This window comes from Triticum aestivum, chromosome 7B (assembly GCF_018294505.1).
Source record: "Triticum aestivum cultivar Chinese Spring chromosome 7B, IWGSC CS RefSeq v2.1, whole genome shotgun sequence".
Classification (NCBI taxonomy): domain Eukaryota; kingdom Viridiplantae; phylum Streptophyta; class Magnoliopsida; order Poales; family Poaceae; genus Triticum; species Triticum aestivum.
Genome location: NC_057813.1, coordinates 366,118,482 through 366,262,660, shown reverse-complemented (window position 1 = coordinate 366,262,660; position 144,179 = coordinate 366,118,482). Strand labels below are relative to the sequence as shown.

At 45.0% G+C, this 144,179-nt stretch overlaps 1 protein-coding gene and 1 long non-coding RNA gene across 5 annotated transcripts; one reads left to right on the top strand and one right to left on the bottom strand.

The window, feature by feature from the left end:
• Positions 1-59,022: 59,022 nt before the first annotated feature.
• Positions 59,023-95,232, bottom strand: LOC123162154 (conserved oligomeric Golgi complex subunit 3). 3 transcript variants are annotated; one of them, XM_044579944.1, is made up of 25 exons: positions 95,029-95,231; positions 94,864-94,947; positions 94,452-94,538; positions 94,248-94,292; positions 94,085-94,159; positions 93,896-93,991; positions 92,250-92,327; positions 91,500-91,585; positions 91,346-91,412; positions 91,194-91,256; positions 91,017-91,121; positions 90,757-90,861; positions 90,583-90,675; positions 89,734-89,822; positions 78,052-78,271; positions 77,199-77,276; positions 76,743-76,859; positions 76,613-76,645; positions 76,414-76,500; positions 76,266-76,328; positions 73,882-73,998; positions 73,365-73,457; positions 60,488-60,613; positions 60,307-60,407; positions 59,023-59,374 (listed from the first exon to the last, which is right to left on the bottom strand). In XM_044579944.1, the coding sequence occupies exons 1-25, from the start codon at positions 95,110-95,112 to the stop codon at positions 59,245-59,247; spliced, it is 2,322 nt and encodes a 773-aa protein (XP_044435879.1). In that variant the 5' UTR covers positions 95,113-95,231; the 3' UTR covers positions 59,023-59,244. The 3 variants fall into 3 exon arrangements, 2 of the variants coding, with proteins under 2 accessions (XP_044435879.1, XP_044435880.1); XM_044579945.1 differs by having other exon boundaries at positions 91,017-91,118; XR_006481074.1 differs by lacking the exon at positions 59,023-59,374 and adding an exon at positions 72,857-73,106 and having other exon boundaries at positions 60,348-60,407; positions 95,029-95,232.
• A 35,943-nt stretch (positions 95,233-131,175) lies between these two features.
• On the top strand, positions 131,176-136,195 carry LOC123160571 (uncharacterized). Of its 2 annotated transcripts, XR_006480252.1 has the most exons (6): positions 131,176-131,618; positions 131,698-132,022; positions 132,095-132,172; positions 132,592-133,017; positions 133,801-133,985; positions 134,977-136,195. It is a non-coding gene; the product is annotated as an uncharacterized lncRNA (long non-coding RNA). The 2 variants fall into 2 exon arrangements; XR_006480251.1 differs by having other exon boundaries at positions 132,095-133,017.
• Positions 136,196-144,179: the final 7,984 nt, after the last annotated feature.

Genomic DNA, 144,179 nt, shown 5'->3' with positions numbered 1-144,179 from the left:
TTTGTGGCAGTGGCTATGACATCTAAACTCGGTGGCGCCGGATAGAAAGAATCGGTGGGGCCGAGTTTGACTTTAGGTTTAGGACATATGTGGATGTGGGAAAGTAGTTGAGGGTTTTTGGAGCATATCACTAAGCACTGTGGAGCAAGAAACTCATTAAGCAACACCTCATCCCTTCTTGATAGTATTGGCTTTTCCTATAGACTCAATGTGATCTTGGATCACTAAAATATAAAATGCAGAGTCTTGATCTTGAAGCTTGAGCCAATCCTTTGTCCTTAGCATCTTGAAGGGGTTCCACATCCTTTAGTCCATGCCACTCCATAGTTGAACTTGGCTGAAATATGCAAGATAAAAGTGTTAGTCCAACAAGAGATATGTTGACATTAATTACCAAAACCACCCAGGGAGCACTTGTGCTTTCAATCTCCCCCTTTTTGGTAATTGATGGCAACATACATCAAAACTTTAGATAAAGATATAGAGTATAGCAAGTAAAGCTTTGGAAAGACATGTAACAAGCATAGGCTCCCCCTACATGTATGCAATCATGTGAATATGGAATGTAGAAGCATGTGAATGCATGAACATGACAGAGTAAGCAATGTGTTACATGTATCTTGGCCATACGCATCAGAGTGAAGAATGTTAAAAAACAATACCTTCATGCTCATGAGTCCTTCTTGCAAACAGTATGTACATCAGCAAGAATTTCTCATACACATGATTGTGATGCATATACTTACCTTGTGGTCTTGAGTTGGCTTAGGATGGAATGAACCTGCGTAAACAAGGTTAGATAACACAGATACACCTACTAGCCAGAGCAAACAGAAGAACCCACAAGAATACCAAGACTGGGATGACATGTAGAAAGTGAGTACTAAGTACCACATTGAATTAGACATGTCCCCAAAGGTAAAGATATGCAATGAATTTAAATGATTTCTTTCCCTTAGATGTCTTGCTCCCCCTGAATCTAGCATGGGATACTGGGAGAAGATAGGGAACAGAAAATTAGAGCTGAAAGGAACAAATGAACAGAGCTAATGCAAATAAGCACATAAGAACATGTCTTTCCCCTCAAGAAGACATGTGGCATCTCTCCTCTTGAACACCAAGAATCTGGGATCCTTGAGAATTACTCTCTTCTTGAGTATTCTCTCCCCCTGTGGAAGTGATACTCTCTCTGATGTGATCTCTCTAAGTGATAAGCTTTGATGTGATCTCTCTCTCCCCCTTTCACATCAATTTCCAAGAAGGGCCTTCTGGAATTTGTCGTGAATGGGTTTGATCCTTGAGTCACAGTACAAAGCACTGATAAAAATGTGATGCTTGTAGAGGACAAGATTCATTGAGTGGAGCTGGATCATAAGTAAAGATGAATAAGGGGGAAAATGTTTTTCCTGTAGTGAGATCGGTAGCACCGAGTTGTATGCTTTGGTTGCACCGAAACGATTCGGTTGGACCGAAAACAACAAACCGGTGAGACCGAGTTCATCACAGAGAAAACACTTGTCACCTCAACTCACTAGACTAGTAAGATCTCTCAAAGATTTGCAAGGAATTAACTAAATGGTATGCAACGAGTTGGATGCAGGAAAATGCAGATCAAATAAGAAAAGAAAGAAATCTAGATGAAGTTTTTTTTGAAAGGGGAAACAAACATGCATGAGACAAATGCAAGAGCACGAAAAAGAACACGAGAGAACTTCATCTAGAATTGGTCGGCAACAAAGTCACGTATGTTAGAGTATATTGACTTAGGAGTCAAGTGAGATCACTTGATCATAGGTCATATTCATCGTTTAAGCTCAAAATGGGGTTACCATTTTTCGTTTAAGCATATTGATGTACTCACATCTTGTCGAGTTGCTTTAACTCATGTCTCAGAGTAAAGCTTCTCTAAGATGGAATAACATACCTTGGGTGGTGGTGTTGATCATGTAGTTGAACTTGTGTGGGTTGCTCAAGGTTGATGTAGGTCATCAAGAGTTGGGAGCACCACTTGGAATTTGAGTTCATCTTCCTACATGGGTTAGTTCTTGCAAGGAAGAGCACTTGTGTATCCAAAATGACAATCATTAAATTCAACATAGAATTTGTCAAAGGATATGTTTGAATGGTTCCGTGCTTCCTTGTCTTTAACCACCATAGTGTAGAGACTTGGTGATGTAGAGATTGCTCAAGATATGAGTGGGTTACAATCTCATGGAATTTGACTCGACCAAGTACCTACATGGGTTAGATAACATGCAAGATACAATTTTATCCAAGAAATAAGATTATCATCAGAAGAGAAATATCAAGGATTAGTCATAAGCTCATGTCTTGCATGTATCCAATGGAGTTTCTACTCCAAGTTTGAAGCATCAATGATGTTCAATTCTCCTCCTAACCTGCAAAACACTTTCTCGTCAAGAGGTTTAGTGAAAATATCCGCTAATTGTTTTTCGGTGCGAACATGCTTAAGATTAATGTCACCCTTAGCAACATGATCTCGAATGAAATGATGACAAACTTCAATATGCTTAGTTCGAGAATGTTGCACGAGATTATGATCAATTTTGATAGCACTTTCATTGTCACAAAGCAATGGAACATGTTTCACATATATCCCATAATCTTTAAGAGTTTGGGTCATCCAAAGTAATTGAGCACAACATGAACCAGCGGCAATGTATTCCGCTTCGGCGGTGGATAAGGATACCGAGTTTTGTTTCTTGGAAGACCAAGACACAAGAGATCTACCAAGAAATTGACAAGTACCCGAAGTGGACTTTCCTATCAACCTTGTCTCCGGCATAGTCCGAGTCGGAGTAGCCAACAAGATCAAAAGAGGCCCTCTTAGGATACCAAATGCCAAAATTTGGCGTATGAATTAAATATCTCACTATCCTTTTCACGGCCTTAAGATGACATTCTTTAGGAGCAGCTTGATATCTTGCACACATGCACACACTTAGCATAATATCGGGACGTGAAGCACATAGATATAACAATGAACCAATCATAGAGCGATAAGCCTTTTGATCAACTGGTTCACCATCTTTGGTCAAATCAAGATGTCCACTAGTAGGCATGGGTGTAGACATACCTTTGCATTCTTGCATATTGAACTTCTTGAATAAGTCCTTAGTGTACTTCGTTTGAGAGACAAAAGTACCTTCCTTAGTTTGCTTGATTTGCAACCCAAGAAAGAATTTGAGTTCACTCATCATTGACATCTCAAACTTCTCTGACATTAGCTTTCCAAACTTCTCACTAAAATGAGGGTTAGTTGATCCAAATATAATATCATCAACATAAATTTGGCATACAAATAATTCTCCATTAACCCTTTTAGTAAAAAGTGTAGAATCAATTTTCCCAATTTCAAAGCCTTTTTGAATAAGGAACTTAGTTAAGCATTTATACCAAGCTCTAGGAGCTTGTTTAAGACCATAAAGAGCTTTGCGAAGTTTATAGACATGATTGGGTTTCTTAGGATTGATAAAGCCGGGAGGTTGTTTAACATAAACTTCCTCCTCTATTTCACCATTTAGAAAAGCACTTTTAATGTCCATTTGGTACAAGGTGATATCATGGTGATTAGCATAGGCAAGTAAGATGCGAATGGACTCAAGTCTAGCAACGGGAGCATAAGTCTCACCATAGTCCATACCTTCGACTTGTGTGTAGCCTTGGGCGACGAGACGTGCTTTGTTGCGAACTACTTGTCCATCTTCATCTTGCTTGTTGTGAAACACCCATTTGGTACTGATGATGTTGTGGTTGTTGTCGGGCTTCTCAACCAATGTCCAAACTTGATTTCTCTCAACGTTGTGTAGCTCTTCATGCATAGCATTTATCCAATCCGGATCTTCCAATGCTTCTTCGACCTTCATAGGTTCAATGCTAGAGATGAATGAATAGTTTTCACAAAATTTAGCTAAACGAGTTTTAGAGCGAGTGATTCTCCCAGTTTGAATATCATTGTAGATTTGCTCGACGGGGTGGTCTTTAGCAATTCTTGCTCGAACTCGTGAAAGCTTTTGCTTGGGTCTTGGTTGAACATCTTCTTCATCTTGTTCTTCTTCTTCTTGGCCTTCTTCTTGCTTTCATTATTGGCGTTCTTGTTCTCTTGTCGTGGTGGAGAAGGAGGTTGTTTACATTCTTGATGTACTTCCTCGTTTTCTTCATCTTGGTGTGTCCCACTTGTGGATGCTTCCGTATCAACTCTTGGTTCACCTTGCCGTGAAGTAGAAGCTTCCACTTGGACGGACGAGGTACTCTCCTTCACCTCCGTTCGATGAACCTTGCCAATAGACAAGTCTTGGATTGCTTCCGAGGGATCTTTGTCTCCTACATCAATTGGCCATTGCTCTACTTGCGAGCCGTTAGATTCATCAAACTTCACATCTACCATTTCTTCAACCTTTCGGGTGAAATTGTTGTAGACACGGTATGTGTGAGAGTTTGAGCCATAACCAAGTAGGAAACCTTCATGAGACTTAGGAGCAAATTTAGAACGACGATGCTTATCAAGAATGTAGCACTTTGAGCCGAATACTCGAAAGTATCCAACTTGGGGTTTGTTACCGGTGAGGAGCTCGTATGTCGTCTTACCGAGTAGCTTGTGAAGATACAAGCGATTTGTTGCATGACAAGCTGTCTCAACCTCTTCTGCCCAAAAGTGCTTCGGCGCCTTGTACTCATCAAGCATCGTTCTCGCCATTTCGATGAGCGTCCGGTTCTTCCTCTCAACAACTCCATTTTGTTGAGGTGTGTACATAGCCGAGAACTCTTGTGAAATCCCTTCTTCGTCGAGAAAGGTGTCCACATTTGTGTTCTTGAACTCTGTTCCATTGTCGCTGCGAACCTTCTTGATCTTCACTTCAAACTGATTTTGAGCCTTCCTAGCGAAGTTTTTGAAGATCTTTTGGACCTGCGATTTGTCATCGAGAAAGAACACCCACGTAAATCTTGAAAAATCATCAACTATAACTAGACCAAAAGACACCGAGACTTTTGTAAGTGTTGGGACCAAAGAGATCCATGTGAAGTAGCTCAAGTGGCCTCCTTGTGGTCATGATGTTCTTCACAGGATGCCTTCCTCCAACCTGTTTACCTGCTTGACAAGCACTGCAAAGTCTATCCTTATCAAATATGACATTGTTAACACCAAGGATATGATTCCCTTTAATAAGCTTGTCAAGGTTTCTCATGCCAACGTGACCTAGTCGTCTATGCCATAACCAACCTTTTGAGGATTTAGCAATGAAGCAAGTTCTAGGTTGAGCCTTTTTAGTGAAATCAACAATGTAAAGATTACCTCTACGTATACCGGTAAAGACCATTTTATGATTGTCTCTATGAAACACTTGGCAATCTACTTCAGTAAATAGGACATTGAAACCAAAATCAGCTAGTCTAGATACTGAAAGTAAGTTGTAGCCAAGAGATTCAACGAGCATAACATTCTGAATGGAGCTATCATGTGAGATGGCCACCTAACCGAGGCCAACCACCTTACCCTTTGAATTGTCATCGAAAGTGACATACTTTCGAGGACCATCATTTTCAACAAGCTCACGAAACATGTCTTTATCTCCGGTCATGTGATCGGTGCATCCACTATCAAGGACCCATTCCTTTCCTCCTGCCATATATCCCCGAAGATTTGCCATAAGACCAAAGTGTCTCATCGCATCATCAAGATCAAAGTCATCATCATCATCCTCATCATAGTATCCATGTTCAACATCGCCATGTGGTGGATCAATTCCTAGTGAGAGTGATTCATTAGTATGAGTTTGACAATAATCTCCTCTATGAATTTTAGTAGCTTCGGAAATAATATCGCTAATAATTCCGACATTTCCTTTGGCACGCATAAGATTTGTAAGTTCAAATAGACAGTTGCCAAACATAGGATCATTGGAATTCATCTTACTCAAGGTAATAGACTTATGAAGAATTTCATCCAGATTTTTCAAGGAATAATTAGGAAATCGTTCCTCAAGAAATTTCCATATAGTGTAGGCACACTCAAGAGTAGGCAGTTTTCCAACCAAGTTTCTAGGCAAGCCTCTAGTGATAAGATTAACAGTTCTAACATTTCTAATCATGTCAATCGACTCATCAAGGGTAGGATGCATAGGATCAACATAAGGTGCACAAGGACTAGCAATGTACTTGTTCAAATGATATTGATAGAAAATTACAAGCATCTCATTTTTCCACTCATGAAAATACTCTCCATCAAGTATAGGCACTCTATGTCTAAGACACCCCAAAGTAGACTCATCCATCTTCCTCCAATGGTGATTAAACCAAAGCAATGGAGACCAATGCTCTGATACCACTTGTAGGACCTTGAGAAGAAGTGATAAGTAAGTCTAGAGGGGGGTGACTAGACTACTTGACCAACTAAAAATTATGCCTTTTCCCAATTTTAGTCTTTGGCAGATTTTGGCTATCTTAGCATAAGTCAAGCAATCTTCACACAATTCAAGCAAGCATGCAAAGAGTATACGAGCAGCGGGAATTAAAGCATGCAACTTGCAAGAATGTAAAGGGAAGGGATTGGAGATTTCAAACGCAATTGGAGACACGGATGTTTTTGTCATGGTTCCAATAGGTGGTGCTATCGTACATCCACGTTGATGGAGACTTCAACCCACGAAGGGTAACGGTTGCACGATTCCACGGAGGGCTCCACCCAAGAAGGGTCCACGAAGAAGCAACCTTGTCTATCCCACCATGGCCGTCGCCCACGAAGGACTTGCCTCACTAGCGGTAGATCTTCACGAAGTAGGCGATCTCCTTGCCCTTACAAACTCCTTGGTTTAACTCCACAATCTTGTCGGAGGCTCCCAAGTGACACCTAGCCAATCTAGGAGACACCACTCTCCAAGATGTAACAAATGGTGTGTTGATGATGAACTCCTTGCTCTTGTGCTTCAAATGATAGTCTCCCCAACACTCAACTCTCTCTCATGGGATTTGGATCTGGTGGAAAGAAGATTTGAGTGGAAAGCAGCTTGGGGAAGGCTAGAGATCAAGATACATATGGTAGGAATGGAATATCTTGGCCTCAACACATGAGTAGGTAGTTCTCTCTCAGAAATGGTAAGTTGGAAGTGTAGGTTTGTTCTGATGGCTCTCTCCACGAATGAAGAGGAGGTGGAGGGGTATATATAGCCTCCACACAAAATCTAACCGTTACACACAATTTACCAATCTCGGTGGGACCGAATCAACAAACTCGGTCGGACTGATTCAGCAAACAATGTGACCGTTAGGGTTTTCGGTGGGACCGAAATGCAACTCGGTAGGACCGATATGGTTAGGGTTAGGGCATAACGTAATCTCGGTGAGACCGATTACACAAACTCGGTGGGACCGATTTTGGTAATAAGCTAACCAGAGAGTTGGTCAGGCAAACTCGGTGGGACCGATTACTCAAACTCGGTGGGCCCGATTTTGGTAATAAGTTAACCAGAGAGTTTGCATTGTAATCTCGGTAGTACCGATTGCTCAAACTCAGTAAGACCGATTTTGATAATGGACATACACAGAGAGATTACAATCCCATCTCGGTCAGACCGAGATCCCTATCGGTGAGACCGATTTGCCTAGGGTTTGTGGCAGTGGCTATGACATCTAAACTCGGTGGCGCCTGATAGAAAGAATCGGTGGGGCCGAGTTTGACTTTAGGTTTAGGACATATGTGGATGTGGGAAAGTAGTTCAGGGTTTTCGGAGCATATCACTAAGCACTGTGGAGCAAGAAACTCATTAAGCAACACCTCATCCCTTCTTGATAGTATTGGCTTTTCCTATAGACTCAATGTGATCTTGGATCACTAAAATAAAAAATGCAGAGTCTTGATCTTGAAGCTTGATCCAATCATTTGTCCTTAGCATCTTGAAGGGGTTCCACATCCTTTAGTCCATGCCACTCCATAGTTGAACTTGTCTGAAATATGCTAGATAAAAGTGTTAGTCCAACAAGAGATATGTTAACATTAATTACCAAAACCACCCAGGGAGCACTTGTGCTTTCAGCCGCACACAAGGAAATGCCTCCTTATTACACGCAAAATAATGATTCCTCTAGCTGACATCTGGGACCCACCGGAAGGGCCTCTGTATTTCGTGAAAAAAAATGTTCCCCTCGCTGATAGGTCAGACCCACCAGCTATATCTTCACATGGAAGGAAGTGCCTCCTTATTACGCACAAAAAATGAATACTCCCCCTGCTAGCTGGGACCCAGCATAGTGGGAGGCTGACTTGTGGGCCTACTAAGTTGACGGGAATGGAGGGCTTTGTCAACTTAGTCAATATGAATGATTCTATCTCCAGTGATCGTACGATGTCCATTCAACGGCCGTAGTGCTTCCTCAACCTCTGGTCTTCTTGCTCCAGCCGCCCAAAGCAGCGTCAGTCGTGCTGCCTGCTCCTGCCTCCTGTGGCCGCCTGTGCTACCGCGGAGGCCTCACCGCCCCTTGCTACTCCCACTGCTGGCCAGGCCATCGTCCAGTCACCCACACCCCATGTTATTCTGTGGCGACGGCAGCCTCACACCGAAGACGAACTAGTGAACCCTCGTACTCCTCTCTGCGTGGGCATCCACTTCCGTGTCTTCCCCGGCTCTGCGTCGTCCCCTTCCTAGACTCGCCATCATCCACCGCCCTGGTGCTCTCGACGCGGCGTGGTCAACGTGGTCAAGGGACGACTTCCATCACAAGAGTATTGTACGTGGAGAGGCTAACAGCTGGGTCCACGGCCACAGTAAGGAAGTGCCTCCTTATTACGCGGAAAATAATGATTCCTCCACCTGGCAGCAGGGACCCACCTGACGGGCCACCATATTCGCGAAAAAAATGTTTCCCCCCTGATTGCTAGGACCCACCAGCTACATCTTCGCATGCAAGGAAGCGCGTCCATATTACGGGCAAAAAAATGATTCGCCCATGTGACTGCTCAGACCCACCAGCTATATCTTCACACGCAAGGAAGTGCCTGACAATCGGGACCCACCTAGTCGAATCGTACGTAGCATTGTCATTCTAGTCGCGAACATGTACGTACATACTGGTCGATGTAGAGGCGCGCACGTGTCATAGTAGAGGCATGCACGTATCGTAGTAGAGGCGCGCATGTAGCATGTACACATACGTACAGCGGTCAAGGTGCAAGAAAGTAAATACAATCACATACGTACATATGGGCGGGGTCTCGAACGCCTACTCATGCATACGTACGGCCAAGGCTTGTGTACATGGCTGGGTCGGAATGGAGAAACTGCGTCATCATCGTGTTCATGGGGAGGCAAAGGAATGCGTCGTGTTCATCGGGTGGCAACGGAATACGTCGTGTTCATTGGGAGCCAACCGGCTTGGACGGAACAGCCGATCGAAACGGGGCCTGGCATAGCGTAGAATGGAGGAAATGGCCTTGTGTTCGACCGGACACGGTCGAAACGGGATCCTATTCATCGGGAGGGGTCTGGCCTACCGCAAAACAGAGGAAACGAACTTCTGTTGGACCTCCTACGGTTGAAACGGGGTCCTCTTGATCGGGAGGGGTGGCGCGTACCGCAAAATGGAGGAAAAGGACTTGTATCGGAGTGCTGCGGTCGAAACGGGTGTCCTGTTCATCGGGAGGGGTGTGGCGAACCGCAAAACGGGGCTCCACAGGATACTGTTCATATCCACCGTCGACCTCCTCCAGCCTCCACGGGCTACTGTTCATCCACCGTCGACCTCGTCCAGCATACACCTGGGATTGTTCATCCACGGGCTCCTGTTCATCCAGCCTCCACCGTGCACTCCTCCACCGGCTATTGTTCAACCAGCCCTCTCCACGGGGTCCTGTTCAACCACCCCTCCATGGGCTACTGTTCATCCAGCCCTCCACCGGCTACTGTTCAACCAACCCTCCACGGGGTCGTCCTGTTCATCCAGCCCTCCTCAGGGTCCTGTTCATCCACCCCCAACCGGCTCGATCGGGGTCCTGTTCATCCAGAGGCAACACCATGGGGTCATGTTCATCCAAACCCCCCAAAAACACTCACTATTCATCAAGGGAAGGAGGCAGCAAGGTTCAATCGGCTTCAGTTAGTAGCAGTAGTGAAGGAATCACTCGGGTTCAGTTAACAGCAAGGGATCAATTGCTCGGGTTCAGTAACGTAGCTACTGCAATTGCTCGGGTTCAGTTAGAGCCCAACGCCTTGCACACACGCGCGTATGTGTACGAGAGAAATGTGCATCGCTCGGCCCTCGACCACGCGCGTCATGGACGGCACAAAGAATGTCATGCAGCTGCGTCTCTAGCCCACCCAGGACGAAAAGCACATTTTTGTCATAGAAGTAGGAGCCCACCACATCTATGATGATACCGGGTTTTGTCACAATTATCATCATAGAAGTGTCATAAGTATGATAGAAAAAAATTCGTTCAGCCCAAAATGTCACGGATGTGTCTTTTTTTTGTAGTGGAGGAGTCTTCTTGGTGAAGTTGTTCTTGTTGGGGAAGGACTTGGCCTTGTAATTTCGGATAAGCTTGCCACCATTGTCTTCCCTCTTCTTGTACGGGCAATCCGCAACAAAGTGGCCCACATTGCCACAATTATAGCATGTCCTCACATGTTGCTTGCCCTTGGCACCACTTGAGTTGTTCTTGTTGAAGTTGGGCCTAGAGTTCTTCTTGCTCCAAAATTGCCGAGAAGCGAGAGCCATGTTCTCATGATAAGCATACTTGGTGTCTTCAGGGCAACACTCCTCTTCTTCCTCTTCACCCTCTTCTTCCACACTAGCCTTGGCTTTCAAAGCAAGGTTGGGCTTCTTTGATCATTTGGAACACAACACCGCATTGTCGGCGGTCTTGTCCAAGATCCTCATAGCAACAAACTCATCCAACACTTCACTTGAGGACAATGCGTGAAAGTCCGGCCTTTGACGGATGACGGAGGACATGGCCTTATGGTAGGGCATCATGGCCTTGAGAAACTTGCGCTTGATCCAATTTTCACCCGTATCCTTGCTCCCATGATCTCGGAGTGAGACCGCGAGAGTGGTTAATCTCCGGTAAAGCTCACAAGGTTCTTCATCTTCATTCATCGCAAACTCATTGGCTTCATCTTGCACCACTTAAAAGTTGGATCGTTTAATGCTTGCGCTTCCCATATAAATGGAAACAACATGTTGCCATGCTTCCTTGGCCACAGTGAAGGGTCAGAGGTGTGCAATATCTTCAGGAGGAATTACTTCTTGGAGAATGAAGCGAGCGGACTCGTTGAATTGATGGTCCGCGACTTCTCTAGGAGTGAAGTTGCTTGGGTCATGCGGGTATAAACCTTTCTCAATAATTCTCCAAAGATTATTAGACCTATGATTTAAATGATGTTTAAAGCGATACACCCAAGAAGCAAAATCCTCATTTTTCACAAGCTTAGGAGGAGGACCAACATGATTCATATGCGTGGAGGGAATCAGTCCTCCATAAGTAACTGGAGGTTCAACATGGGCAAACATGCCACTCCCACTCCTACCACTAGGCAAAGGAACTTGCTCACTACTAGCTTCCCCCTTTTTGGAGTTAGCATCCGCCACCTTGTTAGCAGGATCAACCACTTCCAACGGTTCGGTGGATAATTTAAGCCCATCAAGAAACTCCTTAAACATGCCTTTAACCTCGGCCGACATGGAGGTTTTCAATGTGTCCAAATCCCCATTGAACTCGTCACGAGAGACCGAGGATCCCCCATCACCCGCAGACAAAGTGGGATTCGCACCGGGGTGCTCCTCCACCTCGTCCGTGGTGTCAACCATACTCTTCGGAGGGCGAAGTCCTTAATAAAGAGATGAGGCTTTGATACCAATTGAAAGGATCGATACGGTTGACTAGAAGGGGTGTGAATAGGCAACTAACAATTTTTAGCTTTTCTTGACCAAATTAAACTTAGCATCAAAGTAGGTTGTCTAGATGTGCAACTAGGTGAACAACCTATATTATGCAACAACAACAAGCACACAAGCAAGCAAGGGATACAACACAATATAAGCTTGCACAAGTAAAGGTAAGAGATAACCAAGAGTGGAGTCTGTGGAGATGAGGATGTGTTACCGAAGTTCCTTCCCTTTGAGAGGAAGTACGTAACCGTTGGAGCAGTGTGGAGGCACAATGATCACCAAGAAGCCACTAGGGCCACCGTATTCTCCTCATGCCCTCCCACAATGCAAGATGCCATGATTCCACTATTGGTGCCCTTGAAGGCGGCGACCGAACCTTTACAAACAAGGTTGGGGCTCTCTCCACAACCGAATTGGAGGCTCCCAACGAAACCACGGAGCTTCACCACAATGGAATATGGCTCTGAAGTGACCTCAACCGTCTAGGGTGCTCAAAAACCCAAGAGTAACAAGATCCACAAGGGATTAGTGGGGGGAATCAAATTTCTCTTGGTGGAAGTGTAGATCAGGGCCTTCTCAACCAATCCCTAGAAAATCAACAAGTTTGATTGGCTAGGGAGAGAGATCGGGCAAGAATGAGCTTTTGAAAGGCAATGGAGCTTGGGGGGAAGAGGTCAACCCTGGGAAGAAGAAGACCCCTCCTTTATATAGGAGAACCAAAATCCAACCGTTTTCTGCAAAGGCCCGCAGCTAAGCGGTACTACCGCTCCTCGGAGCGGTACTACCACTTAGGTGGTACTACTCCGCACAATCCTAAAAATACACAGAGTGTATCTATGGTAGTGCCGCTGGAGCGGTACTACCACTGACCCCGGCGGTACTACCGCCTAGGGTTTTAGACCTGGGGAGGCAGCGGTGGTAGAGGGTGCCAGGGGCGGCAGTACCGTGCGAAGCGGTACTACCGTCCTAGTGCCGCTCTACTACCTCTTGGAGCAAAATGGGAATATAACCTTGCACAGAACAAAACCCCGCAAGCGGTAGTGGAGATGGTAGTACGGGTTGTAGAACCGTTGGAGCGGTACTACCACACTCTACCGCCAAACTACCATGAATTACAGACCGACAACAAAACGTTGCACGCTCGGGGAAACCCTAAGTGGTAGTGCCATGGAAGTACCTAGTGGTACTACCACCTAAGCGGTACTACCATGGGCACTAGCGGTACTACCGCTCGCAGGATGCTGAAAACACCATAGAAAACATTGGAAAAGCTCCAGAGAAGGGAAAGGAGGCTGTGGGTGCATATGGGGATGTGTACGTGTTGATTTCACCCATACCTTTCCGAAATGGACCCCCTCTTAATAGTACGGCTTTCCTACGACTCAAATCCACGGAAAAGAAACGTAGGGAACCGCCGTCTTTGATAGGCTCCGAGGGGCATTGAATCGTCTAGTGCCTAGACATGAGATATCTGAAATACTCAATGCACATGATTAGTCCGCAAATGCATTGTCAACAATCACCAAAACCACTTAGGGAGAAATATGCCCTTACACCTGGGCCGATAAGTGTCATCACCATCAACTCTGACAAGAAAGATGCATTGATCTGTGCTGATCAACTATACTGGGAAGCAGTTGCAGCATCTGCCATCAAGGCATTTTCTCCTGCCGACAAAGCTCCCATGGGGGAAGAAGAGGAATAAGACCGGCAAGACCACTAGCTCTGACAAGACCGTTGACTCTGGGAAGTGCGCCTCTTTTGAGTATTGCACTCCCGTTGAGGATGTGCCATAGAGCTCTGCCGGTAACAGCGAAAAGAACAAGGCTGCTCCACCAGAAACCAAGACGGTGTTTGCCAAGGAGGATGGCGAGGGGGGACTTTCACCATAAGTTCAACCCTTGACGACAAATAGGAAAGCACGCTCGTTGCCTTCCTGCGAGCGAATGTTAATGTGTTTGCATGGCAACCATCTGACATCCATGGTGTTCCTTGGGAGGTAATTGAGCACCACCATGTCGTCTGCCCTCATGTGCGGCCCATTAAGCAGAAGGTGTGGAAGCAAGCCTTGGAGTGGTAGCAATTCATTGCCGAAGAGATCAAGAAACTGGAAGCGGCAGGTTTGGTTAGAGGTGTACTCCATCCCGCGTGGTTGGCTAATCCACTTGTTGTACGCAAGGCGGACGGCAGGTGGCGGCTTTGCATTGATTATACATATATCAATAAAGCTTGCCCAAAAGACCTATTTACCTTGTTGCGCATCGATTAGATTGTTGACTCTGCTACTGAATGTGATCTGCTGTCATTTCTTGAAGCCTACTCTGGGTATCATCAGATATTCATTTCAAAAGAGGATGAAGAGAAGACCGCATTCATCACTCCATGTGGCACATACTGTTTCATATGTATGCCTTTCGGATTGAAGAGTGTTGGTCCGACACTTGCAAGGGCAGTCCGGATTGGTTTCGAACCTCAGCTACACAAGAATCTGGAGGCCTATATGGATGATATAGTATTCAAGACCAAGAACAAGTCGAATTGATACAAGATTTGGAATCAACATTTGCTAATCTGCGCACGATCAATCTGAAGCTCAATCCTGAGAAGTGTGTGTTTGTTGTTCCATCCGGCAAGCTTCTCGGTTTCTTTGTTTCTCAATGTGGAATTGAAGCCAATCCCGACAAGATCAAAGCAATTGAGAATATTGAAGCACCGAAGCACGTCAAGGATGTGTGCTGTCTTGCCGGCTGTGTTCCTACACTAAGTAGGTTTATCTCCAAATCTACTGAGCGCGCCCTGCCCTTTTTCAAAATCCTGAAAAAGGCGGGTCCAATGAAATGGACTCCGGACCGGAGGCAGTGCTGCATGACTTGAAGAAGTATCTTTCTTCTACGCCAACACTAGTTGCGCCAAGACCGTAAGAGCCGTTGCTTCTATACCTGGCGGCAACGAATCAAGTGGTCAGTGTTGCGCTGGTGGCATAAAGAAGCCGAAAATGAAAAAGTACCAGATGCAAGCCCGACAAGTCACTAGTACAGCAAGGTGATATAGAAACGGTTTTTAACCCGTTTTTGCGACGACATTTTGAACCGTCGCCTAGTGAGTGTGGGCGATAGGGGGGTCCTTCCCACACGACCTAGAAACCGTCGGGATAGGCCCTCTGGTCACACATGCTGGGCAAAATGAGCTCGTGTGCAATTGGCGAGCGATCAAATATGGTTATACATATAGTTGTGTAAAAAATACAATTATACAAGCCCAATCATTTCCCGTCGTAAGTACATCCCACACGGTCAGTCCTAGACAAATGTTTCCATTCGTATGTACATTCCACAAAGTCAATCCAAGGAATACATTTCCGTTCGTATGTACATCCCGCACAGTCAATCCAAGAAGTATGTTCCCATTCGTATGTACATCCCACACAGCCAATCCAGGGAAAACGTTTCCGTTTGTATGCACATCACACATAATTTTCCCCATTAAATCATTTGTGATAGTGTTGCCATTGCAGATGATATTAACAATTTTCCCGCGTTATTGAATGCATCACAGACAGTGTGTAGAAGAAATTGTGTGGCATAGGGTGTCCATCACTCACACTTTTTATGTGGTAAATGTTCACTCATGGTGGCATAACGCAAACATTTTTCAAGAGGAAGTCGTTTGCGATTGTTCATTGATCCAACATGTTTTGTTCCTACAAACTATGTGCGTTGTCTGAGGTCATCACCCATGGTGTTTTCTCAATAACCATTTGCAATATAAACCTGATTAATAGGATAATTAGCCTATTATTAATAATCCATTTATTAATTTAATTGACATTTCATATTAAGCACATAATATATTTCATTTTCGTATTAAGGAAGCAGGATTTTATAATTGAAATACATCAGAGTACAACATCATAACTCTTCTGCACTCAGCTACCCAATTACACAACTGCACTAGCACCAACTTTCACATGCAACATCTATAACCTTTCAAAATTAGCATCATAGATGGTACATAGACAGATGAATCTCTTCTGGAAAACTGCTGAAGCGGAAGGCAAATATTGAGCCTTCATTAATGTTGAAGGTCTTTGCAACTTTAGGCCAGTGCCTATGGATGATTGACGGTCCATCCTTCGTCCTCTTCAGGAAGACTTCAAATTGAACCGTGGGTGTTGTATGAATACCTTCCTTGCCTCCTGACCATACAGGTATTTTGAGAGGTAATCATCAGTGAACTGCTTTGGAAAGGCATAAAAAACAAGGATATGCGTAAATATCTTCTCTAGATTTGAAATGGCGCAAAGGAATTAAAAAGACAAGGCATAACAGTTAGTACCATCCTGTAGTGAATGATGTCTTCTTCATTGTGCAGACGAAGATCTTGTTGTTTTTTGTCGCTAATTTCTTTATCCTAACAATCTTTCTAAGTTTCTTGACTTGACTGATATTCATGGACAACGCATTTCCCCGTATGAAAAAGGGTCGAACAGTGGGTCAAAACCTCTGATAGCAGGACCTACATATGCAAGACTGATTTAAAAAACCTAATATTTAAAAACAAGAAGTGGAAAAGTGTGTTATTAACTACAACAGACCTAAAATTTAAAAACAAGCAAACATAGTCATTCAAACTTGTATTGTGCAGGTCTAAGTACACTAATTATTGGCCATGTTTGGATCCATGGGTTAGAGTTAGTTTGAGCTAGTTTGGGCTCAAATAGCACTAAAGTATCCAAACATGAGGGCTAGTTTGAGCTAGTTGCGTCTAACCCACCCAAAAAAACTATCCCACCCAAGAGGTGCTAATTGGAGCTTGTTCTCCTAGTGCATTTATTGTTAATCTAACCCTGTCATCCAAACACCTCTTTGGCTAGAGTTAGTTTAGGGTTAGTCATTGTTGAGTATCATTGTTATTTAGGAAACGTAGGATAGCGTAGGATTTATTCTACCTTGACTTGTACTCCAAGATGACCATGTACTCCTATATATATGCCCACGAGGCTCAACCAATACAATCAACTATTCCACCAATCTCTCTCTCTCTCTCTCCCTTTTAACTGTCATGAGCTAGAAACTAACTCTAACCTCTAGCTAAGTTAGAGTATCCAAACAGTGCCATTGTTAAATCAAATGAAAAGGCGTGTTAAATACTCCCTCCGGTCCTTTTTACTATGCATATAAGAATTGTCTGAAGTCAAACTTCATAAAGTTTGACCTTATTTATATGAAAAAATATCAACATATACAATGCTAAAGTTATACAATATGAAAATTTAAGTAATGACGCCTCTACTGATATTGATTTCATATTGTCAATGTTGGTATTTTTTCTATAAAGTTGGTCAGAATTTACTAGGCTTGACTTTAGATAAATCTTATATGCGAACTAAAAAGATCCGGAGGGAGTACAACATGCTTAACAGCAACCAAATATAGTCATTCATAGAGCTATTGTTAAAATTGGTATTGATGGAATTGAACTGCACAGTTCATACTAGCACATATAGAACATCCCATTGTGAATAGCTGAAATAAACAAGGCATACTATGAACAACCAAAGATGGTAATTGAAACTGGACATATGCTAACTACAAACAACCAAACAACCAAAAACCGCACAAATAAACAAGGCGTAATGCAAACAACCAAATACAGCAATAAATATTGGACAGGTTCTCACTACAAAAGGGGTTCAAAAAAACAAATCATGGGATTCCCGGTGAAAAGGCATGAAAAAACAAATAATGGGTTTCCTCACTTGTCACAGATTGGCTCCTCCTTGTGGTCGCCGTCGATGAGGTCTGACTTGCTAACTGAGGATCCCAAGCCAGCGTCGCAGAACATGTCCTTCAGAAATGACAAAAGGGGCTCCATGACAATGAAGGTGGAAAATTGTTCATAACGAGCCACATGAGATCGTCGGTAGGTCCATCAATGAGATCGACGGCTGTTGAACCCGAAGGGTTGGGGTGGGAAACTTAACATGTGACATAGCCCATGTCAAGCCATCACTGTCGATGACCTCGATGTCATAGCCGATGTGTGCGACGTGCCAGAATACTCTAGCCCATTGATTGAAAGGCTCCATCCAGTCATTGTCGTCAGCTTCCTTGGCGGCCACCTCGCCAACATCAGGCGAAGAGGCTACGGTAAAGCTCTTTTGGGCCATTCTCTCCTAGAGCTCCCCGGGAAGCGTAGCTGGGCTTAAGCTGCGACGCTATGGAGTGGGGGAGGGGTGGGGGTGGGGATATATGGGAAAGGGGGTGTTTCACAGGCATCATCTAAGAAACTCAGGGCGGTGAGGGTATGTATATCGGTGGGTAACCTGCATGGGCAGACCGATAGAGGTTGACGATGGAGGCGGCACGGCACGGTGGCGGCGACCTAGCTAGGTTTCGAGCGAGGAAGCGGTGGTGTGTATGTGTGTGAGCGGGGGATTTGGGGTGAGCGAAGGATATGGGGTGTGTGTGGGGAAGGGGTCCATGGTGGTGTTTGAGGAAATGTTGCGGGTATTGGAAATTTTACTAGGCGGGAGTAAAATGGCAGGGTTGCCGAAAATTTGGATCAAGGGATTGAAGCAGAGTGGGGCAGGAGTAACAAACATCACACACAGTTAAAACATAATAATCCTGTGCTATCAAATAGAAAAACACTCCAGCCGAGAAGTTATTTTTGAGATTGCGAGGGATGCAGGCGGGAGTAAAATGCCGGGGCTACTGAAAATTTGGATCTACTGATTGAAGCAGAGCGGGAGTAACAGACGTCGCACACGGTCCACACATACTAATTGTGTGCTATCAAACAGAAAAACCATCTAGGCGGGTAGATATTTTCGAGATTGCAAGGGAGTAGATACTTTCAAGGGGGTGAGGGAAGCCTCGTGGAGCCTAATCTACTGTGATCACGTGGGTGACAGGGATAGGGGCGCGACACCTGGGTAGTCCTAGGGAACCGTGTCTATTGCATACCCGATCGCAGACGGTTGCTACATCTGACTCGTCCGTTGTTTATAATTTTGGCAAAAATGCAGGAAAGGGTCAGAACGCAAACACACTTGCATGTGGACCAAATATATGTCTAAAAAGGGTGGTTTGATGTTCAAATACCCAATACACAACTTTAATGTGGCACCTATCGCACAAAGCACTCGTTATTATTTCTACCCCCCCCCCATGGCGGGAGGGGAATCCTAGCTATGAACACATGCCCCCAAATAGCTAGGTCTGACATCTCACCCTACCGTAACACAAAACCGAAAGGAGTACATCATGGGCAACCCCCCCCCTTTTTTTGCTTTCGATCAAATGTGGACCGTGTGCAGGCCCACAGATGTGTTCTTCTAGCATTCGATGGTTGAGACCACATACGAACCACACCTACTGGTGGCCCGATATGTGTGCGTGTGTGTGTGAAAACAGTGTGGTGTGATGCTTAAATAACCAAATCACAAATTTTATGTGGCACATGTGCATCGCAAATTAATCGGACATCCACGACCCCGCGGAGGTTCATCTAGTGTGAAGTAGTACTATGCCCCCCCCCCCCACACACACACACACTTTGAGTCGATGGGAGGGGGCATCTCACCAAGGCGTATTGTAACACTGACCAAGAAGAATCACCACCTTGGTCGTATAACCTCTCTTGTTGTTGGGTCAAAGTCATGCAAGGACGTCCACACGTGGCCCCACAAATAGGCTAGCTTGTCGTCGATAACCACACGAGCGAGTGCCTGACGACAACCACTGCGTGCATGTGGCCCAAACATATGTATGAAGTGTCATGTGGTGTTTGAATATACCCAATGCACAACTTTGATGTGGCGCCATGCTTTTGGAACCGGAAAGTCCCCACACGAAGCGAGGGTTCACGATGCGTATACTATATATATAGGGATTCATGTGTATGCAAGCCCTTGAACTTAGGTCTTGTATCTCACCATGATCGACGTACGACTATATGGTAACGCGAACCAAGAAAAGAAGAATCCACCCTGGTAACCTCTCTCACGTTGTTGGTCGAAGTGATGGACATCCACATTGGCCCACAAATATATATAGGCTGCCAATGATAACCAAGCGAGCGAGAGTGTCCAAAGACAACCACTGCATGCATGTGCCCCAAACATATGTATGGACATGCCTGATGCATGCATATATGTTTGAATACATAAAGCACAACATTTTGATGTGGCGCATGCATGCGTCGAAAATCGCATAGTCCCCACACAGATCTGGTTCATGACGCGTGGCGTGCTCGCCCCCTCCCCCCCCCCTACTTCGACCCAGTGGGAGGGATTCATGCGTACACATGCGCTCAAAGTATAATATGTTATTTCTCACATCATGACATTCATGTACCGTACCGTATAAGACGAACAAAAATTTAATCCCCTCTTAATTATAAGTCAAATTAACCCCTATCATTGTCGGTCAAAGTGATTGACCAAGCGGGCACACACAGATGGACGAAGCATCTCGCCGATAACCTTGTGAGTGAGTGCTAGAGGACAACCGCCATCGCTTGCTTGTGGGCCAAACACATGTATGGAGATGTGTGGTTGTGATATTTGAATACCTAATATATATGCAGAACTTTGATGTGGCACCTGCCTCGGAAACCTTGAAGTCCCCCACATGAATCGAGGTTGATGACACGCAGTATATGCTGCCCTCCTCCCCTCTTTGACGCATAATGTATACTCCTACGTATCGTGACACAACCGAAAATAATCCTCCTTGTTCGTCAAATTACCTTGTTGTGTCATATATTAGATGGACGATGACCTTACGGGACCATGGAGGGAAGCGTCACAGGCGAATGAGTGACAACCATCGTCTGCACATGGCCCAATGTGTTGGTGATGTTTTTAATACCCAATATGCACAACTTATTTGGGGCACCTGCCTCGGAAACCGAAAAGTCCCCACACAGAGCGAGATCGTTCATGACGTGTGATGCCCCGGCCCCCTCCTCCCCTCTTCGAGGCGTACTATATACTCCTACCGCAACACAACCCAAAAGAACCTCCTAATTGGGTCAAAGTGATGGAGGACAACCTCGCGGGCCCATGGATGGAAGCATCGCACACGAGTGACTGTCTTATATGACGCGTAGTATATGTTGCCCCCGGCCACCCTCTTCAAAGCGTACTATATATACTCCTACCGTACATAACAAAAACCAAAAAATGACCATCCTTGTTGGTAAAATTAACCTCTCCCACCGCATGTCATAGTGCTGGACGGCGACCTTGTGGGCCCATAGAGAGTGTCACACAGAGTGAGTGTCCTAGGACGATCGCGTGCATGTGGCCCAAAGATGCATATCAAACTTTTTATGCAGTGAACATGCGACCAAAGGAGTTTAGTGTTAAAAATTGAAAAAAAATAGATAGCATTTGTCCGTTTTTATAAATTGATTGATTTCCCAGGGATTTAATGTGCCAAAATCAAATTTGATCTACATGAGACCCGTGATAGTGCACGAAAATGGATTGCAAAATCATATGTGTATGTGTCGTTGGGTGCATGTTTAGTCTCCATGCATGAAATTTCTAACATCAAGAATCTTGATTTTAAAATCTAGTAAATCCAAAATTAAGTTGAAATTCATAAAACTTATTGTGGTGTCATATGGACACCAATAGACTATGATATTATTATTATTTTCAAATTTGAGACAATTCTTTATATAATCTTCTTACAGAAAGGAAATTATCAATAATTATCAACCAATATCACAAACGGACTCTTTATTCAAACCGTGTGCGTTAGACCAACAATGTACGTGTCGTGCTTCGGTTAAGCAATAAAGCGGCAGAATTAATCATCAAAAAGGAAAAAAATCAATATAATACGTGCCTCCATGCGTCTCGTGTGCCGTACAAGCAAGCCTGAGTTGACGAGACGCATGCTAGCAGTCTGCCGTGCAGGCAGACCGGGAGGCCGAGGCATGCGCATGTTCGCTATGAAGTGACCGTGAGGTGTGCTAGTAGCTGTGTGAAATGACGGTCGGCATGCCAGCAGTCCGCTGTGCAAGATCACGGGGAGGTGAGCCAACCCTTTGACCTCCGCCCACCTTGCTCCCACTGCTCCATATTAATGGTGCGTCTGATCCGCTGGTCATAATAGGCGGCCGCACCCCCCATCCACAGTTGTTACCGCCGCATGGAGTGTATTAGGATTTTGCCGAAGCACGCCATCAGAGGAGTGGCGAGGCCGGGGCTGGTGAAGCACCCGCGCAACGCATGAAGCTGGGCATAGAGGTTGCTATCGCCGCCGATGAGATCTCGCGTGGGCAATAGTGCGACCTTGACTTCGTCACCATCGTCGTGCCTCCCCAGCCAGAGCCGGAGGTCCAGATCTACTCCGGCAACAACTCCGACTCTGACGGAAAACCGGTTAGTCCCCCTCCCCTCTTTTGTTGAGAATAGAAATCCTTGGTTATGTTCACCCAGTCCATGAAATCAGAGTAAGATTCGTTAGATCCGTGTAGTGTAGTGACTGTTTGAATGGCATCTATGGTTAGTGATTAATTGTTTGTTTTGTACAAATGATTTTTTTTGCTAATAATCTGGCTAGGGTTAGCATGCGTGCTGATAATTCGTAGCCAAATCTTGACAATTGATTTTGAATGTCCTACATATATGTTTGTGCCTTTTATTTCTTCCAAATCTTGAGAACTGATTTTGAATGTCCTACATGTATGTTTTTGCCTTTTTCAGATTGCTATGTACACAGATGAGGCTCCGGCCAGTGGTGCTGCCAACTGTGGATCCTGCATCCGGCAGCGCGGGCAAAAGTGGCCACGCCCCCTGGATCTGAGGAACACGTAGAATATCGGGCGGACCGCATCAGCGATATCCCAGACGCCATCCTTGGGGAGATCACCTTCCTTCTCCCCACCAAGGATGGATGCCGCACATAGGTCCTCGCATCTCGGTGGCACACTCTATGGCACGTCCTGCCTCTTAATCTCGACTGTCTCTGGCTATCAGTCATTCATGATTTTGAACTCCACGGAGCCATCATCTCCTCCCACAAGGGCTCCGTTCAACGCCTATGCATCCCGGCATGCTGCCTGCTGAACAAACCCTGCATGATGGACGCATGGCTGACATCCCATCAATTCAAAAAACTCCAGCATCTTGAGTTCTACCATTACTATGCAAATAGCTTCCCACCAAGCGTTGTAGCTGCGCCCTCACCACCGATGTCCATCTCATGGTTTTCCTCCTCTCTCCACACCGCCACCTTGGCCCGATGCCATCTAGCATACAATCTGGTACAAATGCTTCAACTCCCACTGCTAAAAAAACTTGCGCTTGTGATAGTCGATCTGTCGAAGGCCTCACTGCACAGCATCATCCACTCCTGCTGCCCTGCCCTGGTGCACTTGCTGCTTGTTTTTGGAAAAGAAATCAGTATCTGTTGTCTCCTAATAAAGTCGCCTCACCTTGTAAGCATTGGAATTTGCTTCAAAGGAGAGGAGCTCATCATCAAAGATGCCCCTGCACTCCAAAGGTTGCTCCTTGATTATTGGTGTGCACCTTTGCAAATAACTATGGTCTATGTGCCTAAGTTGGAGGCCTTGGGTGTAATTCCTGATCCGCTTGAAGGTTACAAGATGGTAGTTTGCTCCACACTTATTCAGGTACTATATATTATCATCAACACTCTTGCTATCATAAGCTCCATTTACATTTGTGCGCATAAGTTTTATATCATCAACACTTTTGTAATCATAAGCTGCATTTTTCATTTGTGCGCATAAGTTTTATATCATCTTGGGGAACACTTTTGGTTCTAATATTATGTTCTATGCTCAATGAAGAGTTTGTGCATGGATACACTATCAATGGTGTTGGATTCTGTCAAGACCTTACATATCAGTATGTCGTATTTTGATCTGAACATGATTATCGGCTTGCTGCAATGCTTTCCATGTCTAGAGAATTTGTATATACAAGTGATGATTTCAAGCACATTGAAAGCCCATAAATAATTTACTAGAATTAACCATTCAGTTGTCGCTCTTCCGACATACTCTTTTTTTATACATTAATTGTTTTCAGTCTTCATGTCTATTTAGGCAAAAGCACATGGACAAAAAGGTATAACCAATAAGTGGCATAAGAAGCGCCGGGATTTTATTAGTTCTCATGACATTCCTTAAGGACAATAACGCTGGAAGAATATGCATCCAACCATGCAAACACTAGCTTTGTCATATTCTTCCTATTGAATGCGAGGGTACCATTGTCCGTGAGGATTAAGGTTTTTAAAAAAAACTTTCTCACGGATGGACACGTTGAATAGCATAAAAAGAAGTTTCAGGTGGACAAAAGGGCTTCTGAACGTGCTCGGCTTATATTTACAACAACTTGTCTTCATGTACCAATAGATTTTCTGGCCCAGGATCTTGATTTTATGGATCAGACATTCCATTTGACTGTGACTGCCGAAAACTTTGGTTGAGTTAGATGTTACTGTCCTGTTCAATCTGAATTTTGTGTAAGCATGATGAACAATTAATCGTCGTGCTTTTGTACCTTTTGTAGGCTACAGTTAGATATTGCCTCCCTTTTTAACTCGGCTTTGACCCATATTTTCTTTCATACAAACCGGAGCTTCTATCAAGAAGCCTCATGGTTTCAAGAGGGAACTTGGTCACCTGATCTGTGTGCGAAATGACATACGTTGTCTCTTACCGCCTTGATTTATTTTATAGAGGCAACATGCAATTGTGCTAAAAATATGAAATTATTCAGGGTCTGTTCCGCCTTTTTATACATTGATTTTCCTAGGCATTTTTAATAAATAGCCACCATGTTATTATCGCAAATGGCCGTATTAGTCCAACCGTGGGTGTTCAACTAACTGTATACTACCGCAGATAGCTGTTTGATTAGACGGGACGACTGCAAGCAGTCTACCACGCATGCTCACTATACCGGGAAGTGAGCTGCGAGCGCTGTAATTTATTGCTGGTTTTGGACTTTTGTTTCGGCCACCTCGAGAAGGTACGTAGAATAGCCCTCCGTTCTCATCTACAAGCACCGCCTCCGAGGATCGCCGCCTGCTGCGAGATGGAGGACGAGCCGGCTAACAAGCGGGGGCGGGTCGAGCTAGAACTGCAAGAGCCACCGGCGAACATGGACTTCATCAGCAGCCTCCTCAACAAGATGTTGGTAACCATCATATCCCACCTCCCCATCAAATCTGGCGTGCGGAGCACTGTCCTCTCGCGGCGGTAGCGCCCCCTCTGGCACTCCACCCCCTGGACCTCATCGTCGACCATGAGTTCCACAGCGGGGAGCAGCAACGCCTGGGCGCATTGTCCCACGTCCTCGCCATGCACCCCGGGCCGATCAAATGCCTTGCTATCGGCAGGTTCAGTCCCCACTGCAAGGCCGAACCCACACTACAAAAAACCCACTTTCATGATGATACGTGTTTGTCACAGTAGGTCACATTTTCTGTCATGCATGTACATCCATGATGATTTTATGACAGAATCAAGATAGTCATACCTGTGTTGTCGTAGAAGTGTTCCATGACAATACCAAAATTATCATCATGGAAGTGTCCACTTCCATGACGACAAATGGCGCGTCATCGAAGTGCTTTCGTCAAGGGTAACCGACACGTGGCATCCATCGTAACGGGTCGCAGTTAAGCTATTGGGTTCCGGTTTGGATCCGATAACCCGTTTTCAGCCCAGACCAATGGGGATTTTCCACGTGTAAAATCATCATTGGCCGGAGGAAACCTCGATGGGCCAGATGGCGTCCATCCAATGGAGGAGACATGCCTATGAAATGTCGACACGTGGTAGGGCCCAACAGAGGCCCATATAGGTTAAAAAGGTTGGCCCGGTCAATAGCTCGTAGTATTTACTCGGCTACTAGTGGTCCAGCCCACTAACGGCCTGCTTAAACATGGCCCAGTTATGGCCCAAAGCCAGATCTGGCCCGTTAATTGTTCGCCGAGTATTTGGGCCCAATTACGGCCCAATGACATTTTTGCCTGTTAGAGGCCCGATGTAGACATGGGCCCATTTTAGCTCGGTGTGTCTTTCAACCTGGGAATGGCCAGTGCTGCCCATGGGCCATATATGGTATGATGCGGCATCCGACCCACTAACGGCCCGTGATCAAGGTGGCAATAGTTCAGCCCAACATGACTTTGGGCCTGTTAAAGGCCTATTGTAAAGTTCGGCCCGTTGATGCCTCTACTAAGCTTTCGGCCTCTTAAAGGCCCATGATATCAGTGGGCCAACTAAGGCTCGAGATATGTTTCGGCCTCATAATGGCCCGTCATATAACTGGGCCAATAATGGCCCGGTCTACATTTCACCCTGCTAAAGGCTCGTGGACGACTATTGAAAATTGAGGCCCGACATGCATTTCGGCCTAGTAAAGGCCCATGGTATCTTCTGGGCCATAACATGCCACCAGAATATTTAGCCTGTTAATGGACCAAATCTACATGGGCCCAACTAAGCGCTGGATCCACTAAAGGCCCAACTAAACTTTGGATCAAATGTAGGCCCGTGTAAGTTGTGGGCCTGGCGCAAAGTATGAAGGCCCCAATGGCCTTCTAAGACAAAGAAAGTTGCGGGCCAGCCCAATTGTGGCCGGCTAAAATGCAGGCCCGATAGAGGCAAATGTTTCGGCCTGGTCGACTACGTCGGATTTTCGCCGTTTTTTTCAGATAGCGAATGATGGCATATATGGTAACTAGTAGGAATTAAGAACAAACCTACTCTATACAATAAAGAAATTACGGCACAGTAACTTAGAATAAACATACACTATACAATAAAGGATTTATGGTATGTTACATCCACCGGGCATCAAAGTTCGCCACCAGTGATCATAAAGCACAACGAAGAAGCAGATTGCAAAATCTAAGCGCCATTGCAGCTTAACAAAATAATACTGAAACAAGACCACTCCCAAGACAATTCAAGAAAGGTTAGCCTTGCGCGGGAGCTACTATGCAAGATGCTCAGCAAGGCTATGAGACCGGCCTAGCATGTCGGTCATAGTTTCCAGGTGTAGCTGTTTAGCAATGAGGTACTCATTAGTGTTCTCCGCGATCTTCCTTAGAGATAGGACTTCAAGTCGAAGTTGAGTTGCAAAATGCCTTTCTGCTTGAACTTGGGACTGAAGAAGTCAAACTCGTTCAGACAGCGAATTCTGTGAGCTTGTCTAACTACTAGTCTCAAGTAACTTGAACACTGCATCAAGACATGACTTTGGGGTTGTCTCGCTATCTTCAAGATGTTTTGCCTTCTTTACCTCAATATATGTTGGGTTTGTCTCACAACCTTCAGCAGACTTGTGCATGCCATCAGGCATATGTAACGCCCCGGATTCAATGCGCCAGGTGTCTGCCAGTTATTCGCCGTCGTTGCCATGTCAATTTCTTGCGTGTAGCATTTTGCCATGTCATCATCTGCATTTCATCTGCATGTTTTTCAAAACTTGCATCCGTTCGGGTTCTCCCGGTTCTCTCTGTTGTGCGTTCGGAGTCCAGACCTCTCGCCCGTGCCCCGTCGCCCCTCTCAGACCTTGTTTCGTGTGCTTGTGTTAAACGTTCTCGGAATGGACCGAGGTTTGTCAAGCGGCCTTTGTACACCACCGGTAGACCGCCTGTCAAGTTTCGTGCCATTTGGAGTCTGTTTGATACTCCAACGGTTAACCGCGTAGCCCGAAACCCCTTCTTCTCTTGCAGCCCAGCAACCCCTCAAATCATCCCACTAACCCAGCAAACCCCCCTCCATGCTCTCGGTCATTCAATCACGATCGCATGGCCGAAAACCGCTCCTCATTTGGACTCTCCTAGCTCCCAGAATCTATATATTTGTGCCCCTCCCGGATTTTCGTGCAATTGAATCCCCCCAAACCCTAGCCCTCTCCCTCTCAGCCGCCGGACGCGTCCACTGCCGCCAGCCACGTCATCCGGCCAATAGGAAGCCGCCACCTCAGCTCCTGCCGCCATGCCCGGTGAATCCCGAGCTGCCACCTCGCCTCCTCTCGCCTCCCACCGCGCCGGTCACCCGGGGCCCAGATCCGGCCCGCCCCGGGCTGAACCGGGCCACGCCAGGCCCGTCTCTGCCGTCGTCCGCCCGCCGCCGCGAGCCCCGGCGTCCCGCGCCGTAGCCAAGCTCCGCCGCCGCCTCCCAGATCTAGCCCCGCCGCTGACCGCCCGTCGCCGGCGCCCCGCCTCGCCGTGCGCCTCCCCCGCGCCTGATCTTCGCCGCTGCCACTGAAGCCCGGCCCCGCCGCCGCCGAGGCACCCCGCGCCGCCGCCCGGGAACCGCGCCTCCCAGCCGGCGCCGCCCCGCTTCTCCGCCGCCCGGCGCTCGCCCGCGCGCGCCGCCCGAGGCCGCCGCGGCTCCTCTGCGCCTCGCCGTCCCGCCGCCATCCTACCTCGCTGTCGGCCGCCGCCTCCTCCGTCGCCGGTCGCCGCCCCTTCGCCGGATCCGGCCAGCAGGATGAGATCCACCGGCCCGCCAATCCAAACGCCTCCCGCATCCCGGATCCGCCCGTCCCGCTTCCTTCCGTCCCGTTTTCGATGAGGGTAAATTCTGCCAAGTCCCCAGATTTGCAACTTTTCATGCCCTGTTCATCGCATCATAACTCTGCATCCGTAGCTCTGTTTTGTGTGTGTAATATGTCAACATGTTCGTTGTGAGATTCTCTACATTTCGTTCCATTGCATCATGTTCATTTGAGTCCATCTTGATGCCCGAATCATCGTTGCAAGAGTGCTATATGATGTTGTCTGCTGTCTGTTAACAGAACATGCTCATTTGTCATTTTTGCCATGTTTGATGTGTGCATCCTATGAGGTTGATGTCTACATATGTTTATTGCTACATCATGCCATATTTACAGGGGTGTATGCCATGTATTTTTGTGATCAATGTGGTGACTAGAACAAGCATGCAAACTAGGCTTCGTGATGTTGCTGATTTCAGTCCCTGTTCTGTTGTTATTTTTATGCCATGTAAACTTGATGCTACAGAGTTATCCAAGCATATTTTGAGATACTTCAGTAAGGATGATTTGCGCATATGGTTATTCTCTATCCATTCATGCCCCTGTTTGCAATTATGGAGTAGTATAGCATGTCATTTTCTTGCTCTACTTTTGCTATAAAGTGGTTCCTGGCAGATTGTTTACATGTTATTCAATTTTGCCAAGGTTGTTGTAGTTGATCCATGCATGCTATGAACTTGTGCTTGCCTTGGTTAGTTTCATAAACATATCTTCTTGCTGATGCTATGCTTATCTTGTCATGCAATGATTTGTGGTGAGTGAATCAAGCTTGTTAAGTAGGGTACTTGCTGTTACTGTTTTGCTAGGCTGAATCTGTTATTTTGTGATGCTATGTAAACCTGCTGCTACAAGTCATTCTATGTATAATCTGGAGATGTTCACTAAGGATGTTTTGTTCTACATGTCATTCTACATCCATCCTTGCCCCTGGTTGCATTTATAGCTTGCTGTAGATTATTGTAATCTTGCTCTAAAGTTGCTAAATAATGTTGCTGTCAGCCTGTTAACATTAAGTTCAGTTGTTGCCATGTGCTTTGCTAGTGATCCATGCACCCTATGAACTTGCTCTTGCCATTCTTAGCTTCATAAACATGTCTTCTTACTGTTGGTTGCCTTTTCATGCCATGTATTGCTCTGTGGTGAGTGTTACAAGCTCACCAACATGCTTACTTATCGTTGTTCCTGCCATGTTTGAATCTGTCATATAACTTGCCATGTTTACATGGGTGCCATCATATCTTCTGATCCTTTTTGGCTCATAGCCAGTAAAGGACTTTTGTTCTATGCACTTAGTAGTATCATGCCATGCCTTTTTTGTCATGATAATTTCCTGTAACATGTTGTTTGATAGCTCTAAACATTGCAACCTGATGTTATTTCTGCTAAGCCTGAAACTGATATTATTTGCAATATTGCCATGTGTGTTTGAGCATGTTCTAGTGATTTCTGGAGAGAGCTCAGTGTTCATGTTTTGTCATGCTTTACCTGTACATCATGTCCATGCCTTTTGTCCTTATGTTGAGGTGTTGTAGCATATTGTTTTGATGCTTGCAATATGCCTAGTTGTTGTTTTGGACAGATTGTTGCTATAACTTGTATAGTGTGTGTGTGTTGAACCGTTGCTCCGTTTTGAGTGTGCCCTCTATGAAACTTGCTTGATTTTGCATGTAGTTTCATATTATCATGTTGAATCCTTGTGTTGAGGGGTTTGCTTGATGTTTGGATGCATTTTGCATCAATGCCATGTTTAACTTGTTTTGCTCATATCTTCTAGGTCGTAACTCCGAACTAAATGAACTTTATATGTAACTTGACTAGAATCTCGTGTAGATCATCTTGGTGCATCTTAACTTGCTGTTTAACAACTTGAACATAAGGTTTATTCAGATCTGGACCAATTTCGAAATTTGCATATGAGGACTTGCCGGAATTGTTATATGTTGTTTCCGGCCTCATTTAAACTTGCCCTGATGTGCTGCTCTTGTTTGCATCATCCCTTGCCATGAGTAGCTTCATGTAGTCTTGTCTTGCATCATACTTGGTTGTGCATCATGTCATGTTCATGTGTGGTGTGTTTACTATGTTGTGTGCTTCTCTCGATAGTTCCCGTTTCGTTGCGATCGTGAGGACTCGTTCGTCTACGCTTGGTTCGTCTTCGTGGCGTCATCTTCTTCATGGACTCGTTCTTCTTCCTTGCGGGATTTCAGGCAAGATGACCGCTACCCTGGATCTCACTACTATCATTGCTATGCTAGTTGCTTCGTTCTATCGCTTTGCTGCGCTACCTATCATTTGCTCTTCAAGCCTCCCAATGTGCCATGTCAGCCTCTAACCTTTTTCACCCTCCCTAGCAAACCATTGCTTGGCTATGTTACCGCTTTGCTCAGCCCTCTTATAGCGTTGTTAGTTGCAGGTGAAGTTGAAAATTGCTCCATGGTGGACAGGTTTATGTTGGGATATCACAATATCTCTTATTTAATTAATGCATCTATATATTTGGTAAAGGGTGGAAGGCTTGGCCTTATGTCTGGTGTTTTCTTCCACTCTTGCCGCCCTAGTTTCCGTCATACCGGTGTTATGTTCCCGGATTTTGCATTCCTTACGCGGTTGGGTGATTTATGGGACCCCCTTGACAGTTCGCTTTGAATAAAACTCCTCCAGCAAGGCCCAACCTTGGTTTTACCATTTGCCTCACCACCACCTACATTTCCCTTGGGAGTAATTAACCCGAGGGTCATCTTTATTATAGCCCCCCCCCCCGGGCCAATACTTGTCTTAAGTGTTGGTTCGAACCAGAGCCCTTTGCAGCGCCCCCTCAGGGAAACTTGAGGTCTGGTTTTAGTTGTACGGATTGCTCATCCGGTGTTGCCCTGAGAACGAGATATGTGTAGCTCCTATCAGGATTGTCGGCGCATCGGGTGGCTTTGCTGGTCTTGTTTTACCATTGTCGAAATGTCTTGTAAACCGGGATTCCGAGTCTGATCGGGTCTTCCTGGGAGAAGGTATATCCTTCATTGATCGCGAGAGCTTATCATGGGCTAAGTTGGGACACCCCTGCAGGGTATAAACTTTCGAAAGCCATGCCCGCGGTTATGTGGCAAATGGGAATTTGTTAATGTTCGGTTGTAGATAACTTGACACCAGATCTGAATTAAAACGCATCAACCGCGTGTGTAGCCGTGATGGTCTCTTTTCGGCGGAGTCCGGGAAGTGAACACGGTTTTTGGGTTATGTTTGACGTAAGTAGGAGTTCAGGATCACCTCTTGATCATTGCTAACTTCACGACCGTTCTGCTTGCTCTCTTCTCGCTCTTATTTGCGTATGTTAGCCACCATACTTGCTTAGTCGCTGCTGCAGCCTCACCACTTTACCCCTTCCTTTCCCATTAAGCTTTGCTAGTCTTGATACCCATGGTAATGGGATTGCTAAGTCCTCGTGGCTCACAGATTACTACAACAACAGTTGCAGGTACAGGTTGTGTGATGATCTTGACGCGAGAGCGATGTTGCTTGTTTTTGGAGTTCTTCTTCTGCTTCTTCTTCGATCAGGGGATAGGTTCCAGGTCGGCAGCCTGGGCTAGCAGGGTGGATGTCGTTTGAGTTTCTGTCTGTGTTCCATCTGTAGCCGGATGATGCTCTTATGTATTGTGATGTTGTATTCGTGTGGCATTGTATGCCTCTTGTATGTATCCCCATCTATTATGTAATGTTGATGTAATGATATCCACCTTGCAAAAGCGTTTCAATATGCGGTTCTATCCTTGGTGGGACCTTCGAGTCTCTTTAGGATAGTATCGCATATTGGGCGTGACAGCATATCACCCTGAAACAAGCAGAGAGATGACAGATTTTGCACTTGTATAAACCAAGATGGTTACTGTGCTGTCAATTCCATCCAATTTCAAATTAGAAAATAAAGAGCCAGTTCAAAATATCAATAGCATAATTTGGCATTGTTTATAATGCAGGGAGCCTCACCACACTAACGGATTACCATGCCAACAAAACAAGCATAGATGAAGGTCAAAGGCAATCATTGTATCTATTTTGGTTAATGTGTATGGCATGTTTTTCAGATCATCAGCCACATCAGTAAGATAAAATGGGAGAGGACAAGGTGCAAACGTGGGCTGCTTCACCACACACTGGACTATAGATCCACAAAAACAAGAATACATATATGGAGTATTGAGTAATGTGCATGGTATGAATAAGGAATTTGGTTTTACAACTAAAACTTGGAACTTACAGTTGTTGTGAACATGCATTTTGATAGAAACAGCAAACTACACTGGATTGTAGATCCACAAAAACAAGCATACATATAGGGAGTATTGAGTAATGTGCATGGTATCAATAAGGAATTTGGTTTTACAACTAAAACTTGGAACTTACATTTGTTGCGAACATGCATTTTGATAGAAATAGCAAACTAAACAGCTGTTGACGATAGGGAGTATGAGAAAATTAAACAGCAGTTGAGGATAAAGGCTTTAGAGGGACTGACTTACATTAACAGTGAACACTGGCTTTATAATGCCCTTCTCCATTTCAAGGGAAGGATAACTCAAGAATTTCAGCACATAATCTTCTTCATAAGCATTGCATGTACTCTATATTTTGTAGAGAGTAATTATATATATGATAATACTGGAGGGGATAGAGGATAATGAAGATAAGATGCAGATTGATGCTACATAATCAACTACCAATCCCTGTAAGTACAAGCGTTATAGGACAAAATGTACTGACAAGAGCAATAGGCTACACTTCTGCACTGGCATTGTCAGTGTATTCAACTTTTTGGGAAGATTAAATATAGATCTGATATTTTTAGTAAATGGTGGGCGAGGGAGATAAGATGTATAATGCTACACAATGAACCAATCCCTCCTTCCCATAATATAAGAGTGTTTTGTACACTGGTGTACTATAGAAAACGCTCTTATATTATGGGACGGAAGGAGTAGCTGTTAATGTAAGTATAGTGATAGGCGACGTTCAGTCCTTACAAGAGGATCGCAGAGCTAAACCTCTTCAAAAGCATTGGGTTGATTCTAAATTCATGTAAAAGTCGATATGGATCTTATAATGTCCACCAAATGGAGGATAACGAGGCTAACATGTGCAGTGATGCTACATAATCAACCAGCTATGAAAGTAAGTATGGTCATACAGGGCAAGAGATACTCACAAGAGCAATGCAATGTGCAGTATAGTTGAGAGATAGTGTGGTCCCTTGAGAATGAATGTTCTTCAGCAAACAGTTTTCGTACAATTTATACGTTAAGGCACATGCAGAAATGTAGTTCAAATTGTGATGTGATATCATATACAGCACCTTACGATGCAGACAAGACCAATGTGTAACAAGATTATTCCAATCACTGTCAAATAAATGTAGCACCGGAGACTTTATAGAAATTCCGTTTAGAGGCTTGCCATTGAAGTGTGCTTGCCTTAGGTAGGAACGATACTTCATCAACGAGTGCCTGAAAAGCGCAACCAACCCTTGCTCGTCTTGACTATCCAGTTTGGTCCTCGCCTATTTAAAAGAATGAAATCGTGTGTGTTCTATCAGCAGAAACATATGCAGTAATTACCATGAATAACATTAGTACCTTACTTACGCATAAGTTGCAGAGGAAGATTGAAAATTGTTCTTTGTTTGTGGTATAATCTTTCCACGAAGGAAAGATGCACACAAAGTTCCTGACAACAATATAAGCTTCGTCTTCTAAACTGGGAAGAAGTGGAACAGGGGTCCTATTTGCTGCAATTGGGGCTCTCTCTCATTCAAAAAAGGATTTGGCAACTGAATTTGGTGTACTCTTTGCTGGAATGAGGGTTTTGTGTTATAGAGCTGGTGCTATGTCAACTGGCATCATCATACTGTTTGCTGCAGTTGGGGTGTGCTGAGTTGGGGCATCAGAGATGGCCAGTGTAGTAGGACTGGAGTCTGCTAGAGTTGTGGTCGTGTTTTCTGGGTCTGGTGATATTGCAACTACACCTAATGGGATTTTGATTTATCAGGTGTCACTACCTTTTCCAAATACTTTGTTCGTGCTCCTTCGCGATCAGCAATCGCCCTCTTCCTTTTGAACGTCTGATACACAAGAACAACATTTGAATGGAGAAATATGGTATGACAGATGGAATATGTACTGAAAATGGATAGGCATGGCATATTCACATACACAATGTGCAAACTAAGCTACTAGCAGTGCAACAAAGTAGAAGCAATGCAAAGCATCAGTTGCAAGATATGTGCGACCAATATAACTTTGGAAAGTTAGAGTAAGCACCTTGATGGGTGAATAAGATAGGGCATCTGCCTCTGACTCCTCCACTAGGGAGCTACATTGACTTAGGTCTCCCTCTAGCTCAGAATCATTGTTAGGATCATATTCTGAGCATGAATCTGTAGGTGGAGAGCGTTTGCGTTGCATTGCATCCAAACTTGATTTCAGTCCCTTAATGCCAAGTTTGACAGCCATGGCATTGTTTTGCTTTATTCTTTTCATGCGCGCAAGCTCATAATTATTGTGATGTTGTTCAGTATCTGAGATTCATGAAAACATAAAAAAAATTCGATTTTCTATGGAATGCATTGCGGATTCAACTCGAAGAGTGTCTTCCTACAAACCCCTGCATATACAAAGTTCACCCCCCAATCATGCTGACCAGACCACACACAGAAATACAAACCTCTTATGTCTATAAGAGGCCAAAACATATTTCAAAGCTGAAGTAGGAACATTAGAATCATATCAAATTCATATTTGAACAAATAAACTAAGGAATTATGAGTGGCATAATGTTTAGCTTCAAGGGTGGAGTGCTGGTACTACGATACAAAGCAAGTAGGCAGATTGTATTCCATGTAAAAGATCGTAGTCTATGTAAAAGGTGTATATGACACTTTCATTCTATACAATGCAGTGTCCTTTCCCCACACATGATGGAAGAGATCACACAGAGAAATACTATTCACTCATGTCTGCGGTTCCAGTATTTTGAAACAGGGTGGTCCACCCTAAAAGAATATTGACAACAAATATGACAAGACAAGCATAGAGGCAGTGAATCAATCATTACTTGTGAGCTTACTAGGACAAGTATGCAGAATTGTAACTGCAGTAAGAGACCGTCCAAAATCTAAATTAAGAAGTTGGTCTAGCACTTATTGTTTGCAACTAATTGACGTGAATAATTGGATATCATATCGAATGAGTAAGAAACACAACTAAAATCGGCAACAAACCTGGCCTGCAGTAGTAATCAGGGTCAATGTCACTATGACCAACAATCCAACATGATTAGTGTCTGTTCCTAGGGCCAAAATTTTGAAACCCTGTGAACTTTACAGGTACTAAAGATTACTGAAATATCTAAACCATTAAGTGTAGGCAGCACTCAGTACACAACAAACCCTAATGACAGTCCTGCCTAATGAGTAATGAATCAATTAGAAAATGGATGATGAGGAGTGGCTGCTGAGTTTTGAGGACGTATCTCAGGATAAATCAGGTTGGCTTAGTGGCTACTGCATGCCTGAGCCCTAAACGTACTGGGAAGGTAGGCACGGTGGCACGCCCGGGCAGCGGTGACGCTATTGGGCAAGCGGCTCCTGACCTCCTGTTAGTTTGGCACCGCTCCACCAATCAAGCTCCACTCCACCAATCAAGCTCCACTCCACCAATAAAGCTCCACTCCACCAATCAAGCCAAGCACGTATGTTGATCATATAGTGATCATAGTGTTAGGGAACATAGCATGCAATTTCATAAAAATTCCTACGATCACGCAAGATCTATCTAGGAGATGCATAGCAACGAGAGGGGGAGAGTGTGTCCACGTACCCTCGTAGACCGAAAGCGGAAGTATTAGGTTAACGTGGTTGATGTAGTCGAACGTCTTCATGATCCAACCGATCTAGTACCGAACGTACAGCACCTCCGAGTTCAGCACACGCTCAGCTCGATGTCGTCCCTCGAACTCTTGATCCAGCAGAGGGTCGAGGGAGAGTTTCGCCAGCACGACGGAGTGATGACAGTGATGGTGATGTGATCTGCGCAGGGCTTCGCCTAAGCACTACGACGCTATGACCGGAGGTGTAAACTGTGGAGGGGGCACCGCACACGGCTAAGAGAACAATTGATGTGCCTTTGGGGTGCCCCCCGACTTCGTATATAAAGGAGGGGAGGAGGAGGCCGGTGGCCAGGAGGGGTGCGCCATGGGGGGAAGTCCTACTAGGACTCCACTCCTAGTAGGATTTGCCCCCCCCCCTTTCCTTTCTTCCACCGGAGGGAAAGGGAAGGAGAGGGAGAGGGAGAGGGAGAGGGAAAGGAAGGTGTCGCCCCCTCCCCTAGTCCAATTCGGACTGCCATGAGGGGGCGCGCGGCCACCCCTTGCGGCCCTCCTCTCTCTCCACTAAGGCCCATGTAGGCCCAATACTTCCCCGGGGGGGTTCCGGTAACCCCTCGGTACTCCGGTAAAATACCCGAACCACTCGAAACCATTCTGATGTCCGAATACTACCTTCCAATATATGAATCTTTACCTCTCAACCATTTTGAGACTCCTCGTCATGTCCGTGATCTCATCCGAGACTCCAAACAAAACTTCGGTCACCAAAACACATAACTCATAATACAAATCGTCATTGAACGTTAAGCGTACGGACCCTACGGGTTCGAGGACTATGTAGACATGACCGAGACACATCTCTGGTCAATAACCAATAGCGGAACCTGGATACTCATATTGGTTCCTACATATTCTATGAAGATCTTTATCGGTCAAACCACATAACAACATACGTTATTCCCTTGTCATCGGTATGTTATTTGCCCGAGATTCGATCGTCGGTATCCTCAAACCTAGTTCAATATTGTTACCGGCAAGTCTCTTTACTCGTTCCATAATGCATCATCTCGTAACTAAATCATTAGTCACATTGCTTGCAAGGCTTATAGTGATGAGCATTACCGAGAGGGCCTAGAGATACCTCTCCGATACACAGAGTGACAAATCCTAATCTCGATCTATGCCAACCCAACAAACACCTTCGGAGACACCTGTAGAGCATCTTTATAATCACCCAGTTACATTGTGACGTTTGATAGCACACAAGGTGTTCCTTCGGTATTCGGGAGTTGCATAATCTCATAGTCAGAGGAACATGTATAAGTCATGAATAAAGTAATAGCAATAAAACTTAACGATCATTATGCTAAGCTAACGGATGGGTCTTGTCCATCACATCATTCTCTAATGATGTGATCTCATTCATCAAATGACAACACATGTCTATGGTCAAGAAACATAACCATCTTTGATCAACGAGCTAGTCAAGTAGAGGCATACTAGGGACACTCTATTTTGTCTATGTATTCACACATGTACTAAGTTTCCGGTTAATACAATTCTAGCATGAATAATAAACATTTATCATGATATGAGGAAATATAAATAACAACTTTTTTATTGCCTCTAGGGCATATTTCCTTCAGTTTCCCACTTGCACTAGAGTCAATAATCCAGATTACATAGTAACGATTCTAACACCCATGGAGTCTTGGTGTTGATCATGTTTTGCTCCTGGAAGAGGCTTAGTCAACGGGTCTGCAACATTCAGATCCATATGTATCTTGCAAATATCTATGTCTCCCTCCTTGACTTGATCGCGGATGGAGTTGAAGCGTCTTTGGTGTGTTTGGTTCTCTTGTGAAATCTAGATTCCTTTGCCAAGGCAATTGCTCCAGTGTTGTCACAAAAGATTTTCATTGGACCCGATGCACTAGGTATTACACCTAGATTGGAAATGAACTCCTTCATCCAGACTCCTTCATTTGCTGCTTCCGAAGCAGCTATGTACTCCGCTTCATGCGTAGATCCTGCCACAATGCTTCGCTTGGAACTGCACCAACTAACAGCTCCACCATTCAATATAAATACGTATCTGGTTTGCGACTTAGAGTCACCCGGATCAGTGTTAAAGCTTGCATCGACGTAACCATTTATGACAAGCCCTTTGTCACCTCCATAAACGAGAAACATATCCTTAGTCCTTTTTAGGTATTTCAGGAAGTTCTTGACCGATGTCTAGTGATCCACTCCTGGATTACTTTGGTACCTCCCTGCTAAACTTATAGCAAGGAACACATCAGGTCTGGTACACAGCATTGCATACATGATAGAACCTATGGTTGCGGCATAGGGAATGACTTTCATTTTCTCTCTATCTTCTGCAGTGGAAGGGCATTGAGTCTGACTCAGCTTCACACCTTGTAACACAGGCAAGAACCCTTTCTTTGGCTGATCCATTTTGAACTTTCTTCAAAACTTTATCAAGGTATGTGCTTTGTGAAAGTCCAATTAAGCGTCTTGATCTATCTCTATAGATCTTGATGCCCAATATATAAGCAGCTTCACAGAGGTCTTTCATTGAAAAATTCTAATTCAAGTATCATGTTATGCTATCCAGAAATTATGTATTGTTTCCAATAAACAATATGTCATCCACATATAATATTAGAAATGCTACAGAGCTCCCACTCACTTTCTTGTAAATACGGGCTTCTCCAAAAGTTTGTATAAAACCATATGCTTTGATCACACTATCAAAGTGTATATTCCAACTCCGAGAGGCTTGCACCAGTCCATAAATGGATCATTGGAGCTTGCACACTTTGTTAGCACCTTTTGGATCGACAAAACCTTCTGGTTGCATCATATACAACTCTTCTTTAAGAAATTCATTAAGGAATGCAGTTTTGACATCCATTTGCCAAATTTCATAATCATAAAATGCTGCAATTGCTAACATGATTCGGACAGACTTAAGCATCGCTACGGGTGAGAAGGTCTCATTGTAGTCAACTCCTTGGACTTGTCGAAAACCTTTCGCAAAAAGTCGAGCTTTGTAGACAATAACATTACCGTCAGCATCAGTCTTCTTCTTGAAGATCCATTTATGTTCTATGGCTTGCCGATCATCGGGAAAGTCCACCAAAGTCCACATTTTGTTCTCATACATGGATCCCATCTCAGATTTCATGGCCTCAAGCCATTTCGCGGAATCTGGGCTCATCATCGCTTCCTCATAGTTCGTAGGTTCATCATGGTCTAGTAACATGACTTCCAGAATGTCTCGATAACCGGTCAATCCAACGTCCACTTATGCTTCCCACCATGTCCCACCCCCACCCCGGCGATCTCCACCACCTCCGGCAATCTCCTCCACTAGCCACCAAATTTTAGTTTCTCTCCAATAGATCTCTCTGGCGTCCTGTGATCTACACCCCCATACCCATCTTCCATGTGGTTCCAACGATGGATCTACCCTTGGCTTGGACTTCTCCAAGGGTTTGGTTTTTGCAGATAAGGTTTTTCAATCTACTGGTTTCTAGGTGCACCCCATGGATGACATGGGTTTCTTTACCATGGTGGTCTCTTTTGGTCATCATGATTTTCGTCTTGATGAGGATTCAGTGGCGGCGGCGCTTAAAGCTGCCATTGGTTGTTCGGCCATTGAGTTTCTGGTATTCTTGATTAAGGATAAGATTTTTGGTTTCAAATGTCTTGCAAGGCAGTAGATATGATCATTCTCAGTCTTTGATCCTTTTCATGTGATCATTTCAAATGTTACTTTCATCTTTGGGGTAATGGTGGCCCAAATTGGGGCCGTGAGTTTAAGATATGGAAGTTGGAATGTGATGCTGAATGGATCATTGTTAGCCCCTCAAAAAGACGTGTTTCCCTTGGTATGTTGGGTATGCACTCCAAGCCATCAAAGTCTTTGGTAAGATCTTCTCGTTCTATTGGCAAGAAGCTTTCTTTTTCAATCTTCCAAAACTATCCGGCTTGTCGTGGTTATCATTATCCGGCCACCCAGAACTGCATTCAAACTGTCGAAGATGCGGGTTACTCGATTCCTAGGCATGAAAGGGTGGTCATTCATCCCTCGCTGTCGGCTGATCTCCGGTGGACGTCAACAAGGCCATCAATATCTTTTGGTATGGTTCAGGATCTGCTTGCTCTGGCTGGTCGGACACTGTCTTTCTCGGGCGGTAATCTCGGTTCTTTGAATGTGGATGTGCCATCCCATGTTGGGCCTTCAGCTGCACGTCCCACGGACCGGGCCGAGCCGGTGGGCTCTATTGGGCCTCTTGTTTTATTGTCTTCTCAGCAAGCCAAGGAGGATTTTGATAATATGGTCCGGATATGGTTGAGGAAATTCATACGTGTCAAAAGTGCTTAAGGAAGGGCCATTTTGCATCAGCATGCACGTCCAAGCTCTGGTGTAATTCTTGCTTGCGGGTTGGGCATATTAAAAAAGATTGTAACAGATTTGCTTAGATTCTGGGTTTGGTTTGGCAACCAAAACCCGGTAAAGTTGCAACTTCCGAGGATCGCTCGGCTCCCAGCGAGAATATCTCTCTGACACAGCTTTTACCAAAGTTGGACCTCCCTTGCACTTCCACATTTACTCCTTCAACCAGTTCCATCAGCCCCGATCCCAAGACACCATCGACCGTGCCGCCTATAACGCCACCACTGCTGGAGTGCTCGCCGTCCGTGATGAGCCTTGTGTACTCTGCTTCGATGGCCAACTTCCACCTTGGTGGTCTACTGTATGTGTCGGCAGGCTACCACATTGTTGATGGCAGAGAAGCTTGTGTGCCTCGGACATTTGTGACGCACATACCCCGATTGTGCGCCGCCACGAGGAGTTCATGCTTGCTGAGGTAATGCCTATTCCTCCACCCGACCAGATTGGTGCGGCTAGGGAAGAAGTGGTTCAATGGCTCCAAGGTCATGGGGTTTTGTGAGGTCTACATAGCCATGGATTCGGTCTGTTGGTCTTTTTGAGCTTAGGGATGCGGCAGTCAGGTTCTCGCTATTGCAGATGCCGCCTCAACCTCTGGGCAATGATCGCTTTGTTCGCTTCATCAAGCATGATGAGGGAGAGTCCTTTCGTGGTGCTCAGGGTTTCTGTCAGGGTTTGCTCATGTTCTTGGGTATTCCTCTTGATCTTCGCAACACTGAATGTATCAGGGCAACGGTCAATACTTTTGGCAAATTCCACCACTGGAACAGTGAGGACCCCTATTTGGTTCAAACTTTGGTGTTTACCTCCTTTCCTGAGGATATTCTTGTGCCGAGGGATATTGTGTTCATGGATTTTGCAGCTTGGGGAGGGGCTAGAGTGTCATGGACTGCACCACTGTATATTCTTGGTGCAAACTTTGCGGAGCAAATGCCCCAGGATGAGGATTGGATGCCCATCAATGGCAATCCTCACCCCGTTCCTGGTGTGCCCTTCCCAGATGTGCCCCCTTTTATTTTGCCTCCATATCCTGCCCTAGGATGGAATGATGTTCCCCCTCCCCCCTCCAGAACCTGCACATAATGAAGTGGAAGGTGACAATTGGGGCAACTGGAATGAGCCTGATGATCAGCTTGCTGTCCAAGATCAGGAATCAATGGTGGTAGATCTCTCTGCTTAGCCTAGTTCTGATACATAGCAGCAGGTGCCTCTTGCTCCTGTTATTACCATTGATGAGGACCTATCTAAAGTTCATGAGGTTCCTATGGTTGTTGAGCAGGCTGAGGTGGATGCTAACAATTGGGCAATTGTAGTTTACCAACCCCCTATGATTGGTGTTCAAGTTGTGGAGATATCTGTTGTTGCTATTCCTTTTGGGCCGCCGTTGCCCCCTGAGATGGTTTGGAGGAGGTCTTTTGAAAAATTACTGGAAGCACCTGCTGTATTTGAAATGCCAAAGCCCCTACTGTTTCAGCATGTATCTCCTGTGATTTTATCCAAGAGGAACTGGGACTTCGCCTTCAGACAGGATGATCTTCCTCTGCTGACATGGAAGGAGCAGGAACCTGCCAAGCCTGTTGCTAGAGTTTTGTTTTCTGATGATGTTGAGAAGGCGACACCTGTTGATGCTGTCTCCACTCCCATTGTGAGCACAAAAGCAAGGAGTCCCCGCAAGACTTTGGTGCCAACTCCTCTTGTGGAAACCTCAGTTCGAAGATGCACTAGAAGCTCAATCCAGCGTGATGGGTTTAAGCCCACTTTCCATGAGCTAGCTATGCAGCCCAAGAGAAAGAAGCCCAAAGCCAAGCCTCTCTCTGCTGAGATGCCTGAAGGCCCTACACATGTAGATATTCCTCTAGCAACTCCAGTCAGTCGTCTGCAAGCAATAGGGGAGGAGTTGGAAATTGATGTAAATCTACTATCTATGGATGCACTTATGGTGGATCCTCTTAATGCTGGAAATACTGCCACTAATGATTAGTGTGGTCATGTTATGCTAGGTTTGGCAAGCCCCTAAATGTTCTCTTTGTTTTATCTGCTTCTGGCTTTTATGTTATGGAGAACTGTCATGTAATAATGTTGGGTCAGACTTATCTGTGCTTTTTGGACATATGAAATTGTATGTCATGTGGTTTGTGGACCTTTTAATGATCTTTCTATATGAGTAATTCTTGTAGAAACTGAATGTTCTGTGTTGAAATGTCAGGGGCTTAAATTCTGAGACTAGGCAAAGAGTTGTTAGACAAAAAATTGATGAGAGCCAATGTGTTATATCTTTCTTACAAGAAACTAAATGCACCTCTTTTGATTCTAGAACAATTAAAAGTTTCTATCCCAAGAGATTTGATTGCTTTGCTTACTGCCCTTCTTTGGGTGCTTCTGGTGGAACTCTTGTAGTCTAGAATTCCTCTGTTTTTGCTGGGACTTTATTAGAAGTTCAGAATTTGCTGTGGTGATTGAGTTTGTCTCCAGGCAGAATAATGAGAAATGGACTTTGGTTGTTGTATATGGGCCTTGCCAGGGGGAAGCCAGAGATGATTTTGTCAATTGGCTATATAATTTGCATATTCCTATGGAAGAGAATTGGATGTTGTTTGGGGATTTTAACTTATTGAGGTCCTTGGATATAGAAACTTACCTGGTGGTGATTTGAATGATATGTTTATCTTCAATGAGATAATTGGGCACTTGGGCCTTTTGGAAATCCCCATTAAAGGTAGATCTTATACTTGGTCAAATATGCAAGATATTCCACTTTGTGAGCAGCTAGACTGGTTTTTCACATATGTGGACTGGACATATGACTATCCTATGACTGAGGTGCTTCCTCTAGCTAGAACTGCATCTGACCATGTCCCATGTGTGGTTAGCATCAAAACTTCCATCCCAAAATCAAATCTCTTTAGGTTTGAGAATTATTGGCTAGAGTTGGATGGTTCCATGGACTATGTGGAATCATCTTGGCAGAAACCATCCTGGAAGGGCCGCATCACTACTAGGATTGCTGACAAGTTTAAGTCCTTGAGAATATGCCATAAGAGGTGGCAAAAGAATATTTCAAAACTGAAAACATTGGTCTGTAAATGCAATCATGTGATTCTGCTTTTGGATGAGCTTGAGGAGTGCAGGCCTCTCTTCAGACTTGAGACAAATTTCATAAGAATTGTTAAGACACATGTGGAAAAGTTGCTTCACCTCCAATTCCTTTATTGGAAGAAAAGATGTACTATTAGGTACATTAAAGTGGGGGAGAAAATACAAAGTTCTTTCATGCCATGGCCACTAAAAGGCACATGAGGAATTCCATTGCAAGTTTGAAATTACCTGATGGGACAGTGGTAACTGAGCACTCCCAAATGGAGAGAATTATCTGGAATTGTTTTAAAAACAGAATGGGTACTTCAAGAGGAATTGTGATGGGATTTGACCTCTCTACTCTCATCACTTCTGTGGAGGGTCTTGATGGCCTCACCAGGCCTTTTGAGAAGGATGAAATGGAAAATGTTGTGAAGCATATGCCTGTGGATAAATCTCCAGGACCTGATGGTTTTAATGGTCTGTTCTTCAAGAAGTGCTGGCACATAATCTCCAAAGATTTTTATGAGCTGGCCCAGGCTTTTTATGATGGTTCTGCTAGGTTGGAAAATATTAATGGTTCATACATCACTCTGGTGCCCAAAAAACTCTCAGCTGAAAAAGTGGGAGACTTTAGACTGAAGGAAATATGCCCTAGAGGCAATAATAAAGTTATTATTTATTTCCTTATTTCATGATAAATGTTTATTATTCATGCTAGAATTGTATTAACCGGAAACATAATACATGTGTGAATACATAGACAAACTGAGTGTCACTAGTATGCCTCTACTTGACTAGCTCATTAATCAAAGATGGTTATGTTTCCTAGCCATGGACAAAGAGTTGTCATTTGATTAACGAGATCACATCATTAGGAGAATGATGTGATTGACTTGACCCATTCCGTTACCTTAGCACTTGATCGTTTAGTTTTCTGCTATTGCTTTCTTCATGACTTATACATGTTCCTATGACTATGAGATTATGCAACTCCAGTTTACTGGAGGAACACTTTGTGTGCTACCAAACGTCACAACGTAACTGGGTGATTATAAAGGTGCTCTACAGGTGTCTCCGAAGGTACTTGTTGGGTTGGCGTATTTCGAGATTAGGATTTGTCACTCCGATTGTCAGAGAGGTATTATAATGCCCTCGATGCGGCTATAGCTCCCACGTGTCGAGGCACGACTTAGAGGCATAACCGCATTGAAAGCAATGTCGCAAGTCAGGCAATCATTACAACATCCCATGTAATATATAATAAAAAGGGGGAGATAACATAGTTGGCTTACACTCGCCACATCACATCAGAGTACATAAATAACATCCATCAAACAAATCACTCATGGCCCGACTACGGTGCCAAAATAGAAAAGACCCCCAACATGCGACAAGGTCCTGAATCGATAACCCCAACTGGGCACCACTACTGATCATCTGGAAAGGACACGTAGTATCGCTGAGAGTCCTCGTCGAACTCCCACCTGAGCTCGTAATCGTCAACTGGAGCAATATCACCTGGACCTGCATCTGGAGTTGTAGTATCTGTGAGCCACAGGGACTCAGCAATCTCACACCCACGCGATCAAAACTATTTAAGCTCATAGGAATGGATAAGGCAAATATATGTGGAGCTGCAGCAAGCGACTAGCATATTTGGTGGCTAACTTATACGCAAAAGAGAGCGAGAAGAGAAGGCGAAGCACGAGCGAGAAGCTAAAGGAACATCCTGCGCAAGCATAACTCCAACACCGTGTCCACTTCCCGGACTCCGCCGAGAAGGGGCCCTCACGGTAACACACACGGTTGATTCATTTTAATTAAGTTTAGTTCAAGTCATCTACAACCGGACATTAACAAATTCCCATCCGCCCATAACCGTGGGCACGGCTTTCGAAAGATCAATCCCTGCAGGGGGGTCCCAACTTAGCCCATAACAAGCTCTCACGGTCAACGAAGGAATAGACCTCCACCCAAGACACACCGATCAGACTCGGTATCTTGGTACAACAAGATGATTCGACAGGTTAAAACAAGTCCAGCAACACCGCCCGAATGTGCCGACAAATCCCGATAGGAGCTACACATATCTCTTTCTCAGGGCACACTCAGATGAGCAATCCGTACAACTAAAACCAAACCTTGAGTTTCCCCGAGGTGGCGCTGCACAGGGCTCTAGTTCGGACCAACACTCAGAGGAGCACTGGCCCGTGGGGGGCTAGAATAAGATGACCCTCGGGCTCCGGAAACCCAAGGGAAAAGGGGCTAGGTGGCAAATGGTAAAACCAATGTTGGGCATTGCTGGAAAAGCTTTAATCAAGGCGAACTATCAAGGGGTTCCCATTATAGCCCAACCGCGTAAGGGACGCACAATCCGGGAACATAACACCGATATGACGGAAACTAGGGCGGCAAGAGTGGAACAAAACACTAGGCGAGAGGCCGAGCCTTCCACCCTTTGCCAAGTATATAGATGCATTAAGATAACATAGCAATATAATGATATCCCAATAAGAATATAAATGTTCCAACAAGGAACGGCTCCAATCTTCACCTGCAACTAACAACGCTATAAGAAGGGCTGAGCAAAGCGGTAACATAGCCAATCAATGGTTTGCTAGGACAATGGTGGGTTAGAGGTTCAACATGGCAATTGGGAGGCTGACAAGCAAAAGGTAGGCATCGTAGCAGTGGCAAAGCAAAAGAGCGAGCAAACTAGCATAGCAAAGATAGTAGTGATTTCGAGGGTATGATCATCTTGCCTGCACAGTTGTCAGAGTTGACTGGATCCTCACAAGCAAACTCAACGGGCTCCTCGGTAGCGAACTCGTCTCCTGGCTCTACCCAACAAGACAAACAAGCAACAAGGATACAATCAACCACGGGCAAGACCAAGCAATATGATGAAATGACGATATGCTATGCGGGATGCGATGCGGGATGCAAAATGCAAGATATGACAGGAAATGCATGAACCTGGCATCAACTTGGAAACCAAGTGTGCCACTGGATAGAGGGGATGAAATCGCTTGAAAACGATATAAAGATCATAGGAATCGGAGCTACGGTTTAGAAATGGCAAGCGTTTTAAGATATGACACCGGTCTGCGATTTACAGCAAGTAGGCATCTAAATGCAACGAAAAGAACATGCTACAGCCACCAAACATGAAAACAAAATACATGGCAGTGATGTACACAAGATGGTTGACAAAACACTAGCACTGAGCCATAGGCAAATTCATCCATTAAGAGGTTCAAACAGATTTCAGACTTAGTGAAATTAACACTAGTCTGAAATTTCAGATCACGAAGCTCTCTTCGGAGCAGCAAAACAACATGATAGAAAACCTGAACATGACAAGTAAGAACATGGCATGGAGCTACTCATCAAGCTTAATAAAACACCCAAAGTGACCTGGGGCCAAAAGGGTTCACAAAATACTCTACCGAGCTCACGAACATCGCTCGAACACAATCAGTTTTCAGACTTAGTGAAAACTGAGACATGCTGAAATTTAACTCACGAAGGCATGTAAACGAGCTCGATGCACTCACTACGGTGCAAGTCATGGCAAGGAAAGCATATAACCAGCAAGAAGGCACAAAGTGCTAGCTACACATGGCAAGAACGAAGGCATAGCATGCATGGAACTCTAACGGTAGCATCGGCGAAATCGCAAACAAGTTGACGATCTGCCCAGATTAACAACGAAGCAAAAGTTGAGCTCGATTGAGTCAATCTAGAGCACGCCACAAATGCCAACAAAGACAAGGATGGATAGAGTATGACATAAATATCAAAACTCCCTTACTGATCATCCTCAAAATAGGCACGGATCGCTAGGAAACAAGCTCGACATATAGCATCATGAACTAAAATATCCCAGACTTAGCGAAAATCACTAAGTCCCTGAAATCTGCAATCTCAGGTACCTCTCTTCGCAAGCTTGCACAAGACAACACACACATTCTAAAAATGCATGGGTGGCACCTCTGGAAAGAAGACAAAATGCTTCACAATACATCCCAAAGGGGCACAGGCATACCATGCACGGATTAAACATAGCAAAAATGACAAAAGTGCATGATGAACTAACGGTTCTGCAATTTAACTCACGAAGCCTCCTTCTAACAGCATTTTGGGTATCAAGATGACCTCAAATGCAAATGATGCAATGGAATGAAATGATGCACATGTCGAGGCGAAGATTTTGATATATCATACGCCTAAAACGGATCTACGGTTGCGGAGATACGGGCAGTCAAACATCGCATAAAAATTAGGGTTACGGGGATGAAAAGTCAACCTAGAGGATTAGATCTCAGATCTGGCGCGGTTTACGGAGTTCGCCGGAAACACTGTAGCTGCTCGCCGGAGTTGCGCCGGAGAGGCCCAGGAGCTCGCCGGAGCTCGGGGAAGAGGCCGGGGAGGTCGGGGTCGCCGGATCCGGCACTCCCGCGGCCGGATCTGGCCGGAGACGCGGCGAGGAGGCGGCAGCCGGTCGGGGGGCGGCGACCGGAGCGCAGCGGCGGTGGGGCGCCGGCGACGCAGGCGGCGGTGGCCCGGCGACGAGGGAGAAGAAGCGGGGCGCGGCGGAGGGGAGTGGCCCGGTCGGACGAGGAGGCGGGCTCCCCGCGGGCTCGGGCGGGCCGGCGCGTCCGCGGCGATGTGGTCGCCCGTCCGGGACACGTGGCGCGGCGGCGTTGGCTGAGGCGGGCGGCTGGGTGGAGCGGACGCTGTCCGGCGCGGGCCGGACACGTCCGTCGGCGGCGGAGGAAGGAGATCTGTTTTTTTTTAGGGTTTTGGGGAGAGGGAGAGATCCGAAAACGGAGGGGTGTATATATAGGCATAGAGGGAGCTAGGAGAGTCCAAATGAGGTGCGGTTTTCGCCCACACGATCGTGATCGAACGCTCTAGGACATGGAGCAGAGTTTGGTGGGTTTTGGGCCAAATTTGGGGGGGTGTTGGGCTGCAACACACACGAGGCCTTTTCGGTCCCTCGGTTAACCGTTGGAGTATCAAACGAAGTCCAAATGACCCGAAACTTGACAGGCGGTCTACCGGTAGTAAACCAAGGCCGCTTGGCAAGACTCGGTCCAATCCGGAAATGTTTAAACCCCACACAAGAAAGAAAGGTAGAAATGACCACCGGAGGAGAACGAAACGCCGGAATGCAAAACGGACAACGGGGAAAATGCTCGAATGCATGAGATGAACATGTATGCAAATGCAATGCACGTGATGACATGATAAGAGATGCCCGAAAAAGAAAACAACACACGGAGACAAAGACCCAAACCCGAGAAATAAATATAACTTAGCGCCGGAGACGGCAAGAGTTGGATACAATTATGGAAAGTATATCTGGGGCGTTACAGGTATCTTTGGGCCCTCTCGGTAATGCACATCACTTAAGCATTGCAAGCATTGCAACTAATGAGTTAGTTGTGAGATGATGTATTACGGAACAAGTAAAGAGACTTGTCGGTAACGAGATTGAACTAGGTATTGAGATACCGACGATCGAATCTCGGGCAAGTAACATACCGATGACAAAGGGAACAACGTATGTTGTTATGCGGTCTGACCGATAAAGATCTTCGTAGAATATGTGGGAGCCAATATGAGCATCCAGGTTCCGCTATTGGTTATTGACCGGAAACAGTTCTAGGTCATGTCTACATAGTTCTCGAACCCGTAGGGTCCGCATGCTTAAAGTTACTATGACAGTTTCATTATGAGTTTATATGTTTTGATGTACGAAAGTTGTTCGGAGTCCCGGATGTGATCACAGACATGACGAGGAGTCTCGAAATGGTCGAGACATAAAGATTGATATATTGGAAGCCTATATTTGGATATCGGAATCGTTCCGGGTGAAATCGGGATTTTACCGGAGTACCGGGGGGTTACTGGAACCCCCCGGGGGTTAATGGGCCTACATGGGCCCTAAGGGAGAAGAGGAGGGCTGGCCAGGGCAGGCCGCGCGCCCCCTCCCCCCCTAGTCGGAATAGGGCAAGGAAGGGGGGGGGGCGCCCCCCTTTCCTCTTTCCCCTTCCCCTTTTCCTTCTCCTACAAGGCAAGAGGGGGAAGTCCTACTCCCGATGGGAGTAGGACTCCTCCAGGCGCACCCCTAGGGGCTGGCCGCACCTCCCCCCCTCCCTCCTTTATATACGGGGGTAGGGGGCACCCCATAACATACAAGTTGATCTTCGTGATCGTTCCTTAGCCGTGTGCGGTGCCCCCCTCCACCATATTCCACCTCGGTCATATCGTTGCGGTGCTTAGGCGAAGCCCTGCATCGGTAGAACATCATCATCATCACCACACCGTCGTGCTGACGGAACTCATCCCCGACACCCTGCTGGATCGGAGTCCGGGGATAGTCATCAAGCTGAACGTGTGCTGAACTCGGAGGTGACGTATGTTCGGTGCTTGGATTGGTCGGATCGTGAAGACGTACGACTATAGCAACCGCGTTGTCATAACGCTTCCGCTTTTGGTCTACGAGGGTACGTGGACACACTCTCCCCTCTCGTTGCTATGCATCACCATGATCTTGTGTGTGCGTAGGAAATTTTTTGAAATTACTACGTTCCCCAACATAGACATATCTCCTTAACTGGAATGGGTTTGAAGTTTCTCTCCAAAATGGTGGCCAACAGGTTCCAAGATGTGATTATGCAATGTGTCCACAAGAACCAATATGGTTTCATCAAAAGCGGAACAATCGGGGATTGCATAGGTTAGACTTTTGAGTATCTGCACCAGTGCCACCAATCCAAGAGACCAATTGTAATTCTTAAACTTGACTTTGAGAAGTCCTTTGACTCCTTGGAGCATGAGGCTATTATTCAAATCCTGGGATATAAATGTTTCAATGAAACGTGGATACTTTGGATGAAGCAGTTACTGTCTACTCGCACATCCTCAGTTTTACTTAATGGTGTTCCTGGAAGAAAATTCATCTGCAAAAAGGGAGTTAGACAGGGGGATCCTGTCTCTCCTCTTTTATTTGTTTTAGCTGCTGACCTCTTGTAGACAGTCATCAATGACATGTTTAGAAGAGGCATCCTTCACTTACCTATTCCTTATCATGACCAGGATTACCCTGTGATTCAGTATGCAGATGACACCTTGATCATTTTACCTACTGACAAGGACCAACTTATTGCTCTGAAGGACATGCTTAAGGTTTTCTCACAGTCCACTGGTCTTGATGTGAATTATCACAAATCTTTCATCATCCCAATCAACGTTGACACTGCTCAGATGGATGAATTAGCTACTGCTTTTGGCTGTCAAATTGGGAAAATACCTTTTACTTATGTTGGGTTGCCTGTGGGAACAACAAGACCAAAAATGGTAGATTTTATGCCCTGGTGGACTGCATGGAGAGAAGAATGACTCCTAGATCCTCCTCCTTAAATCAAGGAGAAAGATTGATGTTCTTAAATTCTGCACTGTCTTCCATGCCCATCTTTTTCCTATGCAGCCTGGATGTCCCTGCTGGAATTTTAAAGCAGCTGGAAAGAATACAGAGACAATGCCTCTGGAGGAAACATAGAGATGAGCCTGCTCCATCCCTTGTTGCTTGGGAGCTTATTTGTAGGCCAACAAACAGGGCAGGTCTTGGTATTCTTAACCTAGGAGTGCAGAATGTGGCTCTTCTTCTCAAACATGCCAACAACTTCCTAAACAGGAAAGATCTTCCTTGGGTGTCTTTAGTTTGGGATTCATATTACCATGGTAGGGTGCCCCAGGGAACCTCTGACTGTGGTTCCTTTTTGTGGGGAGATATCTGCAAAGTAATGCAGAGCTTCAGAGATTGTTCCTGGGTCCAGATCAATGAAGGTGACACTGCACTTTTCTGGTCTGATAAATGGCAACTTGGTCAAGAGGTTTCTACCCTCCAATCTAGATTTCTAGGCTTTTTCGTATGCCAAGGACCCATGGATCTTTGTTAAAGAGATTTTTGACACACATGACATCTACCAACATTTCCATCTTCCTCTGTCAGCTCAGGCATTTGATGATCTGGTCCTCCTGCAATCTTTGATGGACAGCCATAATAGAATTCCTGGGTCTAAGGATGTTTGGTTCTGGCAAGGCTCTTCCAAGGAGTACAAACCCAAGATTTTTTTACTCTCATACCTTTGGTTCTGAATCTTTTAACCCCTTGACCTATTGGGTATGGAAATCCTCTTGTACCATAAAATCAAGTTGTATGCTTGGATGCTCATTATGGACAGATTGAACACAAAGGATATGGTGGAAAGGAGACAATGGCATTTGGATGATGGAGTGAATTGTGTGCTTTGCCCTTTGCAAGCAAGAGAAACCAGGGATCATCTGTTCTTTAACTGCAATTTTAGTGTGAGAGTGTGGAACTATCTGCAGATTGATTGGTCATCTGGTGTTTCAATGACTGAATTGGCTATCCATGCCAGAAGAATTTTTGAAACCCTTCTTCACTGAAGTGGTATTTATTTCCTGTTGAAATATCTGGATCATCAGAAATGCTAAAGTCTTCAGGAGTGAGAGGGCTAGGTTTAATAAATGGAGATGTGCTTTTATACATGATGTCAGTCTTATGCAATACAAAGTGAAAGTTGCCTCAAGGATGAGCTCTTGAGATGGGTTTCTTTTCTGTCCCCTTGAGGCTTAATTTTGTAACCTTTTGTCTTTTATTTATTAGGTTAGCTTGTTTGATTACCACTTGTAATCCCTATCTTGTACTTGTTCCCTCTTTATTATAATAAAGCTTTTGATATGCTATGGCGGTGTTGCCCCACAATTCCCAGTCAAAAAAACATGACTTCCAGAATAGGATTACCGTACCACTCTGGTGCGGACCGTACTCTGGTTGACCTATGAGGTTCGGTAGTAACTTGATCTGAAGTTTCATGATCATCATCATTAGCTTCTTCACTAATTGGTGTAGGAATCACTGGAACTGATTTATGTGATGAACTACTTTCCAATTCAGGAGAAAGTACAATAACCTCATCAAGTTCTACTTTCCTCCCACTCACTTCTTTCGAGAGAAACTCCTTCTCTAGAAAGGATCCATTCTTAGCAATAAATATCTTGCCTTCGGATCTGTGATAGAAGGTGTACCCAACAGTTTCTTTTGGGTATCCTATGAAGACACATTTTCTGATTTGGTTTCGAGCTTATCAGGTTGAAGCTTTTTCACATAAGCATCGCAGACCCAAACTTTAAGAAACGACAACTTAGGTTTCTTGCCAAACCACAGTTCATATGGTGTCATCTCAATGGGTTTAGATGGTGCCCTATTTAACATGAATGCAGCTGTCTCTAAAGCATAACCCCAAAACGATAGTGGTAAATCAGTAAGAGACATCATAAATCGCACAATATCTAATAAAGTGCGATTACGACGTTCAGAGACACCATTACGCTATGGTGTTCCTGTTGGTGTGAGTTGCGAAACTATTCCACATTGTTTCAAAGAATGGCAACTTTGCATCATGTTGCTTTGCTTAAACAATACTTCCATATATTCTCTCCATTCCGCTTTCACATTATATTAGTAGAACTAATTGATGTTAAAAGGCTTATGTCTATGTTAGTTAAGTTGGTTCATAGTCGTTTAGTTTGTTTTTGGATCGGCTTAGGTAATTAGATAGACTCAATGCAAGGTGGTTTTTGCTTCTTTGTACCAATTACATATATGTTTTCTCTTGCATATACCCCACTAAGCAAATAACTAATTATGGTCTTTTGATCGGACGGCGTTTGTTTCCTGGATTTTTGCCCTTCACTTCCATTTTCTTCCTCTTATTTTTTTTTTGCTTCCTATTCGCTTGATTGATATTGTATTGTTTATGTGCTTCCTAATTTGTTCTGCAGGTACTAGCCGGGCTTGGCATGGATTGGTGTCTTGCATGTTTGCCAGGCACATTTTTAGTGGTTACAGGTTTCTTGCGTATTCAGGTAGCTAATTTACCCCATAACTTATTTTGATGTGTGTATGGTTCCCTTTAAAGTGGTTCTCTTTGGTACCACCTGTTCTTCCAGTTGCTTGGTTGATTAGGATGTAATACTGTTCAAAGAGCCCTCTTGCATTTATTTATGAGAGGAGGACCTTGACAGATAGGGATTCAGAAGAAGCAAATGCTACACAGGGATGACCGTTGCATGTTTATGAAAAGAAAATTTATCTATAGACTTCGGACTTTCCTGGGTTTGTGAAGTTAAAGACCTATGGTAGCCATCTAGTTCTTTTGGGGTTTGCACCTGAATCCTACATTTTTATAGGATTTTTAGGCCTCATTTTCTTGTTTGCATCAAAGTTATATCAGGGGTTTGGTTATTGCATCAGGTAGCTTATTTACCCACTAATTTCCTATACTTTGTTTGATACTGTGTATCTATAATTGTTTAGTGTCGCTTGAATTCAGAACAAAGAGCTGGTACACCAGACATGAAAGAAAGGAGTAGACGGATCAACAGATTCCAGATGCTATAGGTTATATATATATGTGAAGCAGAGATAGTTCTAGGTAAAAGTGTATTGATGGTCGGAATTGCTGGCACACTGTCACCGGTCTACTACATCTATAATCATACATTCAACATGTAATTTAGCAAGTCTACATGTTATCCCCTATCAAACATAATTTTAGTATGCTAGTGTAGCCTCCAGATAAGTTTTTTGAGTCAACTGGATCATGTGTAAATATTCATTGCCTCTTTTTACATTCCGTTAATTAGGTAAAATTTGTTAATCATATTGGAGGTCGGAATTTCGGAGCTGTCGCCAGTGTACATAGTCGTCATTGGACGGCTCGTCGTAATCTCGGCGGCAGAAGCGAGCACCCAGAGCGGTTGTATTCGTTCTAGGCTTGTAGCTCGTATTGAGAAAACGGCAGTCAACTATCTGCCTTCAGGAGAGACTTCAGGTTCTTCTCCTGTTGTGAGTGATGTAGTGTGGGATTTCTATGGCGTCAGTCAAGAAGCCGAGAACCTCGCCCAAATTTCATTCATGGCAACTGATGCGAACTAGACCATAGGCATCTATCCATATGATGAGGAGTCTAACTGCCCTGAGTTTGATGAGTTGCCCGGTTTTTGGCCATCTGAGGGCCGAGGACAACTGCGGTGCAAGTCGCTTTGATGATGAAGACTTCCTCTTCCACGAGAATGACTGAAGCTTCATGCACGAGAAGAAACTGAGGCCCTTTTGGTTTATCAGCAAGCTTTTCTTAAGCGTCGTGCTTAGCTTCAGTGCCTCTACTAAAGTGTTCTGAGTTAGTGTAGTATGCACCTATCCAACCTTAGTGTAAATTATTTGTAATGAGGTACTATGAACCAGTGTTCTAGATGGATGATAGCAGGCAATGTATATCTACATAAGACTACTACCCCTTGACTATTGTAATTTATGCACCTGTCAAACGTTAGATTCGGTATTATGTATCTACCTATTCTGTTTCTGCTTGTCACTAAAGTTGTTTCTTTGTTCCCCTTGTTGTATTTCTGTAAGGTGAACCTTTTTTCCTGATACGGTCAAGCATTGATCTTAAAAGAAAGACAAAAACATGTGTTACAAAGGAAAAGACATTGTTAGCCCTGAATGTGGTTTGCTTGCTCAATATTGATCTCGCTGCCACTGCTTCTGCTGCTCTATATCACTGAGTTGTATGCCCTGCTTCTCTTAATCAAACTAAATGGTTCTGCTTTGTGCTCAACTCATGTTGTTATTAATCAGGATAAATACTGATGCTTTATCATGCGCAAGTAAACATGCTAACCTGCCTCGTTGGCACACGCGCTTAGGCACAACGTTTGGACCCGGCACCGCGTGCCAGGGCGCGCTGTAGGTCTAGTACTGATTGTATGAGTGGAGTATAACTTGGTTCGGTTGTGGTAACCGAAAAATATTTACAGGAGGGAGAGGTAGAGACAAACAACATATGTAAACAAAAGAGAATCTATTTCTATCCTAACAAGATGTAACGCACAAGTCATGGTGCAGCTAATGCTAACAACCTGCATGTTTAACACGTGGTTGGATGGTTAGAGGAATTGTGGTATCCCAGCCCATCAGGGTTTAAATCCTGGTGCTTGCATTTATTTTAGGACTTCCAGCGATACGCATTCAGAGGGAGGAGACGTTCCCGTCGACGACAAGGTGCCTACGGCGACTTCATAAATTTCAAGATGATATGACAGCTCAGTCTTTCGGGGGTGCTCATAGGGGAGGGTGTACATGTGCGTTCGTAAGAGTGAGTGTATGCGTATGTATATGAGCGCTTGCATTTGTACTATGTTAAAAAAATACATTGATCTGGACATCTAGGCAAAATTGTATGTGCTTTGATGCAGCCTAAAAAAAGTCTAATGTAGATCTTCAGATGGTGATTGATATCGTGTAGGTGGCTATTTTCATGTTGTTCTTTTCTGAACTTTTGTTTTTAGGTGAATTTGTTAACAGTTGTAAGGCAACTTTTCTCGGTGGACTTCTTCGTCTTTGGCGGTGGATCAATCCCATCTAATACATCGATAAATATGGCATTGCCAATGTAACTAGAGTAGGTGAGACAATGAGACGAAATATTAAGGACAATAAGACACAAAATACTGCATGGAGCACTCCTCGCTAAAAAGAAGGACAACGCTAATGCCCAATCGCTCACACGTATGGTGTAAGCCAAACCCGTCCACACGCCTTATAACACATAGACTACACCACGTCACCGCATGTATGCATGTGTAAAAATTTTTTGAACTTTCAGTTTTTAAAATATTTTATCTTTTAAATGAAAAATCCGATTGAAGATCCATTTTCATCATTAAATCCCTTCCGACGATATCTTCGAAACTAGATCGTATATCAATATATTTCGACGAATTTTGTTTGGGGTTAAAAGTTGTCATGTCTATTATACATGAATTGCCATTATGTTTACACTGAAATTGTCATGGTATGTTTCAGCTATTTTATTCTGCATTTAAAAGTAAATTTTGACATATTATAAAATGGAGAATTAAGAAACTAGACTTGTCATGAATCATAAACTAAAATTGCCATGATACATGCACTTAAAGTTACCATGGTTCGTGAAAAAAAGTAACTTTTATGATCAAAGTACTGGAATTGTCATCATCAAAAAACTAAAATTGTCATGCCAAACTAAAACTATCACATGGCAACTTTAGTTTAAGCACTATGGCAACTACAGTGTAAATATCATGGCAACTTTTGGGCAAAAAAATTCGTCGAAACATATCAACATGGGTCTAATTTTGAAGATCTCGTCGAGAAGGATTTAATGATGAAAACGTATTTTTAATTCGATTTTTTAATTAGAAGATAAAACATTTGTAAGCCGAAAACCAAAAAAAATCCTACTGATATCATCTATTCATACGTGGCAAAATGAATGGTGATAAAGGCATATGGGCGATGTGCAAGATGCCACACATATGGGCGTTAGTTTTTGGACGCCGATAATGCCCACACATGTGGGTGTTAAGGGATCTGGCCACACATTTTGTGTGGTGTTTAAGAGGACCAGCCCACACGCCTACGTGTGAGCAAAACAACTAGTGCTCACACGCCTCTTTTTTTCCTCGCGGTCCCTCTCACACGCCTACGTGTAGGTAAAATGGATAACGTCCACACGACCTCTCTCAGGCACCTACCTCATGGTCACGCACGCCCCGCGTGACAGTCATCATGCGTCCCCGCAGTTGCCATGGTCCGAACCCTCTTCAATGTCCGTTTAACTGCAGTTGCCATGTCGCTGAACTGCAGTTGCCATGTCGGACAACTACAATTGACATGGATGCTCAACTGCAGTTGCCATCTCAGGTCAAGTGTCAGATGCCAAGTTGCCATGTATGATCTAGTTACTATAGTTGCCATGATTTGAAAACTTTAGGGGTTGCCACCTACTAACACTAGGCAGTTGTCATGTATGGTCTGATTTACTACAGTTACCATGATTTGAAAACCTTAGGAGTTGTCATCTACTAACACTAGGCAGTTGTCGTGTAGCGCTACAAAGAGACATGGCAAAATAACATGTTTCGGGTAAAGAGAGAGTTGCCACTACTTACAAGCACACTAGGGCATTCGCCGTGTACCATGCAAAACACATGGCAACTGACATGTTCGGATAAAAAAAAGAGTTGTCATCTGCTTACAAACACACTAGGATAGTTACCATGTATACTGCAAAACACATGGCAACTGGCAGCTTTGGATGTGGGAGAGGAGACAGACGTGTGGGCGAGATGACAAATGTCCATACACTAGCCCTTGTGCGTGAGTGAAAACAGACATGTTAGCGAACTCCTCCCCACACGTGTGGGCGTTAGTATTTCCGTAGTTTTTTCGAAAAAAATATGCAGTATTTTTAACTGATGGAAGTGTTTGACTAGCGAGGAGCTGATGTGTACGGAGTACTATCTCCGTCTAGGTTTATTTGTCCTCATCGTATTTTTGTCAAAGTTTGACCGTGTATTAAACTTACAAAATGTTAATGCACATCACTGAAAATTATATTGCTGGATTTGTATGTGAATGTAGTTACTAATGATATTGTTATTTCTATGTATAACTTATATTTTTTAAGTTAAAATCATGGTTAAAATATGATCTAAAATACAAGGGGACTAGTAAACAAGGATGTAGGTAGAAAACATAATTGCAGACACAATCGACAGCTCCATGTCTTAGATGACGTTTGCCTTAAGTCATTTTTCCTTGCGCATGTCAAAACGGGAATAAGATTCTCTGTCTAATGTCCTGGAGAATAGTTTTCTGCTGCAACGTACATAGTTTTTGTTACGCGACCTAGAACGTAGTTTTTGGTGCATGTTACATTCAAATGGATCGGTGCATCTTAAATAGTTTTTATTAGTTGCCCTGTTATGATGTTGAATGCAAGAAATGCAGACATTCAATAGATGTAATCAGTGTCCAATAAAATGCAGCCACTACTTGCAGCCTAATCAAAAATTCATAAGCTAGCCCATGGAAAAAACACAAAACCTACGGTTGTGACACACTAATGGCAATTGCCAAAGCAACGAATTCGATATAAAAGGGGGTAAAGCAAAGAAAGGAAAAAACAATCAAAGAGCGACACGCATATGCTTCTAGTCTGTGAGTACAGGAGCAACGAAATAATCAATCCGATATGCTAACACATTAGCAACAATCTTGTACTAGCCATCCACCATGATTGATGTCATATCAAAGTGTGTTTAAATTTGATTACAGGATTAAAAATAACATCACTCTAGTTGAACAATCGAGTGCACTTCTCACTCAGACTCAAGAGGACACACCATAACAAAACATATGAAAAAGTATGGGCTACAGAAGACTGTCGAGCTGAGATTGCAGATCAGATATAGACAGCATACCAATAGACTGAATTTCTTCAGCCGAGTATTCTGAGTTCAGAAGGGACTGTAGCTGTATATGAGCCTCAACTATATTCGACCTACAACAAAGAAAAAAGCATAAGAAGAAACTCGCAGAAAACAACTTCAGTAGTACATAAAGTGTTTGACCCTCTTCAGTGTACAATCACTAGTGTCAGCATACTCCCTCCGTCCAGAAATACTTGTCCTCAAAATGGATAAAATGAATGTATATATAACTAAAATAAGTCTAGATACAACCATTTCGAGGACAAGTATTTTCGGATGGAGGGAGTACATGTGTATAAGAAAACATGAATAAAGGACAATCTTGTATTCAGTCATAACCAAAAGTTAGCTGCGTACAGCTTAGCACATTTCAACTTACTAAACGAGGTACTTGTGTGAAAATCTAGATGATGCACACAAGTAAAAAGTGCCACGATTGACAATGATGTATGGAAGTGTGCTGATTTTGCGAAAACAGTGGAATGGTAAGGTAAAAATTTGCTCAACTACTAGGGACCTTTGAAAAATATAAAAATTGCATCTGTAGCAGTACTAGGTGGATCAAGTGCTCTAGTTTGCATAAATGACAACACAGAATAGAAACGGGCAGAAGCGGAGCTTGATCAAAGAACCTCTAGTTTGCAGGCTTTGATCCCCGCACATGCTGCTGAACTCTTGTACCTATTTACTTCTCCACTTAATGAAAAGAGTTGTCTATTCATAGTTGTGTAATACCGCCCCCAAGAATGATGAGGATCTATAAAGGTTCTTTCATCAAGCTCTCGCTTCGGGCTCCAGTACATTTATATATATCGGCCTATGGCATCCTGGGAATACAAGTTGCTATTTCCCTAACAAGGATTTGATTTCTATCAATATATGAATGATTTCTTATGGCAAAAACTTAAGTTGGTAGCTAACTTTGGCCAGGTAAGCATTACTACTCAGTGGATAAATAACGCCATGGTATTCTTGATGGGTGTTGTAGGACGTAGAACCTTACTTGATGGGTTTGAATATAATTAATCTTGTCGATGGATTTTGCAAATACAACATCAACTTGGTCATTGCTTTGGGCAGATCTTGTTGAATAGCAGTCCCAACCTGTTTTGGCAGAATGAATAGTTCCATAACATATGAAAAGCAGCACAGTAGTAAATAGCTTTTCATAAAATGACATGTACCTTTTGAACCAGCTCTGCAACTTTATCGGGTGAAGCAAATGCTTGTGTCTTAAGGGGTTTTGCTAGAACAGAATCCAAATTCTGGCCCTGGCTACCTGAGGACAGTGCAACTTTGACAGCGGTTACCTGCCATACAAGTGAATCGTGTTGCAATCAAAATTTTAGAGTATAGCCTACAACACTGGATATAACACTGATTTCTACGATTGTGGTCACACATCTCACATTCTGGCTTCGCTGTTTGGCCTGAACTATAAAATGATGGCCTGATTAATACTAGACATTGGATAGTCACAACTCGCAATACAAAATGGCAACATTTCAGGACTGCTACAGTTATTACAGCAAGAAAGAAGTCCACTTTACTCTTCTGCAGCATCTCCAATGTCCACGTAACATCCACATCCAATGTATCATGCTGTTTACCACCACCCCCCCCCCCCCCCCCTAGAGCTAGTTTTGCCCGCTACAAGTTCAAGTATATTGGCCACAAAGTCATGTAACCTGGTTTTATTTTGCACATCATGGTGTCCATGTCACCCTTCTTCTATCTCCCGTCCTCTCTACTTGTCTCTGTCATCCCTCCAACTTCCATGGCTCTGCATGTAGAAGACCTTTCTCCCCTCCATCTTTCCCTTCCACTCCCATGATACTCTGCACGTAGAAGACCTATACACAGCCATGCGCCCACACGCTCAACGGCCACCTGAGCTTGCTCTCAGTGCTCATGACATACGATCAGTCCCCTTGAAAGAAACGCTCGTCAAACTAACGGCAAAAGAACATGCCTTGTTTCTAAGGCGTCCTGCTTTAGACGGTTAAGCGATAAGGCGCCCTGACAGCGGCTTGGAAATATGCCTGCTTTAGGCGCTTAGGCGTCAGAGCGGGTGGTGCTCGCCTTAGGTCGCTTTACCACCTTGTAAACAATGACAACAGGCAGAACAGACGATTATAATTTAGGATTAGGGGCAGAATGGGGAGGTGATAAGTGGGGAATTGGGTACGGGCTGGTCTTGAGCTACGTACTATGCACGCACCAGTGTCTTCTATTCCTGCTAATGGTTGCCAATTCCGCACTTCTTGATGTGTACCGTTGGTAACTCTTTGGTTGTACGACTGCTTTTCCTTGTAAATTTTGACATGCCAAGTTGGACATCTGGTCATCCAGCTGTATAACCCCATGCGCTTGGAGTGCTCCCCTTCCTTGAGGCAGAATATCAAACAGGTTCCAGCTGGGCAGGGTGAAAGAACATGCGGTGCCCCCATGTTTGGTTTTGGTAATTGATGACAATCTTTATAGACTAATGGTTGTCTTGAGTTATATTTGAAGGATTTGTCCATAGGCTTTTCTTGAAGTCCATGTGTTGGTTTCAAGGAGTTTATGAGTTGACCAAGGTGCTATTAAGGAATTATCCAAAGATTGGTCATGTGAGTGTTGAGCTTATTGCAAGCATGTCTTGAAGAAGAAGATTGTGTGATCATTCATGTTTACCTTCAAGACATCATCCAAATGAAGAGAGTTGGAAAGATTCAAGGTTGATCAAGACTCAGTCAAAGAGTGAATCAAGTTGATCAACACACAAAGCGTAGAATATGTACCGAGAGGGATCAAGCGATCCCATGGTATGGTAAGCACTGTCAATTACGCTTTGTGTACTAACCCATGATCTTCGTGAGAGTTCTTTGTGGGGTTAGGTTGTGGTGTGCAAGTTCAAGTGAAGCATCACGAAGAGATCAAATGCTTGAAGCTTGTCGTCCATTGTGGTGACAATGGACTTGTGAAGATGTGCGGAAGAGAGGCTCACCCACAGTGGAGTATGGGGGAGCAATCAACTAGTCTTCATCGCGCCAACGCAATCAAGAAAGGTGGTCCAACTTGAGGGAGTCAAGATCGTCATCATCTAGCACAAGTGGACTTTGTGCAAGGCAAAGGTTTGCCCTTGATAGGTTTTCTATTTTACCGGTCTCATGGTCGTAGTTGGGAGACCGGGTTTTAGGATCGATTGCCGTACTATCAAGGGGGGCTCTCGATGAGTTGCTTGATCGTATCGTTCGTAGAGAGCTCAAACCATTGCATCCTTGCATCATCTTTATTGGTTTTTGTTTGGTTCTTCTCCTTGTGAGATTTGGAGCTTATGGTCATCTTGATGACAAGCTCGAGTTCATCGAAAACGGAGTTCACATGCATCTTCTATGATGTTCTCGATGTTGGAGGTTCTGCCGATTCTTCTCTGATGGAGTGTTCACTCCTCTATATCTTAGGCATACCTCCCTGCCTCTTCTTACTATAACCAGTCGTTGTTTTGATGCTACTCGTTGTCTTGTATCCAACAAGCTTGAGTTTGCTCAATTCGGAGCTCATATGAAGAAGTTATGGCAGTTTTGTTTTCTCCCTGCGGTAGTACCGCGGTGGAGTATCAACAAGCTTGTAGCGTCAAGCGGTAGTACCCCCGATTGGGCGGTAGTACCGCTCCGGTCGGGCGGTAGTACCGCTACTGCATTACTGCCGCCGTACTCTGCTCTGCCCTGCCTCTTTTGGACCCGTGTTCTGCTCCTCCAGCGGTAGTACCGCTGGGGTGAGCTGTAGTACCGCTGGGGTGAGCTGTAGTACCGCTTATAAGCGGTACTACCGCCCCAAGGTTCGTGTTTTGCTGCTCCTTTTCCCTGCTTCTTCCGCCCGAGCGGTAGTACCGCTAGTGTGCGGGCTGAGCTCATAACGGTTGGATTTTCCCCCTCCTATAAAAGGGGGTCTTCCTCCCCATTGAACCTTATCCTTTGAGCTCGTGTTCTTCCCCCATTGTTGACCTTCTCCGAGCTTGCTATCTCTCAATCCCTCCATGGATTCTTGCTAGTTTTGGGGGAAAAAGAAAGAGGAGATCTAGATCCACATTTCCACCAATCACTTTCTCCTCTATGTGAGGGGAACCCCTTGGATCTAGATCTTGGAGTTCTTGGTGTTCTCCTTCTTGTTCTTCCTCTCATTTTCCTCCCTAGCATTAGTTGCTTCGGTGGGATTTGGGAGAGAAGGACTTGAGCACTCTGTGTGCCCTTGACATTGCATTTGGTGCATCGGTTTGAGTTCTCCACGGTGATACGTGGAAGTTTCAAGTTGAGAAGCTTATTACTCTTGGGTGCTTGGTGCCCTTGAGCTTGTTCCTCTTGGGTGCTTTGGCGCCCTAGACGGTTGGTGGTGCTTGGAGCTCAATCATTGTGGTGTAAAGCTCCGGGCAAGCGTCGGGGTCTCCAATTAGGTTGTGGAGATCGCCCCGAGCAATTTGACGGGTACCGGTGACCGCCCCCAAGGGTTGCCAAAGTGTACGGGTTCGGTGACCGCCCCCAAGGGTTGCCATTTGTACGGGTTCGGTGACCGCCCTCAAGGGTCCCTTAGTGGAATCACAGCATCTTGCATTGTGCGAGGGCGTGAGGAGATTACGGTGGCCCTAGTGGCTTCTTGGGGAGCATTGTGCCTCCACACCGCTCCAAACGGAGATTAGCATCCGCAAGGGTGTGAACTTCGGGATACATCGTCGTCTCCGCGTGCCTCGGTTATCTCTTACCCGAACCCCTTTACTTATGCACTTTACTTTGTGATAGCCATATTGTTCTTTGTCATATATCTTGCTATCACATAGTTGCTTATCTTGCTTAGCATAAATTGTTGGTGCACATAGGTGAGCCTAGTTGTTGTAGGTTTTGTGCTTGACAAATTAACCACTAGGTTTATTCCGCATTTGTTCAAGCCTAAACCGTAATTATTTTAAAGCGCCTATTCACCCCCCCCCCCTTCTAGGCGACATCCACGATCTTTCAATTGGTATCAGAGCCTCGTCTCTCTTTGTTAGGCTTAACCGCCTAGAGAGTAAAGATGTCGACTAGGGGATTAGGATTCTCTGACACTCTTAGTTTCGATGGCACAAATTTTGATGTTTGGGTAATTCGCATGCTTTATCTCTTTAGGGTCATGGACCCAAATCTAGAGCGAATTGTAGATATGGGTTTTTCTCCTCCAAAGAATCCCCAAAGATTATCTTTAGAGGATGAGAAAAACTCTTATCTCAATGCTCAAGCTTCTAATGTGCTTTTCGATGCTTTGAGCAATGTAGTTATATTTCAACTCATGCCGTTCCGAGATGCTCATGAGTTATGGAGAAAGCTTCAAGATAAATATGGTGTGTCCAAGATTTGTGGGGATGATTGTTCTCCCTCCACCTCCGGCCGTGTTGCCTTCTCAACTTCTTCTACTTCACCTACATGTGAATTGCCACAAGGTAATGCTGGGGTGAGTAGTGGTGGTCATTGCAATGATGATAGTGTGCTTGTTCTTGGTAATCCTTCATCATTATCTTATTGCAATGGTCTTTCTTTGGACTTTAACACTTCGAGCACCTTACATGCTTCACATGCTTGTGTTGATAGTCCTTGCATATCATGTAGAAATTGCTTGACTAAATCTCATGATGATATGCTTGCTATATCTTGTTCCATAATAAAAATGCATGTTTTTCCTCGAGTTGTTGTGCTAACAATGTAGAGGAAACCCAACACTCCATGGAACAAGATGCGGTCTTGAATGATGTTTCAAGGGATCCTACATCATCATCTATTGCATTTTGCCTTATGGCCAAGGCTTCAAAGGTATCTCCCACTTTGAATCCCAATATATCTTGTGATGATATTGATGATGGCAAGAATGATGATGATGTTGATTATAATGAAGAGAATGATAATGTTGCCTCCTTAAAAATTAAGGGGGAAATGATTTTTAAAGCTCTTCTTAAGAATAAAATTGCTCGTTCCAACTTCATGGAAATCATGTCTATTGCTATTGAGGGCAAGAAATATATTGATGAGTTGGAATCTCGTCTTGAGGAGCATGAGATCACCATTGATCAAATGGAAGGTCATGAGCGTGATTACGCTAATGAGATTGCGGACCTCTCTCAAGCTCTTGAACTTAAACAAACCACCAAGGAATCTCTTGAGGAGACTTTTGCTCTAGAATTATCTAGAGTGAGGGAATCTCGTGATAGAGCTCTTGAGGTGGCCAATGATTTTGAAACTAAAAATGAGGAGCTTGAAGTGGCGCATGTTAAACTCCTTGAGGACTTTGAGCACCTCGAAAATGGCTCAAGGGTCATTAAGGGTGAGCTCATCAAACTCACCGAGTCTCATGCTCAACTTAAAGCTTCATATTCAAAAGAGCTTGCCAAGTTGTCTTCTCTTCTTGTTGCTAATGATGATGCTTGTGCTACTAACTCTATCTCTTGTGAAGCATCCATATTGAAGGAGAACGTTGAGCTAAGGGCTCAACTTGAGTTGCTATCTAGCAATTATGGGATGTTGGAAGAAAATCATGTAAAGCTCACAAGCTCTCATGATGATCTCCTAGTATCCCATAATGTGCTAAAGTTAGCTCACGAGGCTATGATTGCTAAGGTAACATCGAGTGAGCCTCATGTGGACATTAGCACTACTTTTAGTCAAAATGCTATATTGCTTTGTGTTAGTCCTCGTAATTCGTCTATGCATAACATTGGTACATCTTGTGATGAATTGCTTTCCTTGCCTTGTTGCTCCAATGATGAAGCTTTACTTCCTCTAGTACTTGTGTTGAGACTAACCATGTAGAGAAAATCAAAGAACTCAAGGCCCAAGTCACTTCTTTGAAGAAAGACATGGAAAAGTGTCATGAAGAGAAATCCACACTCAACAATATCTTGAGTGTGCAAAAATCCCCCAATGACAAAAGTGGACTTGGATTCAACTCCAACAAGAAGTCTAAGATGAACAAGAAGGGCCAAGAACACGTCAAGAATTCGGCCTTGCTTCAAGTGCAAAATTGAAGGGCATCATGTTAGATCTTGCCCATTGAAGAAGAAGGCCGTTAGTGACAAGCAACAAGGGAAGCGGCTACAAGTGCATTCTCATGCTCAACCTCAAGTTGAAGAAAGGCCTCTTCCCAAGAAGACTCAAGCTAATGCTTCTCAAGTTGAGAAATCAAGTGAGAATAAAGTGAAGAGTAGATGTTGCTACATATGTCGTGAGAAAGGTCACCTCGCTTCTTCATGCACTAGTGGTAACTTATCCAACCCAATTATTATTGATGATGTCTATTCTCTTGGGAAGGATAAGGTTGGCAATGTGGTTGCCAAATTTGTTGGTACTCAAAGCGGTTTGAAGCAAAGAACCATTTGGGTAGCCAAGCCTATTGTGACTAACCTCTTAGGACCCAACTTGGTTGGGGACCAACTAGCTCAAACTTGATCAATAGGTATTGTTGGAGGTTATTGGAGATTTGGCTACATTATGAAGAATTAAGAGGACTTCATCATTCTTATTGTCTCAAGCCAAGTCAATTGGGTTATCAAGTTTCTATCTTATATCCAATGTGCCTCCTTGCAGTAACTTGTACTTAAATTGTTTACATTAAAAGTTACTTGCCCCTTTGCATGTTTTGATTTTGTTTCTTGCATGTGTTTGTATGTGTTGTGTCTCCAAATTGTTTTTCTTGAGTAATCAAGTTTATGTATGTTGGTTTGCACTTCATGTACATGTGTGTCGTTCGTTGAGCCTTTATGCATCTTGTTTGTATCTCAGTTGGCTCTTGTGAGAGATTAATGGAATATCCCATTATGGGGGAGTGATGTGCTTTGTACACCTCACAATCCTATAAATGTGTGTACATGAGTAATACCATCTAGTATTTATATTACAAGATTATCTAGTCTCTATGTGGTATGTCTTCTCATGAGAAATTCAAATTCTAATTTGTCCATTAATTATCTCATGTTGGGTCTTTATTTTGCCTCTTGTTTATCTTTAATTGGTATCACATTATGGGGGAGTAATATTCTATGTGTATATTACTAGCCTAGAAAATGTGTACATTTGAGATATTGTCACCTAGAATTGATATTGTAAATTATCTTGTTCCTAGGTGGCATGTTAGCTCTACAAGTTGCAATTTGCTTGTGTTTGGTGTGAAGATGATGTCGGATATCCTTGCTATCTACCACCGGGAATTATTTCCAAATACTTCTTGTCTTTTGACAATTGGTACTCACTTATGTGTGGTAGAAATTATTGATCATCTTCACGTTGGCGTTCGCTTTTTATTTGCCTTATCTCTTGCCAAGTTTGTGTCAACTCCCATTGCCTTCCGTGCCACTTGAGGATCTTGCTGTTTTCTTGATCTTGTCTAGTGTTTTCCTTGATATAGTGAACGTGGTGATCCTACCTTGTGTATTTTGTATTCAAATGCAAATTCTCTATAATGCACAACTCGTGGGGGAGCTATCCTATTTTCTATAAAACACTAAACTTGTAATCCATTTTAAGTGTGTGTTGGTGGACGGCAAGCCGTTTCTTTTTTGTACTTGTGCCATCATGAAACTTTGTAAAGAGCTTGGTTTGTTTGGAACCATCCTCTCTTTTGGTAGTTTGATATCGTTTTGTGGGTTTCAATGGATATCTCATTCCTTGATGTATCTTTTAATGATATCTTCCAAATGATGATTTCTCCTTTTGGTATTCTTTTCACTTGGTATTTCCTTGTATTTTGGTATCGGTTCTTGAAAGTCTTGAGCATTGTTTTTAAGGCGTCCCGCCTTGGACGCTTAGGCGACGCTTAGGCGATAAGGCGCCCCCCCAGCGCCTTACAAATATGCCCGCCTTAGGCGCTTAGGCGTCCGCCTTAGGCGCTTAGGCGTCGCCTAGGCGATAAGGCGCCCCCCCAGCGCCTTAGGTCGCCTTACCGCCTTAAAAACTATGGTCTTGAGCATGCATATTAACTTCATGTAGATTTTTTGGCATGCTTTCTCTCTTTGACCCAATATATAGGGAAAACTCCACCAAGTATAAAATTGGATGAGATGTGCATGAAATTCATTTTCATATCTATATGCACATATTTATGTGGAGTTTGTCATATGTATTGTTGGTTTGCTAACTCTTTGGTCCCAACGAGTTTGGGTACCATTTTGTTTGTGGTGTTGTTCTAGGAACAACTAGAGATGCATTGGATGCTCGGCTCATTCACAAGGAAGGTGGTGTCACCATGTGCTTATTGAAGTCAAGCTAGGATACTCAATGAACTACTATCTATTACCTTCAATTGGTTTCTTCTACATCCTTCCAATGATATCTCGGTAACAAGTATCTATTCATGCATTCTTTTCTTGCATTCAACTTTGTGTAGGTTGCATCTTGGCATGATATTCATTCCATCTTGTGATACTTGTTTCCTTTCTCAAAGCATCTCAACGATGATCTCATGTTGCTAGTTGTGATGTCTTTGATGGTTGTGTGGTAGGAATTCATTTATATACAATAAGACCTTATCTAGCCATGTGCTATGCTTCCAAGCAAATATCTTATTGGTATATCTATGACTTCCTGTTGGATATCTTGTTCCTTCATGTTGTAGCTATTTTGGGTGTACATCCTTCTTTGTAGATATATATCATCATGATTTCATCTACCTAGAACCTTATACACTTGAGAGAAACTACATCTCTAGATGATATCCTTTCTTTCACGTCCACCTTGTCTTTCTTTTGTTATTTCTTTGGTGGCTCCGTGAAAGCTTTTGCCTTGAGTGTGTGTCCTCTATCGCTGCATCTTGTTGCACTTTTGTGTGGTGAAGATTATTTTCCTCTTGCTTATCTTTACGAGGTTTTTGCCATCTTAATTGGTATCCCTCGTCTTGATGAGCCTCCCCTCGTCTATCTTCACCACGGGTTGTTACAAGCATAGGTTTTCTTTTGCTTATTAATAAGCTTGTGAACCCATTTGCCAATTATGTGTGGGAATGATAGGCCTTGCACCGTGTGCCTCATTCTTTCAAGACTATGTTGATGCTTAATGCTCATTCTAATTTTAGTTTTCTCAGGTGCTTCGCCATGACTCACACACATCTTTTTGGTTGAGCCTATTCTTAAGTTGCCTCTTTTACATGTTGCTCAACCATGTGCTTGTTGCAAGCGCTAAGCTTTGTTTCCTATATGCTCACTTGCACTGGATGTGAGTTTTTATTGATTTTGGGGGAGCTATGATCCTATTTTGTGCACTTTGTATTCAAATACAAAAATTCCTATGTGTGCACAAATCATGGGGAGCTTCTCTAGTTTCTTTAGAACACTCCTTTGCGCTTTTCATAATATCTTTATTCTTGTGGCATGTAGGATCATTGGTCTAGTTGGTTCAATTGATATCCATTGATTGCTTGCTTCAATTGGTATCTTCTGATTGCTTGTGTCTCTCTTTGTTATGTCTTTGTGGCATATCTTTCTGTTGCGATCTTGGGGCATCAATATAGTTTGTCTTCCTCCATGTATTGGCAGTTGGATATGTGTATTGCATTTCACTCTCTTGTTGAGAAATACACAATTTATGGAGGACCACAATTTATATTGGCCTTCTAAGCTTTTCGCCCATTTTGGCAATCAATGCCAATGGGGGAGAAGTTTCAGAGAGTTTTGTGGAGAAGTTTAGAGAGCTATCTCCTCTTGCTTTGGTTTTGTTCCTTAGCATTTGCATTTCATTCATTGCACTATTATTGCATTGCATGGTGATGCATAATTCCTTATATAAACTCTTTTGAAAGTGATTGTCATCAATTACCAAAATGAGGAAGATTGAAAGAACATGCAGTGCCCCCATATTTGGTTTTGGTAATTGGTGACAATCTCTATGGACTAATGGTTGTCTTGAGTTATATTTGAAGGATTTGTCCATAGGCTTTTCTTGAATTCCATGTGTTGGTTTCAAGGAGTTTATGAGTTGCCCAAGGTGCTATTAAGGAATTATCCAAAGATTGGTCATGTGAGTGTTGAGCTTATTGCAAGCATGTTTTGAAAAAGAAGATTGTGTGATCATTCATGTTTACCTTCAAGACATCATCCAAATGAAGAGAGTTGGAAAAATTCAAGGTTGATCAAGACTAAGTCAAAGAGTGAATCAAATTGATCAACACACAAAGCATAGAATATGTATCGAGAGGGATCAAGCGATCCCATGGTATGGTAAGCACTGTCAATTACGCTTTGTGTACTAACCCATGATTTTCGTGAGAGTTCTTTGTGGGGTTAGGTTGTGGTGTGCAAGTTCAAGTGAAGCATCACGAAGAGATCAAATGCTTGAAGCTTGTCGTCCATCGTGGTGACAATGGACTTGTGAAGATGTGCGGAAGAGAGGCTCACCCACAGTGGAGTATGGGGGAGCAATCAACTAGTCTTCATCGCGCCAACGCAATCAAGAAAGATGGTCCAACTTGAGGGAGTCAAGATCGTCATCATCTAGCACAAATGGACTTTGTGCAAGGCAAAGGTTTGCCCTTGATAGGTTTTCTATTTTACCGGTCTCATGGTCGTAGTTGGGAGACCGGGTTTTAGGATCGATTGCCGTACTATCAAGGGGGCTCTCGATGAGTTGCTATCGTTCGTAGAGAGCTCAAACTATTGCATCCTTGCATCATCTTTATTGGTTTTTGTTTGGTTCTTCTCCTTGTGAGATTTGGAGCTTATGATCATCTTAATGACAAGCTCGAGTTCATCGAAAACGGAGTTCACATGCATCTTCTATGATGTTTTCGATGTTGGAGGTTCTGCCGGTTCTTCTCTGATGGAGTGTTCACTCCTCTATATCTTAGGCATACCTCCCTGCCTCTTCTTACTATAACCAGTCGCTGTTTTGATGCTACTCGTTGTCTTGTATCCAACAAGCTTGAGTTTGCTCAATTCGAAGCTCATATGACGAAGTTATGGCAGTTCTGTTTTCTCCTGCAGTAGTACCGCGGTGGCAGTGGTAGTACCGCTTGTAGCGTCAAGCTGTAGTACCGCTCCAGTACCGCTCTACTACCGCCTCGATTTTGAGTCTTGCTCTTTTCATGTCGGGTTTAGCAGTAGTTGCACGGCAGTAAGGCACGGCAGTTCCGCCTATAAGAGGTAGTACCGCCTATAAGCGGTAGTACCGCTCCGGTCGGGCGGTAGTACCGCTACTGCATTACTGCCGCCGTACTCTGCTTTGCCCTGCCTCTTTTGGACCCGTGTTCTGCTCCTCCAGCGGTAGTACCGCTGGGGTGAGCGGTAGTACCGCTTATAAGCGGTACTACCGCCCCAAGGTTCGTGTTTTGCTGCTCCTTTTCCCTGCTTCTTCCGCCCGAGCGGTAGTAGCACTCGTGGAGCGGTAGTACCGCTCGTGGAGCGGTAGTACCGCTCGTGTGCGGGCTGAGCTCATAACGGTTGGATTTTCCCCCTCCTATAAAAGGGGGTCTTCCTTTCCATTGAACCTTATCCTTTGAGCTCGTGTTCTTTCCCCATTGTTGACCTTCTCCGAACTTGCTATCTCTCAATCCCTCCATGGATTCTTGCTAGTTTTGGAGGGGGGAAAGAGAGGAGATCTAGATCCACATTTCCACCAATCACTTTCTCCTCTATGTGAGGGGAACCCTTGGATCTAGATCTTGAAGTTCTTGGTGTTCTCCTTCTTGTTCTTCCTCTCATTTTCCTCCCTAGCATTAGTTGCTTCGGTGGGATTTGAGAGAGAAGGACTTGGGCACTCCGTGTGCCCTTGCCATTGCATTTGGTGCATCGGTTTGAGTTCTCCACGGTGATACGTGGAAGTTTCAAGTTGAGAAGCTTATTACTCTTGGGTGCTTGGTGCCCTTAAGCTTGTTCCTCTTGGGTGCTTTGGCGCCCTAGACGGTTGGTGGTGCTTGGAGCTCAATCATTGTGGTGTAAAACTCCGGGCAAGCGTCGGGGTCTCCAATTAGGTTGTGAAGATCGCCCCGAGCAATTTGACGGGTACCGGTGACCGCCCCCAAGGGTTGCCAAAGTGTACGGGTTCGGTGACCGCCCCCAAGGGTTGCCATTTGTACGGGTTCGGTGACCGCCCTCAAGGGTCCCTTAGTGGAATCATGGCATCTTGCATTGTGCGAGGACGTGAGGAGATTACGGTGGCCCTACTGGTTTCTTGGGGAGCACTGTGCCTCCACACCGCTCCAAACGAAGATTAGCATCCGCAAGGGTGTGAACTTCGGGGTACATCGTCGTCTCCGTGTGCCTCGGTTATCTCTTACCCGAACCCCTTTACTTATGCACTTTACTTTGTGATAACCATATTGTTCTTTGTCATATATCTTGCTATCACATAGTTGCTTATCTTGCTTAGCATAAGTTGTTGGTGCACATAGATGAGCCTAGTTGTTGTAGGTTTTGTGCTTGACAAATTAACCACTAGGTTTATTCCGCATTTGTTCAAGCCTAAACCGTAATTATTTTAAAGCACCTATTCACCCCTCCCCCCCCCCCCCAGGTGACATCCACGATCTTTCACAGTGCAACTCTATTCTGCCGGCAGCATGAGACAAACCTGAAGCAGTAGCAGAGCAGCAAGTTCAATAACCAGATCCCAAGTTCATCTGGATCCTGCGCAGGATGCAGCTGGGAGACCCCCAGCAGACTGGCACCATGTCCAGTCGCGCGGAGGAGCGCTGCGCAGGAGGTCCGAACACACCGGCAAGTCCTTAGCCCTATCTGTGTCAAGACCAAGAATGCACCTGCCTCCAAAACCAGTTGAAGGGAAGGCCACATGGGCAAAGCAGGATGACATAAAAAAGACCCTAAAACCAGCCTCGGTGTTAGCCCTACCTATACCTCATTCTTACGAGAAAGAGAAGGGTTTGGCATAGAGAGAACAAAACTAGTAAAGCAAACAAACCCACGCTTCGGGAAGGTGAGGCCAAGGATGTGACCCAACTTTAGAGGTCAAATAGACTAAATGGAACTTTTGTGTGTTATTTAGGAAACGGTGGGGAGAAAAGTGAACTTTTTATTACAGCAAAACAAAATACAAAGGGCTAAGTTTCGATTAACCGTACCTTAGTAACAAAAGAAAGCATTGGGTCCACTACTAGTTTAGTGATGGACATTATAAACTCTTCACAAGTAGATTTAAGGCCTTTCTCCAGTTCCTGAAATAAAAGAGTATTCGCAGGGAAGTTAGCTGGTCAACAAAATTGAAAGTGGATGCGAGCGCAAATGGTTAAACAATCATGTTTGAGTATTCAGTGTTGCCATATTTTAGACATTAGCAACTGTCAACAGCTTCATGACATGTCAAGATGCATTTGTACATCAGCACAGGCAAAGTCCGACTTATGCACACAAATGCATCCACATCTGCACACTTTATTTCCAATTGTCACGATGTGGAATGCCGCTTTCTAGTAGCTGTTGAAGTAAGTCTTCTCCATCGGTTCAGACTTTGACTCTACCGATTGGTGCATGAAACTTAATAGTACAAACGATGGGAGAATAACAAAAACATCTTACACTTGATAGCAAATGATCACTTGTAAGCCAAAAGGCAAAATTCTGTCGGTTCAAGTTGCTTACTTTTCTGGCGTCAATTTGGTTCTCCAAAATGCGGGGAGAAAAGGTCCTAGCAAGTGATGTTGACCTTGACCAGTCAAATAATGAGACCTGGCCCCTGAGAATCCTTCTTAAGTGATCCTGTAAAAGGAGCACGTGATTTGTTTTAGTTATCTAGGAAATATGATCAACTAACATGATAAATAACGTCAGCATGATGATAGCTAAATGATAATAAAAAAAGCTTTGGTCCTGTGGAGATCACATGATTAAGTCAAAATGATATTACACTATTGAAAACCTTAATCAAGCTTCCAAAAATCCAAGCTCACTACAGATAGATGCAAAGAAAAAGTAGGGAGTGCATTTGAAAAACATAGGGTTTAAGTTTTCTCTAAAGAAGACAAGATTATAGGTGCATCTTATTTGGTATTGCCAACAGATCACTTCTATACTGAAATATAGCAAAAGGAAACAAGACACCTTGTTGGTAATAAGTACTCCCTCCGATCCAAAATAAGTGTCGCGGTTTTGAACCTTAGTTCAAAACTGCGACACTTATTTTGGACCAGAGGGAGTACAAACTTTTATGATCTCATCACAATGAGACGCCTTTTAGTCCCAAACAAGTTGGGGTAGGCTAGAGTTGGAACCATAAGATCTCGAAACCAACTCATGGTTCTGGCACGAGAATAGCTAACTTCCATGCAACCCTGACCATGTCTAGTTCTTTGGTAATATTCCAATCCTTCAGATCTCTCTTAACGGACTCCTCCTATGTCAAGTTTGGTTTACTCTGACCTCTCTTGACATTATCAGCACGCTTAACCGTCCACTATGCACTGGCGCTTCTAGAGACCTGCGTTGCATATGCCCAAACCATCTCAGACGATGTTGGACAAGCTTCTCTTCAATCAGTGCTACCCCAACTCTATTACGTATATCCTCGTACACTATCCTTTCTTGTGTGTCCACATCCATCACGTAATCCTCCGCGACAAAGTGCTTTTACCTTTCTGCTTTTGATGTCTTTTACTTTTACTCCATTACCTGCTCTCTGGACTATATAACCAGCGATTGAAAACCCTAGTTGGCATCTTTTGCCTTCTGGGTCGAACCTTAGCCGCCACTGTTCATGGTCAGTCTCCAGCATTCCCATGTGATCTCGTATCATAATTAGGAGAGGCCTCTGGATTCGCTATATTGTGAGATGATCATGTCTGTATCTTGTTGTTTCTCTGAATTCCACTATATGACCGTGATACACCCCCACAGCGGCTGCTGGCTGCTCATTCCCACAGCCCGCACCGTGTTGCCCCTCTTCCACCCTCGTGGTGCCGACTCCCTCCACCTCCACTTCTCCTGCATCCCCACCGCAAGCGGCGCCGGCTTCGCTTCGCCCCTGCCCAATATGCAACCACATCACGCGGCAGTGCTCCCCGATCCAATGACCGAGCTGGGCGGCACTCTAGGAGATGGAGCACGGTTGTGTGACAATGGTGGTTGTGTCCTCTTTATCTCCCTTTCTCTCAGTATAAAAGTCGAAGATGTGACATCCTAGGATCTCGCTGTTGTATGCCTGCTGAGCCCCCTGCTGCAGATACAACTACCCTGGCTCCCAGATCAGACATCATAATCGCCGCACATGTTGACCGTCCAGATCAAGCGTGGCCGGTACCTAGAGAATGTGGTGACGGATGGCACACTCTGCAGCCAGCATCGACGATGCCGAGCCAAGGACATGCCTGTTGGGGTATGCCCCAGTTGCGATGATAAAATCATGTGGTGCATAGTATAGTCAACACAAGCAATCGGCGCTAGAACTGTGAAGCAGGACACAGGGAGCCGTATGAGTATGAGCTGTCCGCGACGCATCCGGCAAGGAGCGTCAGCAGAACGGATGGCGTAGCGTGTGTCGTTGACAAGCAAACCTAACGCGCGTCATACATATAACGGGGTGGAACCTCATGAGGGCAGTTGTGGCCCATCTGGGGCGGGACCATTTATTGCAACAGAGTGTGCAGGCCTGCGCTCGCATAAAACCTGTCGCATAGGCAACGTACGGTTCGGCCAATGGGTGCAAGATAAATCACTAGAAGAGAGAAAATAGCGAGCTGGGTACAGGGAACCGAATCTTAACGCAACAGTTCGATAGGTGATACCCAGGTACATGTGATACATATATATATAGGAATGCTAAAGTAAGCGTGAGTGTAGAATAAGTTATTCTACACCCCTAGTAAAAAGTGCACAAAATATAGTAACATAGTATGCAAAATATATATAATGAAAGCAAATGTAATCCAGAATACAAGGCTTCAGCAACAAATTCACATGAATATGCAATGGAATACAGCACAAATAAGCCATACTTCCCATTCCCATGCAAAAGATAAAGTTGCACATACCAGCAAATGGGAGAAATCCAGCTCCTTGTGTGTGACTGAGAACTCAATCTCAAATGGTGCAATCTGTAAACATGTAATCAATGAGTTACCAGATGAATTAATGTAATCAATGAATTTAATTATGACTATTAGATAGTTGTATGCCCACCTGTTCCCTTAAAATGAGAAGGTGCTTAATTAGGAAAAGCTGTCCATCCATTGGGGTTGCTCTTTTTGCAATGACCTTGCTTGCACTCTGTTCACAGGACCAACAGTTGGTTTCTAAGACTAACATAAGATGTTGCATATACAGAAACTGCAAATAGCATGTTTTTAAGATCATGGACAATGATAAAAGGAGAAGGGACCTGAAGGGATGCTGAGCAAACTTCTACGGCTTCCTGTGAAAGTGATATGTCAAGTCAAATGAACAGGGCATCAAGTAGTAAAAGAAGAATTAACCAGAGAAATCAACATAAGCTTTGAGAGGTACAATACAAGGGCTAATCCAGTAAAAACCGAAGATTCCAAGCAGTGATATAGCTTTGACAGGCACGAAACTGTTTTCTCCAGTGGTCTGTACCATGTTGCATACATGTCTGAGTTGTCACTAACCTACAAATAGAAACATAAGCAATAGAATTTGTTATCCTTTCTCAACTAGATCTTCCCATGCTGATTCAGTTAGAACTTAGAAGCGCCATTTGCTTTCTTAAAATCAGAAATAGCCATCATGCGAAAAAGCAATCTTGGCACATACAGACAAGGAGGGGGGCATTTAAGTCCAAAATCTACCCATAAACTTGCATGCACATCTATGAGACAAAATATAGATACAAGAATGTGCAAGCATGACTATACAGCAAAATAGTACAGTACTTTAGTGAATGTATAGGACCAAAAGGAGTTGCACAGGAAATAACCAATTTGTATTGCGATAAGAAGAAAACTAACATTAGCACTTGAAATTGTAGATCTCTCAAGTTTTCCAGGATAATCCAGATCTTCGTCAGAAGGGCGAAAATTTGCAATCTGGAAAAAAAAGTTAGACGATAAATATTAAGTAAAAGGTTTCAATAGATAAAACAGCAGCTGTTTCATCTTCAAATGAACTTGCACTTGTTTAAACAATGGAATGAGGTATTTGACAGAAAACAAAAAACATTAGGTGCAAACATGACATAAGGTTCATAACAAAGTAATGCAAGAGTGTTATCCTATGAACTCAGATCTGCTGATCAAGTTTCTTCCACTTTAATCATGGAAGATCACCTTTCAATCCTATGGCTCAGCCTTGGCAGTCAGCATCATCATATCCAGTTCAGCTTTTAAGGGCTGTCATGCTTGTGCAGAAGCAAGATGGGTAAGCTACAGAGGAGTTATGGGGATCTAATTATGGGCTTAAGCTTCTCAATATGTTACTTCAAGAGGCTTCGAGTTGAGTCCAACTTTCAAGTTTTTAAACAGCCGTCAATGTGCTAACAATTGCTCATTTTCAGGAGAATAACACAATCAAATACACTTCTTTTACAATTCATAACAAGCAACCGACCTCCGATTTCCTCACGATTACCTGTGCAATGCATGCAGAGGCTTCCATGTGCGAAATCATGTTCATACAGATGACCAAAATGGATACCAAGCAGTTCAAAGGATTATTGTGCGCAAAGAGGACATTTTCATTATAATTTTTTCAGTTGGGCATCACAGCTGATTGACTGAAGGAACCATACTCACAGTACACACGAAAACAAAAGAGGCTGAAGAAACATAACGTCAGCCACACACAAGAGATTTGAAATAGTACCCCCTCACGAATATGAGTCCGAGCACAAAATGCCAGACGCTCAAGAACATCTGCAAGTATCCTCTGCAATATTGGACGGAGTCCAGCTGCTGATTTACCACGTCTACTCAGTTGTTCTCCCAACACTTCGACCTTCAGAATGTCAACGAGTTCACAGAGAGAATCAATGTTGCCTTCATATATCAGTCTAGGCCTCAGAGTATCATATAAGTGTGTGCACCTAAATGAAAAGGCAATTCAGTTAATCAACTTAAATGAAACAGTTGTCTTCATAACAGATATGCATCAACTATCACAGAGTTTGAGTTTATAAAAGTTGAATATCTACTCTCAGGACACAAGTGACAGTTCTTTATGCACTGAAACCTCATCCAAGAAGGCAGAAGAGATTATTAGCTGATCTTCATCTTCAGGTTAAATGCTTGTAGCAGGTAATGTATACTATATCTTCCGTTCTTCATTGGCTACTTTACTTTGTTCTCTCAGGTTATACACATTAGGAGTTTAGGACTCTGCTCGATTTCCTGATCCTCTGGATCCTTGTACTATCGCATTATTAATTTTGATACAACTAACACGAGCCTACATACCACAGTGGTATCATAGAACTTTGACAAATTGTTAGTATTACTCATGGCTCAACAAAGAAATTCATTTTTCCAAGTTCCAAGATATTCGGATGAGTTGTGATATTATGGAAGTTTGCTCCAGTTCATACTTTTTGTATATCTAGAAGAGATTCGTATACAAGTTCATTGAAATGTTCAATATAGAAACTGAAAGTTACGACTCTACTACCAGTACAACAACAAAGCCTTTAGTCCCAAACAAGTTGGGGTAGGCTAGAAGTGAAACCCATAAGATCTCGCGGCCAACTCATGGTTCTGGCACATGGATAGCAAGCTTCCACGCACCCCTGTCCATGGCTAGTTCATTGGTGATACTCCAGTCCTTCGGATCTCTCTTTACGGACTCCTCCCATGTCAAGTTCAGTCTACCCCGAATTTCGAACTTCCTGCTCCAGCATGTACTCCCAAGATGTAACTCTATCAATCTTTCAATAAAGTGCCAGAAGGCTTTCCTTTCAAAAAAAAAAAGTTCAGTCTACCCCGACCTCTCTTGACATATCAGCACGCTTTAGCCGTCCGCTATGCACTGGAGCTTCTGGAGGCCTGCGCTGGATATGCCCAAACCATCTCAGAAGATGTTGGCCAAGCTTCACTTCAATCGGTGCTACCCCAACTCTATCTCGTATATCATCATTCCAGATCGGTCCTTCCTTGTGTGGCCACACATCCATCTCAACATGCGCATCTCCGCCACACCTAACTGTAGAACATGTCACCTTTTAGTCGGCCAACACTCAGCGCCATACAACATTGCGGGTCGAATCGCCGTCCTATAGAACTTCCCTTTTAGCTTTTGTGGCACTCTCTTATCACAGAGAATGCCAGAAGCTTGGAGCCACTTCATCCATCCAGCTTTGATTCGATGGTTCACATCTTCATCGATACCCCCATCCTTCCACAACATTGAACCCAAATGTCAAAAGGTGTCCTTCTAAGGCACCACCTGCCCATCAAGGCTAACCTCCTCCTCTTCCTCTCGTGCGTAGTAGTACTGAAACCGCACCTCATGTACTTGGTTTTGGTTCTACTAAGTCTAAAACCTTTCGGTTCCAAGGTTTGTCTCCATAGCTCTAACTTCCTATTGACCCCCGTCCGACTATTATTGACTAGCACCACATCATCCGCAAAGAGCATACACCATGGGATTCTCCTTGTATATCCCTTAACCTGGCTCGAGCGGAGCGGCGTGAAGAAAGAGAGGCCCCCACGCCGTCCCCGCGGGCGACTCGAGTAGCAGCGCCACCAACCCGCCCCTTCTCCCCCTTCGCTCCTCTCTCCCCTCCCACCGCCGGCCCGAACAGCCAAGGCAAAGCCCCTCGTGGTGGCCGGCGGCGGGGGCCCTTCTTCCTCCCCAACCACGTCGAGGCAGCGCGGGATGCAGCCATGGCCGGGGCATGCGGCGCTCACGCGGGGCGCCGTGGCTGCAGCGCGCGTGGCCGGGCCGACGGCACAGCGGTGCAACAGCGGCTGCGTAGGTGCTCCTGCCGGGTGGCGGAATCGATGAAGGCGGAGCACGCTTGGCATTGCAGGCTGCAGCGGTGGCTAGCCCAAATCCACCCGATCTGGTGGTGCGGGTCGCGGGCAACATGTTCTGCGAGCGGCCGCCCCTGCCTCGGCGACGGGCTGGTGGGGGTGGCGACGCAGTGGCAGTGAGTGGCTGGGCGTGCTAGTCGTGTCCGCGTTGGGATCTTCCTGGTCCGGCGCATGGATGTCAACGGGTGGCGCGAGGAGGCATCTCCGGTGAGCTCCCTTGGCTACTGCTAAGGGTCGATTTGGTGTCCCTCGTCGATGGGCTCACGATTGTTGGTGGTCTCACGAGGATGTGTGCCGGCTGCCATGGTGGGGCGACAGGGGGGTTGTTCGGTAGTAGGAGGGATGGGTGGCCTTGATGCGGTCACGTCACCTATTGCCGGCACAGGAGTGTGCTGGTCCGGATGCGTCCACTCCTCCTCCCCCTTTCCTCGACTGCGGGCGGGTTGGCGCAGGTCTGCCGATGTTCGGGGTGGAGTGTCTGCGGTGGCTCCGTCGGTCGGGGGCTGCCGGTTGGGCCAAAGCTAGGGCCTTTGTGTGGTCTCGGGGTTGTCTGGTTGCAGGGTAACGGCTCTGGCAGCAAGAGGCACGGTGTTCATGGGCGGAGCGCGCATCTCGGGTGCGTGCGGGCAGCCATGGCTACACAGGTGGCATTGCTGTTGGTGGTCGATGTTCGGCGTGGTGGTTTGGTGGAGGTGGATGAGCGCCGGGGTGCATTACCTGCGCACTTCTTTGGCCGGCCAACGGTGGCGACGTCCGCGGATGTCGTTCCCTTCCTCAAGGCTCCGTCGCGGCTGCTCACGTCTCCCCCAGTTTACTCCGGGTGAAAACTCGATCTTCTGGATCGGACGCTGGCAGCACTCCAGTGTCGTGCCCATCTTGGAGGCACTGTCTTGGAGTCTTTGCTACGTTGAGGGTCAGCCTCACTTCTTCATGGTGGCTAGCTCATAGTGAAGGTCGCCGACGTCTTCAAGCGGTCTTATTGTTTATCTTTACTGTGCTTGGTAGCGTTAGGGTGATGTAGTGTCGTGCGGCACCCTTATATCTTGCCTTCGGTGTGTGTTGTGTGTCCGGTGTGTCGGTGCCGTGTGTTGGGTGGTTGGTTGTATGCATGGTTGTTGCTTTATATATAAAGCGGGGCGAAAGCCTTTTTCGGTATATCCCTTGACGTCATCCATCACCAAAGCACAAAGATAAGGGCTTAAAGCTGACCCCTGGTGTCGTCCTATTTTAATCGGGAAGTCATCAGTATCGCCATCATTTGTTCGAATACTTGTCACAACATTATCGTACATGTCTTTGATGAGGGCAATGTACTTTGTTGGGACTTTCTGTTTCTCCAAGGCCCACCACATGACATTCCGCGGTATCTTATCATAGGTCTTCTTCAAGTCAATGAACACCATATGCAGGTCCTTCTTTTGCTCCCTGTATCTCTCCATAAGTAGTTGTACCAAGAAAATGGCTTCCATGGTCGACCACCCAGGCATGAAACCAAACTGATTTTTGGTCACGCTTGTCATTCTTCTTAAGCGGTGCTCAATGACTCTCCCATAGCTTCATTGTATGGCTCATCAGCTTAATTCTACGGTGATTAGTACAACTCTGAACATCTCCCTTGTTCTTGAAGATTGATACTAATATACTCCGTCCCCATTCTTCTGGCATCTTGTTTGCCCAAAAAATGAGGTTGAAAAGCTTGGTTAGCCATACTATTGCTATGTCCCCGAGGCCTCTCCACACCTCAATGGGGATACAATCAGGGCTCATCGCCTTGCCTCCTTTCATCCTTTTTAAAGCCTCCTTCACTTCAGACTCCTGGATTCGCCGCACAAAACGCCTGCTGGTATCATCAAAGGAGTCGTTCAGTTCAATGGTAAAGCTCTCATTCTCCCCATTGAACAACTTGTAGAAGTACTCCCGCCATCTATGCTTAATCTCCTCGTTCTTCACCAGGAGCTAGTCTGCTCCGTCCTTGATGCATTTAACTTGGTCAACCTCCCTCGTCTTCCTCTCTCGAATCTTGGTCATCTTATAGATGTCCCTTTCGCCTTCCTTCATGTCTAACCGCTGGTAGAGGTCCTCATACGCCCGACCCCTTGCTTCACTCACAGTTCGCTTTGCAGCCGTCATTGCCATCTTGTACTTCTCTATGTTGTCTGCACTCCTATCCATGTATAGGCGTCTGAAAAAATCAATCTTCTTCTTTAGCCTTCTGGACATCATCATTCCACCACCTGGTATCTTTAGCTTTGCTTCTACTTCCCCTGAACACTCCAAACTCCTCTGAGGGCACCTTACGAATGCAAGTCGCCATATTCATCCACGTATTGTCTGCATCCCTCCTTCCTCACAAGGCCTTGAACGTCTGAGCTCCCTTCCCCTTGAGCTTCCACCACTTCGTTCTAGCGACTTTGGCATGCTTGTCTCGCTGGACATGAATCCGAAAGTGGAAGCCACTCTCTCCAGGTATCATCTTACAATCTAGGCACGCGCGCCTGTCTTCTCTTCTCGAGAGGATGAAATCAATCTGACTAGAGTGTTGACCACTACTAAAAGTCACTAGCTATGATACTCTCTTTTTAAAGAGGGTGTTAGCTACGATCATGTCATAGGCTAGAGCAAAGCTTAGGACATCTTCTCCTTATTGATTCCTGATGCCATGGCAAAAGCCCCCGTGCACCCCTTCAAAACCTGTGTTAGACGTACCCACATGGCCATTGAGGTCTCCTCCTATGAAGAGCTTCTCGCCAATCGGTACACTCCTAACCAAGTCCTCCATGCCTTCCCAGAACTCTCTCTTGGTGTTCTTGTTGTGGCCTACTTGCGGGGCATACGCGCTGATAACATTGAGAACTAAGTCCCTAACTACCAGCTTGACCAGGATAATCTGTTTCCCACGTCTCACGTCTACCACTCCATACTTGAGGCCCTTGTTGATCAAAATGCCTACTCCATTGTTGTTCGCAACCGTTCCGGTGTACCACAGCTTGAAGCCGGTATCCTCCACCTCCTTCGCCTTCTGCCCCCTCCATTTGGTTTCTTGGACGCAAAGGATATCAACACCTCTCCTCATCGTTGTATCAACTAGCTCCTGGAGCTTACTTGTCAGGGACCCTACGTTCTAGCTACCTAAGTGAATCCTCCTAGGCTCGGCTAGCTTCCTTACACTTCGCACTCGTCGAGTCAAATGCGAAGACCCTTGCTCATTTTCCACTACACATGGGCGGCAATGTAGCGCGCCTCTAAGGATGCGACGACCCGATACTTGCTCACTTGCCACAGTATCCAGATCAAAATATGGCGTGCCACCGAGGGGGTGACGGCCCGGCCATTGCCTATTTGACACCACACCCGGGTTCCGATGTGGCACGTCGCTGAGAGGGTTACGCTCCAACGAAAATCTTTTGGATTTCATCTCCATGAGAGTGGCCGAGTTTTGACGTTGGCTCGCCAAGCCTATCACAACCCTGCCATTTATATCTCCGAAAATGATAAGTACCTGACGTCAGGTTCGAGCACATGGCAAATCGAATTTTTCGATGGCAATTCTAGTGACGCAAGGATGGCAAGTTAGTTGACACACACGGCAATTTTCTGTCAAAATAAAGAACGAAGTTGCCATGTGTTATGGGGTGGCCCAACCCAAGAAGACGGCCCAAGGCCTCTCGACGCAGTCGCCAGCTGGACAGGGCCTGGCGTGCCCAGCAAGGAGTCCAGCAAGGAGAAACCATCGAAACGAATGGGGATAAGTAGGTGGAAAGAACAGAGGAGAGAGGGGAGGAGAACAGAACACTTTTCCCCTTTGACTGTCTTCTTCATTCCTTCTTTTGTATTTCAATCTGGTATCTGTAATCAAGGAAGAAACATAGCGTGGGCATAACAATTTGGTATCAGAGGTCGTCGATCCTCCTCGGTTCCGGCTCGATCCGTCAGTCCGATCGCGGTTGGTGGTGGGTTCGCTCCGCCACCGTAATCCCCATCCTTCGGCAGGAACGCCCGATTCGGGCGTCGATCTGGCGCCCAAGAGAAGACCGCCTACCGCTGTCCAGGCACAGATCTCGGCCGCAATGAAGGGAATCGAGCAGCACAACGCGGAGACGCACACCAAGCTGGACGAGATCGCGGAGCAACTCAAGGGCATCACTGCGTGGATGCAGTCAATGGAGGCGACGACGCAGACTCTCACTACATCGGCGTCGCTTCTTCAGCTGCATGCCGAGGATGCGTCCACGCGTCTCAACGCGCTGGAATCGCCTCCACAGCGGCCTCCAATTCCTCCGGGCCTGGCCTCTTCTTCGACCGCGCCTCCGACGGTCGAAGTGCGCTCGATCGGCGTGGATCGGCCCTATGGGCACGGCGGTCAACACCAGCAACGGGGGCCAGTGTTGGGGGATCCTCAATTCCCTACTCTGCCTCCGGCTCATGGTACGTTTCCGCCCAACCGTCCTCTGCATGATCTGGAGTCTGTCCATGGCGAGCGTCGTGCGGTCCGGTCCTCCTTCGGTAGCACACCGAAGATGGATTTCCCCAAATTTGATGGGGAAGACTACCAAGTCTGGATCGACAACTGCGAGCTGTATTTTGACATATATGGAGTGTCCGAACACATGAAAGTCAAGTTCGCGGCGCTGAATGTAGTAGGCAATGCAGCCCTCTGGCTAAAAATGGCACAAAAACGCAAACAGTTTCAGCACTGGGACGATTTGCGTGCCGCAGTTGCAGAGAAGTGGGGCAAGGATAAACACAACTTTTACATGCGTCAGTTGTTGCTGCTGAGTCAGATAGGATCAGTTCAGGAATACACAACAAAATTCGATACTCTTCAGCACCAAATTCTCTTAGCTGACCCCAATACTCATGAGGTCCTTTTTGTTGAACGATACATTGCTGGGCTGCGTTCCGATATTCGTTCTGCCGTTGTTTTACACCGTCCTGAGGATGTGGATACTGCTAGCTGCTTGGCTTTGTTGCAGGAAGCGGAGTTGGAGCATGACAAGTCGGTGGCAAATGTCAAATCAGGCCATCGATCATATCACAAGGCATCCTCCTCCATAGAGAAGCACAAGTCACCAGCAGTTCCCGAGGACTCGCGCAAGTGGTCTGAAAAGCTGGAAGCACTACGTGCCTACCGCAAGTCGAAGAATCTCTGCTTCACTTGTGGTGATCCGTGGGCACGTGGCCACAAATGTCCTGATAAGGTGCCCATTCATGTCATGGAAGAATTACTGGAGGTGTTGCAGTTAGATGATCCTCCCGATCCTCAACATCTATCAGATTCCAGCTCGGATGAAGAGGTAATGCTTTTGGCCGGTGACAGTGGCTCGACTCCGCCAGTCAAGCGACGCACCATGTGTCTCCATGGTCGAATTGGCAGCCGAGAAGTGCTGATTTTGGTGGACTCTGGCGCTAATTGCTCATTTGTGGATACAGCGATAGTGGACGAGTTACAGCTTCCCGTGCAACAAATAAAACCAGCTTCATATGTAATTGCAGGAGGAGGGACACTGGTGAGCTCCCAAACGGTGAGCCAGCTCACCTGGTGCTGGTGGACTCAAGGCCATACCTTCTGCCAAGACATGAAAGTGCTTCCCCTCGGCTGTTATGATATCGCGCAGATTGGCTCGAGCAACACAGCCCTATGTGGGTTCATTGGCACAAGAAGTGGATGAAGTTCACTCACGAAGGGCGCCGCATCTCCTTGCGAGGCATTCAAGACAGAAATCAGCCTCTTAAACCCGTATCGGTAAGGAAATTGAAAGGACTGCTGCGCCGAGGGGCAATCCAGCATGCAGTTCAGATCAAGCGTCTGCACCAAGAGAAGGAATTATGCTCGGTGGCTGATACTGTGCCAACTCCTAACCAACTTCCTCCGGAGGTGGTCACGGTTCTGCACGAATATAAGGATGTGTTCGCGGAGCCATCCACCCTGCCACCCCGCCGTCTGGCTGATCATAAAATTCCCCTTATCCCGGGTGCTCAACCAGTCAGTGTACGCCCTTATCGCTACACCCCGCAACAAAAAGATGAAATAGAGAGACAAGTTTGCGCAAAGGCATAATCCGTCCAAGCTCCAGTCCTTTTGCATCACCCGTTCTGCTTGTTCGCAAGAAGGATGGGCCATGGCGGTTTTCTGTGGACTACCGGCAGCTAAACAGCATAACCATCAAAAATAAGCATCCAATGCCTATAGTAGAAGAACTGCTTGACGAGCTGGCCGGGGCAGCTTGGTTCACCAAATTGGATTTGCTGGCGGGTTATCATCAGGTCCGGGTGGCGGAAGGGGATGAATACAAAACAGCGTTTCGGACACATCATGGGCTATACGAGTTCCTAGTAGTTCCCTTTGGCTTGTCAGAAGCTCCCGCAACATTTCAAGGTGTAATGAATACGGCTCTAGCACCGACATTTCGGGAAGGAGTTGTCGTGTTCATGGACGATATCTTGGTGTTCAGCAAGACCCTTCAAGAACACATTGCAAACCTGAGGTCCGTTCTACAGCTCATGCGCGATAGCCACCTGGTGCTTAAGCAGTCCAAGTGTGAATTTGCCAAGCCTCAAATTGAATATCTTGGTCATGTAATCAGTGCAGCAGGGGTGGCCACCGATCAAACAAAGATAGCAGTTGTCAAGCAGTGGCCTGTGCCAACCACAGTACGCGCATTGCGGGGATTCTTGGGCCTTACCGGCTATTATCGAAGATTTATTCAGCACTACGGGGTAATCAGCAGGCCTCTGACCGATTTACTCAAAAAGGGAGTTACCTTTCAATGGACTCCAGTCACTGACAAGGCATTCCAACTACTTAAAACAGCCATGATTCAAGCACCAGTTTTGGCCGTCCCTGATTTCAATCAAACCTTTGTCTTGGAAACAGATGCCTGCAAGGATGGGGTGGGTGCAGTCCTAATGCAACAAGGGCATCCCATAGCTTACCTCAGCAAAGCTCTCTCTCACAAGAACAAGGCTCTCAGCACTTATGAGAAGGAATGTCTCGCAATCTTGATGGCAGTAGACAAGTGGAGACCCTACTTACAACATCAACACTTTGTCATTTGTACGGATCAACAGGCCCTCTTGCACCTGACAGAGCAACGTTTGAGTACAGGGATTCAGCACAAAGCGTTCGTCAAGCTCATGGGTCTCAACTATACCATCCAGTATAAAAAAGGAATTACCAATGCTGCAGCTGATGCACTCTCGCGCCGCGAGCATGATGCTCCTCTGCTTGCCATCTCAACGGCCATCCCTTCTTGGTTGGAGACACTAGTGGACAGTTATGCTGAGGACCCGGCAGCTCAACAGTTGCTGCAAGAATTGTCGTTGACCACACCCAATGATCGAGGGTACTCGCTGGATAATGGGGTGATCCGTTACAAGAATCGCATTTGGGTGGGTCACAATATTCTGGCTCAACAACACATATTGCAGTCTTTGCATGCTAGCGCACTGGGAGGGCACTCCGGGATACTGGCCACATACCAGCGAGTGAAGAAGCTATTTGCTTGGCCAAAACTGAAACAGTCAGTCACTGAATTTGTGCAAAGCTGTGACACATGTCAGCGCGCTAAGACTGAACACTATCGCAAGCCAGGCCTTCTTCAGCCGCATGAGATACCTCCTCACCCTTGGCACACGATCAGTTGGGATTTCGTTGAAGGCCTGCCATCTTCCCAAGGCTATCAAGTCATACTCGTGGTAATTGACAAGTTTACAAAGTTTGCGCATTTCCTACCCCTCAAACACCCATATACAGCACTGCAAGTTGCTCAAATGTTCTTTGATCAAGTCTATCGCCTCCACGGTATGCCTGCTCGCATCATCTCAGATCGTGATCCAGTGTTTACTAGCTTGTTCTGGCAAGAACTATTCAGACTGTCAGACACAATTCTAAATATGAGCTCTGCCCGACACCCGGAAACTGATGGCCAGACCGAGCGATTGAACCAATGCTTGGAGGCTTTCCTACGCTGCTCCACGCATGACGCCCCAACCAAGTGGGCGAAATGGCTCTCGCTAGCTGAGCATTGGTATAATACCACATATCACACTGCGGCGGGCATCACCCCATTTGAAGCCTTGTACGGGTATCAAACTCGTCCGTTTGGCATCACTGCGCCGGCCACCAGTGGCGATCTGCAGGAACTGATGAATGAGCCTGCCGTCATGACTGAGCTTCTCCGTCAGCACTTGCAACGGGCTCAACAACGCATGAAGAAACAAGCTGACAAAAGCCGAAGTGAGCGCTCCTTCAAGGTGGGCAAGCAGGTTTTTCTCAAAATCCAACCTTACCTGCAAAATTCCCTCACTGCTCGTCGCAATCAGAAACTTTCCTTGAAGTTCTACGGGCCCTATACAGTACTAAGCAGGATTGGGGAGGTTGCATACAAACTTGATCTACCATCTAGCTCCAGGATTCACAATGTGGTCCATGTCTCGCAATTGAAGAAGCAAGTGCCTCCCAAAGTAACGGTCGAACCAGATATCAGTTTAGCGACCCCGAAGCCACTATGTCTTCTTCAACCAGCGGCGGTAGTGCAAACAAGACTCATTCAGCGTGGAGGGAAGATCATACCTCGTATCAAGGTACGTTGGGCAGACCGTTCTACAGATCATGACTCGTGGGAGGAAGCCTTTCTGTTGCATCAGCGATTTCCTACTCTGCTGGCTTGGGGTCAAGCCGCGCCGCAAGGGGTGGGGAATGTTATGTGGTGGCCCAACCCAGGAAGACGGCCCAAGGCCTCTCGACGCAGTCGCCAGCTGGACAGGGCCTGGCGTGCCCAGCAAGGAGTCCAGCGAGGAGAAACCATCGACACGAATGGGGATAAGTAGGTGGAAAGAACAGAGGAGAGAGGGGAGGAGAACAGAACACTTTTCCCCTTTGACTGTCTTCTTCATTCCTTCTTTTGTATTTCAATCTGGTATCTGTAATCAAGGAAGAAACATAGCGTGGGCATAACACCATGCTTACCAACTAAAGTTGCCATCCTCACGTCACTAAACTTGCCATCGGAAACATTCGATTTGCCATGTGCCCGTACCTGACGGCCGAACGTTATCAAATTCCTATATCTCTAACGTGGCAGAACAAGCAAAAACCAAATTAACTACTAGCAGACAACTACATACTCCTACTAGCCAAGTATTGGTCTATACAGACCACTAATACTGAGTTAATTAAGCACAACACACAAGGGTTATAGCTAACATATATTGCATGTAAACCTGAACATAAACAAGACTTGCTACATCTATACTGCTAAGTAACAAAACAATACTTCCTGGCAACATACAACATGCGGTAAAACTTGTAACAAGGTGTTAGGACACATTATTGGTTATTGCCCTCTTGGTTTGTCAAACTAACTTTACGTGATACCAAGTCAAGTTTTTTTTTCCTTTTTTTGCGAGGATTACCAAATCAAGTTGCTGAACTGCACAAATAAATCACTTGTAACTTGTAGGATTGCCAGCATGAACGTAAATGGCTTTAACAGAACTAAGGGGGGTTAAATAATCTTACAATGGATCCATTAAAGGAGCCATAGTTGAAACATCTGGTGCGGATGCTGGGAAGAAGTGAGCAAAAAGCTGGTGCTCAAACTGGCATGCCTGAGAAGAAATGGGCGAACAAGTATTAACATTTTTTTCTAACAGTAAAGAAGATATAACAAAAACAATTCATACCACAAGAATGCTACAAGCTTCGATAAAATATAAGTGTGATACTGAAAATGCATATTGCAGAAAACATAGAACTACTTACGTTTTAACACGCTGGATAATTTCCTGTGCGTTTCAGCGGCGGCATAAATATTCTAGTAGGTTAGCCCGTGACCGCTCGTCTATCCTTTGTACATTGTGCGCAAAAAAAATAGTTTGTTTTTCTACACAATCACCGTGATTTAGCTGCCATTTTATTGTTAATGCGATTGCGTACCCAAAAAGCTGGATTTTATTTGTTAACATTGGATTACCAAAGAGAACATGATTTCATTTGGTTGTCAATAAGATGTGGAACAGCTAAGGCGTTTTTAGGGGAGGGGGGGGGGGCGTGGGAGAAAAAACAGAGATGGGAGGGGGAAGTCAAAACGGAGAGGGGGAAGGGGGATAACATACGTAGAGAAGTTGCACGAAGGAAAGAACAAAATGGGAACCTTATGTTCTTTTTAGTAGTGTAAGTAATAAGCATATAGATAAGTAGTAGAGATTTCATATGTAAACACACAATACTAGGCCACTGAATATACAAAGTGTGATGCTCAATGTCCTCTACCTTACACTTCTCTGTATGCTACCACATATAACAGTAAGTTGTAACTTAGGAAGCAAATGAAATCTAAATAGAATAATTAGCTAAATATGTGGTTACCTCCATCAAATAGGCACAACCAGACCTTGTAAAAGAAGGTAAGGTCTCTTTTTTAGCAAACTCAGAAATGCGTTGCTGCACCGTACCTCGTATCTAAAAGCAATATTGCAAGTGATAGGATATAATCAAGTTAAGGACTTAAGGTCAAAACAGAGTACAAAGGTTTTAACTTACCAAGTACAGCCTCTGCTCACAAAACAAACTGTGACATTCTGAAAGAATCTGCGCATACTCTTTCTTAGAGGATCTACTTTCAATCTCATTGAAAACCGGTTTTAGCTGGAAAGAAGAAAGAATCAGGAACAACAGAAGTACAGAACTACAACTGAATACTACCAGAGCTTCATGGATAGAGTATCTACAGATGGTTTAAACTTTTCAATGGACTACAGATGTGTTCGGAAAAAAACATAGATCATGTAGAAAAAGTATACCTCCCCAGCTGCTGCCTTGAAACGAACATAGATAAGAGATGCTTCCACACCCTCTGTAACAGCATTTTTGCCAGAACCACTGCCTCGAATTGCGGCTTGAACCTGCTAATAAGTAAACCTACTATCCAGTAAATATTAGCTACAGCACTCTACATATTAAATGCAACGGGGGAGCACCTGGGATGAAGCGGCTTTCAGTGTCGACAAGACATGTGACCTGATCATACCTAATGCCCGAGACTGCAATACAAGAAGTAGATAACTATAGGTTAACACGCTCTTATTCGTTATGACTAGAAATGTAGTTTGCCTCACACGTAGTCCTTCACCTGAAGTTGGCGAAACTTGACCAAGTAAACAGCAGATTCAGCATACAGTGGATTATTTTCAACATATCTATATCCACCAGAGGATAGAACATGAGCTCCATAAATCTCAACACAGAAAAGGAGAAAATGTCACTGTTATGCAACAACTACTTACAAGATACAATCATCTAGTCTTTTCAACAGTGGGAGAAACTGTTCATTTCCGATGTTCATAGTCTGAGAATAAAAGCTAGTAGAGGCCTGAAAAGTGGAAATAGGTAATTAGACAAAATGAATCAGCCTATGGAGACAAATGGAACTTGACTACAGATTCACGTGTCATCACGTCACATATATATAGTAGCCTGAATGTCAGTATTTTGATAAACTGCGGTGCTTGGTAGGTGGCAAAGTGTGGTCAGCAACCAGAAAAGATCTAGATCTCAAAGATATGGAATATCCTTATTAACAATATCACTCGATGGGGTCTTAAAAGTTAAAAGAAGTACTCCTCAGCATGTCCATTAAAGAAGTAATCACAAGATGACAAAATGAAGTGCAAGGCGCACAATTCATATTTTAATGACATCCATGGAGCCTAAATCATATCCATATATTCTTTCAACAACCAAATGACAGCTCACTTCTTTTGCACAAATGAGCACCAGTCACCCAGTTGAGAAAGAGCAAGGATGCAAATACCAGCAGAAACTTCACAAGTATGTTCATTATGTAGGCTTTCTCTTAAGTTTGTTAATTCAATTATAGGATAAGGATTAGAGCATTGCAGAATCCAGTATGTTTGGTTAAGGATGCTCTCATCTGAACGAAGAAATTGTTGAAACGGTATTTATTCAACCAAATACATTCATGATGTCAAACAGAAACTTATTTTCAAGAGACAGACTAGAATGCCAAATCTTACATTTTCCAATTCATAAAAGTAGTTTAACCTACTTCGGAGTGCTTCAGCGAACCCAATGAGCCTTTGTTTCTCCACCAACTGCATAAGCATTTGAAAGCAAAAAACAGACCAAGATGGCCAAGTTACAAGATAAATAAGCTTTTAGGACCCTAGTATACTACTAGAAATAGAAGAACACAAAAATAAAATAAAAAGGTTAAAATGAAAGTTACACCTGTCTCCAGTAGGTGAAATAAAATATGTTTTCAGATGACAAGTTGATAATACAGCCATGCACAAACAAGAAAATGGGAGATCATCATTACAGCATTTATTCTGTAAGCTGTCCAGCTAGTTGAGAAACCTAAGTCTTCCTTGTAGAACTTCCCAATAGCCTAACTTGGATTGATTCCCTATGATATCCTTACCAGAGTAATTACATAACATGATAGTTTATCTTAATCCCACAATTCACAGCACTGTTAAAAATATCGGCCGATATTTAAGGTAATCGGCCAGTTAATCCTGAATCCCTAGGTCACGGATGCGATAACACCTTATCCATCGCGTTAACTGATCCAGCTGATTAATCGGCTGTAAGGCCAATTTCCCACTGGGCCGATCAACTGAATAGAGGGAGAGAGAAATTTGGGCTCCAAAATTTTGTTTTAGGTCAGCCCGTTCCCTCCCTTCTCACTCTCCCCTCCCCTCCCGTGGTAACCCTCGTTGGAGGAGGCTAGGAGCAGCCGCCGCCGCCCCGAGCAGCTGCCGGGGCCATCCGCCAGAGGCGCCTGCACTCCTCAAGGATCCAGGCACCGAGCCTCTTCCTCCTGCTCGAGCTCGTCGCCCCTCCCCCTCCCCGAGACCAGCACCAGCGGCACGTCAGACGAGCTCGCCTCCCCCTCCCCAAGCTCGCATCCCTTCTTCTTCCTGCTCCAGGTCGCCACCCCCTACCCAAGCAGTCTGTGCTATATGCTGATCTGCTTTGTGCTATGTTATATGCTGCCCCTGCTCTGTACTATATGCTGCTGCTACTGCTTGTTGCCTCTCCTTTATTGCTGTTGCTGCTGCATTATTGCTATATGTAGCTAAGACATATAGATATGGCCCTAATTAACCTACCGATAAATGGGTTACCAACAAATTCAGTTAATAGGTCGATTGCCGATTAATCCCTACTCCTCACCCGACCGAGCAGCTACAAGTTACCGATATCCTGAACACTGAATCACAGTATCAACTTATGGAAAATATTTTATAAGGATCCATGCAGGAACTGGTATAGCAGGAGAGGAGACCACATACAATCAACTGATCGAAATGTCAAAACAAATTGTAAATTTTCCAACAAAATATCTAGTTGATGCAATAAGTAGGGATACAAAAAATATCTATAATCAGAACATTAACATGGGATTCAAACTGAACAGATGGCAAAAGAGACGCATGATGCAATAAGTAGGGATACAAAAAATATCTATAATCAGAACATTAACATGGGATTCGAACTGAACAGATGGCAAAAGACACGCACGTCAATGTAACCTGACAAATTTTAGTCTTAAAGTAGGCATGAATGCACAATAAATTATAAACTAAACATCATTTCTTGTGGAAATCTCACAATGGATAGTTAATTCAGACAAGAATGAGTAGAAGGGGCATACAAGTTGGTCGCAAGCATCATGCAAAGTTTGTGTCTTTATGGCAACACTCGAGTGCAAGGATTGTAGTTCTTCAAATAAGTTCTGTGTGTCATCCACCTGAATGGAGGTTCTTAATGTTAAAATGAAGGATGTGTATGTTCACTATAAAATTTCTTCCACATAAACTAACAGAAAGGTTCACAGTCCTACTTGTTGAAGGATGCCATCACATGTGTTAACACGTTCCTCTAATGTACTCTCGTAGAAGCGATACTTTTCCTCAGTCTGTCAAAAAACAAAAAAGGAGGGGTTAAAACTCTGCACGCCGTTCCAAGCTGTGCACTACTTACTGAAGAACAGCATATGCACAAACCTCAGATTTCATAGCTGATTCCAGTTCAGCAAACCATTTGTAAAACTACAGGTGGTAATCAAAGTATTAGCTCAATCTGCAGAAAATTTGTACCTTTTATCCTTAAACAACCTAAGGTTAAACATGAAACATAAGGACAACAAAGAAATGAGATCGCAAAGTTCCCTAGTCAACCAATATAAATAGCAACGAGGGAAAACTTACCTGATGTGTATTCACCAAGACCGCATCCATTGCACCCGCCTCCTCCAAAGCAGATTCTTTTTCTGGCACGGCCGTACCTCCATGTTCCTGATATAACAGCCCGATCAATTTTAGCCTAACCCTGATGGCAATGTAATATAGAACGGGAAGCGTGAGCTAATGATGTTACAGTGATCGCCATTTTTTGTTAATTCACTAAACCCTTGTACTGCAAAGTCTGTAACACTATTACTGCTAATAAAATATCTCAGATCCTTCAAAACAAAATGAATTTGACAGCGCTCCGACACAATACAAACACAGCAAGGGACAAACTGAAACCGAATTACAGAGACCCAGACGATATCACATTATTTGCCATCTCAGTTAGTGAGGCGTAGCTTAAACAACAAATGCGAGATCGGCGTCTTACCAGATTGACCGGGAACGGCCGCTCTGCCACAGCGTGCGAGAGCGCGGAGATCGCGGCATTCTGCTCCTCTGTGACCGGCGCGTTCTGCCAGAAACGAGGCCTCAGATCAGATCCACCCGAACTGTTAATCGCGGAGGGGGGAGGGGGGCATAGGCGGGTACCAACCTTCTCCCACGCGTACGCGAAGTTGTAGCCCTTTGAGAAAGCTCCCGACCTGGGCAGGGTCGCTTGCTTCGTCGCCATGGACATCCTAAGGCGTGGGCTCGCACGGAAGCGGAGGAAGACGAAACGGGACAAGTGAGAAGAATGAAGTTTGTTTTTTCTTTCTTTTTAGGCATAAGCATTTTTTCTTTCTTTTCTCTCCAAATAGAAGATGTACTAGTAGAACGTTTGTGCTCTCTGAGCCAATGCCGAGAAGAATGAAAATATTTCCGGAATAAAGGTTAGTAGAGATGCTCCATCAATTTTAAATCTTTTATTTGTTGATAGACTCTCTGATATCCTTATGTAAGCTAAGGCTATGGATGTGAAGTCTTTGTGTCCTGGATTTTTATTGTGCGGCCTGAAGGCAAATGGTTTTTTTTTATAATATGTATATCTTTTATACTCCCTCCGTTTCAATTTGAACTAAAACCACGATGAGTAGTTTGAAACAGAGGGATATATTATAAGGATTATAGTACAAACCACGTATAAACCAATCTGGCAAAACTGAAAAGATAGAAAAACTCTAGCCTTTGCACAAAGGAACAACAACCAAGAAGTAAAATTACAATCAAGACCGAAGAAGCCTTTAAACTTAACACCAATGCCCGCCACCTGCCTCTGGAACCACCATAGCAGCCACCAAAGAAAAAATGACAGATCACCTTCACACCCGAGCTCGAAGCGGTTCCATCGCTAATATGCAGCTTTGCGGACCTCTAAGGTGGCTCACCAAAAGCGAAATCATTACCGTTGAACGAAACAGACCGGGATAACACCCCGGACACACCATCAAACTCCAGATCTGGCACCCCCACACGACTAAGACGCCGGAGGAAAAAAACACATCTGCCATCCACGAACCACGAACCCAGCACACGATCCACCATCTTCCAGATGCCACCAATGCAGACGACAATCTGCATCCGCTCCTGGACTACCTCTCAAGCTCCACGCCGGCGCTGGAGCAAACGTCATCGCAACGGCGGAGCCCAAGGACACAAGTCCACCATGAGGATGTCGTCGTCGCCACGCCATTCTTGCTTGAACAGACTGATTTCCAAATCCATCCCCAACCATAAGACTGATCGCCTCGCTGGAGTAGGATCTGAAGAAACTTTACTAAGCGTAGCCATCGCCGCCGCCAAAGCCAAGACGATGAATAACCTAAAAATTTAAACTACGAGAGTAAAAAAGATCCACATGCGTGGATCCGGCGACCCCACTCACCACCAACGACCGAGGCTGTCGGCGAAGGGGTGCCGCCGAAGGGCAGTGGCGGTGGAGACTCCTGACCGCGGCAAGGGTGTCTGTTCTTCCTTCGTGCGGGAGAAAGAAAAGCTATGTATTACTATCTTGGCGGCAATCGCCTCAAGGCAAATGGTGAGTGTTGAAAAGTCTAACATATTTTTTAGTCCCAATACAAAAGTGGATGACAAAATATAAATTTGTACAATTCTGAATATTATAACTGAAGCTCTCAATGACAAATATTTGGGTTTATCAGCCAACGTGGTGTGCATAAAAGTGATTGCTTTCAATTCCTAATTGATTGAATTATCATGAAGATTATTGGATGGAAAGAAAATTTGTTATCTGTTGGAGAAAATCATGTTGTTAGAAACCGGTGAACCTTCGAACTATGAAGAAGCGATGGCGGGCCCAGATTCCAACAAATGGCTTGAAGCCATGCAATCCAAGATAGGATCCATGTATGAAAATGAATATGGACTTTGACAGACTTGCCCGATGATCGGCGAGCGATAGAAAACAAATGGATCTTTAAGAAGAAGACGGACGCGGATGGTAATGTTACCATCTATAAAGCTCGACTTATCGCTAAGGGTTATCGACAAGTTCAAGGGGTTGACTACGATGAGACATTCTCTCCCGTGGCGAAGCTAAAGTCCGTCTGAATCATGTTAGAAATTACCGCGTACTATGATTATGCGATATGGCAAATGGACGTCAAAACGGCATTCCTTAACGGCTATCCTAAGGAAGAACTTTATATGATGCAGCCGAAAGGTTTTGTTGACCCTGAGAATGCTAACAAGGTATGCAAGCTCCAGCGATCCATTTATGGGCTGGTGCAAGCATCTCGGAGTTGGAACATTTGCTTTGATGAGATGATCAAAGCGTTTGGGTTTATGCAGACTTATGGAGAAGTCTGCGTTTACAAAAAAAGTGAGTGGGAGCTCTGTAGCATTTCTCATATTATATGTAGATGACATACTTTTGATGGGAAATGATATAGAACTTTTGGACAGCATTAAGGCCTACTTGAATAAGTGTTTTTCAATGAAGGACCTTGGAGAAGCTGCTTACATACTAGGCATCAAGATCTATAGGGATAGATCAAGACGCCTCATAGGTCTTTCACAAAGCACATACCTTGATAAGATGTTGAAGAAGTTCAATATGGATCAGTCCAAGAAAGGGTTCTTGTCTGTATTGCAAGGTGTGAAATTGAGCTCAGCTCAATGCCCGACCACGGCAGAAGATAGAGAAAAGATGAGTGTCATCCCCTATGCATCAGCTATAGGGGTCTATTATGTATGCCATGCTGTGTACCAGACCTGATGTAAACCTTGCTGTAAGTTTGGTAGGAAGGTACCAAAGTAATCCTGGCATGGAACACTGGACAGCGGTCAAGAACATCCTAAAGTACCTGAAAAGGGCTAAGGATATGTTTCTCGTTTATGGAGGTGATGAGGAGCTCGTAGTAAAGGGTTACGTCGACGCTAGCTTCGACACAGATCTGGATGACTCTAAGTCACAAACTGGATACGTGTATATTCTGAATGGTGGGGCAGTGAGCTGGTGCAGTTGCAAGCAAAGCGTCGTGGCGGGATCTACATGTGAAGCAGAGTACATGGCAGCCTCGGAGGCAGCGCATGAAGCAATCTGGGTGAAGGAGTTCATCACTGACCTCGGAGTCATACCCAATGCGTCGGGGCCGATCAAACTCTTCTGTAACAACACTGAAGCTATTGCACTTGCCAAGGAGCCCAGGTTTCACAAGAAGACCAGGCACATCAAGCGTCGCTTCAACTCCATTCGTGAAAATGTTCAAGATGGAGACATAGATATTTGTAAAGTACATACGGACCTGAATGTGGCAGATCCGTTGACTAAACCTCTCCCTAGGGCAAAACATGAACAACACCAGAATTCCATGGGTGTTCGATTCATCACAATGTAACTAGATTATTGAACTCTAGTGCAAGTGGGAGACTGTTGGAAATATGCCCTAGAGGCAATAATAAAATGGTTATTATTATATTTCTTTGTTCATGATAATTGTCTGTTATTCGTGCTATAATTGTATTATCCGGAAATCGTAATACACGTGTGAATACATAGACCACAACATGTCCCTAGTGAGCCTCTAGTTGACTAGCTCGATGATCAACAGATAGTCATGGTTTCCTGACTATGGACATTGGATGTCATTGATAACGGATCACATCATTAGGAGAATGATGTGATGGACAAGACCCAATCCTAAGCATAGCTCAAAGATCGTGTAGTTCGTTTAGCTAGAGCTTTTCCAAATGTCAAGTATCATTTCCTTAGACCATGAGATTGTGCAACTCCCGGATACCGTAGGAGTGCTTTGGGTGTGCCAAACGTCACAACGTAACTGGGTGACTATAAAGGTGCACTACGGGTATCTCCGAAAGTGTCTGTTGGGTTGGCACGAATCGAGACTGGGATTTGTCACTCCGTATGACGGAGAGGTATCTCTGGGCCCACTCGGTAATGCATCATCATAATGAGCTCAATGTGACCAAGTGTCTGGTCACGGGATCATGCATTACGGTACGAGTAAAGTGACTTGCCGGTAACGAGATTAAACGAGGTATTGGGATACTGACGATCGAATCTCGGGCATGTAACGTACCGATTGACAAAGGGAATTGTATACGGGATTGATTGAATCCTCGACATCGTGGTTCATCCGATGAGATCATCGAGGAGCATGTGGGAGCCAACATGGGTATCCAGATCCCGCTGTTGGTTATTGACCGGAGAGGCGTCTCGGTCATGTCTGCATGTCTCCCGAACCCGTAGGGTCTACACACTTAAGGTTCGGTGATGCTAGGGTTGTAGAGATATGAGTATGCAGTAATCCGAAAGTTGTTCGGAGTCCCTGATGAGATCCCGGACGTCACGAGGAGTTCCGGAATGGTCCGGAGGTAAAGAATTATATATAGGAAGTCAAGTTTCGGCCATCGGGAAAGTTTCGGGGGTCACCGGTATTGTACCGGGACAACCGGAAGGGTCCCGGGGGTCCACCGGGTGGGGCCACCTATCCTGGAGGGCCCCATGGGCTTAAGTGGGAGCGGAACCAGCCCCTAGTGGGATGGTGCGCCCCCCTTGGGCCCCCCTGCGCCTAGGGTTGGAAACCCTAGGGGTGGGGGGGCGCTTCCACTTGCCTTGGGGGGCAAGCCACCCCCTTGGCCGCCGCCCCCCCTTGGAGATTGCATCTCCTAGGGCCGGCGCCCCCTAGGGGCCTATATAAAGAGGGGGAGGGAGGCAGCCGCACCCATGCTCTTGGCACCTCCCTCTCCCCTTGCTACACCTCTCCCTCTCGCAGAAGCTTGGCGAAGCCCTGCCGTGATCGCTGCTGCATCCACCACCACGCCGTCGTGCTGCTGGATCTTCATCAACCTCTCCTTCCCCCTTGCTGGATCAAGAAGGAGGAGACGTCTTCCTCAACCGTACGTGTGTTGAACGCGGAGGTGCCGTCCGTTCGGCGCTAGGATCATCCGGTGATTTGGATCACGACGAGTACGACTCCCTCAACTCTGTTCTCTTGAACGCTTCCGCTCGCGATCTACAAGGGTATGTAGATGCACTCCTCTCTCTCGTTGCTAGATGAACTCATAGATTGATCTTGGTGAAAGCGTAGAAATTTTTTATTTTCTGCAACGTTCCCCAACAGTGGCATCATGAGCTAGGTCTATGCGTAGTTCTCTTTGCACGAGTAGAACACAATTTGTTGTGGGCGTAGATGTTGTCAATTTTCTTGCCACTACTAGTCTTATTTTGCTTCAGCGGTATCGTGGGATGAAGCGGCCCGGACCGACCTTACACGTACGCTTACGTGAGACAGGTTCCACCGACTGACATGCACTAGTTGCATAAGGTGGCTAGCGGGTGTCTGTCTCTCCCACTTTAGTTGGAGCGGATTCGATGAAAAGGGTCCTTATGAAGGGTAAATAGAAGTTGGCAAATCACGTTGTGGCTTTTATGTAGGTAAGAAAACGTTCTTGCTAGAACCCTATTGCAGCCACGTAAAACATGCAACAACAATTAGAGGACGTCTAACTTGTTTTGGCAGCATATGATTGTGATGTGATATGGCCAAAAGTTGTGATGAATGATGAATGATATATATGTGATGTATGAGATCATGTTCTTGTAATAGGAATCATGACTTGCATGTCGATGAGTATGACAACCGGCAGGAGCCATAGGAGTTGTCTTAATTATTGTATGACCTGCGTGTCATTGATTCAACGCCATGTAATTACTTTACTTTATTGCTAAACCGTTAGCCATAGTAGTAGAAGTAATAGTTGGCGAGCAACCCCATGGAGACACGATGATGGAGATCATGATGATGGAGATCATGGTGTCATGCCGGTGACGAAGATGATCATGGAGCCCCGAAGATGGAGATCAAAGGAGCTATATGATATTGGCCATATCATGTCACTACTATTTGATTGCATGTGATGTTTATCATGTTTTTGCATCTTGTTTACTTAGAACGACGGTAGTAAATAAGATGATCCCTCATAATAATTTCAAGAAAGTGTTCCCCCTAACTGTGCGCCGTTGTGAAAGTTCGTTGTTTCGAAGCACCACGTGATGATCGGGTGTGATAGATTCTAACATTCACATACAACGGGTGTAAGACAGATTTACACATGCATAAACACGTAGGTTAACTTGACGAGCCTAGCATGTACAGACATGGCCTCGGAACACAAGAGACCGAAAGGTCGAACATGAGTCGTATGGAAGATACGATCAACATGGAGATGTTCACCGATGATGACTAGTCCGTCTCACGTGATGATCGGACACGGCCTAGTCGACTCGGATCATGTATCACTTAGATGACTAGAGGGATGTCTAATCTGAGTGGGAGTTCATTAAATAATTTGATTATATGAACTTAATTATCATTAACTTAGTCTAAAATCTTTACAATATGTCTTGTAGATCAAATGGCCCACGTTACCCTCAACTTCAACGCGTTCCTAGAGAAAACCAAGCTGAAAGATGATGGCAGCAACTATACGGACTGGGTCCGGAACCTGAGGATCATCCTCATAGCTGCAAAGAAAGATTATGTCTTAGAAGCACCGCTAGGTGAAGCTCCCATCCCAGAGAACCAAGACGTTATGAACGCTTGGCAGTCTCGTGCTGATGATTACTCCCTCGTTCAGTGCGGCATGCTTTACAGCTTAGAACCGGGGCTCCAAAAGCGTTTTGAGCAACACGGAGCATATGAGATGTTCGAAGAGCTGAAAATGGTTTTCCAAGCTCATGCCCGGGTCGAGAGATATGAAGTCTCCGACAAGTTCTTCAGTTGTAAGATGGAGGAAAATAGTTCTGTCAGTGAGCACATACTCAAAATGTCTGGGTTGCACAACCGCTTGACTCAGCTGGGAGTTAATCTCCCGGATGACGCGGTTATTGACAGAATCCTTCAGTCGCTTCCACCGAGCTACAAGAGCTTTGTGATGAACTTCAATATGCAGGGGATGGAAAAGACCATTCCTGAGGTATATTCAATGCTGAAATCAGCGGAGGTAGAGATCAAGAAGGAACATCAAGTGTTGATGGTGAATAAAACCACTAAGTTCAAGAAAGGCAAGGGTAAGAAGAACTTCAAGAAGGACGGCAAGGGAGTTGCCGCGCCCGGTAAGCCAGTTGCCGTGAAGAAGTCAAAGAATGGACCCAAGCCCGAGACTGAGTGTTTTTATTGCAAGGGAAGCGGACACTGGAAGCAGAACTGCCCCAAATACTTAGCGGACAAGAAGGCCGGCAACACTAAAGGTATATGTGATATACATGTAATTGATGTGTACCTTACCAGTACTCGTAGTAGCTCCTGGGTATTTGATACCGGTGCGTTGCTCATATTTGTAACTCAAAGCAGGAGCTGCGGAATAAGCGGAGACTGGCGAAGGACGAGGTGACGATGCGCGTCGGGAATGGTTCCAAGGTCGATGTGATCGCCGTCGGCACGCTACCTCTACATTTACCTACGGGATTAGTTTTAAACCTCAATAATTGTTATTTAGTGCCAGCTTTGAGCATGAACATTGTATCTGGATCTCGTTTAATACGAGATGGCTACTCATTTAAATCCGAGAATAATGGTTGTTCTATTTATATGAGAGATATGTTTTATGGTCATGCCCCGATGGTCAATGGTTTATTCTTAATGAATCTCGAACGTGATGTTACACATATTCATAGTGTGAATACCAAAAGATGTAAAGTTGATAACGATAGTCCCACATACTTGTGGCACTGCCGCCTTGGTCACATTGGTGTCAAGCGCATGAAGAAGCTCCATGCTGATGGACTTTTAGAGTCTCTCGATTATGAATCATTTGACACATGCGAACCATGCCTCATGGGCAAAAGACCAAGACTCCGTTCTCCGGAACAATGGAGCGAGCAACCAATTTATTGGAAATCATACATACTGATGTGTGCGGTCCAATGAGCGTTGAGGCTCGCGGAGGATATCGTTATGTTCTCACTCTCACTGACGACTTGAGTAGATATGGGTATGTCTACTTGATGAAACACAAGTCTGAGACCTTTGAAAAGTTCAAGGAATTTCAGAATGAGGTAGAGAATCAACGTGACCGAAAGATAAAGTTCTTACGATCAGATCGTGGAGGAGAATATTGAAGTCACGAATTTGGTACGCACTTAAGGAAATGTGGAATCGTTTCACAACTCACGCCGCCTGGAACACCTCAGCGTAACGGTGTGTCCGAACGTCGTAATCGCACTTTATTGGATATGGTGCGATCTATGATGTCTCTTACCGATTTACCGCTATCTTTTTGGGGATACGCTCTAGAGACAGCTACATTCACTTTAAATAGGGCACCGTCTAAATCCGTTGAGACGACACCGTATGAATTATGGTTTGGGAAGAAACCTAAGCTGTCATTTCTAAAAGTTTGGGGATGCGATGCTTATGTCAAGAAACTTCAACCTGAAAAGCTCGAACCCAAGTCGGAAAAATGCGTCTTCATAGGATACCCTAAGGAAACCATTGGGTATACCTTCTACCTCAGATCCGAAGGCAAGATCTTTGTTGCCAAGAACGGGTCCTTTCTGGAGAAAGAGTTTCTCTCGAGAGAAGTAAGTGGGAGGAAAGTGGAACTTGATGAAGTACTACCTCTTGAACCGGTGAGTAGCGCAGCTCAGGAAGATGTTCCTGTGGTGCCAGCACCAACTGAAGAGGAAGTTAATGATGATGATCAAGGTACTTCGGATCAAGTTACTACTGAACTTCGTAGGTCCACGAGGACACGTTCCACACCAGAGTGGTATGGCAACCCTGTCCTGGAAATCATGTTGTTAGACAACGGTGAACCTTCGAACTATGAAGAAGCGATGGCGGGCCCAGATTCCAACAAATGGCTTGAAGCCATGCAATCCGAGATAGGATCCATGTATGAAAACGAAGTATGGACTTTGACAGACTTGCCCGATGATTAGCGAGCGACAGAAAACAAATGGATCTTTAAGAAGAAGACGGACATGGATGGTAATGTTACCATCTATAAAGCTCGACTTGTCGCTAAGGGTTATCGACAAGTTCAAGGGGTTGACTACGATGAGACATTCTCTCCCGTAGCGAAGCTAAAGTCCGTCCGAATCATGTTAGCAATTGCCGCATACTATGATTATGAGATATGGCAAATGGACGTCAAAACGACATTCCTTAACGGCCATCTTAAGGAAGAACTGTATATGATGCAGCCAGAAGGTTTTGTCGATCCTGAGAATGCTAACAAGGTACGCAAGCTCCAGCGATCCATTTATGGGCTGGTGCAAGCATCTCGGAGTTGGAACATTCGCTTTGATGAGATGATCAAAGCGTTTGGGTTTATGCAGACTTATGGAGAAGCCTGCGTTTACAAGAAAGTGAGTGGGAGCTCTGTAGCATTTCTCATATTATATGTAGATGACATACTTTTGATGGGAAATGATATAGAACTTTTGGACAACATTAAGGCCTACTTGAATAAGTGTTTTTCAATGAAGGACCTTGGAGAAGCTGCTTACATACTAGGCATCAAGATCTATAGGGATAGATCAAGACGCCTCATAGGTCTTTCACAAAGCACATACCTTGATAAGATATTGAAGAAGTTCAATATGGATCAGTCCAAGAAGGGTTCTTGCCTGTGTTGCAAGGTGTGAAATTGAGCTCAGCTCAATGCCCGACCACGGCAGAAGATAGAGAAAAGATGAGTGTCATCCCCTATGCCTCAGCTATAGGGTCTATTATGTATGCCATGTTGTGTACCAGACCTGATGTAAACCTTGCTGTTAGTTTGGTAGGAAGGTACCAAAGTAATCCCGACATGGAACACTGGACAGCGGTCAAGAACATCCTAAAGTACCTGAAAAGGACTAAGGATATGTTTCTCGTTTATGGAGGTGACGAAGAGCTCGTCGTAAAGGGTTACGTCGACGCTAGCTTCGACACAGATCTGGATGACTCTAAGTCACAAACCGGATACGTGTATATTTTGAATGGTGGGGCAGTAAGCTGGTGCAGTTGCAAGCAAAGCGTCATGGCGGGATCTACATGTGAAGCAGAGTACATGGCAGCCTCGGAGGCAGCGCATGAAGCAATCTGGGTGAAGGAGTTCATCACCGACCTAGGAGTCATACCCAATGCGTCAGGGCCGATCAAACTCTTCTGTGACAACACTGGAGCTATTGCACTTGCCAAGGAGCCCAGGTTTCACAAGAAGACCAGGCACATCAAGCGTCGCTTCAACTCCATTCGTGAAAATGTTCAAGATGGAGACATAGATATTTGTAAAGTACATACGGACCTGAATGTAGCAGATCCGTTGACTAAACCTCTCCCTAGGGCAAAACATGATCAACACCAGAATTCCATGGGTGTTCGATTCATCACAATGTAACTAGATTATTGAACTCTAGTGCAAGTGGGAGACTGTTGGAAATATGCCCTAGAGGCAATAATAAAATGGTTATTATTATATTTCTTTGTTCATGATAATTGTCTGTTATTCATGCTATAATTGTATTATCCGGAAATCGTAATACACGTGTGAATACATAGACCACAACATGTCCCTAGTGAGCCTCTAGTTGACTAGCTCGTTGATCAACAGATAGTCATGGTTTCCTGACTATGGACATTGGATGTCATTGATAACGGGATCACATCATTAGGAGAATGATGTGATGGACAAGACCCAATCCTAAGCATAGCACAAAGATCGTGTAGTTCGTTTTGCTAGAGCTGGTCCAAATGTCAAGTATCATTTCCTTAGACCATGAGATTGTGCAACTCCTGGATACCGTTGGAGTGCTTTGGGTGTGCCAAACGTCACAACGTAACTGGGTGACTATAAAGGTGCACTATGGGTATCACCGAAAGTGTCCGTTGGGTTGGCACGAATCGAGACTGGGATTTGTCACTCCGTATGACGGAGAGGTATCTCTGGCCCCACTCGGTAATGCATCATCATAATGAGCTCAATGTGACCAAGTGTCTGGTCACGGGATCATGCATTACGGTACGAGTAAAGTGACTTGCCGGTAACGAGATTAAACGAGGTATTGGGATACCAATGATCGAATCTCGGGCATGTAACGTACCGATTGACAAAGGGAATTGTATACGGGATTGATTGAATCCTCGACATCGTGGTTCATCCGATGAGATCATCGAGGAGCATGTGGGAGCCAACATGGGTATCCAGATCCCGCTGTTGGTTATTGACCGGAGAGGTGTCTCGGTCATGTCTGCATGTCTCCCGAACCCATAGGGTCTACACACTTAAGGTTCGGTGACACTAGGGTTGTAGAGATATGAGTATGCAGTAACCCGAAAGTTGTTCGGAGTCCCGGATGAGATCCCGGACGTCACGAGGAGTTCTGGAATGGTCCGGAGGAAAAGAATTATATATAGGAAGTCAAGTTTCGGCCATCGGGAAAGTTTCGGGGGTCACGGTATTGTACCGGGACCACCGGAAGGGTCCCGGGGTCCACCTGGTGGGGCCACCTATCCCGGAGGGGCCCATGGGCTGAAGTGGGAGGGGAACTAGCCCCTGGTGGGCTGGTGCGCTCCCCTTGGCCCCCCTGCGCCTAGGGTTGGAAACCCTAGGGGTGGGGGCGCCTCCACTTGCCTTGGGGGGCAAGCCACACCCTTGGCCGCCGCCCCCCTAGGAGATTGCATCTCCTAGGGCCGGTGCCCCCCCTAGGGGACCTATATAAAGAGGGGGGAGGGAGGGCATCCGCACCCATGCTCTTGGCGCCTCCCTCTCCCCTTGCTACACCTCTCCCTCTCGTAGAAGCTTGGCGAAGCCATGCCGAGATCACTGCTGCATCCACCACCACGCCGTCGTGCTGCTGGATCTTCATCAACCTATCCTTCCCCCTTGCTGGATCAAGAAGGAGGAGACGTCTTCCTCAACCGTACGTGTGTTGAACGCGGAGGTGCCGTCCGTTCGGCGCTAGGATCACCGGTGATTTGGATCACGACGAGTACGACTCCCTCAACCCCGTTCTCTTGAACGCTTCCGCTCGCGATCTACAAGGGTATGTAGATGCACTCCTCTCTCTCGTTGCTAGATGAACTCATAGATTGATCTTGGTGAAAGCATAGAATTTTTTTATTTTCTGCAATGTTCCCCAACATATCCAACTTATGTCATGTCTGTATTTAAAATTCTTTAAAATAATTGCAAAGAAATCATTGACGCGATGTTGCAATTTTGGTGGGGTGATAAGGACTATTAGAAGAGAATGCATTGAATGACGTGGTGGAAGATGTGTGTCCCGGAAGATCAAGGAGGTATAGGATTTCCAGATATACACTGTTTCAATCTAGCTTTATTAGCCAAACAACCGTGACGGCTACTTGATAATCCAAATTCTTTATGTGCTACTATCTTGAGAGCTAAATATTATTTAGAGGCTGATTTAATGAATGTAAATATGAAAATGATTCGTCTTTTACTTGGCAAAGCATCATGGCGGGAGTAAACTCTCTTAAAAATGGTTATATCTGGAGAGTTGAAGTGGACGTAATATTGATATTTGGAGAGATGCATTGATTCTGAATTGTGCGGACAGGAAAATTATTACTCCTAGAAGAGGGCACCTTTTGTCAAAGGTATCTGATCTTATTGATCCAGCCACAAACTTTTGGGATGAAGATTTCATGAGACAAACATTATCGCCAATTAATGAGGACATGATTACCTTGGATATGACCAAAAATATTGCATACGTGTAATTTGTGAGGTGATTTCTAATGCAGACTATGCAATAATTTATTTATATTATCCAGGACAAAAATACTTCACAGACTTTTGTGTCATGTCTAATTGCACGTGTATGGGACATTTATACAATTCACATATGAAGATAACGGAAAAGGAGAAGTTTAGGTGTTGTTCAAAAGGTCATCTCATGCCACTTTTTGGCAAAGAGAAGATAGAGTCCAGTTCTCTCACGTTCTGGACTCATATTTGGACTGCACATACATACCTGACTCAAAACACCAAGATCTCTTTCATCCATACTCTGAATTGGGTGATTCTTTTTTTATTGGAAAGTAGATTTCGTGCTCTTTCCAACCCAATTGGATTCATCTTCAAATTCATCCAGAGCGTCGAGATATTGATGAAACAATCTAACACTGATGATGCCATGGACCTAGGGTAGGGTCATAGGCCTGACCTATACGCCCTACCCAAGAACACTACCCTAGAAGCAAAGACATTCAAAGGACAACAAAGAGTACCATTTGAAGTCGTCGAGTGCAATCCAGTCGACCAACCATCTCACTCGGGTACCCCTCTCTCCTGGTATCACTCGACCAAGACAAAGCCATTCGACTATACAAGAAACCACTCGACCTACAGAAGGCCAGGAGTCACTCAGGACGGCAACGGTCAGGCGTTCACTCCTTAGTCTTAAAGGTCATTAAATACACTTTATAGTTGGCGTTACCAGTAACACCTTGTCTTAATGTACATTGAACCCCTGTAACGGAGGTGGGCTGGGGTCCTGGCACACTCTATATAAGCCACCCCCTCCTCTGGGACAAGGGTTCGAACCCCCTGTAACACACACTCCCATATTCCAGTCGACCGCCTCAGGGCACCGAGACGTAGGGCTTTTACCTCCTCCGAGAGGGGCCTAAACTCATAAAACTCGTGTGTACAATCTCGCCGTATCTAGGGCCTCGCCTCCTCTTACGTACCCCCTATTCTTACTGTCAGACTTAGTACCACGACGGTTGGCGCCCACCGTGGGGCAAAGCGTCTTAGCGACTTTCGGCGAGGTTGCATTTTCTTTGATATTCATCAACATGGTTTCCGGCGACGGTTTGGTCATGGGCCGCGAGTTCCAACTCGGCGCACTCACTTTCGTCGCCGACGACTCCGCCTGGCTCCAGGAGGCCCACCTCGATGTCGAGGCTCTCCCAATCTGTGGTTCGTCGCACTTCCGCACGAGTGCCTGCGGCGTCCTCCTTGGCAACCGTCGACCCCATATCAGTCGGTCCTCTCGTCGTCGTCTCACTCTGCTGGACGCCGCCGCAAGTGGTCTGGTCGATCGCGGCTCCAGCGGTGGGTGAAACACGCGATGGCTCGTCAGGCATTCACCCCCAAGTCGCGGCGATCGAGCCCGACGTATTTCATTGCGGTTCAGTCGACCTGCCGACTGATTTCACAGACACATTTTTCGAGGGCGGGAGTTATGACCCAGCGGTAGAAGTCCTTATGGTCGACTCCCATCGCAGTCCGCCTGGTTTCCGTCGCAGCGGCGGCAATGGTGGTGGCGATGGCCCGTCATACAGCCACGAGGAATATCAGCCCCAACCTCTCAGCTTGCAGCAGAGGGAGGAGCTGCATTGCCGCAACGTGGAGGCTCTCCAGACCCCCATCATAGGGGAAACCACCGAGGCTCGTGCCTTGGAGGCTGTGCGCCTGGCCACGCTGGCTGAGCACACTCGTTTGGATCTCCAACATTCTCTCGACGAGCGTTCCCGTCGACTGATCCCCGAGTCCAGTCGACGTCCACGGCAGTTGTTTCCACCTGAAACTCGGGTCCCCAGAATCTTGCAGCTACTGCGTGTATCGCCGAGTCCATTCAGTCGTCCCGTTCAGAGGATGGAAGAGGCTTGGAACAGATCAGGGCGCTGCTTCGAGCAGCGGGAGACCAGAACTCCGCCGTGTCCCAGTCGCGGAACAGGATCCACAACATATCAGTAAGGGCAGACACCGTTCAATCGGCACATAGCCCGGAGGCACCTTTGCGACGTGAAGGTCGTGATCACCACCGGGATAGGCACATGGGAAGAGCTCATGGAGAGTATGACCGTGAGTACGCCCGCGATAACCACCGTCGACCGCCTTCGCCCCTTCCGACAGACGAGTCATACGTGCCCCGGCGATATGATGATAGGCCTCCATATGGATATGACCGCAGAGTTCCAGTCGCCCCCAGAGAGCTTGGCTTCGACACAAGGTCAGCCCTTGTGCAGGGTTTAGTCGGCCGGAACAGAGCACACAGAAAAGGGCTGGATAGAGACATGCCCAGTGGAAGCAGGGTCCACGTTTCTGGCCCAGAGTGTTTCAGAAGAGCCATCAGAGCCGCTGAGATCCCTCACAACTTCAGATTGGCGACTGGCGTCAGTAAGTTCACAGGAGAATCAAAGCCCGACACTTGGCTTGAAGACTATCGAGTGGCTGTGCACATTGGTGGCGGCAGCGATGAGGTGGCCATGAAGCACCTTCCTCTGATGCTTGAAGGTTCTGCCAGGGCCTGTTGAATCAGCTAGTCCCTGGGAGCATTTTGAGTTGGGATGAGTTGGCCCGAGTGTTTACCAGAACATTTGATGGCACCTGCAAGAGACCTGCTGGACTGCCAGAGTTGCAGCATTGCATAAAGAAACCGAATTAAATCTTGAGAGACTATATCCAGAGATGGATCACTCTGCACCATACAGTGGAGAATGTGTCAGATCACCAAGCAATCTGTGCCTTTAAGGAAGGCGTTCGCTACAGAGAGCTCAATCTGAAGTTCGGTCAGACCGGAGATATGTCCCCAACTCGGATGATGGAGATTGCCACCAAGTACGCTAACGGCAAAGAAGAAGATCGACTTTGGAGTGGCAAGAATAGACCAGTCGCCCAGGACACCGGAGGAGGAAATTCCAGTTGGAAGTAGAAGCGAAAGGCTGAGGCAACAGGTCCTGTCGAGGCAGTAATGTTGAATCAAGGAAAGTTCAAGGGGAAGCCCAAAGGGCCTTGGATCCCTAAGAAAGTGAAAGATCAAGCAGGAAATGATGTGATGGATTTGCCGTGTCATATTCACACCAAGAAGGATGAGGAGGGGAACCTGATTCTCCCCAAGCATACGACTCGACAATGTCGACTCCTAATCCAGAGCTTCCGAGAAAGCCAACCCAGTGAAAAGGACAAAGAGTCCGATAAGGAGGAAGACAAAGATGATGATGGTGGTTACCCCAATGTCAATGCCACCTTGGTGATTTCTGCTGATCTCGAGAGCAAAAGTCGACTAAAGGTCATTAACAAAGAGGTGAACATGGTTGCTCCGACAACACCAAAGTATTTGAAGTGATCAAAAACCCCTATTACATTCGACCAGTCCGACCACCCGCCACGCGTTGCTACCCCTAAGCGCTGGTGGTCGACCTAGTTGTTGGGGGCACCTGACTGACCAAGGTTTTGATGGATGGTGGCAGTGGTCTAAATATCCTATACGCTGAGGCCCTCAAAGGAATGGGCATTCCGATGTCCAAGCTTAGCGAGAGCAACATGCAATTCCATGGAGTCATCCCAGGAAATAAAGCCGACTCACTCGGTTAAATCACTCTTGATGTGGTTTTCGGCGATGAGAAGAATTACCGCAAGGAAAAGTTGACGTTTGAGGTTGTGGATTTCCAGAGTGCCTATCATGCCATTTTGGGCAGACCTGCCTATGCTAGCTTCATGGCTCGACCGTGTTTTGTGTACCTCAAGATGAAGATGCCTGGCCCTAGAGGCGTGATAACGGTCTCCGGTAACCGTCAAAGAGCAAAGACTGACTTCAGGACGGTGCAAAGATAGCAGATGAGCAGATGGCAGCAGTAGAGTTTCAAGAGTACCAGAAAACTGCAGATCTGAGTGATTCGCTGCGTGCCAAGAGGCCTACCTCGGAGTCCGCATTTCAGTCGACCGGCGAGACCAAGCCAGCCCACGTTCACCCGACTGACCCCAATGCTGCTCCGACCCATATCTCAACGACATTCGACAACAAATAAGAAGAAGCGCTCATCCAGTTCCTCCGTGAGAACTGGGACGTCTTTGCATGGAAGCCATCTGGCATGCTAGGTGTACCCAGGGGACTGGCTGAGCACTGTTTGCGAGTCGACCCAAAGGCAAAACCCATTAAGGAGCATCTCCGTTGGTCCGCCGCGGAGAAGAGAAAGGCAATTGGCGAGGAGGTGTCTTGGCTTCTGGCCGCTGAGTTCATCCGCGAGATATACCACTCCGAGTGGCTCGCCAATGTCATTATGGTTCCCAAGAAAGATAAATCACTTCGAATGTGTATTGACTTCAAGCACATCAATCGGGCTTGCCCGAAAGATCATTTTCCTCTACCCCGCATCGACCAGATAGTTGACTCAACTGTGGGATGTGAACGACTGTCCTTTCTGGACGCTTATTCTGGGTACCATCAGATCCGACTGTATGGACCCGATGAGATAAAGACAACTTTCGTCATCCCGTTCGGGTGTTTTTGCTATGTTACTATGCCCTTTGGCCTCAAGAATGCTGGTGCCACATTCATGCGCATGATTCAGAAGTGCTTGCTCACTCAAATCGGTCAGAATGTGGAAGCATACATGGATGACATAGTGGTTAAGTCACGCAATGGTTCTGACCTGCTGACTGACCTTCCTGAAACCTTTGCCAATTTAATAAGGTATGATATCAAGCTCAATCCATCAAAATGCACATTCGGAGTCCCGGGCGGAAAGTTACTCGGTTTTCTCATTTTCGAATGAGGGATCGACGCGAATCCAGAGAAGATTGGCACAATCCTCCGAATGAAACACCGAGTGCGTGCGCATGATGTTCAGAAGCTTACTGGTTGTTTGGCTACATTGAGCCGATTCATCTCACGCCTCGGTGAAAAGGCACTGCCTCTTTACCGACTCATGAAGAAGTCTGACAAGTTTGAGTGGAATGACAAAGCTGAAGCAGCGTTTGAAGAGCTCAAAGCCCTGCTTTCCACCCAGCCGGTGCTTGCTGCTCCAGTTAGCAAGGAGCCATTACTTCTTTACATCACAGCCACGGGACAAGTTGTTAGCACAGTGCTCACAGTCGAGCTGGAAGAAGAAGGCAAAGCCTTCAAAGTTCAGCGCCCTGTGTATTACATTTCAAAAGTCTTAACCCCGTTCAAGCAAAGATACCCTCACTATTAGAAGCTTGTTTATGGGATTTACCTGACCACAAAGAAGGTTGCACACTATTTCTCTGATCACTCAGTTTCAGTCGTCAGCGACGCTCCATTGTCAGAAATTCTGAATAACAGAGATGCAACTAGTCGAGTGGCAAAATGGGCGATTGAACTTCTTCCTTTAGATATCAAGTTTGAGGCAAAGAAGGCCATCAAGTCTCAAGCAATTGCAGATTTCCTCGCAGAGTGGATAGAACAACAACAGCCGACTCAGATTCAATCGGAACATTGGACCATGTTCTTTGATGGATCCAAGATGTTGAATGGCTCTAGTGCAGGAGTGGTTTTAGTGTCCCCACGAGGAGACAAGCTCAGTTATGTCCTCCAGATTCACTTTGATTCTTCAAACAATGAAGCTGAGTATGAGGCACTATTTTATGGGTTGCGTATGGCCATTTCACTCGGCGTCCGACGCTTGATGGTCTATGGCGACTCAGACTTAGTGGTTAATCAAGTAATGAAGGAATGGGACGTCAGGAGTCCCGCAATGACCGGTTATTGCAATGTAATGAGAAAGCTAGAGAAGAAGTTTGAGGGGTTAGAGCTCCACCATAGACCACGGATCAAGAATCAAGCTGCTGATGATCTGGCAAAGATAGGTTCCACTCGGAAGCCTATCCCCAGCAACGTGTTCTTGGAGCATCTCCGAGGGAGTCCTGGATTAGGGGGTGTCCGGATGGCCGGACTATGACCTTTGGCCGGACTCCCGGACTATGAAGATACAAGATTGAAGACTTCGTCCCGTGTTCGGATAGGACTTTCCTTGGCATGGAAGGCAAGCTTGGCGATATGATATGTAGATCTCCTCCCATTGTAACCGACTCTGTGTAACCCTAGCCCTTTCCGTTGTCTATATAAACCGGAGAGTTTTAGTCCATAGGACGAACAACAATCATACCATAGGCTAGCTTCTAGGGTTTAGCCTATCTGATCTCATGGTAGATCTACTCTTGTACTACCCATATCATCAATATTAATCAAGCAGGAGTAGGGTTTTACCTCCATTGAGAGGGCCCAAACCTGGGTAAAAACATCGTGTCCCTTGTCTCCTGTTACCATCCGCCTAGACGCACAGTTCGGGACCCCCTACCCGAGATCCGCCGGTTTTGACACCGACATTGGTGCTTTCATTGAGAGTTCCTCTGTGTCATCACCTTCAGGCTCGATGGCTTCTTCGATCATCAACCACGATGCGGTCCAGGGTGAGACTTTTCTCCCCGGACAGATCTTCGTATTCGGCGGCTTCGCATTGCGGGCCAATTCACTTGGCCATCTGGAGCAGATCGAAAGCTACGCCCCTGGCCATCAGGTCAGATTTGGAAGTTTAAACTACACGGCTGACATCTGCGGAGACTTGATCTTCGACGGATTCGAGCCACAGCCGAGCGCGCCAAATTGTCATGAGAGGCATGATCTAGCTCTGCCACCGGACAGCGCCTAGAGCACTGCTCAGGTGTCCGCTCCGACCCTTAGCTCGGAGCCGACTGCGCCGATCGAGGACGGGCAGCTGGCCGCTGCCTCGGGGGCTGCAATATCTACGGCGATCGAGTCGAACACCAATCTTGTCCTTCGCGGAGCTTGAGACTCCAAGGCGCCGGACTCCGTTCCGGACTCCGAATCTTCTACACCTCTCCCGATCAAACCCAATTGGGCTCCGATCATGGAGTTCACCGCCACAGACATCTTTCAACACTCGCCCTTTGGAGACATCCTGAATTCACTAAAGTCTCTCTCTTTATCAAGAGAGCCCTGGCCGGACTATGGTCAGCAGGGTTGGGATGCGGGCGACGAAGAACTTCGAAGCCCACCCACCACCCACTTCGTAGCCACTGTCGACGATTTAACCGACATGCTCGACTTCGACTCCGAAGATATCGACGGTATGGACGCTGATGAAGGAGACGACCAAGAACCAGCGCCTATAGGGCACTGGAAAGGCACCTCGTCATACGACATATACACGGTGGACACCCCAAAAGAAGGGGATGGCGATGGAACAACGGAGGATGACCCCTCCAAGAAATAGCCTAAGCGCCGGCGTCAGCGGCGCTGCTCTAAATCCCGCCAAAGCAAAAAACGGCGAGTCCGGCACCGGAGACAATAACGCCCCGGACAGTGCCAAAGACAACCCCCTCCAGCAGGATTTAGCGCAGGAGGATGGAGAAGCCAGCCCTCATGAGAGAGCGGCAGACAAAGAGGTCGAGGACGATAATTACATGCCTCCCTCTGAAGACGAAGCAAGCCTCGACGACGACGAATTTGTCGTGCCTGAGGACCCCGTCGAACAAGAGTGTTTCAAACGCAGGCTCATGGCCACGGCAAGCAGCCTCAAGAGAAAATAGCAGCAGCTTAGAGCTGACCAAGACTTGCTAGCCGACAGATGGACGGAAGTCCTAGCTGCCAAAGAGTACAAACTCGAACTCCCCTTCAAGAGCTACCCAAAGCGCAGGCTGCTACCCCAACTAGAGGAGGAAGCAACTAAACCTACATCACCAGCGTATGATGCGGCCGATCGGCCACCCCGTGGCCGCGACAGAGAGGCCTTTCGGCCATCAACTCAAGCCGCACCCTGGCGCTGCTCAAAAAGTACCAAGGCACGGGGAAACACGCCAGACCTGTGAGACATATTGGAGGACAAGGCAAGGCAAACAAGATCGATCTACGGATCGCATGGGCGCTCCACGACCACATTTTTCCTAAATTCAAATAAAATAGCAATAAACTCCAAAATAAAATCTTATTTGATTTTATTATCAAATCCTCAATATTTCTTTATTTTGGGAAAGTCATTTTATTCCCTCTCTCATATTTTCATAGTAGAAATAATTGAAGATAAAATAAATAAAATCAAATGATCCTATTTTCAAAATTTGAGAAAACCCAAATATGAAAATAACGAAATTCCCAACTCTCTCCGTGGGTCCTTGAGTTGCGTGAAATTTCTCAGATCAAGCCAAAATGCAATAAAATATGATATGCAATGATGATCTATGTATAACATTCCAAATTGAAAATTTGGGATGTTACAAGAGTAGTTTGTCATTTACTCGTGTGCTTCACTTATATCCTATGAGTAAATGGCTGAATGAGTTGATTGTCTTAAATCTGAAATTATTTATGTTTCATCTGCTTATTCCATGGGGAGTAATGACTTCACGTCTAAGAAGTAGAGGTTGTAAACTTATTGAAGGTTAGCAAGCATTGTATTGGTCATTTGAACAATTCATGAAAGAATATTGAAGGAAGAGAGATTCCACATATAAATATACTATCCTAGACATCTTTTATAATTGGGAGCACTCGTTAAGTATGACATGCTAAAAAGTTGATGTTGGACAAGGAAGACAATGTAATGGGCTATGTTTTCCGACATCTCAGTTAAAGTATATTGTCATGGATCATTCAAACATGTTGAGCTTGCCTTTCCCCCTCTTGCTAGCCAAAATTCCTTGCACCAAGTAGAGATACTACTTGTGCTTCCAATTATCCTTAAACCCAGTTTTTCCATGAGAGTCCACCATACCTACCTATGGATTGAGTAAGATCCTTCAAGTAAGTTGTCATCGGTGCAAGCAATAAAAATTGCTCTCTAAATATGTATGATCTTTTGGTGTGAAGAAAATAGCTTTATACGATCTTGTTATGGAAGCAATAAAAGCGACGGACTGCATAATAAAGGTCCATATACAAGTGGCAATATAAAGTGACGTTCATTCACATTAAGATTTTGTGCATCCAACCCTAAAAGCGCATGACAACCTCTACTTCCCTTTGCGAAGGGCCTATCTTTTACTTTATATCTTTTACTTTATGCAAGAGTCAAGGTGATCTTCACCTTTCCCTTTTTTTATCCTTTGGCAAGCACCTCATGTTGGGAAGATCCTAATATATATATCCAATTGGATGTAAGTTAGCATGAACTATTATTGTTGACATCACCCAAAGGTGAATACGTTGGGAGGCAACACTGTAAGCCCCTATCTTTCTCAGTGTCCGATTGAAACTCCATAACCATTAGTATTGCGTGAGTGTTAGCAATTGTAGAAGACTATATGATAGTTGAGTATGTGGATTTTGCTATTCCTGAAAATAAGATGAATTGCAATTGTTTGATGACTGAGAATGAAGTTTGCTAGTTTTCAAGAAAGTTTATGGTCTATGCTTTGACATGTGAATTGCTTGTTACTTCATCATGAGAAGTTTTATGAGATGAACTACTATTATGACATATTATCATGTTAGAAAAGGTGATTGAAATTATCATTGATCAAACTTGTGCACCTACTAGCATTCACACTTCAAAAATTCTTTCTTTTATCATTTACCTACTCGAGGACGAGTAGGAATTAAGCTTGGGGATGCTGATACATCTCCAACGTATCTATAATTTATGAAGCATTCATGCTATTTTATTACCTATTTTGAATGATTACGGGCTTTATTATACACTTTTATATTACTTTTGGGACTAACCTATCAACCGGAGGGCCAGCCCATATTGTTGTTTTATTGCATGTTTCAGTATTTCGAAGAAAATGAATATCAAACGGAGTCCAAACGGAATGAAACCTTCAGCAGCGTGATTTTTTGGAAGAATATGATCCTGGAGACTTGGAGTTCACGTCAGAAGATCCTCGAGGAGGCCAGGAGATAGGGGGGTGCCCCCCTACTGGGTGCACCCCCTGTCTCGTGGGCCCCTCGAGCACCCCCCCGACCGACTTCTTTCGCCTATATAGTCCCATGTACCCTAAAAACATCCACGGAGAAGATAGATCGGGAGTTCCACTGCCGCAAGCCTCTGTAGCCACCAAAAACCTCTTGGGAGCCCGTTCCGGCACCCTGCCAGAGGGGGAACCCATCACCGGTGGCCATCTTAATCATCCCGGCGCTCTCCATGATGAGGAGGGAGTAGTTCACCCTCGGGGCTGAGGGTATGTACCAGTAGCTATGTGTTTGATCTCTCTCTCTCTCGTGTTCTCTCTATGGCACGATCTTGATGTATCGTGAGCTTTGCTATTATAGTTGGATCTTATGATGTTTCTCCCCCTCTACTCTCTTGTGATGAATTGACTTTCCCTCTTGAAGTTATCTTATCGGATTGAGTCTTTGATTTGAGAACACTTGATGTATGTCTTGCCGTGTTTATCTGTGGTGACAATGGGATATCATGTGCCACTTGATGTATATTTTGGTGACAACTTGCGGATTCCACCCATGAACCTATGCATAGGGGTTGGCACTCGTTTTTTGACTCTCCGGTAGAAACTTTGGGGCACTCTTTGAAGTACTTTGTGTTGGTTGGATGAATTTGAGATTGTGTGACGCATATCGTATAATCATGCCCACAGATACTTGAGGTGACAATGGAGTATCTAGGTGACATTAGGGTTTTGGTTGATTTGTGTCTTAAGGTGTTATTCTAGTATGAACTCTATGATGGATCGAGCGGAAATAATAGCTCTATGTTATTTTACTATGAACTCTTGAATAGATCGATCAAAAAGGATAACTTTGAGGTGGTTTCGTACCCTACCATAATCTCTACGTTTGTTATCCGCTATTAGTGGCTTCGGAGTGACTCTTTGTTGCATGTTGAGGGATTGTTATATGATCTATCTATATTATTATTGTTGAGAGAACTTGCACTAGTGAAAGTATGAACCTTAGGCCTTGTTTCCTATCATTGCAATATCGTTTGTGCTCACTTTTATCATTAGTTACCTTGCTATTTTTATTATTTCAGATTAAACCTATATCTACTATCCATATTGCACTTGTATCACCATCTCTTCGTCGAACTAGTGCACCTATACAATTTACCATTGTATTGGGTGTGTTGGGGACACAAGAGACTCTTTGTTATTTGGTTGTAGGGTTGCTTGAGAGAGACCATCTTCATCCTACGCCTCCCACGAATTGATAAACCTTAGGTCATCCACTTGAGGGAAATTTGCTACTGTCCTACAAACCTGTGCACTTGCAGGCCCAACAATGTCTACAAGAAGAAGGTTGTGTAGTAGACATCACGGAACTCTAGGTCTTTCCAGTAGGGTAGGTCCCAAAATATAGATTTCTTCTTCCACATGGGTTCGCATCCCTCAGCGTCATTTGGAACAGATAGTCCGTCGGGACCCTTTCCGAAGATTACTTTTAAATCATTGACCATAGCAAGTACATGATCTCCGGTACGCATGGCGGGCTTCTTCCGGTGATCTTCCTCGCCTTTGAAATGCTTGGAATTCTTTCGACATTGATGGTTCGTCGGAAGGAATCGACAATGCCCCATGTACACATTCTTCCTGCATTTGTCCAGGTATATACTTTTAGTGTCATCTAAATAGTGCGTGCATGCGTGGTATCCCTTGTTTGTATGTCTTGAAAGGTTACCAAGAGTAGGCCAATCATTGATTGTTACAAACAACAATGCATGCAGGTCAAATTCCTCCTGTTTGTGCTCATCCCACACACGTACACCATTTCCAATCCACAACTATAAAAGTTCTTCAACTAATGGCCTTAGCTACACACCAATGTCGTTTCTAGGTTGCTTAGGGCCTTGGATGAGAACTGGCATCATAATGAACTTCCGCTTCATGCACAACCAAGGAGGAAGGTTATAGATACATAGAGTCATGGGCCAGGTGCTGTGATTGCTGCTCTGCTCCCAAAAGGATTAATCCCATACATGCTTAAACCAAACCATACGTTCCTTGCATCACCTGCAAACTCCTCCCAGTACTTTCTCTCGATTTTTCTCCACTACGACCCGTCAGCGGGTGCTCTCAACTTCCCGTCTTTCTTATGGTCCTCTCTGTGCCATCGCATCAACTTGGCATGCTCTTTGTTTCTGAACAGGCGTTTCAACCGTGGTATTATAGGAGCATACCACATCACCTTGGCAGGAATCCTCTTCCTGGGGCGCTCGCCGTCAACATCACCAGGGTCATCTCGTCTGATCTTTTACCGCAATGCATCGCATACCGGGCATGCGTTCAAATCCTCGTACGCACCATGGTAGAGGATGCAGTAATTAGGGCATGCATGTATCTTATGCACCTCCAATCCTAGAGGGCATATAACCTTCTTTGCTGGATACGTACTGTCGGGCAATTCGTTATCCTTTGGAAGCTTCTTCTTCAATATGTTCAGTAGCTTCTCAAATCCTTTGTCAGGCACACCATTCTCTGCCTTCCACTGCAGTAATTCCAGTACAGTACCGAGCTTTGCGTTGCCATCTTCGCAATTGGGGTACAAGCCTTTTTTGTGATCCTCTAACATGTGATCGAACTTCAGCTTCTCCTTTTGACTTTCGCACTGTCTCCTTGCATCATGACCCGACGGAGATCATCATCGGGCACATCGTCTGGTTCCTCTTGATCTTCAACAGCTTACCCCGTTGCAGCATCACCTTATTCAGGGGGCACATAGTTGTCATCGTCCTCCTCTTCTTTGCTGTCTTCCATCATAACCCCTATTTCTCCGTGCTTGGTCCAAACACTATAGTGTGGCATGAAACCCTTATAAACCAGGTGGGTGTGAATGGTTTTCGAGTCAGAGTAAGACTTCTTATTCCGACATATAGGGCATGGACAACACATAAAATCATTCTTCTTGTTTGCCTCAACCACTTCGAGAAAATTATGCACGCCGTTAATGTACTCGGAGGTGTGTCTGTCACCGTACATCCATTGCCGGTTCATCTGCGTGCATTATATATAATTAAGTGTGTCAAAAACCATTACAGAACATCATGAATAGATAAGTGACCAAATTAATATAAGTTCATCATCACATTAAAACCAAAGTACATACATATTTCTCATTGAACAATATATAGATTTCCAGAGCATCTAATTAAACCATATATTGAAACTATGTAAAATATTTAAATGCAACAACAAATGCGACCATAATCGCAACCAAGGTAACAAATGATCCAACGACATAATGATACCAAGCCTCGGTATGAATGGCATATTTTCTAATCTTTCTAATCTTCAAGCGCATTGCATCCATCTTCATCTTGTGATCATCGACAACATCCGCAACATGCAACTCCAATATCATCTTCTCCTCCTCAATTTTTTTATTTTTTCCCTCAAGTAATTGTTTTATTCTTCAACTAAATTTAACCTCTCGACAATAGGGTGGGTTGGAATTTCTGGTTCACATGCCTCCTAGATAAATAAAATCTATGTCACGTTGGTCGGCATAATTGTCATAAACAATAAATGAACCAAATAGTTATAAAAGATAATATATACCGCATCTGAATCATAGACAGGACGAGGGCCGACAGGGGCAGATACCAAAACCATCACACTATATAATAAGAAGCAATAATAAAAGTAAGGAAATTATAAAAGTATCTATCTAAACATACAAGTAAGAGTTTCTTCTTTCAAGAAAGAAGATAAGAACAAGAGGCTCACCACGGTGGTGCCGACGACGAGATCGGCGCGGGCGATCGACGGCGGTGAAGATGGGGACGGGACATGACGAACCACTAAACCTAGACAAATATTGAGGAAAATGGAGCTTGGAGGTCGAGCTTGGAGAGGAGAAAGCTTAAGTAGTGTGGCTCGGGCATTCCATTGAACACCTCATGTGCATAGGAGGTGACCTAGAGCACCACAAAGCCCTCCCCTCGCTGGCCAAAAAATAGAGCAGTGTGGAGTGCTCTGCTCGCCAGCGAGGGTGTATATATAGGCATCATATTGGTCCCGGTTCGTGGCTGGAACTGGGAATATAGGACACCCTTTGGTCCCGGTTCAAGCCTCCAACCGGGACTGATACGACTCCAACGTATCTATAATTTTTGATTGTTCCATGCTATTATATTACCCGTTTTGGATGTTTATGGGCTTTACTTTACACTTTTATATCATTTTTGGGACTAACCTACTAACCGGAGGCCCAGCCCGAATTGCTTTTTTTTCCTATTTCAGTATTTTGAAGAAAAGGAATATCAAACGGAGTCCAAACGGAATGAAACCTTCGGGAGCGATCTTTTTGGAACAGACACAATCCAGGAGACTTGGAGTGGACGTCAAGCAGCAAACGAGGCGGCCACGAGGGTGCCCGACGCGCCCTAAGGGGGCAGGCACGCCCCCCACACTCGTGGGCCCCTCATGGTTCAACCGACCTACTTCTTCCTCCTATATATATATCCACGTAGCCTAAAACATCCAGGAGCACGACGAAAAATTATTTCCACCGCCACAACCTTCTGTATCCGCGAGATCCTATCTTGGAGCCTTCGTCGGCGCTCCGCCGGAGGGGGAATCGACCATGGAGGGCCTCTACATCATCTCCAAGGCCTCTCCGATGAGTTGTGAGTAGTATACCATAGACCTTCGGGTCCATACTTATTATCTAGATGGCTTCTTCTCTCTCTTTGAATCTCAATACAAAGTTCTCCTCGATCCTCTTGGAGATCTATTTGATGTAACTCTTTTTGCGGTGTGTTTGTCGAGATCCGATGAATTGTGGGTTTATGATCAAGTTTATCTATGAGAAATAATTGAATCTCCTCTGAATTCTTTTATGTGTGATTGGTTATCTTTGCAAGTCTCTTCAAACTATCAATTTGGTTTGGCCTACTAGATTGATCTTTCTTGCAATACGAGAAGTGCTTAGCTTTGGGTTCAATCTTGCGGTGTCCTTTCCCAGTGACAGCAGGGGCAGCAAGGCACGTATTGTATTGTTGCCATCGAGGATAAAATGATGGGGTTTATATCATATTGCATGAGTTTATCCCTCTACATCATGTCATCTTTCTTAATGCGTTACTCTGTTCTTATGAACTTAATACTCTAGATGCAGGCAGGAGTCGGTCGATGTGTGGAGTAATAGTAGTAGATGCAGAACCATTTCGATCTACTTGCCACGGACGTGATGCCTATATACATGATCATGCCTATATATTCTCATAATTATGCACTTTTCTATCAATTGCTCGACAGTAATTTGTTCACCCACCGTAATACTTATGCTATCTTGAGATAAGCCACTAGTGAAACATATGGCCCTCGGGTCTATCTTTTATCATATAAGTTTCCGATCTACCTTTATTTGCATCTTTTACTTTCCAATCTATATCATAAAAAGACCAAAAATATTTATCTTATCTTATTATCTCTATCAGATCTCACTTTCGCAAGTTACCATGAAGGGATTGACAACCCCTTTATCGCGTTGGTTGCGAGGTTCTTGTTTGTTTGTGTAGATGCATGGGACTTTTGAGGAGCCTCCTACTGGATTAATACCTTGGTTCTCAAAACTTAGGGAAATACTTACGCTACTTTGCTGCATCACCCTTTCCTCTTCAAGGGAAAACCAACGCACTGCTCAAGAGGTAGCAGGGACCAATGGTGGTGGGCTAGGAGCAAGGCCCATTGGTCCTAGTTTGTCCCACCAACCGGGACCAAAGGGGCCAGACGAACCGGGACCAATGCCCCCACGAGGCCCTACAGGCCCCTGGCCTCACGAACCGGGACCAATGCCCCCATGGATCCCGGTTCTGGGCTGAACCGGGACTAATGGGCTGGCCCGACTTGAACCAAAGCCCTTTTTTCTACTAGTGCATGTAGATAAATTGTGTGTGTGTGGGAGGAAGCAAGGTCAATCGATTACATATATAAAGGCAGAGAGATTGAGCGAGTGTGGGTAGTCGTGCGATCGAAAGAGTGAGACGGGTTGGAGAGAGTGACCTAGATAGACAATGTGGGTGAGAGAGTATACAATATGAATATGTCGAATTGGGCTCAAACATGGAGATATATCGTTTGTGTCCGAGAAAGAGCGAGGTCAATCGAGACATACAGAGAGAGAGAGAGGGGGGGGGGAGAGAGATTGAGCGAGCGTGGCCTGCCATGAGGTCGAAAGAGTAGGAGCGGCTTGGATGAACTAACCTAGATAGACAATCTGCGTGAGAGAGTATAGAGTGTGTCGATCAAGGCCCGAGCAGGGAGATATATCATTTGTGTGTGAAAGAAAGCGAGGTTAATCGAGACTTAGATAAAGAGAGCGAGATTGAGCGAGTGTGGCCCGCCGTGTGGAAGAAAGAGTGAGACAGTCTCGAGAGATTGATCTAGATAGATGTGACGCCCCCGATTTGACCGTACACTAATCATGCACGCAAATGTGTACGATCAAGATCAGGGACTCACGGGAAGATATCACAACACAACTCTACAAATAAAATAAGTCATACAAGCATCATAATACAAGCCAGAGGCCTCGAGGGCTCGAATACAAGTGCTCGATCATAGACGAGTCAGCGGAAGCAACAATATCTGAGTACAGACATAAGTTAAACAAGTGTGCCTTAAGAAGGCTAGCACAAACTGGGATACAGATCGAAAGAGGCGCAGGCCTCCTGCCTGGGATCCTCCTAACTACTCTTGGTCGACATCAGCGGCCTGCACGTAGTAGTAGGCACCTCCAGTGTAGTAGGAATCATCGTCGACGGTGGCGTCTGGCTCCTGGACTCCAGCATCTGGTTGCGACAACCAGAAAGAAAGGAAAGGGGGAAAAGGGGGGGAGAAAGCAACCGTGAGTACTCATCCAAAGTACTCGCAAGCAAGGAGCTACACTACATATGCATGGGTATATGTGTAAAGGGCCATATCAGTGGACTGAACTGCAGAATGCCAGAATAAGAGGGGGATAGCTAGTCCTATTGAAGACTACGCTTCTGGCAGCCTCCGTCTTGCAGCATGTAGAAGAGAGTAGACTGAAGTCCTCCAAGTAGCATCTCCAAGTAGCATCGCATAGCATAATCCTACCTGGCGATCCCCTCCTCGTAACCCTGAGAGAGAGCGACCACCGGTTGTATCTGGCACTTGGAAGGGTGTGTTTTATTAAGCATCCGGTTCTAGTTGTCATAAGGTCAAGGTACAACTCCAAGTCGTCCTGTTACCGAAGATCACGGCTATTCGAATAGATTAACTTCCCTGCAGGGGTGCACCACATAACCCAACACGCTCGATCCCATTTGGCCGGACACACTTTCCTGGGTCATGCCCGGCCTCGGAAGATCAACACGTCGCAGCCCCACCTAGGAAAAACAGAGAGGCCAACACGCCGGTCTAAACCTAAGCGCACAGGGGTCTGGGCCCATCGCCCATAGCACACCTGCACGTTGCGAGGGCGGCCGGAAGCAGAACTAGCCCCCTTAATACAAGAGCAGGCTTACGTTCCAATCCGGCGCGCGCCGCTCCGTCGCTGACGTCTGAAGTGCTTCGGCTGATACCACGACGCCGGGATACCCATAACTACTCCCGCGTAGATGGTTAGTGCGTATAGGCCAGTAGCCAGACTCAGATCAAATACCAAGATCTCGTTAAGCGTGTTAAGTATCCGCGAATGCCGAACAAGGCCAGGCCCACCTGTCTCCTAGGTGGTCTCAACCTGCCCTGTCGCTCCGCCACAAAGTAACAGTCGGGGGCCGTCGGGAACTCAGGCCCACCACTACCTGGATGGAGCCACCTGCCCCTTCAGCCCCCATCTCCAAACAGTATCACCAGTAATGTAACAGTGTAAAATATATAGTATATGCCCGTGATCACCTCCCGAAGTGATCACAGCCCAGTAGTATAGCATGGCAGACGGACAAGAGTGTAGGGTCACTGATGGAACACTAGCATCCTATACTAAGCATTTAGGATTGCGGGTAAGGTATCAATGACTGTAGCAGCAATGACAGGCTATGCATCAGAATAGGATTAACGGAAAGCAGTAACATGCTACACTACTCTAATGCAAGCAGTATAGAGAAAAGAGTAGGCGATATCTGGTGATCAAAGGGGGGGCTTGCCTGGTTGCTCTGGCAAGAGAGAGGGGTCGTCAACTCCGTAGTCGTACTGGGTAGCAGCGGCGTCGGTCTCGGTGTCTAGCGAGAGAAGAGGGGGAAGAAACAATAAATATAATGCAAACAAATGCATGACGACGCATGACATGACAAAGCATGATGCTAGGTGTGCCCTAACGCGGTACAAGGTGGTACCGGTGAAGGGGGGGAAACATCCGGGAAATTATCCCCGGTGTTTCGTGTTTTCGGACAGACGAACCGGAGGGGGAAAGTTGCGTGTTTGCTAGGTTAGGGATGCGTGGCGGACGAACGGGCTGCGTATCCGGGTTCGTCTCGTCGTTCTGAGCAACTTTCATGTAGAAAGTATTTTCATCCGAGTTACGGATTAAAAGATATGATTTTCTAAAGATTTAAATCATTTTTTGATATTTAATAAATTATTTAATTTAATCCAAAAATGGGTATATGACGTCAGCATGATGTCATGCTGACGTCAGCAGTCAACAGGGGTTGACTGGTCAACCTGACGTGTGGGGCCGGTCAGTGCCTAGTCAGCGGTACAGTCAGCGTTGACTGGGTCAAAGTTGACCAGTCAATAGAGCCAATGGGGCCCATCTGTCAGTGTCACATATTTTAACAAGGGGGGTTTAAATTAAGCTAACTAGGGGTAGGGCCCCACTGTCATTGACTATTAACTAACAGGTTTAATTAAACAGAGTTAATGAGGTTAGTTAGTTAACTAGGTTAATTAAACACAATTAATTAAGTTAATTAATGTAATTAATTAATTAATTAATTAATATTTTTATTTCTTTTCATCATTAAAAAAACATATATTTTTTTATTATTTTATTTTTTAAATTTTTTTTTTGTTTTCAGGGCGTGGGCCCGGCTGTCATTGGGCCAGGGGGCCAAACGGGCATACGGGCAGGCGGGTGCGGGCAAAGCCACAGCCCTGTCCGATAACAAGGGGCGGCCGAAACGGGCTCCTGGGCGCCGGCGCGGCACTAGCGCTGGCGCCGGAGGTGGCCGGTGCGGCGCAGGCGCGACGAAGCCAGAACGGGGGGCTGCGAGACGACGCCGGAGCGCGACCGGATCGAACTCACAGCGGCGGGAGTGAGCAGAGGCGACAATAGAGCGGCGCGGACGCGGCGAGTGAGGCCAGACGCAGGTGGTCGAGGCAAGGCCACGCGCGGGAGTGCGCGAGCGCGGCGCTGGGTGAGCGCGGGGAGGGGAGTAGGGGGAGGCCACACGCGGGGCACGGGCGATGCGGCGCGTGCGCAGGGCACCAACGAGGAGGGTGGCCGGAGTAGGGCGTGTGCGGGGCGCGGCTGGCGTGCAGGTGACGCAGCGCAAGGCACGACCGGCGAGCAGAGGCACGTGGGCCTGCGCGAGCGCGCGGTCGGGGGAGAGCCGCGGTCGGCGTGGTGGCGGGGGCGCGCGCGCGCGGAGGCGCGGCCAGATCCGGTGACGGGAGAGAGGGGAGGGGCGCAGCTCACAGGGGGGATGTAGGGGACGAGGCAATGGGGCTCGGGGAGGATGCTAGGGACGTCGTCGGCGTGGAAGCAGACCGGTGGGGGGGCGTGGTCGAGGCGGAGCGATCCAGCGAGGGAGGTCCGGCGGGGTGGCCGCGAGGTCCAGCGGCGCCAGAGGCGGGGCGGGGCGCCGGTGGGGCGACAGGAGGGGCCGGCTCTGCGAGGGGGGATGACGGCGACGTGGAGGCGGCGCTGGGGCGACGGGATCGGGGGGTTGCCCCGATCCAGATCGGGGAAGGGCGAGAGGGAGGAGTGGGAGAGAATGGGGGCGACGTGGGGGTGGGGGTTAGGGTTTCAGGGGGATAAGGTGGAGTGGGAGGGTCCGGCCGGGCCAGTGGGCTGGTCTCGCGGCCCATCGGCTTGCTGGGCCGAGGCCTAGATGGCCAGGGGGTTCTCTCCCTCTCTTTTATTTTTTTTGTTTTACCTTTTGTCTTTTCTTTTTATTTATTCTTTTCTGTTTTAGTTTAGTCATACTTTATTTTAGTTTTTATAAAATATGACCATAGCTCCTAAAATAAGGTTTCAGAACATCCCTCTACCATAAAAAGTTTGGTGGTCAATTAAACTAGTTTAACATTTGTTTATTATTTAAAATCATTTGAATAATTGTTTTGCTATGGTTTTATTCACTTTAGAGTATTTAATCATTTCATAAAAGTGTGGTTCCTCCACCATAATTTATTATGATTTAGTTGCTACAATTTTTGAACATTTTTGATTTGACTATTGGAAACTTTTAATGTTTGACTTTAATTAAAATTTGAATTTGGCTCGGATCTGAACTAACACGAGATTAGCAACAGTAATCGTGGTGACATGGCATCATTACCAGAGGGTTACTGTAGCTTGATTAACCGGGCGTCACAATAGACAATGTGCGTGCGTGCGCATGAGAGGGAGCGTCTACATATGCAATGCATGTATTTAGCGTGCATGCCGAACAACAACGACGAAGATGACGTTCGCACTTCACCACTGCACCGGAGTGACCTCATCTACACCGTCGTCCACCGCACCAGGTGGTCCACCGACAACGTCAGCCGCCGCAACCGACGTGCCTCACAGACACCGACTTCCACCGCATCAGCTGCGCTTCACCGACGCCATCTCCCACCTCACCCGGCTACTTCACCGAGCACATCGTCGCACCTCCACCCCCGAGGCCGTTGGGGCTTCACCAACGGTCTTGTCCACCGCATCATAGCGGTCTACTGCCACTCAAGATCTGCATTCGTGTGCAGCCATCCAACGCCAGTGCATCACCCTCTACGGCTTTGAAGTACCCTGCATTCTAGCTAGGCGAGCATGCCCAAACGCCGGACCAAACTAGGTATCCACATATCACTCCCTGGTGCACTGTTCCGACGATGTTTGGATATCCTTTTAGTGATCTCTTAGCTTACGCGCCCATGCAACTCTGACTTTTACTCTTATTTCTTCTGGAGATATCATCTGAAACAAGCAAACCCATTTTTTAGCGAAGCATGACGGCGCTACGGGATCTTGTACACATCCTGCACACCGGTATAACCTTGTAAGTACCTGTCCTCCGGTACAACAGCAAGGTCGACTCCTCTTATTTGATTAACCATTCACCATGTCAAAAATTCAGAGGGGGATGCAAGGAGCACAAGGCCTGCACATCCAAGAAAGTGGTAACATGGACTTGTACATGGAACATCCCAAGCGCAAGCAGAGCTGTAGTGAGCCTATACAACAAGCTAGCATAAGTCCCCGCATTTCATTTAATTCGTACTGGCCTGCGTGTATGATTTGTGTGCAGTGGTGGATCCACGAATTCAAGTTACCAGGGGTAAAAAATTTAACTTAAAAAATACGAAGGCACTTGCACTCCGGAAATCAACATAACTTGAGAAATGTGAAGCTACATGCACTTCAAAAACCAGCTTATGATCCAAAGTAGTTCCAGATTATAAAACACTGAATGATGTAATCACCAAAAAACACAAAATGCAACATGGTGTACAAGGACTACCAACATGGTCTTTACCTGCTTGAATTATTCGTTCTCTGGCTGAAAATATCGAAGTGTAATTGCACCTATAACCAGTGCGCAAACTGCATATCAATATATCTATCCCATACAAGTATGCCAATAATTTCAAACAACAGATTAGAAAAGTATTTATGCTACATTGTCATGATAGGGGGACTTTCTGGCAGATGGCCTTGACGTTTCCTCAAGCCATGAAAATGTCCTATAATTTGGTTGTCATCAATGCCTGCAAATCTCTATGTCTCTGTCAACATAGCAGATCATAATTAGACACTAAATCCTTCAATGGGAGCTTGCAAAATGCTTGCATTAGATCCCTCATTAGACACTATATGTTCATCATCAGGAGCATGTAAAATGTTTGCACCGGAAACTTGATTAGATACATCAGGTCCAGTCAGTTCAGTATTGATTGGGTGAGTTACAAAACAAGCAGAAATTGGTTTCATTTTCTCATAGATTCCCTACATACAGGCAGTTTTACAACACATTCAGGCCTAACTATTGGCCAGAAATTGAACAGTTGAATTAGATATAATCAGGGATGTGATGTACCTGCTCGTTGCGCATGCTGCTCTTGCAAGCTATGACTGTCCGTTTGCGCAAGCTCGATGCCATGCCCGTGCTGCCGCCACTGCCTCCCACGCAGGTTACACCCAGGGTTGGATCTTCATCTTCTTGTCCTTCCATTTGCTTGAAGCCTGGAGATTGGTGTCCAACGAGGGCGTGAGGGAGTGCTGCGTCGGTCTGTCCAGCGGTGGCTAGGTTACGAGCGAACTAGACTGGAGGCAGGAGGGAATGAATTGAGATTTTTCCTGTTGTCGATCGATATGGGAGGCGCTCGTTTGGGCCGCGAGCCTGATATAGGGCCCGCCTTGCACTTGCGTTATTGGCCCATCCAAATTGAAACATGTTTCTTTATTTTTTACATTGCCTGCTCGTGCATTGGGACAAACAAAACTAGCCTAGGCCAACCTGGACGACTCAAACTAGGTGCACACTTTCCAGCCACCCAAGGTGACCGCCCATACTAGCCCCTACGGTGGCGTCGCCCCTTTTTGCATGTATGATTGGGTAGTGAAAAATTTCTTGTGGCGCTTTTAATTTACCCACAGAATGGTTGAATTGCTTGTTTCTATGAACTGGGTTCACCAATAATGTGAAAGATGCCAGTCTTTTCATCCTATTGTAGATTGCTTAGATCTCGATATGCCAAATGTAGTCGCATTAAATATGCAGTAAAAGCCAATGTGATGTGTGTGGCTACTACTAGTCTGACAACCCGTCCTCATATAACATATCAAGGATGCACCATCTTATCAGATTAACCATTGGACTTACCAATGCAGTGTGGGAAGAAAGAAATATTGGGACTTTGTATCCAAGCAATTAATGCCATGGACTCCTTCGTAGAACCTTGTAAGCGAAAAAGAAGTTGCAGTGTGCCTGTACAAAGAGCTAGCGTAAGTTCAGTTACCGCTTCTCGGAATTTTAGTTAGCCACTTATTGCAAAATTGTTCAATTACATTGTTTGGCTTAATTTAGTTTACTACTAATTACAAAATGCCATAGCCTATTAATCTTATTATAGACTGCCTATCTATGTGTTTGATACTTACTGTTACGAATTACCTGTTTGCCTGAACTTAATAACTACTTAAGCACGTAGATAACTGGTCATATGTATTTCTAGGATGCAACAGAATTCACGTGTAATTTACGTTCTGATACCCTGTTTGTTTAAATGGTTTGATGTTATCACTTGTAACACTAGTAATGTTTGCATGTTCATAGATAGACAACTATCAGGTTTATATGAGGGACACTGTCTTTTTAACTTATATATATATATAGGACAGGGTTATTCTGTTGTACTAGTAACAGAATAATATTCTGTTACCCTGGGCCCTATATAGACACGACGAATCATTTTGTGTGATCGGAGTGAAAGAGAAAAGAAGGACCACGAGCTTCCCAGCCCCCAAAAATGCCCCAGTCTTCTCACCACCCGGCCGCCTCCCATGACCAGAAACCCCCGGCCACCACGAGCCTACCACCCCGGCCGCCGCTGGCCTCCATCCCCGGCCGCTGCTGGCCTCCATCCCCGACCGCCGCGAGGCTCCCACCCCCGGCCGCTACGAGGCTCCCACCCCCGGTCATCTCTGGCCTCCATCCCCAACCGCCGCGAGGCTCCCACCTCCGCCCACCGCTAGCCTCCATCCCCGGCCGCCGCGAGGCTCCCACCCCCGGCCACCGCGAGCCTCAATCCCCGGCCGCCGCGAGCGCCACCGCCCTGCGTGCCCGCATATGTCCCATTCCCGGCGACAAGGTCGCCGCCTATGGATCTCTCCTGTAGCCTCCGTTTGTGCTAGTGGAGGGAGAAGTAAGTTTTCTGGAAAAATGGCAGTAAACAGGCATCAGTTCACTTTTTTGATGCTACTCTTCTCTTGATTTGTTATTAGATCAGAGATGGAGTTGGCGAATTTCTTGTGCCTTTTCTGTTCAATGGATAGATGGATGGATGGGTGTAGTTCTCTGAATGTAACCTGTGATCCAGTGCTGCTCAACTTCCTCTGAACCCCTAATCTTGTTCTGCTCCCAGTCATTATCAGTTCGACAAAAGGTTGTAGAAAAGGTCAGAGTTGAGACTAGTTGTCATTAAGGTTAGCCCCTTTGTTTCAGATTCAGTATCTCCATTACCAGTATAAAAAAAAGGGCCAGCGGCCCAATCCTAGTGCCGCTCATGATCTCCCTCTCCAAGCACCGCACCCATTAAGCACCCACACAGTAAGAAAGCCATCTCGTTTTGCTTTGAACATTTGCTTTTGTGATGTATGATCACTAATAGATTCCCTGCAGTGGGCAAATCCTGGCGCCGCTCGTGATCTCTGCCTCCGTCAGTTCCACTTCGCCGGAGCAATCAGTCTAGAGGAGGAGGTGTAGCCGGTCCTCCTGATCTCCGACGTCTTATTCCAACTCCAAAAAAATTCTTTTTGAGTTCTATTCTTAGTCACAGTACACATGCAGCTTCTAAACTTCTTGTCCAGTCATTCTAGTACTGATGAAGATCGAGTTGATTGAAATTATGTAGTCGATTACTGAGACCCTTACTAGTCCTTCCATATATAGAACTTATGCCTGATAGGGACATGACTTATCTCTTTGTTGCCTGCTTGTTTTTGTAAAATTCTTTGAACTTACTTAGGTGATATATTTGGACCTTTGCCTCATTAGTACAACATCACACTCCATAGCCGGGCACGAGAAAAGCTGCGTGCAGGCCACCCTATGCTCCGTCCTCTATCCGCCTCAGTCATCTCCCTCTCATTCTCTCTCTGCTCCGTGTGTGTGTGCAGGGAGTGGGAGGAGATAGAGCAGGGGCGTGGGAGGCCCTTCCACGGTGAATGCATATGCATCTTCCATGGAGATTGTGAGCTCTCTCAATTATTGCTTGAGGATTTATATTATTGGTTTGTCCACTGTAGTTCTTGTATAGCGGCGTCCTCTTTTTCTCATGTTCCTCTTTAGATGTTGCTGCATGTGTTTAATGACCCACTGATATGATTTCTGGAAACAAGCTTCAGTACAGAGAAGCTTCAGTATGAGAAAAAATGGGTCATTAGTTCATCCATATGCAACCTCCCGCGTGGTCATCCATTTTTATTTGGAGCCTACTCACTACAAAGCACAAAAGAGGTTGGTGCTCACCTTCTTTGAGACCGCCGCCCACTCCCACATTTACAGGCTCTACGACAAGACCTACTGCCTCGGCACCGCCACCGGTGAGCAAGCACACATAAAAAATCTTCCATTTTTGTTTCTTTTAACGTTAGAACCTTGCTTACAAACAAACACAATAAATAACACCGTGAGTCCGAACATTTCTGCTGCTGAATTCAGTACTAGTTATCTAATTTCTAGCTTCCAGGCCCATTGTGAATTGTTGTTACCGAGGGAAGAGTTCATAGTTGTTGTCTGCAGTTTATTGAGGCAAAGGTTATAAGTTTGTACTAATAAACTGTAGTTTACTAAGGGCAAAGAGTTATACGTATTCAGCAGTCCAAGTAGTTGTCTAAACGACAGTTTGGTAGCTGTCCAAATAATTGTCTAAACAGCAGTCTGAACATTCCTGCTGCTGAATATCTCTCCTCTCTCAAATTCGTTCAAATTTGTTGCTTGTTCTTGTTGTTGCCATGAGGGCCCTCAAGTTGTTTGTTGTTATTCCTATGAGAGACCTTGTTTGGATCAGAAGTAGCATATATTCTATTCTTTTCTTGCAAAAAGTTCATTTCTGTTCTGTTTTGAAGTTACTTGGCATACAAATTACTATATATATGCTATTGTAAAAGACTAGATTTCTTCTAATTGTGAAGTTCAAGCTCTCGGGATTTGCTCTTCAATTTTTTAACAGATGTAATGCTCAAAAAAATGTGATCAATGAATGCTGAGAGGGATTGATGTTAAATGTCAAACTTATGTCTTTGTGTGTAGTTGGTAAGATGTATATTGCACATCAGTGTAGTGAAAAGAAATAAAAAATTGCAGCTAATTATTTTAGATGTTAGATTGTGGAGTTTGAAGTAGCGGAGACGACAACCATATGTAGATCGGCGAGTGCGGGATCAACCTCAGCAGCAGCCAGAAGCAGCGCATTCAGCTCGCCCGCGTCGTCTACCAGGACTGCGACATCTAACTCCTTGACGACGTCTTCAGCACCATCGATGCGCACACCGGCAGTGAGATCTTCAAGGTGCATTTTACTATCTACTATTGTACTTATCTATACTAGACTGAACTGAGTGTTTTATAATGCAATACTAGTTGCTTACTGAGTTTTGTTTTATAATATAATATGACAGATTGCTACCCAATTTTTTATTAGAGTTCAAAAAATAAAAACAATAGTTAAAACAATAGATTAAGTTCATGTTTCAAAAGTTTGTAAGCTCCCTGGAGTAGCGCTGTCGACGCTTGGCCTGCTCCAGCAGCCATCATTGTGAGGATTAGCCACCGTCTATTTGGCGCGAGGCCTACCTGCATGGTCACATCTTGTTTGAATCTCTCCTTTCCAGCTCCGCATGGTGAAGATCTCCGTGTCTATGATTTGTACTGTCAATTTATTTTGAATTTAACTAGTGCTGCACTTGATTCAAATCTGAGGGAAGAAAACATAACTACATAATTCAGTTCCTGGTTTGTATCCTATAAACCAAGCAGTGAAGAAACACACCCCTGTACTTTCGCTCTTGTACTGACAGTTCATGAATTTAGGAAGCTGCAACCTTTGACATTATTCTGTACTGAGATTTTGGTGCGAGAACAAGAACGTCGAGAGCATGTGTATGGACAAGTAGTTGTGCATGGGTAGAATTTATTGAGGATTTTAGAGAGCTGGGCAAGCCAAAGTAAATCATGAACTCACCCAAAAGTTCAGCAAAAACGTTTACCTCAGTTCAGACTCAAGAGTTGCTGGTTTCGGTATTTCCTTACCTTCATGTGCAGTAACAAAGTGCGTGCATTTGGTGGTTTTGTGAAGGAGTTAAGCTTTTATTTGATTTTCAGTTCGGGTTTATAAATGGAATAAATTTATGTGGAATTCAAGGGACTAAGATTAGATTTGTACTGTTTGTTCACGGAAAAGGAATCTGCTCTTCTCTTTGTTGAAATTACAATATGTAGTTTTGCTCTCAGCATTGCAATTTCACATGTTTGTTGTATTAATTATTAGTTTGTGTAATTAGCCGGCCGTGTTGTGTATTCTGGTCAGTTCGTGTGTGTATTGTGTTGCCCTCGAGCTGTATGAGAGGCCGCCCGCAGAGCCGAGGAAGTCGTCGATCTGGTCGAGGCATGCTCTTATTCTCAATTTTCAGTAGCACAGAAATTTGAAAGTTCGAATGCCAGACCTTGGTAAGTTCTCCTTGACAAAACATCATCTCTCATATTTGTTCCTACTTTTGTAGGTTGCAGCAAAAACAAGATGCACAAGTTCATTTTTTGTATGCTTTTCAGTACATCTACTTCCTGACGGTGAGTCATATTTCCTTTGTGTTTCCATCTTCATATATAGCACAAACAAGTGCTTGTGGTTATGCTTCAGAATGAGAACCGTACTGCCTCTTGGTTCAGTTCAATATATAATTTTAGTTAAGTGCAATATATAATTTTAGTTTAGTTCAATATCTTGAGTATCACCTTTTTCTGCCATGAACTCATGCTAACTATGAGCAACTAAATTCACTCTGAATATGATGATACTAAACCATAAGTTAGCTCTGAACTCACATATTTGTCTTAACAATTGACAGGTCTGAATATGTTGCCCCCACCATGCCGATTTACTGCTGCGACCTCGTTGATTCCCCGCCTTCGAACTGCTCCCTCAATCCCCTCCGTGGACCACCGCCGACGGTGGGCTGCACCTTCCACGGGAAGCCATGTGACCGTGTAGACGCACGTCTTCATTGAGTCGCTCACTGCGCATATGTGTGTGTTGTGTTCGTGCGTGCGTGGCCGCGACCATGCTTCGCATTTCGGTGTTGTCTATGTGTGGTCGTGTGGGCGTCTCACCTCAAACACATCCCAGGCCGGTGCACGAGTTGCTGAGGAAACGCCCAAGGTTGTGGCCACTCGACCACAACTTCGTCTCCTGGAAGGTGTTGGATGTGGACAGCCAGAACGAGTTCAAGTCTATGTGGTTCATCGAGGAGAAAAAGAAGAGGAACTCAACTTGTTTCTCTGTGGACAAGGCCAGAAGAAATTGTGCTCTGAACATGCTTGTTGATACGCCCATGAGAACGGGTGCATTTTTCTATAGATTTTTGTGTTGCTGACAAAGCTACACAAGTTCTACTTTTACAAGTTGAACTTTAGAACATCCTATAGAAAGTTCGTGCATGTATGGATGTTCTTTTGACATTGAGCTATTAAGTGCTTGCAAAATCTACAGTTTTGATCCATCAACATTCGCAGCTTTGCACCTCAGTTGTGTATGTTATGTGTTTCAAGTGCTCAATGAAGTTCATGTTCTGAGTTCATGTATAACTACCTAGGCATTCATGTATTACTAATCAGTAAGTACACTCGTTACTTCTCTCACTCATCTGTGCTAGTGGTGAATAGTTCAAATTCTTGGCAAATTTTGAAATGCTCAAATTGATAAAGGTGGTAAGTTCAAACGGAAAATAAATGAACCCTTAGGCAATTTAACTGAGGGAAAATAGTGAGTTCATGCATTACTAGTGCTCTCTCTGCTATCCCTTCAGTTCAACAATATTAACAATGCAAGTTCGGGGATGATCATACCGTAACCATTGAAAAAGATATGAGCAAAAACATACAAAAATAGAGTAAAGTCTAGTCAATGAAAACATGCTCGGTACAAAACTATACGGTCATCAGTTCAAGTATTTTTTTTTGGAACCATTCAAAATTACTCTGTGAAAAATACATCAGTACAAACACACACATAGATCAGTACAAGGACTCTGTTTTTTTTACGGGAAAATAACACGATGACTCTCACCGTATTCAAAATTACTCTTCAACGATTATAAATTTTAGAAAATGTTCAACATGACTAAGTTTCGCATTTTTGATAGCTATCCAATGGTATATCATTTGCCCATTTCGACAAACTTTAAAAAAATCGCTTTCAAAATCAAATTTGACTGTATTTGAATTCGTTTTTAAACCGTAAGGAATTAGAAAAACATTTCTATACGAAAAAGTTGCGCATTTTGCATATCTTTCCAACAACGTATCATAAATCAATCCGAAAAACCGTTTGCAAAAAAACGCGAAAATACATTTCGCCCAGAATTTCACCGTTTTTCAAATTACTTTTAAATTGTATATAATATAAAAAACAGTACATATCTGGAAGATGCGGATTTCTACCAGCTTTCCAACGCCATCTTATTTGCTCAATTCCGATAAACCGTTTGAAAATTGAGTCCAAAATATGATTCACGTTTTCGGTTTTAAAAAATCGTTTTTTCAAAACTGCTCTTAAACCGTGATGATTTTGCAAAATATTCATATATATTTTAATGTAGATGTCAACAGCTTTCCAACGATATATTACATGCCCCATTCCGCCGAAAAGACGCTCAGTTCAACGAGATGAAAATCATCAATATAACAACCTGAAACCATCAGTTCAAGTAGGGTAACAAAATAATATTCTGTTTTGCAAAACAGAATAGCCCAGATGTATATATATATATATATATATGTATGTATGTATGTATGTATGTATGTATGTATGTGTGTGTGTGTGTGTGTTGGAATCATTTTGCTTACATCAAAGAAATTTACAGATGTATGTGTTGCTGGTAAACGGTACTGACTTGTTACTTTAATACATTGCCAAGAACTTTAGTTTTACTAGTTCATGTGTAATTAAATACGTTGCCAAAACTGGTTAGTTTTACTAGTTCGATGTTAGTTTCCGATGGCTCTTGAAACACTTCATTTATGATTCCTAACATTCAAGTTTCCATGATCCAACTGAAACTCTGTCGGCACAACAGGTATGTTGTCAGAAACTTCCTTGTTTACCTGGTTTGCTGCTGTAATCATCTTACCAATTTCAAGTTTTTAAGATCCAATTGGAAGTCCAATTGCATAGCAGGTATATTTTCAAAAATATATTTGTGTAACAGGTTTGCTGCTGCAACCGGTTGCTCTAATTACGTTACTGGCTACTCAACTTTTCAGGATCTAAGAGAAACTCCAATGCCACTATAGGTACCTTCTGCAAAACTTGTTTGTTTAACTGCCTTGCTGCTGCAACCGGTTACAATGGTGTTAATAAATACTTACCAGCATCCAATTGAAATTCTTTAATTCCTTCTTTGTCTAACTGGTTTGCTGTTATAACTCCCACTTGAGATGTTTTGCTAACTTCAACTTTTCGGAATCCAATCGAAACTTTAATGGGAAAACAGGTTAGCCCAAGATCAAAGAGCTAGGTCCCCATGGACGTTATATCATCCCATAGCAGTGGCACCGGCCCAATCGTGCATCAAGAATTGACAACTGCTGATGCTCTAGAGGCTACACTATTGGTAGAAAGATATTCTGCTTCTGCACTTAGAGATGAAGTTGACATGTTGAGGAAGTAAACAACACAATCACAAGAAGTACTCAAGACAACCATTAAATATTTGGTGGATTTCAAAATGAAGCAAGCCAAGACTGGCCGCATTGTTAAGGTCCTGAGGGAAAAAAGGAAATTAAATTCCCACTTGATAAATCATGGGTGATATGTTCTTTCCATCGTTTAATAACTTTTGTGTTGTTTGTTCATGTAATCGATCAAACCATTTGTTTTAGAGATCATGTAATAAATTTTTTTTGGGTTGTAATTTTTTGAGCACAAGTCTGTGTTACTTGATAATGACATTTCATTTTGATTGTTGTGCCAGACCTACAAATATGCCGATCAGGCTGAATGTTCATTCAGCAATAATAGTAGTATAAATGGTCTTTAAAGGGACAAGATGTTGTACTAGCTTCGCTAAAATAGGATGCTCTTCTAGTAAAAAAGTACAGCGGCCTGGCTTATGTATGTTAATTGATATTATTGATCCATATACTCTATAAGTGTTTATATGTCTGTTAGTTTTGTACATTATTGATTGATTGACTTGGTATTTCGAATCTTGAGACATCGCTTGCGTACATATCTAAATTGGAGTACACATTATGCTGTGTGTGAAACTTGAGATGGACATAAGGTGGTTTCAAATATTTGAATTCACCTTAAACTGGATTCTAGCTTCTGGATTCGAGTATCGGCATTTGTAAATCATATTCATATATGACAGTGGAATACATCTTTGTCGTGCTTTTGAAGATATATAAAAATGCATAGAATGATTTATAAAGATTCGTATAGGAATACAGAATGGATTCGAATTTAGTTGCCAAGTTGAACGTGGATGCTTATTGTCCCAAAATTCGAAAGAAGCGGCAAAATGTAAACTCCCACGTCGGCTGCCTGAAGCCAGTGTTTAGGAGATGGAAATTACTGTCTACCCCTTACAGGGACAACGCATCTGCCCGATTTCCACGGTTCTCAATAGGATTAGGTTAGTAACTTCAACTAGACGTGACACATGGGCGGAAAAATACATTTGATTCAAACTCGTCCGAAAGAAGTCTGTCTCTCCCTCCATTTCCCCATTCATACACGGTGGGCGGCAAAACAAACTCAACTCGGCCGAAATCGATGTCGGGAAATATTTTCAATAGGGCCAGGTTCGTAACTTCACTCAGATGTGACACAACCGCCCTACCTGTCAGCCCCATGCATACACCATGGGCACCAACCGTGGGCACCAAAACCCCCTCTCCTCGCCCGAAATCTCTCTGGGCAAATATTGGGAAGATGCGAGATTACCATGCTATCCCCAACCAACGTGACGTCCAGATTTTAAACGGGGGCTAAGTTCGTAGTTTCCCATATTTCAAACATGCGCGTCCCAAAAACATGGTTCCCCGTACCTCTCCCTCCATTTTCCCGTTCATACACTGTCCATGCTAGAACACCATCCCCACACGAGCCTCCTCCGTCCACCACCCCATCCATCGCCGCCGTCCACCACCCCATCCATCGCCACCGTCCTCCACCATGCCGGAGCTCCTACCAAGACCGCGTCGTCCACTGCTAGAGATGGTTGTTTCTCATCCACGACGAAGGACCAGGAGCCTTGCATCGCGTCCTCTCGCTTCATCGGCGCCGTCGTCCTCTTTGCCGGGGCCGCTCACACTACCTTCTCGTCCACTGCAACAGGACTTATCCCTCCATGCACCCGTCTACCATCGCAGATCTGCTTCAACGCCACCGACAGCCATCGAACCCTCAATGCCTACAAGGCACCGCAAGAGAGGTGGTACTTCATATCTGCTTAACTTTTTGATCTCAGCCAGAAAATTGATTGCAACTTGGTTACTGTACTTTCTTTTAAGCTCTTAGAATTTAGTTCTTAGTTCGAAGCAAACAATGGATGGTAAATATCATTTCTTTGGTTTGCAACTTTACATCTGCCATGGCACAGTCATAATAGGGTTTAATTGATCATGCTTAGGGTTTAATTGATCATGTTGGTTCCGTGGTGGTTCCTTTAATAGAAATCGTAGGGGAAACCCTCTTTTGCTAAAAAAATGCTTAGGTTTCCCCCTTTTATGATCAGCATACGTGCTTCGTGTCATAATAGCACTGCTCCATCCATTAAGCTAAACAAGCTTAGTTATTAAAATAATAATTTGATATTATTGAAACAGAGTCGTTCAATTGGTCAGCTAAATGTTCCTAATTTAGTTTCGAAAATGCATGTACGCTGCTCGGGTGTGTATCTACAGGGTGCCCATGGTGGGCTGCGTCCCACCCTGGGATTTTGGGTCGGCCCAGGCCCCGACTCCCCTTTGTTTTGCTGCGCTTCCGATCTCTACTCGCCCCCAGCCGTATGCCTCGCCGGCAACTTGCCGTCCCTGGATGGCATGAATTTAGGAGGAGACGCCGGACTAACACGAGGTAAGGAGCGGCTTGCCCAACAACGTCACCGCTGCCCGGGCACATCGCCATGTCTACCTTCCCAGTCCATTCAGGGCTCAGGCGTGCAGCATCCACTAAGCCAACCCGATTTATCCTGAGATACGTCGTCAACACTCAGCAGCCACTCATCATCACCCATTTTCTAATTGATTCATTACTCATTAGACAGGACTATCATTTGGGTCTGTTGTGTACTGAGTGCTACCTAATGGTTCAGATGTTTCAGTAATCTTTAGTACCTGTAAAGTTCATAGGGTTTCAAAATTCTGGCCCTAGGAACATACACTAGTCATTTTGGATTGTTGTTCATAGTGACATTGGCCCACATTACTACTGTAGGCCAGGCTTATTGACAATTTTACTTGTCTTTCTTACTCATTCAATATGATATCCAATTATTCACGTCGATTAGTTGCAAACAATAAGTGCTAGACCAACTTCTTGATTCAGGTTTTGGACGGTCTCTTACTGCAGTTACAATTCTGCATACTTGTCCTAGTAAGCTCACAAGTAATGATTGATTCACTACATCTATGCTTGCCTTGTCATATTTGTTGTCAATATTCTTTTAGGGTGGATCACCCTATTAGGAAATACTGGAACCATAGACATGAGTGAATAGATTTCTCTGTGTGATCTCTTCCATCATGTGTGGGCAACGAACACTACATTGTACAGAAAGAAAGTGTCATTTCCACCTTTTACATACACTACAATCTTTTACATGGAATACAATCTTCCTACTTGCTTTGTGTCACACTACAAGCACTCCACCCTTGAAGCTAAACATTATGCCGATGATAATTCCGTAGTTTATTTGTTCAAATACGAATTTGATATGATTCTAATGTTCCTACTTCAGTTTTGAAATGTGTGTCTGCCTGTTATAGAGACATAAGAGGTTTGTATATCTGTGTGTGGTTTGGTCAGCATGGTTGGGCGTGAACTTTGCATATGAAGGGGTTTATAGGGAGACGCTCTTCGAGTTGAATCCACAATGCATTCCATAAATAATCTGACTAGTTTTTATGTTTTGATGAATCTCAGATACTGAACAACATCATAATGATTATGAGCTTGCGCGCATGAAAAGAATAAAGCAGAACAATGCCATGGCTGTCAAACTTGGCATTAAGGGACTAAAATCAAGTCTGGATGCAATGCAATGCAAACGCTCTCCACCTGCAGATTCATGCTCAGAATATAATCCTAATAATGATTTTGAGCTAGAGGGAGACCTAAGTAAATGTAGCTCCCTCATGGAGGAGTCAGGGCAGATGCCCTATCTTATTCACCCATCAAGGTGCTTGCTCTAACTTTCCAAGGTTATATTGGTCGCATATATCTTGCAATTGATGGTTTGCATTGCTTCTACTTTGTTGCACTCCCATTAGCTTAGTTTACACTTTCTGTATGTGAATACGCCCCGCCTATCCATTCAAATGTTGTTCTTGTGTATCAGACATTCAAAAGGAAGAAGGCGATTGCTGATCGCGGAGGGGCACGAACAAAGTATTTGGAAAAGGTAGTGACACCTGATAAATCAAATAGTCCATTAGCTGTAGTTGCAATATCACCAGACCCAGGAAACACGACCACAACTCTAGTAGACTCTATCCCTACTACATTGGCCATCTCTGATGCCCCAACTCAGCACACCCCAACTGCCGCAAATAGTATGACGATGCCAGTTGACATAGCACCACCTCTATGACGCAAAATCCCCATTCTAGCAAAGAGTACCCCAAATCCAGTTGCCAAATCCCTTTTCGAACGAAAGAGAGCCCCAATTGTAGCAAATAGGACTCTTGTTCCACTTCTTCCCAGTTTACAAGACGAAGCTTATATTGTTATCAGGAACTTTGTGCGCATCTTTCCTTCATGGAAAGATTATACCATAGACAAAGAAAAATTTCCAATCTTCCTTCGCAACTTATGTGTAAGTAATGTACTAATGTTATTCATGGTAATTACTGCATATGTTTCTGCTGACAGAAGACACAATGTTTCATTCTTTTAAATAGGAAAGGACCAAACTGGATTGTCAAGACGAGCAAGGGTTGGTTGCACTTTTCAAGCACTCGTTGATGAAGTATTGTTCCTACCTGAGGCAAGTGCACTTCGATGGCAAGCCTCTAAATGAAACTTCTGTAAAGTCTCCGGTGCTACATTTATCAGACAGTGACTGGAATAATCTTGTTACACATTGGTCATGTCTGCAGTGTAAGGTACTGTCTGTGATATCACATCATAATGTGAACTACATTTGTGCATGTGCCTTAACGTCTCACTTGTACAAAAACCATTTGCAGAAGAACCTTCATTCTCAAGGGACCACAGAATCTCGCAAATATACTGCACACTGCATTGCTCTTGTGAGTACCTCTTGCCCTATATGAACATACTTACTTTCATAGCAGGTTGATTATGTAGCATCACTGCACATGTTAGCCTCATTATCGTCCATTTGGTGGACATTATAAGATCCGTATGGACTCTTACATAAATTTAGAATCAACCCAATGCCTTTGAAGAGGTTTAGCTCTGTAGTCCTCTTGTAAGGACTGAACGTCGTCTATCTTTGTACTTACATTAACAACTACTCCCTCCGTTCCATAATATAAGAACGTTTTGTACAATACACCAGTCTTCAAAACACTTATATTATGGGAAGAGGGATTGGTTCAGTGTGTAGCATTCTACATCTTATCTCCCTCGCCCACCATTTACTAAAAATATCATATCTATATTTAATCTTACCAAAAAGTTGAATACACAGACAATGCTAGTGCAGAAGTGTAGCCCATTGCTCTTGTCAGTACATTTTGTCCTATACCGCTTGTACTTCTAGGGATTTGTAGTTGATTATGTAGCATCAATCTACATCTTATCTTCATTGTCATCTATCCCTTCTAGTATTATCATACCTATAATTACTCTCTACAAAATGTAGTGTACAGGCAATGCTTATGAAGAAGATTATGTGCTAAAATTCTTGAGTTATCCTTCCCTTGGCATGGAGAAGGGCATTATAAAGCCGGTTTTAACTATTAATGTAAGTCAGTCCTTCTAAAGCCTTTATTGTCAACTGATGTTTAATTTGCTCAGACTCCCTATCGTTAACTGCTGTTTAGTTTGTTGTTTCTATCAAAATGCATGTTCGCAACAACCGTAAGTTCCAAGTTTTACTTGTAAAACCAAATTCCTTAGTCATACCATGCCAATTAATCAATACTCCCTAGATGTATGCTTGTTTTTGTGGATCTATAATGCAGTGTGTGGTGAAGCAGCCCATGTTTGCACCTTGTCATCTCCTGTTTTATCTTACTGATGTGGGTGATGATATGAACATCCCATGCACATTAACCAAAATAGATACAATGA

Excerpts from the sequence above, each read along its gene's own strand:
- LOC123162154 (XM_044579944.1), bottom strand. The coding sequence starts at position 95,112 with ATGTCCATGGCGACGAAGCAAGCGACCCTGCCCAGGTCGGGAGCTTTC. Across the intron at positions 90,676-90,756 it reads GTGAGCAGAGGCTGTACTTG|ATACGAGGTACGGTGCAGCA; the intron begins GTAAGTTAAAAC and ends TATTGCTTTTAG. Across the intron at positions 76,646-76,742 it reads TTTTTACTGGATTAGCCCTT|GAAGCCGTAGAAGTTTGCTC; the intron begins GTATTGTACCTC and ends TCACTTTCACAG.